At 36.8% G+C, this 144,179-nt stretch overlaps 2 protein-coding genes and 1 long non-coding RNA gene across 8 annotated transcripts; 2 read left to right on the top strand and 1 right to left on the bottom strand.

The window, feature by feature from the left end:
• The first annotated feature begins 24,140 nt into the window (after positions 1–24,140).
• RGS1 (regulator of G protein signaling 1) lies at positions 24,141–28,490 on the top strand. Its single transcript, XM_050783059.1, has 5 exons — positions 24,141–24,376; positions 24,740–24,820; positions 25,231–25,292; positions 26,685–26,848; positions 27,605–28,490. Exons 1-5 carry the CDS (start codon positions 24,240–24,242, stop codon positions 27,788–27,790), a joined length of 630 nt encoding a protein of 209 aa, XP_050639016.1. The 5' UTR covers positions 24,141–24,239; the 3' UTR covers positions 27,791–28,490.
• A 13,784-nt stretch (positions 28,491–42,274) lies between these two features.
• Positions 42,275–87,814, bottom strand: LOC126950039 (uncharacterized). Its single transcript, XR_007724037.1, has 3 exons — positions 87,749–87,814; positions 73,244–73,324; positions 42,275–42,414 (listed from the first exon to the last, which is right to left on the bottom strand). It is a non-coding gene; the product is annotated as an uncharacterized LOC126950039 (long non-coding RNA).
• On the top strand, positions 55,980–107,004 carry RGS13 (regulator of G protein signaling 13). Of its 6 annotated transcripts, XM_050783084.1 has the most exons (9): positions 82,943–83,132; positions 84,402–84,472; positions 85,051–85,090; positions 86,788–86,857; positions 91,411–91,479; positions 95,063–95,124; positions 102,885–102,977; positions 104,936–105,102; positions 106,079–107,004. In XM_050783084.1, the coding sequence occupies exons 5-9, from the start codon at positions 91,415–91,417 to the stop codon at positions 106,262–106,264; spliced, it is 573 nt and encodes a 190-aa protein (XP_050639041.1). In that variant the 5' UTR covers positions 82,943–83,132; positions 84,402–84,472; positions 85,051–85,090; positions 86,788–86,857; positions 91,411–91,414; the 3' UTR covers positions 106,265–107,004. The 6 variants fall into 6 exon arrangements, with proteins under 6 accessions (XP_050639052.1, XP_050639068.1, XP_050639041.1 ...); XM_050783095.1 differs by lacking the exons at positions 82,943–83,132; positions 86,788–86,857 and adding an exon at positions 55,980–56,277; XM_050783073.1 differs by lacking the exon at positions 86,788–86,857 and having other exon boundaries at positions 82,945–83,132.
• The last annotated feature ends 37,175 nt before the right edge of the window (positions 107,005–144,179 follow it).

The following is a 144,179-nucleotide window of genomic DNA, read 5'->3' as shown; positions in this document are numbered from 1 at the left end:
ACTGTGAAACTCCGTCTTTACTAAAAATACAAAAATTAGCCAGGTGCAGTCGCAGGCGCCAGTAATCCCAGCTACTCGGGAAGCTGAGGCAGGAGAATCTCTTGAACCCAGGAGGCCGAGGTTGCAGTGAGTCGAGATCGTGCCATTGCACTCCAGCCCGGGCAACAGAGCAAGGCTCCGTCTCAAAATAAATAATAAATAATAAAATAAAACATTTTCTATCACTTTTACTCAAGCATATATGGTAGGGGGCAGATGTTTCTATGGTTTTACTCTTATGGGTAAAAATAAATAAATAAATAAATAAAATAAAGTGAAAAAAAAGAATTCTAGTTGTGGAAATTATTGCTATCCCTAGCCATCAATTTGTTGATGATTTTATATAAATTCTGATACTAATCCTAGCCCTAAAACTTGTTAATTGTGTAAACTCAGGCAAATTACTTAACCTCTCAAACCTATAGTTGCCTCATCTGTCAAATGGAGTTAATTAAGCAGTTCCTTCCTCCTATGGTCATTGTGAGGATTGATGAATACACAGAAAAGATAGTATACAGTGAATTCTTAACACATGTATCTTTCATTAGATTTGTGAACTGAAATTCTTAAAAATCTCTGAGGCTAGACATTTCATTCTAAATTAATAATACCTATCTCATGACTATATGGCCAGTTGCCTGGGCCCACCTGTCAGCATTAATAATAAATACAAGAACATATGACCGTGTTGGCAAACATGCTTGAGAACTTGACTGAATGTGGATATCCTCCCATCACTGTGTTTTAAGTATATCACGTGAAAAATAATCAACCATTGATTCCTGGAAATGGCCACATTGGTATGAACTGGTATGCAGGGCATCCTGCATAGCTATTTTGTATATCTTTCTTATCTTTTCTGAACCAATTTCCTGCACTGCAAAGAAACTGACACAGGATGCTTATGAAACAAGATTTAATTTTTCAGTCCACATATGTGACAGTTGAACATCAGAAAGCCCCTAGATTTCACAGAAGTAAATTTTAGCATTTTTCTAATGGAAATCCCCATGGTATGTAGGGTTCTTATAAACTGCCTTGGAATTATATTATTAAAGTCGGTCTCATAACTTCTCACCCAGCTTATTGCCTTCAAAGTCTCTTTTCATGTTTTTCCCTTTGGCACAAAATGTTGTCCTACTAAGTGATCTGGAAACATTTTAACTGGAAAAACCCTTACATAATTCTGTAAACTATTACCCAATTCTCCACACCAAAATTTACAAAATACACTTGAAATAATCGTATAATAGAAAACTTTGAAATCCTAACAATAGAGTGATTTTTGAACAGGGATATTCAATGAGGCATTCAACTCACAAGCCAAGTCCCAAAAATCTCATGGGATGATACATTGTCATTCTGATTTCAAACTGAAAAGGCTACCTTCCGAATCATACTTGAAAATGAGATAAAGGCCTTAATATGCTGTTAAAAGCTACATTCTTCATACACTGACAAAAATTTCTGTGAGAAGAACTGCCTAGGGAAAGAAAGCAATTCATTAAGTTGATGGAGGGAGAAATAATGAAACAAAACAAACAAACAAAAAATGTATAGCCCGGGAAGATAATTTACCAGGAAAGAGCTTTGATTATGAGCTATGGACTCCACACAGGTGAGAGAAGTTCCAAATCAGATTTCAACTTGGGAAAGACACAAATGCAAAAAAGAAGCCACAAGGGTAACTCTCATGACTACCTAAACAGGGGAATAACTTGATTTGAATGAGAAAGTTTCTCTCTGTGTGGAAAGGAGGTCTTCTAGGTGCAATATGCTCAATACACTTAGAAGAAATGGCACCTTGAAGTAATGATAGCTTTAGTCATATAAAGCAGCAACTTTGAGAAGCAGCTTAAAACAATGAAACAAGCATGAATTTGAAGTCGGACTTAAGTTCTATTGCAAGTTTCGACACTTTTAGTTAGAAAAGTTTATCTCTTTTAAACTCAGTTGTCAAATTTGTTAAATGGGGATAGTGAAATTTGTCTCAAAGAATTATGGTAAAGATTAGACCAAGTAATCTAAAACATCTAAGATGGTTTTGTATTTGTTATCTTATCATATTTATTATTAGCTATGATCATCACTTTTATCAGTAGTGTAAAAATGCTTCTACACCAGGACCGGGCGTGGTGGCTCAGGCCTGTAATCCCAGCACTTTGGGAGGTTGAGGCAGGCGGATCACAAGGTCAGGAGATCGAGACCATCCTGACCAATATGGTGAAACCCCATCTCTACTAAAAATACAAAAAAAAAAAAAAAAAATAGCTGGGCGTGGTGGTGCACTCTTGTAGTCCCAGCTACTCGGGAGGCTGAGGCAGGAGAATCGCTTGAACCTGGGAGGTGGAGGTTGCAGTGAGCCAAGATTGTGCCACTGCACTCCAACCTGGGCAACAAAGTGAGACTCTGTCTCAAAAAAAAAAAAAAAAAAAAAAAAAAAAAAGCTTCTACAGCAAGTCTGAAGGAAAACATTGGCCATGAGTGCTTCCCAGGGTGATTTTAATCGCTGGCAGGTATGACAAATGAAAAATTGACACAGAGAGTTGTGCCTGCATGAGCGTAGCATTAAGTCTCCTGATAATCAGCCTGTTCTAGATCACTTTATTTCACATAGTTTATTCCTCCTAGATCACCCCTCGAAGGGTCACTATATTAAATCATTCTCTTGAAAGTGATTTTTCTTTTCAGACACCTGTACTACAATAAGATTCTTTTCTTTTTAATTGGTCAAACCACTGCAAAATATAATGGGTTATTTCCAACCATGATAAGAAGGAGAAACTGGTTGGTATATGTTAAAAATATTAATGAATTTCTAGATCTGTCTGTGACACAACCAAACTTGAAAGTTATTATTTGACATAAGTATGCTAACAAAGCAAATAGTACTTCCTTAATCATTTTTAGGGTTTTGAATGATGGAAAGTGTGGTCTAGAGGTTAGGACAAGTGGTTGGAAGTCATGCTCCCAAGAGCTGTCTCTTGCTCTGACAGTGACGCATTAGTTGACGCTAGTCTAGATGGTTGACCAGCTATGAGCCAATCTGTTTATTTCAATTACTTCTTTTCAGCCTCAAATGCCATCACTATAAAGACAAAGTCTAATACTGTAACTTTAAACCTACAAATCAAAACTATTTGATAATCTATGCAATCATTATATTATATTCATGAATAAATGCAATAAGGTCAGCATACTAGTGCTCTGCAAGTCAATTTATAGTCAAATAAACACAAATATGAAGAATGAATTTTGATATGAATGAGATGTCAACATGTAATATCAATGCAGGAAAAACTTATGGCTAGGAAATAATTATATCAACATAAAAATGGCACAAAAATTATGGTCACTGAATGTAAGCCTGTCACCAAGCAGAAGATTTCTCTTTTCAAAGACTTACTTTCCAGGACTCACAAGATTTTAGATAATAAAGAAAAGTGATCCCTGTGAGTTAGGAAACAACCAAAGTGAGCCTATGATTACACAATTTACTGCCTGGAGAAAGTGTCTAGCCTACTGCATTGGGTAAAGAAACCCAGGGAGAGTCCAGCAGTCTCTGTAAGTTGAAGACGCAAAGCTGGGAGTTCAAGGAGACTAAAGCAGATAGAATCCACAAGGAAAAGTATGAGAAAAGAACATGCGCAGAGATAAATGACTGTAGAGTTTGTACAGGGTTCCACTTCAGCATTCAGTTGAATACTGATTAGCATTTATTTGTAATAAAACTACTAGGGGCCAAAGAAAAAATGACTAGAAAGAATCAGAAGGAACAATGCTTAGACATCACACAGGGATGGGATTAGTCCCAAAAGCCAGAATGAAAAACCTAAAATTTATAAAGTATTAGGGAGAGTACTTCTTAGTACTTAGTGAGGCTTTGCCTTTGTCAAAGGTTAAGGAAAATTAACCTTTGACAAAATATTGCATTGATCCCACTTCACAAAACTTGATTTGAAAAAATTAAAATATTTTCTAGTAACTGAATCTTATCTCAGAAATAAGGACAAGAATATTTATAGGAATGCAAAGTACCTAGTATTTGAAAAGGTAAAATACACAATTTCTGCCATTCAATCAAAAATTGTCAGGCATGCGAAGAAGCCTAGGACATACAACCTGTAATGAAGAGCATAATCAATCAACTGAAACCTCTGAAGAAATAATACAGATAATGTAATTGGTAGATAAGAATATTAAAACAGTTATCATAACTACATCTCATATGCTCAAGAAGTTAGAAAAACAGATTGAGCACGTTAAGTAAAGTAATGGAAGGTATAAAAAGACACAATCAAACTTCTAAAGATGAAAACTGCAATGTCTAAAATAAAAAATGCACTGGATAAGATAAATATCATATTGAACACTGCAGAAGAAAATGTTACAGAACTTGAAGACATAGCAAAAGAAACCACCCAAATGGAACACAGAGGGAAAAAATCACTCGAAAGAAAGAAAGAAAGAAGGAAAGAAAGAAAGAAAGAGACACAGAGAGAGAGAGAGAGAGAGAAAGAAAGAAAGAAAGAAAGAAAGAGAAAGAAAGAAAAGAAAGAAAGAAAGAAAGAAAGAAAGAAAGAAAGAAAGAAAGAAAGAAAGAAAGAAAGAAAGAAAGAAAGAAAGAAAGAAAGAAAGAAAGAAAGAAAAAGAGAGAGAGAGAAAGGAGGGAGGAAGCGAAGGAGGGAGGGAGGGAGGGAAGAAAGAAAAATTTTTAAAAAACCAACTAGCAGTGATCTGTAGAGTAACTTTAAGCAACCAAATATGTATGTGATTGAAGTCTCTAAAGGAGAGAAAGGGGGAGGCAACAGGAAGAATATTGAAGAAATAATTGGTAAAAATAATTTGTAAATTTGATTAAAAGTATAAGACCATAAAGTGACATAATATCACTTGAAGGTAGACTCTCATATGTTAAAGACATTAACCATAAACCCTAAAGTCAACACTATTTTTTTTTAAAAAAGAATTACAGCTAAGAAGCCAACAAAAGAAGTGATATTGAAATCATAAAAAAGGCAGAATTAATCCAAAATAAGCCACAAAAAGAGAACAAAAGATAGATGAGACAAATAGAAAACAAATAGCAAGATAGTAGATTTCACTACAACCATATTAATAACTAAATTAAATATAAATGATCTAAGCACCCCAGATAAAAAGCAGAGCTCATTGGATTGTACTAAAAAGCTAGGTCCAACTACATAAGGCCTGCAAGAAACACATTTTAAACATAAATACATACAACAGATAAAAATAAGATGATACAGGAAAAAATAACATGTTAATACCAATCTAAAGAAAACAGCTCTGGCTATATTAATGTCAGGCAAAGCAGATTTCGGAGCAGAGAATATTACAGGGATGAAGAAGGTCATTTCACAATGATAGAGATAATTTCATCCAAAGGGACTAAAATTAAAATGTGTATGCAACTAATAAGAGAGCTTCAAGATAAAGGAGGCAAAACCTGATAAAACTGTAAGATACAAATTTACAATTATAGTTGGAAATTTCAATATCTTCTCTAAGTAATTGGATGAGTAATTAAATAATTAATTAGTAAAACATACAAGACTTAACATTATCAACTAACTGGAGTTGTCATTTATAGAACATTCCATGTAACAACAGTAGCTATACATGCATGCCACGGAGATATTGCAGGTTCAGTACCAGAATATCACAATAAAGATTGTTTCCCAATAAAAAGAGTCTCACGAAATTTGTTGTTTTCCAGTGCATTGCAAAAGTTAAGTTTATACTGTATTGGACCCTATTAACTGTGTGATGGCATTATATCTAAAAAGCAATGTACATACTCTGATTTAAAGACTTTATTGCTAAAAAATGCTAGCAATCATTTGAGCCTTCAAATGATGAGTCATCATCTTTTTGCTGGTGGAGTGTCCTGCCTTGATGTTGATGACTGCTGGCTGATCAGAGTGGTGGTTACTAAAGGTTGAGGTGGCTGCAGTAATTTCTTAAAATAAGACAAAAGTGAAGTTTGCTGCAGATTGACTCTTCCTTTCATGAAAGATTTCCTTGTAGCACATGATGCTGTTTGATAGCATTTTATCACTGTAGAACTTCTTTTGCAAGTAAAATCAGTCATCTCAAATTCTGCTCCTGCTTTATCAACTAAGTTTATGTTATATTCTAAATCCTTTGTTGTTATTTCAGCAGCGTTCACAACATCTTCACTAGGAGTAGATTCTATCTCAAGAAACCACTTTCTTTGCTCATCCATAAGAAGCAACTCCTTGTTCATTCAAGTTTTATCATGAGATGGAGCAATTCAGTCACATCTTCAGGCTCCAATTCTATTTCTAGTTCTCTTGGAATTTCCACCAGCTCTGCAGTGACTCAACTTCTTCCAAAATCCTGTTATTACTGATATTTTAACCTCCTCTTATGAATCACAAATGTTCTCAATGGCATCTACAATGGTGAAACCTTCCCACAAGGTTTTCAATTTACTTTGTCCAGATCCACCAGAGGAATCACTATCTCTGGCAGCTATAGTCCTGTGAAATATATTTCTTAAATAATAAGACTTGAAAGTTGGAATTACTCCTTGATCCATGGGGTATAGACTAAATGTTGTGTTAGCAGGCATGTAAACAACATTAATCTCTTTGTTCACCTCCACTAGAGCTCTTGGGTGACTAGGTAAGTCGTGAAGCAGCAGTAATATTTTGATAACAATCTTTTTTCTGAGCACTAGGTCTCAATGGTTGGCTTAAATTATTCAGTAAGCCAAGCTGTAAACAGATGAACTGTCATCCAGGCTTTGTTGTTCCATTTCTAGAGCACAGTCAGAGTACATTTAGTATAATTCTTAAGAGCCCTAGGGTTTTCAAAATGGTAAATGAGCATTGGCTTTAACTTAGTCACCATCTGCATTAGTCCCTGACAAAAGAGTCAGCCTGTCCTTTGAAGCTTTGAAGCCAGGCATTGACTTACCGTCTTGAGGTAGGAAAGTCCTAGATGGCATCTTCTTCCAATATGAGGCTGTTCTGTCTACACTGAATACCTATTATTTAGTGTAGCCATTCTCCTAGATGATCTTCACTAGATCCTTTAGATAGCTTGCTGAAGGTTTTACACTAGCACTTGCTGCTTCACCTTGCACTTTTCTGTTATAGAAATGGCTTCTTTCCTTAAACATCATGAACCAACCTCTGCTAGGTTCCAACTTTTCCTCTGTAGCTGCACCTCTCGGCCTTCATAGATTTGAAGAGTTAGGGCTTTGATCTTGATTAGGCTTTGGTTTAAAGAAATGTGGCTGCTTTGATCTTCTCTCCAGGCCACCAAAACTTTCTCCACATCAGCAATGAGGCTGGTTTGCCTTCTTATCATTTGTGTGTTTACGGGAGTAGCACTTTTAATTTCCTTCAAGAACTTTTTCTTTGCATTTATAACTTAACTCACTGGTGCAAGAGGCCTAGCTTTCAGCTTATCTCAGCTGAAAGTGATTCCTCTGGATCGCAGACAGTGATTCCTCTGGTGGATCTGAGCAAAGTAAATTGAAAACCTTGTGGAAAGGATTCACCATTCCAGATGCCATTGAGAACATTTGTGATTCATGAGAGGAGGTCAAAAGATCAGTAATAACAGGCATTTGGAAGAAGTTGAGTCACTGCGGATGTGGTGCAAATAGCAAGAGAACTAGAAATAGAATTGGAGCCTGAAAATATGACTGAATTGCTGCATCTTATGATTCCTTCCTCACTAAGCCCAGTCGTTTCTAGCTTTTAATTTAAGGTGAGACTCATGTGACTCTTCCTTTCAGTTGAATATTTAGAGACCATTTTGAGGTTATTAACTGGCCTAATTTTAACACTGTTTTGTATCAGGAATAGGAAGACCTGGAGAGAGAGAGAGAGAGAGAGAGAGAGAGAGAGAGAGAGAGAGAGAGAGAGAGAGATGGGGAATGGCCAGCAGTACAGCAGCCAGAACACAAACAGCACTTATCAATTAAGTTCACTATCTGATGTGGGTGAGGTTAGTAGCATTCCAAAACAATGATGATGGTAAAATCAAACATCACTGGTCACAGATCACCATAACAGATATAATAATAATGAAAATGTTAAAATATTTTGAGCATTACTGAAACAGGACACAGAGACATGAAGTAAACACATGCAGTTTGAAAAAGGTGCAGATACACTTGCTTAATGCAGGGTTGCCACAAACCTTCAGTTTGTAAAAACGACACTGTCTATGAAGTGGAATAAAGTGAAGTGCAATTAGACAAGATAGGCCTGCACACTCCTTCCAAGTGCACATAGATCATTTATGAAAATAGAACATATTTTGGGCCATAAAGTGTCTCAATACATTTTAAACGTATTAAGATCCAAGCCATACACAGTATGTTCTCAAAGCATAATAGGATTAAATTAAAACTCAGAAACAAAAAGATCTTTGAAAAAACTCCAAATATTTGGAAACTAAATAACACATTACTAAATAATCTATTGGTCGAAGAAATCAAAAAGAAGTTAAGGTGTATTTTGAACTGAGTAAAAATGAAAACACAACATATCAAAATTTATGGGATGCTGCTTAAGTAGTACTTAAAAGGGAATTCATAGCACTAAACATCTGTGCTAGAAAATAAGAAATGTCTTAATTCAATTATCTCAACTTTCACCTCAAGAAAGCAGAAAAAGAAAAGCAAATAAAACCTAAAGTTAGCAGAAAAAATGAAATAAAAATCAGAGCAGAAATCAATAAAATAGAAAATATAAAATCAAGAAAACTCAAAGCTTCTTCTTTAAAAAGATAAAATTTATTTTTGGAAATATAGACTGCTCTATAGTAGCATCAATAGAAACTGGTAAAACCAACTATTCTATCTGCTCCTACACTCTATACCCACTAATTATTTTTCTATTGCTGTATGCTTTCACACAAACTCCTGAAAATAAATTACATAATTAGATTGTGTACCATATAAATTGTCAATATTCAACAAATTTTTACTATAAAACTGGCAATTCCGGCTGGGCACGGTGGCTCACGCCTGTAATCCCAGCACTTTGGGAGGCCAAGGCAGGCGGATCACAATGTCAGGAGTTTGAGACCAGCCTAATCAACATGGTGAAACCCCGTCTCTACTAAAAATACAAAAGAATATCAGCCAGGCTTGATAGCATGCCTGTAATCCCACCTACTCAGGAGGCTGAGACAGGAGAATCGCTTGAACCCAGGAGGCGGAGGTTGCAGTGAGCCGAGATCATGGCATTGCACTCCAGCCTGGGTGACAGAGCGAGACTCCACCTCAAAAAAAAAAAAAAAAAAGACAATTTCATGAGTCATCTAATAAATATAAATATAAACATAATGAAGAATGTAATCTGCACTGTTGATTAATGTCTTAATCGTAGTGATTGCTCTGCTGTGCCACCCAGATTCCCCCGCTTCAGGACTGCAGCGTTCATTCCCCGGTTGCTGAAAGTGTTGCCAACCAACACCTCTTAGCTAAGCACAGCTGAAGGGACCTACCTCTCCTAAGGTCCCAGCACCTTTGTTGGGGCAGCTTGCATCCCATCACCAGTCAGCACATGATTTAAAGGCACAATCCCCTTGATTCAAGGTGGATAAAGTCTGAAGGGCAGACCTAGGTATGATGATGACCACAGGAGTGACTGAGGCCTTCGTTGTGACTGCAGCTCAGCCCAATCTCTCTCTCTGCCCTATTTCACTGACCTTCGTCCCCCACAGGTATTGAACCCAAAATGCATGCCCAAGAAACTTACTGCACACAAATCTCTTTCTCTGAGTTGGCTTCTGGTCAACCCACAGGGCAGCATTTCTCTTTATCGTCTTCAATATAAAGCAGTATGAAGAGTTTTTGCACAGTTGGAGGAAGAACGGAACTAATGTACAAGGACTAGTATATCTAACTCTGGAAAGTTTTGGTTTTATTTTTTAAAAGAAGCTGAAACATAAATAATATATATAAATATTTTATAAATATATATTTAATAAGCATATGCATAAATAGCACATTCTAGCAACTTAGGCTATTTTCATAAAATGTTCCTCTTAAAAGTTGAATTCCACACAGATACCATTTCTCCTAATTTTATCACTGAGGGAAAAAAAGGTCAGGTAATATTTTCCCTATTTTATAGAGTGAATCAAGGCTCATTTTTTATTACATTACAAACCCAGGATATCATAGCACTCTAATCAATATAGTTCCCATTAGAGATATCCATCTTTCTGTTTTGAATGACTTGAGGTGACAAAACTTCAAAAGAGAGGATAGAGCATGCGTGTATCTATGTGTCCCATTTGTCATAATCAAAAAGAAAATTAGAGGCAGAGCCACAAGATACGAAAACCTAAAACTGTATAGATTAAAAGATAAATCTTAACTACTGGAATATAAAATGTCCTATCACGCACAACAAAAATGAAAAAAAAATGCTTTAGATAGGAGATTTTGGTTTCTTTTATTCTTGAAATGTTAATGGTGATTTTTTTGTACTTGCTTGTTTTGTTTTCCTTTAAAGGGGAAAAGGGTACAAAATGAAAGTGGAACTAAGGGAAATGGAGACTTTTTCCTCCAATAAGGCCTTGCAGGAGGGAAGGCACAACCAGGCCTTCAGAGAGTTGGGAGGATGAAGTCAGAGCTAGGAGCAGACACAATGGATTAGACCACTAGCAAAGGGAAGAAAGACAGTTTCTCAAGACAGGGCTATACTGCGGCTCAGAGAAACAAAAGCAGACAGAGCCTGAGCATGGGTGAGGAAAATTCTCTGTTCTCTATTAACCACCATGTATTTGCTATATGATCTTAAGTAAGTTTCTTTATCCCTTTGAGCCTCCATTTCCTTATCTAAGATATGAGTAATTGTGCATACCTCATAAGATTGCTCTAAAGATGAAGTTCTATCATCTTCCTAGTCAGACTGCTCAATATGATCCATTTTCTCTGGATCTGGTAGGGGCGTATAAGAAAAAAGTGAATTGTAATAGCCAGACACTTGTGACTTGGGTCCTTAGCATGTGGATGGAAAGGTAAGCTCAACATGACACTTGGGCTGACTTTTCTATAATCTTTGCTTGCCTTCTTTTTTAAATTTGTTCTATTTAAGCATGACTGTATTGTTTCCACATTTTTTAAAAAAACACTGCAAGTAATATGAAAACAGTAAGCAGTGCTTTTTTCAAAATAACAGTATAATTGTAAAGGCACTATTGCCTGTCAGAGCTACAACAGAGTGCTGCCTGCATATTCTTCTTCCAGGGGCTCAAGAGAAAATCACTTCAGTTTAGAATCCCAGAATATATCCAAACTTTCACTAAATCTATGAGTTCAGAATACTGTCTCTGATAAGGATATAAGAGGAAGTGGTAGGACTTGGAAAATTAAAACAAAGTAATTACCAAAATGTCATATTGTTGAGGACATCAGACAGCTAGAGAAGCAAAGCAAATTAGCTGAATTAAAATTCAAAAAGGGAAGATCCCTTCATAGGTGGGCTTAGATCACTGACATTTTCTTTTCTGGAAACATTAGCCACATTCAGGCATAGGCAGAGAGTGGGGTTTTAGACTATGCAGATGAAACTCTACAGGGGAAAATAGATATCAGCAGAGCCTTTGTGGGGTACATGGGTTGATGTTGTACTAGAATCTAGACTAGTCCTACCTTGGTGTGGTTGCTCATGCCTGTAGTCCCAGAACTTCGGGAGATGAAGGAAGCAGGAGGATCACTTATGGCCAGGAGTTCAAGATCAGCCTGGGCAACAATCAAAACCGTATCTACACAAGTCTACAAAAAAAAGAAAAATTAACAAGGAATGGTGGCACGTGCCTGTAATCCTAGCTACTCAGAAGACTGAGGCAGGAGGATCCCTTGAGCCCAGGAGTGCAAGGCTATAGTGAGCTGTGATCATGCCACTGCACTCCAGTCTGAGTGACAGGGCCAGATCCTGTCTCTAAAAATAAATACAATAAAATAGTCCCGAACACACAAAGAGCCTTCTATGTAGGATAACGGCTTTGTGCTTTTGCTGTACAAGACACTAGAGGCCTTGCCCTAAAAAGCTGAATGAAATCTCTGTCACTCCACTCGGCTGCCCCTTGCTGACTTTGTGGAAAAAAGCCTCCATGCACAATTGCTGGAGGAAGCAATTCTAAAAAAAACTGGGGAGGCTTTTCATTGCCTCATCTCTATCTGGAACATATTCCTTCTCTAACCCTTCATATTCCAATCATCCAGAAATGATGCTCCAACTAACTAAAACTGGACAGAGACGAGTGGAGATAATTTAAGATATGCTGATTTCCGTCCTTTTACTGTTGGGTACCAAACAATACCTCTCAAAGGTGGTAAGTCAAGTCATGGTGGTAAAAGTCTGATCTTTTTTTTTTCTCACGTACAAGAAATCTGGAGATCAGCCAATCAAGCTGGAACTGTGACTTCATGATTTCATCAGGAACTCAGATCTTTCTATATTTCTGTTCAGCTAGCCTTGGCTTCTGGCATTTGCCTTTTTGAAACCACATGGTAGCAAGATGGCTGCTCAGACAGAGGGAAGGAGGGGAAAGGGCAAAGGGCAAAGAACACAAGCTGGTCGGACCTGCCCTCTTTTAAAGTGCCTGGAAGCATAATTAGCACATAGGAAGTATTAATTGTTGAGTAAATAAAATTAATGAATCCTTTATGACCCTGCCTGTACTGGGTTACGCACCATCTTATGTCCTCCCAGAATGCCCTGTGTTCAACCCTATATTGTACATAGTACATGTTTTTTGTTGTTGTTGTTGTTGTTTTCCATTCATTTTTCTCTCTCCAAAATAAGACTCCCCTCTGGATTCTTTTATCTAGCAGAGTGACTAGCAGACAATAAGCATTTACTAAATGTTTGTTGAATCGTTGAACAAATTAATATAAGCCCCAGCCTTTAACCCCTTTATTCAACAAGATTTTTTAGTACCTTCTATGGGCCAGGTACTATTCCAGACATTTGAGCAAAACGGAGAAAGATCCCTGTCCTCACAGATTCTTCATTGTAATGGGGAAGAGGCAGAAAACTAACATAAACATAATACATTGAATTAAATAGGGGGTTGGAAGTTATTAAGTAGAATGAGGGGGAGAGCAGATGAAGACAGATGGTAACAGGATAAGGAGAGGGCCGATTGCAATTCTAATTACAGTGTTTCCAGAAGGCCTCATTCATAAGATAACACCTGACCAAAAACGTGAAGGAAGTGAAGGAACTGGCCAAGTAGATTTCTGGGGATATTCCAGGCAAAAGGAATAGCCAGTACAAGAGCCCAAAGGCAAGAATGAGCCGACAGGTTGAGAAGCAGCCAGGGGACCAGTGAGACTGGAGGTGAATGAGGGCAGAGAAGAGTAAACGATGCTTAGGCCAGAGGAGTCAAGAATTAAATCATGTCAGGCCCCACAGACCTTTAGAAGAATTTTGATTTTTCACTTTGGGTAAAATTGAGAGGACTTCCAAAAATACATGTTTAAAAATAAGTATTTTTTCATAGTCTATTAACTTAATAGACAATGACATTAGCATCTGGAACCAGTTTGGAGAGGCCTCTCCTGTTGGGGTATTGAATTTATATCCAAAAATGACCCCTGCTCAAAAATATACTTTAAAAAATTTTTGAAAACACCTTAGTTTTTTTCCTACTGAACTCTAATTCCTAGCATATAAAAACTAACCTTAGTTTCAATTTCCCTTAAATATGTCTCAACAAAGCCATTCCTTGTTCTGATCTGTTAAAATAATGTGAAACATTTGTTCAGAAAAATTTTGCTTTGTTTGTAGATTATGACTGAAAGACTATAGATTGTACTTGACCATGGGAGACAGTCCTCAGAAGCCCCAAGAGTTTAACTACTCACTGAGGTGATCTATTTTTTTGTCTAATTTCACAAAGGTAAACTGTTAACAAACGTAAAGGTTTCATAGAGAAATTGTCTAGGAAAGGAAAGAAAGAGAGGGAGGGAGAGTGGCAGAAGGAAGGGAAGAGAAGGAAGGGAAGGGGAGGGAAGGGAAGGAAGGAGGAAGGGAGGGGAAGGGAGGAGGAAGGGAGGGAGGGAGGGAAGAAAGGAAGGAAGGAAGGAAGGAAGGAAGGAAGGAAGGAAGGAAGGAAGGAAGGAAGGAAGGAAGGAAGGAAAGAAGGGAGGGAGGGGAGGGGAGGGGGAAGGAAGGTAGGAGGGAGAAAGAGGAAGGAGGGAGGGAGAAAGAGGGAAGAAGGAAGGAAGGAGGGAAGAAGGGAAGGAGGGAAAGAAGGAAGAAAGGGAGGGAGGGAAGGAAGGGGAAGGAAGGAAGGGGAGGGAAGGAAGGAAGGGGAAAGAAGAAAAATAGTTCAGGTAGAAAAATACAAGGGTTTTGGCAGAAAAGGCATATTAAAGAAGTAGAAAGAGGAGGCTGAACAGTGTTTCTGAGAAAGAAAAAAACCTGGATAATGTCCTCCTTACTATATAGTGCTGGGCATAGTTTTAATCATTGGTTAATATCAAGTGTCGTATTGGATTAGGCATGGCTAAAATAGACTTTAATTTGGTGTAATCATGGGTACTTTTATTCAACTTTCTATGAGATTACAAACACCTTTGTCATACCCTCATCTCATAGCAGTTGTGCAATCAAATGGTTTTAGAGCTATCCACAGCTTCCCAGGCCTTCCTACTCTAGATCAACTGATATTTGATTTGAGTGTGGGTATGGTTCCTGCCAAAAGAAGAGAGAGAGAAAAACGCAGAGAGAGAGACAAAGAGAAAGAAAGACTCAATGTTTCAAATCTGTTTCATGATTACTTCCAAAGTGATCTTTTGTGTAAAATACACAAATTTTCTCATAAAAGAGAAGTGAAATCGTGACATTTTCTTTGGTATTATTCTACTGTCTTGGAAACTGCCCCAAATCAGGGGAAATTCTGTATAAAGGGGGAAAATCCTAATGGACTGACAATTTTTAGGTCTTCTCAGCAGCTTTTAATTTTCCGTGAATGGTATATAATGATTCATCTAAAAATATGAAAGATAAATTATGAAATGTGACCATTTAGAAGGTTAAAGAATGTGATTTCCAGGATTAAAGAGGGTCACATAATTCCTGACACAACTACTTTATTCTGAAGTGGTTTCAGTCTTGTTGAGACTCAACCAACGGCTGTTCTACAGTGAACAATGAAGTCAGGAGAGGGACAGATCAGTTTCAGAGATTGTCCTGGACATTCTCAGCCCCACCATGACATTTCCCAACCTTATCCCATTCTGTCCTCACTTCCCCGCTTTCGTGCACACATCAACCTCCTGCCCTCATTTAGTGCAAGCATTACTAATCGCCACACTTTGTCTGAACTGCTCACTCTTTCACATGGGGCAACAGAGATGCCTCAACCTTGCCTAAGCAAAATGTGAGAAAAGAAACTCCAGGCTAGAAAAACGGAACAAACTCCCACACAAACCAGGCCTCTTAATATTTCTATATACTGTTTTTGGTACTTTAAGATATTCCTGTTGCAACTAAGAGCCTGGTCTTAAGAGAATCAATAAGGGGATGAGCCACAAAGTCACAAATAAAAAACATCAAATTAAGATGAAGTAGAACTTAAAACATTGCAGTGACTAACTACAAAGAGAAGACAAAAGTTACCCGATCTTCAGTTTACGGCAGTTCATAAATGTATACTTTCTGATCTTCCATTGCATCTGAAACAAAACATAAAACAAGATTATGAGTTTGTTCTATCTTTGAGTTCCTACCAAATATATTGCCCTCGTTTTCTGTTTTCATAACACAATAAAAAAATAGGCAAGACAAAACACATAGGAGGAAAAAACATGGATAAGAAGAAATTGTTTACACTTCAGGATTCTGCTGCCTTTAGAAGTGCAAAATACAAGCTTCACAAGTTGCTAATAGTCACATTTCCACAATTTGTAGCTGACTCTGGTCTACAGCAAATTCACAATTTACAAGCATTCTAAGTCCCCTACCCCTAGTTCAGTCTTAGCTGATCTTTGAGGGGTTAGTTGTTCAACCTTTCCTTTTATTACTTAAGGTACCCGAGGGTATTCCAGTTATCTTCCTATTTACCTAAGCTACTTAATAGTCAATATGGGGCTGCTGACACTTGCAACTATGAAAATCCTATCTAAAACAACAGACAACTCAATGTGCCTCCGCAACAGGAGGGAGCTGGATGAGATGTGCAGTTGGGAGGATCGATATCCAGCTATGAGCATCTAAGAAAAAGCAGGAAAATTAAATTGGGGTTGGAATTTACAGAAATCAACTAACTAAATAAAAAAGGAAATCCAAGACAAGTAAATATTGATAGGGAAAGAAGCAATCTGGAAGATTGGCCCAGTGAATACAGAGTTGCAGTGGTAGGAGGGGCCCCACATTTGGAATAGATGGATTGCCAAATTTACTAAATTTTAGGAAGAAGTCTAGGCAAAGAGCTCTAACATCATAAGAAAAATGGAAAACATCCTAGCTATGACAAATTCTGTCTAAATCTTAATTTCTCTGGGACTAGTTTTGATCAGTGTAGAATTTCAAGAGGAGACCTTCCCATGCCACTACCATAGCTGCAAGTTGCTGATGATCGCCTTTGAATTCTACACAAAGAAAACTGAAAAAAGTTAGCTGATTTGATCAAACTCACACAGCAGGAAAAGGTATCGCTGTGAGAATTGACTCACAGTCCTTTGAAATGTGAGATTTCTAAGCAGCAAGATGAACATGTCACTGGGATTCAACAGACTCGAAGCCTTTCATTTATTTTTTAAAATACAAGAAAAATAAGATGGCAGATAAAGGTTAATAAAAAATACACAACAGGCACAGAAAACAGTGGAACACTGCAGACCACTTGTACTCACAATAATAGTAGAATACTGCTAAGCATGGCCACCATCTGTTGACTTAAAGCTACTTTCTCAAGTAGGAAGATTATTACTAGAAACAAATGTCCAGCAAGTCTGACACCAATATTTAGTAAAATAATAATAATAAAATGTATAGGTATATATATTATATACACATATTATATAAATGTATATACTTTATATATACACATATATGTAAATGGACATAAAAACAAAGCATTAGAAAGGACATGAAGAAAGTGGAGTTAATGTATTTGTGAGCAATAACTGGCATAGTTTTGGAAAGAACAGACATGTCAGGAAACCTTGAGAGATTTTTCTAAGAAATTTATGTAATTAATGAGGAAAAGCAAAGCAAATACATCTCCATTGTTAGCCACCTCAGTGTTTTGTAAGAGCAAAAGCAAATGAAATCACTGGAATACTGTTATTAGAAACTTGGAAAGTTAACAGTCATTTATTGAAGTTGCTCTCTAACATTTAAAATATGCCTCTGTATTAGGCCATTCTTGCATTGCTATAAAGAAATACCTGGTACTGAGTAATTTAATTTTTTAAAAAGAAACTTAATTGGCTCATGGTTCTGCAGGCTATCCAGGAAGCATAGCACTGGCATCTGCCTCTGGGTAGGCCTCAGGAAGCTTCCAGTCATGGCAGGAGGTGAAGGGGGAGCAAGTGTCTCACATGGTAGGAGGAGGGCAAGAGAGAGAGAGTTGTGGGGAGAGAGGTGCTGCACTCTTTTAAACAACCAGATCTCGAGAGAACTCACTCACCATCATGAAGATCCTCTCCCATGAGCCAATCACCTCCTACCAGGTCCCACCTTCAACATTGGAGATTACAATTCAACAAGAGATTTAGAGGGGACACATATCCAAACTATATCAATTCTGCCCCTTGCCCCTCAAACCTCAGTTTCTTCTCACATTGCAAAATACAATCATGCCTTCCCAACAGTCCCCCAAAGTCTTAACTCATTTCAGCATTAACTCAGAAATTCAAAGTCCAAAGTCTCATCCGAGACAAGGCAAGTCCCTTCTCCCTATGAGCCTATAAAATAAAAAATAAGTTACTTACTTCTAAGACACAATGGGGGTACAAGCATTAGGTAAAAATTCTCATTCCAAAAGGGAAAAATCAGACAAAAAAAGGGGGGGCTACATGCTCCATGAAAGTCTAGAATCCAGCAGGGCAGTCTTTCAATCTTAAAGCTCCAAAATTATCTCCTTTGACTCCATGTCCCACACGGAAGGCACAATGGAGCAAGGGGTAGACTCCCAATGCCCTGTGGATTTGTACGGTGCAGTCCAAGTAGCTGCACCATACAAACGTTGGAACTGAGAGCCTGTGGCTTTTCTAGGCACAAGGTACAAGCTGCCAGTGGCTCTACCATTCTGGGATCTGGAGGATGGTGGACCCCTCCTCACAGCTCCACCAGTCAGTGCCCCAGTGGGGACTCTGTGTGGGGGCTCCAAAGCCACATTTTCTCTCCACACTGCCCTAGTAGAGGTTCTCTGTGAGGACTCTGCCCCTGAAGCAGGCTTCTGCCTGGCTACTCAGGCTTTCTTGCACATCCTCTGAAATCTAGGTGGAGGCTGCCAAGCCTCATTCACTCTTGCACTCTGTGTACCTACAAGCTTAACAACACATGGAAGCTGCCAAGTTTTATAGCTTGCATCTTCTGAGGCAGCAGTCCCAGCTGTATCTGAGACCCTTTGAGCTGAGACTGGAGCCAGAGCTACCAGGACGCAGATAGCAGTGTCCTGAGGCTGTACCTAGCAGTGGAGCCCTGGGCCAAGCTCACAAAACCATTCTCCTAGGCCTCTAGGCCTGTGATGGGAGGGACTGCCCTGAAGGCCTCGAAATGCCTTTGAGGCCTTTCTCTCATTGTCTGGGATATTAGCACTTGGCTCCCTTTTCCAAGTATCTCTAGTAAGTGGTTGCTCCACAGCCTGCTTGAATTCCTCTCCCCCAAAAGCTTTTTCATTCTCTGTCACATGGCTAGGCTGGAAATTTTCCAACCTTTTTTTCTCTGCTTCCCTTTTAAATAGAACTTCCAACTTTAAGTCATTTCTTTGCTTTTACATATAAGTGTAGGTTGTTAGAAGCAGCCAGGTCCCATCTTGAACACTTTGCTGCTTAGAAGTTTCTTCTGCCAGATACTCTAAATCATCAATCTGAAGTTCAAACTACCACAGGTCCCTAGGGCAGGGGCACACTGCAACCAGGCTCTTTGCTAAGGCATAACATGCATGACCTTCACTCCAGTTCCCAATAAGATCCTCATTGCCATGTGAGACCTCCTCAGCCTGGACTTTATTGTCTATATCACTATCAGCATTTTGATCATGACCATTTAACCAGTCTCTAATAAATTCCAAACTTTCCATCATCTTCTTGTCTTCTTCTGAGCTCTCCATACTCTTCCAACCTCTGCTTGTTACCCAGTTCCAAAGCTGCTTCCACATTTTCAAGTAACTTTATAGCAGTTCCCCCCTCCTCAGTACCAATTTTCTGTACTAGGCCATTCTTGCATTGCTATAAAGAAATACCTAAGACTAAGTAATTTATGTAAAGAAAAGTGGTTTCATTGGCTCATGGTTCTGTAGCTTGCACAGGAAGCATAGAGCTAGCATCTGCTTCTGGGGAGGCCTCAGGAAGTTTCCAATCATGGCAGAAGATGAAGGGGGAACAGGTGTCTCACATGGCAGGAATGGGAGCAAGAGAGATAATTGTGGGGGACAGGGCCACACTCTTTTAAACAATCAGATCTCGAGGGAACTTACTCACCATTGTGAAGACAGCACCAAGCTATGAGGGATTCTCCCCCAGGATCCAATCACCTCCCACCAGGCCCCATCTCAAACACTGGGAATTACAGTTCAACATGAAATTTAGAGAGAACATAGATCCAAACTATTATCACCTTCCATTACAAATCCTCTACATGCAGATATTTGAGCACTTCCATTATTTTTTTGCATTTATGTCATTGTTATGTAATAGAACATTCTATCCCCACTCCAAATAATGTGTCAGCATTCATTTAGCATAGTTCTCCATTTATTTTGGGTTTGGGAATAAGGCACCTGCTTCCGTACTTAGGAAATTTTATTTGCAAAGCATGGTCTAGAGTCAGACATAACTACTCTCTCTTGTTGAAAGGATTATAAGTGATAGTGTGACATTAAATGAAAATAAATCCAATGTGGAATAAATATACCAGAGATAATATTATCCAAAGATTTCCTCAGTGCTTTCAAGAATGTCTTGGAACATGGGCCTATTATCGAGAACTTAACTGGTAAAATTAGATTTAGGGTGAATGAGGCTTATTGAATCACATAAGCTCAGTTCACTGAAGGTCCCACATTCTATTTTCTTGTAAATTCTCATATTATAGAAAGGAGGCAGTCAATGTTGACTGAAAGACTAGAGCAGAGTGAGAAAAAGAAACTAGATTCTTATCTTGCTCAGTTGCACTTACTGAGATCATTGAAGTTCAGTGTGTTTCAGATATTTGCTCTTATTAAAACCCATATTTCTTCATAACAAAATCATAAGCAAGTCTAAAATGTTTAATCTTTTCATTCATACATGATATAAAGTTTTCACCAACCCTCTATACACGCATAGAGAAAAATCCTTCTAAACTCACTTTTGTTGCAACTTTTTCAAATTTTCAAATAAACTCTATGAAATTTAGCTGAAACACTTTTAGTACTCTTACCTATAAACCTTGAAGACAGGAAGCTCTGAGTGGTTATGCTAATTCAACAAAGTCATTCAGTGTCCTTGTGAAAGTTTGCAAAGCTTTGTGAGTACATATGGGATCCATTTTCCCATGATCCTTCAACATAAAACTGGTCTCTTGCTAGACCATTGCAGCCATTTGAACTTTCCAAGGGATACTAAATATAAATGCAGAAACAAGCAAAGAATAGATACATGTTGATTTTATAGTAAAGACAGCAGTACTTGACTTCCCTTCCCATACTTCCAGAGCTAATTACTCCTCTGTGTTCTTTCCTCTGTACATTCCTCTCTGATGGCACCTTTCACAAATATTTGTCAGCCCTACTACACAGTGGACCCCTTAAGACAGAGATTCATTCATCTTTGTATCTGCAGTACCTTATGTGTGATACACTGTAGGGATGCAATTAAAGTTTGCTGAATCAAAACATTTTGTTTCAATGGATCAAGCTATCTTTCCATGTCACTGACTTTTCCAGTATAAATACATTTTTATTTTAAAGTAGAATATTACATTCATCATTACCCCTTGTCTTGCAACTCTAATATCCACAACAAGATTTTAGCAACATTTTAAAAGTTTGAAAAACATCAGGCTTAAGCAAAGCACTCCCTATTAGTATTCAATTAATTGGAGTAATTGAAACCAAATGTTTCAATTCAAATCAGTTCAGCAAAGATTAAAATTTTCCTTATTTTTCCTATCAATATCAACAGCCATAATCTGAAATGTCTTACTGAACCAATCTCCTAGGTATTTTAAAATATAGCACTGGGATTTTTAGGGAAGGAAAAGTATTTTGTATGGTACTACAATGATGGATACATATCATGATACATTTGTCAAACTCATGGAATGTACAGCATCAAGAGTGAACTCTAATGTAAACTATAGATTTTAGATGATAATGCTGTGTCGCTGTAGGTTCATCAATTGTAACAAATATTTCCCACTAATGAGGGATGGTGCTGGTGGTGGAGCTGGAGGCAAGGTGAAAGGTGGGGAGTATGTGGGAACTCTGTACTTTCCACTCAATTTTACCGTAAACCTAAAACTTCCCTAAAAATGAAGTCCATTAATTTTTCTTTTTTTAAAAAAAGATAACACTAAGACTATATGAAGTGTTCTTTTTCCTAGAAACTCCAACCTAGACGTTTTAGCACAGTTTCAAAGAGGGAAAACTGAAATCCAGATTGTTTGTGAGACCCACTGTTTCTTCTACTGATGTTTTTGAAATCCTCTACTATTTCAACCAAAGTCATTGATTCAATAAAGTTATGATTTGACAGTTTATCTTTTCTTAGTGAATTTTACAAAGAGGGGCCAGATAGTGGCACTCTCTTTAAAATTAATAGGGAACTTTCAATGCCCTGCCATGAGCTCGTCAGCACTTGCTGATACAACTTGACCAAATTTGCGTTGTTCTGGAACATACAGACTTTGCATGGATTAGCAAACAGCCTCTGAGAAAGCAGCTGCATTACTGCATGACTAAGGTGACCTTATCAGCCAATTGTCATACAGGAATTTTGAAAGGACTCCCTCTTTGAAGAGTTTATATTTCTGTTCAAGTGTGGAAGCATGCACTTGTAAATGCTTGCGCTTCAAAATCTATATTGGGGTAGCGGTAGCAAAATGTTGGGAGCATCAAAACAGTTCCTAAATACGCTACAGGCAAAACTTATTTTGATCTCAGACCACAGTTTCTTAACATGGTGTCAAAAAAACATTATTTCAAAAAACTATTTTCCCTATCTAAAGAGGATTTAGTTCTTTAACAAGTGAGGAGCCCAACATTTCCCAAACTTACTTGGCCCCATAACTTTTGCTGCTGCTCTTGTTCTTTGGAAACTGTCAGTATATTTGGATGATAATAATACTGGGCTGTCAAAAATAATTTTTAAATCATTTTACTCTAACATAATTTACTCACAATTAGCTAGAGGAGTGAGAGGATACTAGATCAACAAACATGAGCAACGTTGAAGATTTTAACAGGAAATTAAGTATGGACTGAACCACAGGAAGTATACAAACAAATGCCTTTATGTCATCAGTCTTTGAGCTTCGCCGGTTTCATTCGGGTCACTTCCAAAGTGGCCAGCTCATCTCACTAGTTATCTTTCTTAATGCCTCATGTTTTCTTCCCAACATAAAATGATGCTTCTTACATACGATATAATGAGCTCATTATAGTGAAGTTGATGGCTGTGTATAAGTGAATTTTATAATACTGTAAATGTGTTTTCTTCAAATATTCTTTATCCTGATGATAGAACCAGAATAGAAAAGTTAATACTCCCCTCCCTTTTATCAGCGTTACCTGATACCATCAGAAGCTTCTTTAAGTAAAGGCTTTTTTGTCCTTTCAAAGCAAAGTGTTGTCCTTTCAGGGGTAAAATCCAAGGAGGCTTAAGGTACTCTTAAGAAATAAGCCACGCGCATTATATAAACTCTGGAAAGCTTATATTTACTAACTTCTCTATCCTTATACGTGATTAGTCATCTAGTTCCTTGAGTTTTGTTTGTCTTTTAAACTTTAATCTCTATTAAAGCTAAAACTGTTATTTCCAGAGGTACTGTCAAAATGTGAAAGATCATTACCTAAGAAGTACATATCATTGGTCTATCCAAATAGACTTTTATTTTACCTTGAACAGTTTTTCCTCTGATACTGCAAACTTAGTATCAGTATGTTTACAAATTATGTCATATTTGTATACAATTAAACATTTATGATTTGTTTTAATTAAACTTTATTTTTTTCCTAATATGCAAAATAGGCAAAAATCAAAGTTTGATATACTAGTTATATTCTTAACATGAAAATAATATTAAAAGCCATGTACCCCTTAAAATCACCTTATGTATTGCCAGTCGATGTCTAGCACATGCCTTGGAAAATACTAACATGGAAATTTCCTGCCATGGAAATAAGGGATGAGAATTGGAGTGGGAAAACGTGAAGATAGCCTCTCATAACTTTCCCTCCTATTAGGTATGTGCAAAAATAATTAAACAAAAATTATTTGTTTACTTTGCACTGCTTCCTGAGGAAAAAATAAAGAACTCTTAAAATATTTTGATCAGATGAATTTTATAGTCAAGGACTATCCAAAGCATTGAGTAAGATACAACTCTATGTGATGAATTTCTATGTGAGTTTCTATGTGATAAATTAATACGCCAAATGAAACAGTTTATTGAAACATGCAACTATTAAAATAAACAAATATCCTCCAGAACCAAAGACTGATGCTGTTAATGCTTTAGACATGTGACATATGTGTGTGTACCTCTGTATGTTTAATTTCCTTTCTTTCTAATCAAGTGACCTGTTCTCGTTTGGTTAAGTTTCAACCACAAGACATCACTGTATGCTTTTTTTTTTTCAAGATACACGTCACAGCACACCAAGAAAGGGGGAACTTCCAGTGTCTGTGGTAACATCACTTGATAAACACACTCCTTCAAACAGCAAGTGCCTGTCTGCATTCTACTATATAAAGCAGCAGAGTCGTTGACGCGCGCATATTTGCTCAGAGCACCATGCGCGCAGCAGCCATCTCCACTCCAAAGTTAGACAAAATGCCAGGAATGTTCTTCTCTGCTAACCCAAAGGAATTGAAAGGAACCGCTCATTCACTTCTAGACGACAAAATGCAAAAAAGGAGGCCAAAGACTTTGTAAGTTTGTTCAGAATCTCACTTTGTGAATTTTAACAGGTTATCTTTAATGGCAGAAGGATTGAGAATGAATGGAAGAGAATGTGAGCATTTAGTTTAGCCAGATCAGAGGAGTTAATTGTCTGTTGTGAGTAGTAAGTAATATTCAGCTGTATTAAAAAATAAATCTTGATATGGCATTAAATTGGGTAGGAGCTTTTCTGTACATGGACTCATAAAAATGGGCTCTATCCAAATATAGCAAAATGTTACATCAACCATTTTTAGTATTGCTTTATTCCTTAGATAACTTTATTCTATGTATTTTTACAAATAAAATGAATTCTGAAGAAACATGAATATTCACTTTTATGTCTTTTGCAGTGGAATGGATATGAAAGCATACCTGAGATCCATGATCCCACATCTGGAATCTGGAATGAAATCTTCCAAGTCCAAGGACATGTAAGTACACTAATACACTAAACTATCATTATCATTTTCAAGAGACGCCTATGCATCATCTCTATATCCCAGCAAGGGATAAATACTGCACACAGTAGACTTCATTTTTTTTAAGTAACATGCCAAATAAAGTGAGACTATATCAGTACCAATGTAAATTGAATACAAATGTGTGCACACACATATGGGACTTTATCTATTTGGATTTTTTTCAAACTTTATTGGTAGGTTTTTTTCCATAACTATAGTAACTCTAAGGGATGTTTTGCATTTTGTGAATAAATTTTAACATATTTATTAGAACTACAGTTTTACTTTGTAAAGTTATCAAAGTGTAACAGCCATTCTTATTTCATGTGTGCTTACATTTTTAAAAATGACTAATGTACATACATTTTTGTCCCCTGCAGACTTTCTGCTGCTGAAGTAATGCAATGGTCTCTGTCACTGGAAAAACTTCTTGCCAACCAAAGTAAGTATAACTATTGAATGTTTCTGGGTTCAGTGCAATACTCTAAAAAATGGAATGGCTTCACTAAATATAGTATTCGGGGTGGGATAGTATGCAAAAAGTTGTATTCTAGTTTGTCTGTAGTTACTGATAACTTCAGCATAGTATGCCTCTTAATAATGCTGACTTTGCACTCAATTCTGCCAACTCCTTTTAGACAAATTTGCCAAGAAAATTAGGTATTTTCATAGATCATTATGGAGATAAAATTAAACACTGTGCTGGGATTCTGATATGTAAAGTTTTTAAAAGTAAGCTAAATATATTAACATGTACATTGCCGTTTTGAAATCTGCCTAAAGAACGTATTTTTCTACACTTAGATGTAACAAGTATGATTCGTTCATTCAATTAATTAAATTATCTTTCATATATTCATCATTCATCTCACTCTTATGTAGAGGACATTGTAGAGGTACCAAGGATTCAAAATCAAAGATAGTCTCTTACTGCCTTGAAGGTGGTTGAGATACATAACATAAATAATTGCATTATTATAACATGATAGTTGTTTTGACATAAACATGATAGAAGGATTTTTAAGCACAAATAGTCTTGTGGAGATTTTCAGATGAGAGAAGGTAAAGAATGAAATCAGCTTGCCTTCCCCTTGTCTTGGGCATAACAATTCTAATGAGATTAGGACCTTTTTCAGAGGTGCAGATGAGCAGTGTGGTCTCTATCTCTAAAGAGTGAGATTATTCTTTCCTCCCCACAGACACCCTAAGGAGCTTTACTTGGGAATCACCTTGTTCACTCTAGCTCAGCTGACTTTGTTTATAATTCAGCTAAACAAATAAATGGTATAGATATGGATCATAAATGGTACAATATAAAAGTCTCAGTAAACGCTAGCAAACATAATTAGTACATCAGGCCTACAGATCATATATAGGCCTGTTTTCTGGCTAATATAAATTAGATTGGGAAATTATATTTGCTAATTATTAATGTGATGTTAATGCCTTTTGTCAGTATTTGCTTCCCTAAAATACTCTCTACTCTGGCTAAGATTTGGCATATAAAAAAGATGGTTTTATATTCAGGGGAGCAGAATTTCAATTCGAATAGCAGATAGAAGCAAAACATAGTTCGGTAGCCACCATTAAGTAGCAGTGTGACTGTGAACGAGTTTGGCTGGCCCCAGATTCCTCTTCTATGAATGAAGAAATTTCAAATGCCTTCTCATCTCTACAATCTATAATATAGCTATTTCAGCAGTAGCTGTCTCTTACCTTTGTATGAATAGAATGCAATTGTATTTTTCTTACAAATTTCTTCTTCAAAGTATTCATTTGTTGGTTTATTTAAATGAATTATCTTCCCACCCGCCCCGCCCCCCTTTCTTTTTAGCTGGTCAAAAAATCTTTGGAAGTTTCCTAAAGTCTGAATTCAGTGAGGAGAATATTGAGTTCTGGCTGGCTTGTGAAGACTATAAGAAAACAGAGTCTGATCTTTTGCCCTGCAAAGCAGAAGAGATATATAAAGTATTTGTGCATTCAGATGCTGCTAAACAAGTGAGTGTTAAGCTTATCATCTTCAGTTTCTCCGTAAAAGACCCTACATGCAGAAATAACATTTAATATATACAACAAGATAAAATCTTTTGGGGGTATATAATTTTACTTCTACATACTTAGGTATATAAATATAGTTCAGTGCAATGAGAATCTAATTTTCTATATTGGTGAAGGTTTCAGCACAGTAGAATGAAGAGATTGATTTTATAAAACCAGCTGCCATGATGACGGTGAGGGAAGGGTTAAGGGTATTGTTACTGACCAGAACTGCATGTCAGGGAGTTCTTAATGAGTGCTCTCATTTTGGATAAGAAAATGCAGATTTGCATAATGTATACAATTGCAGCAGCAAAAGTATTTCCAATTAACAGTAGTACCAGATAAATATTCTTGGTCTAAGCAGAAAATAGCAACAAAAAGAGCCTTCTCCTCCTGTAAATCTTAAATGCCCATATCACTCTTTGTGACATATGGATCATCTTACGTGGATACTTAAATTTTTCATGTCTGCTTCTTTTGCCTCTCCCAAAACTATACTATGAGGAAATTTGGAACAAAGACATTTTTGTAGTATTTCTTATCTCCTTCACATCTAGTATAGAGCTGACTTTGGAAAGGCATTTAAGAGATATTTTAGTTGATTTAAATGAGGCCTTAAAATCACTTTCTAAGGAGATTCAAAAAACACAGTAACATCATAAAATTTGCCATAAATAAGAAGTATATATTAACTAACAAGGTTTTCTTTTTTAGATCAATATTGACTTCCGCACTCGAGAATCTACAGCCAAGAAGATTAAAGCACCAACCCCCACATGTTTTGATGAAGCACAAAAAGTTATATATACTCTTATGGAAAAGGACTCTTATCCCAGGTTCCTCAAATCAGATATTTACTTAAATCTTCTAAATGACCTGCAGGCTAATAGCCTAAAGTGACTGGTCCCTGGTTGAAGGGAATTAAAAGATAGTATCAAGTGCAGAAGGAATGTGCCAGTATGGATCCCTGGGTGAACAACTTGGCCTTTTTTGGGTGTCTTGACAGGCCAAGAAGAACAAATGACTCAGAATGGATTAACATGAAAGTTGTCCAGGCACAGATTTGAAGAAGCAGAAGCAAGACAAAAACAGGGAGACCGTAGAAGGAAGAAGATACTGTGGTACTGTCATAAAAAACAGTGGAGCTCTGTATTAGAAAGCCCCTCAGAACTGAGAAGGCGAGGTAACTCTAGTTACACAGAAACTGTGACTAAAGGCTATGAAACTGATTACAACAGACTGTAAGAATCAAGGTCAATTGACATCTATGCTACATATTATTATATAGTTTGTACTGAGCTATTGAAGTCCCATTAACTTAATGTATGTGTTTTCAAATCGCCATTGCTACTATTGCTTGTAGGTGTTATTTTGTTGTTTTATTGTTTTTGACTTTGAAAGAGATGAAGGGTGTGTTTAACTTAAGCTATTGGTCTTAAAACCAGGGAGTCAGAATATATTTGTAAGTTAAATCATTGGTGCTAATAATAAATGTGGATTTTGTATTAAAATATATAGAAACAATTTCTGTTTACAAGTCCTTGCTACTTTTAAAAATTTGCGTTTATTCCTCAGATTTTGAAAATAAATACATAATTCAAATAAGATTCTTCTTTCTACCATCCCTTTCATATCTAAAACTATTATCTAGTGGATATATTTTACATATTAGTTTAGACAGAATTCATCATTTCTCTCTCTGCTATCACAAGGCACAAAATCAAACAAATATAATATGATCCCATATTCAATAAGAAATTGAAGTCTTTTAAAAAGGGATAGAAAAGTTATTTCAAGAAGTAATCTAATTAATAGCATATATTTTATCGTGAGTTAAAGTTCATAAAATTTAGACATATTTTCTCATTTAACATTCATAGCAATCCTAAAAGCTGAGACTCAGAAAGAGATTAAGTCACTAGTTCATAACTTTAGGTAACTCTCAAAATTACCTAGAATGTTAAAAAAAATACACACATATCCCTGTTTTGGGGTCCCATACCAGAATGACTGAACCAAATCTCCAAAGGGTAGGATATGGGAATCTATACTTAAAAGAAAGTTCCAACTGATTCTGAAGGTGAGTCACACGGCCAGGGATTGTCCAGAAGTCTTCCAACTACAACCTATTCTCCTTCCTCTATGTAACACTGCCACCCACTGACCAGAAGGCATTTCTTCAATCACTAAAGTCTGCAACAGTCCTAAGTGTCACCTAAGCAGGAAAAAAGACTCCAAAGTAGGGCTCACCTACAGAAAGCAGAAAAATCATCAAATGATGCATATTCCTGAATAGCCTGTACAGCTCTCATCTCCCCGCGCACCTGTGCTTTATATTTTACTCAATAATCAGTCACTCACATATCATAATGAAATATGGTTAATGTATGGATAACCTCACTATGGACTGGCCCAGTCATCAGGCACACAGCAATGGTAAGGAGCAATATGCAGATCAAGTACAAACAGAATTATTCTTGAGTTTTCATGGGACAGAGTTTAAATTGTTTCTATTTTATGCTTTATTCCTGCTTTATCAGGTCATATTGTAAGAGAAACTTGGGAATCCAGTGATAATAATAATAAAGATAATAAGCATCATCATCATCAGTTATCTCTCTCTCAACTCATTCCATCACCAGATTCTGTCAATCATTCTTCTACAATCAGTGTCTGTGGTTGGCATATCACTTGCTCTTTTTTATTACCCCTGTCCTAGTACAAGCTCTCATGGTTTGCCAATTCACATGACATGTTCTTTGTCTTCCCAGTCTCTTTTCTTTAATCTATCCTCTGAACAACTACAAACATCATCTTCTGAAACACAGATTTGGCCACGTCATTTCCCATGACATATAAAATGAAGTACGAACATCTCCCTCTGGGCTTCAGAACCCCCCCTTTCCCTTCCCCGCTCCCCGCCCCCACCGTGTAACCTTCATGATATAACTCTCATTACTCAACTCTGGGTATCCTTCCTACCTTGAAGTCACACTGGATTATTCATCTTATCTTATATAATTCCAAGCCTTCACTTTGATTACGCTGTACTCTCAAAAATGCCCTTTCCTAACCCATTCCACTTTTCAAAGTTAAAGTAATTCTTCAACGTTTTGTTTGTTTTGTGTTTTGTTTGGGTTTGGGTTTTTGAGACAAGTTTGCCTAGGCTGGAGTACAATGGCATGAGCATGGCTCCCCGTAGCCTCAACCTCCTGGGATCAAGTGATACCGCTGCCTCAGCTTCCCAAGTAGCTTCCAAGGACTGTCACGTTAATTACAGTCCAGGCCTTCAAGACTGTGAGGAGCAAGCAGTGCAACTGTCTAACACACTCACCAGTCATACAATAAATGCTGCTGGTTCTTCTCTTGACAAAATGCCAAAAACCGATTTTGGACAGAAGATCAAAACAAGCAGCTTCTTCATTTTGACAAAAACAAAAAACAAAAAAAAAGTCATCCTGGTTGCATAGATTCAAAATAATATAAAATACTTGAAAAGATAATTTTATTTTTATTGTCACTTTTTTGTTTGTTTGTTTGTTTTGGAGATGGAGTCTCACTCTGTACCCCAGGCTGGAGTGCAATGGTGTGATCTCGGCTTACTGCAACCTCCACCTTCCAGGTTCAAGTGATTCTCCTGTCTCAGCCTCCCAAGTAGCTGGGACTACCGGCGCCCACCACCACACCTGGCTAATTTTTGTATTTTTAGTAGAGACGGAGTTTCACCATGTTGGCCAGGCTGGTCTCAAACTCCTGATCTCAAGTGATCCACCTGCCTCCCAACGTGCTGGGATTACAGACGTGAGCCTCCACACCTGCCCTGTTGTCACTTGCCTCCCAACGTGCTGGGATTACAGACGTGAGCCTCCACACCTGCCCTGTTGTCACTTTTTGTTATGATGTCACTGTTTCATTAGCTCATTCACAGAATACAATTAGAGTTAATGATATCTACTATTTAAAAAATTTGATCCAACTGAACAATCTGATTTTCAGTTCACAGGCTATGTTCTGTTGTAATACTAAAGCAATGGCATTAAACAATATGCATGGCTAAAAGCCAAAAATGTTTTTAAAATTTACTTTTCTCAAGCTTATTTTGCAGTACTTTCCAATATGCCTAGCCCAGAAAGCTATGAATCTATGAAGATGAAAATGTGGGTAATAGTATCTCATAAAAATTACATATTTACCCATTTAGCTTACATGGAATGAAGTTCAAGTTTCTTTGTTTCTGTGTGCAAACATGAGCTGTATGTGATACTAGTAGTAATCTTTGACAATCTATTGTTGAAAATAAAAAAACTATAAAATTTGTGAGGGAAAAAATATAGCAAAAGGTTGTTTGAAATGCCATCAATATAAATTATTTTATATAGCTATAGAATTTTTTCAAGACTAGGATGAAAACATCTTTAGAACAAAAATTACCAGTCAGCTACAGAAATAACTCTATCCTTTTTGTTGAGAACAGTATCTTGAAGCTAAAGCTGTATCATCCCAATAGCAAAATTTTGTATCTTACCACATGCCTAAACTAAATGAAACCTTCCTACAAAAAATAGAGACAAAACACAAAACCTCTATGAATGTTTCTCTACAGTCAATATTTGACTTGGTATGTACTCCTCAGTGGCTCCTTCACTTTGAATATGAAAACAGCACAAAAAGAAAGAGACAGAGGGAGAAAGGGAAAGGAAAAGGGAGATGGGAAGACGGAGGGAGAGAGGAGGGGAAGACCGGGGGAAGGGAGGGAGGGAGAAGAATAAAAGAGAAAAGAAAAAGGAAAAAGCATTGGTGAAGCATCTTAATGTATCTCATTTGATAATGTGAATGACTGAACTGATATACTTTTAATATTTTACCTTCTCAAATTGAAATTTTAAGCAAAAAAAAGGATTTTGCTGTAATTTAGAGCTGGCTATATAAATTTACTGTATAACTTCCATAACTTCCATAACTGATAGTAGATTAGGCTAGGGATGTCAATCTAAGTCCAAAAAAACCAAATTTAGAAACCTATGTGAACCATGCCTTAGTTTGGAATATTGCCCCCATTTAGGGAAGATCTATATGGTACACTTGATGATTGAGAAAGGAGTCAAGCTTGCAGGATTAGGGAGCTGATTTATTTAAATAAGAAGAAACAGTGTATTGTAAGCAAATTGTTTTAATTTAGAAAACTTTGTTGGTCATGTTTATTATGCTTTAGAATTTAATGATTACATCTTCTTCCCTTCCTCTCCTGTTAAACTCATAAGCAGAGTCAGATGTCAGCTAGGAGCCACCTAGCTGAGTATGACCACTTCAAATATTTTAGGGAGCATTTCAAGTGAACACTGTCTATATCACTCGAATGAAGGAAAAACCAGCCTCTGCACTTCCCAAATAAAAACTCTAAGACTTCCTGGAAGATTTTTTTTAGCAAAAAAGCTATTTGTATAATACATTATAATAGACATTGGCTTTGTTCATCCAGGAAAGGTACGGGATTTGCTTTTGTTCTACGTTTAACTTGCATTTTTACTTTTACTTGTCATAATAGTAGCTGGTTTGTTTTGTCCTTTTTTTTCTTTTTTTTTTTTTTTTTTTTTTTTTACAGGGAAGGGATGTTAGGGTGGATCTTGAAGAACAAATATAACCCAACCAGGGGAGAAAGAAGGTGAGAGCATTTCAGATGCAGGGAATAGTCTGAAAAAGTCAGGAGATGAGGGAAAAAAATACTGTGTTCAACAATAGTGATTTATTTAGTTTGGCTGGAATATATAGGGAAAGAGAAAGTATAAGAGGGAAAGCTAAAAAGGTAGTTTAGGAAAGATTCAGACAGAATTATATAGTCTACTCCAAAAAGAGTGAATTTTTATCTTTTACAGGATAGGCAACCACTGACATTTTAAGCAAAAGAATAAAGTCATAATTGTTTCTGAATGTCTACTATGGGGCAGGCACTGTGCTGGATGCATGTGTTACCTGTTTAATCCACATTAAACTTCTTTGAGGTAAGTATTGTTAAACTCGTTTTATTGATCCACAAATGCAGAAACAAGCGGGAAAAAAAATATCTAACAACATATGACTAGTGAATGTCAGACCTAAGATGTGAACCTCAGTTTGTGTCTTTCCAAAGACCCCCCATTAACTCATGATTCTTCATGGAAGGGAGATGATTTATTTGTGTTTTAAAAAGGGTAATTCTAGATTTACTATGAAAGACACTTGCAAAAGAAGACATAACTGAGGAAACAAACCCAAATATGAAGCTGTTTTTGTAGCCCAGCAAAGGAGAATCTGAGCCTGAAATAGGGCAGTAATCAAGGCAATGGGAAGGACAGGGCAAATAGGCAATACTTGGTGAGCAATTTGCTTCGATGAATAATCAATTGAGAGCAATATAGGATACATCTGAGGTGATTGGACTGAGCTCCCAAAATTACAGCAATGTCCTTTGTTTTAACATATTGTCAATGAGGTCTTTCTATTACAAATGCTCATTAAACTATTTGGAAATAAAATATGGTAGCACTGGAGGAAGATTAAGACATACACTTTCAAGAGTTTCCACATGCAAAATAAATTATGCAGTATTTTCAGTAGATAATGGTTTATTCCAATTACCATGTATATGAAACATTCCACGTGTTTTCTCTCAAAGCTCCCTTTTAACTTGGACAAAAGCAGAGGCTTGCAAGATACCATCCAGGCTGAGAACAAAAAACAAGGATCAAGAAACTCAAAAGAATTGCAGCAAGTAATAGCTCTAAGGTCAAAGCACATTTTACAGAAAGGAAACAAAACCAAAATCTAGGATTCAGGCCAGGAGATGAGCAAAAAAAAAAAACAAAAAAAAAAACCTGTAAAACACAAAGAAAACCATCATGGGGATCCACAACACTAGACAGCATGGAGGCCTGTGATGAAATCAACATTGGGGCAGGTATTCTGCCTCCTCCTGTGGGAAATGGGTCTATGTGACTGATGGAACGATTGTAGTGTTCACTTCTTGTCAATAGAAAGAAAATTAGGGCTGAAGATTTAAGGTAGCCAGTCACTCTTTCGGCACATTTTTTTAGTTCAATCATCTTTGCCTTAACTCCTCAAAATGTGTGAAGATATTTTATCCTTTATTTTTACATAGAGAAAAATAATCAGAATGATGTAAATTTCAGATATTCTCCCATCCCACTAAACTATATACTGCTATTCTAGTCAAATCTAGAAAGCGAAAAACTTCAGTAGGCTTGGTTTAAGTCAGTAAGATCAACACATTCTGCTCTGGTTTCATCTTTTATCCTCTGCCTTGTAACCCTCAGCATGAATTAGCTATAAAAACAGATTGTACTCCTAGTCTAGTGCTTTTTTCTTAAATCCATCAGTTAATGAGACAAACGACCCACTATGAAGAGGTAATAGGTAGAACATGTTCCCATAGGAAGAGCTAGACAAGAAACTTCCTAGAATGTTTCTTTGGCATAATTTTGACTAGATTGATTACAATTTATACTTTCTATGGGGGTAGTAAGAAGTGATAAAGTAGTCTGGAAAAGAGTCTAATCATTAATCGATAAATTAACATATTCATCAATAATGACACCTGTCATGTACCATAAGCCTCAGTAGGAGATAGAGCCACTGAAATGATAAATAACAGGGTAAAAATAAGCTCACTATGCTCTTGGGAAGAAGGATGCAAATGGATTGTAGTAAAATAGACTATAAGCATTATAAAAGAGGCATAAAGGAGAGACAAATAAGATTGTCTGATAGATGATCTGCCTAGGGGCTCTCTCAGGTCCCCGGGAAAAAGTCAAATGGGACTGGTGGCTCTTCCTCCCCATAGTGGGAGACACTTTGCTTCTCAGCACTGTATGCAACCTCCCTGGGCATCACATCACGTCAAGTTTTTCTCCTCCTGCAAGCCCTCTCTCTGCTGTCACCAAATCAGCTGGGTGCTGTCTACTCCCTTGCAAAGATCCTATTAAAAAAAACAAGGGGAGGTATAGGGGAGCAGTGAGGGCAAGCTACACCCGCCTCTTCATGGGATGCTATAAAGCTAACGAACCATGAACATCCTGCCCCTTCTCCTTCTGTTCTTGTGGAATTCTTGGGGTTTATCCCAACCTTCCCTTGACAGATAGGAAAAATGTGTTATGAGAGCTCAGAGGAGAGAGTAGTTTGTTCTGTCCTGGAGGAAGTTTATGGCTTCAGAGAAGTAAGAGGTACACAACAGAGTAGATTGAATTCAAAGTATACCAAATTATTTTGTGAACTTCTTGATCACTGGATGAATTGCATTCTCTGTAACTCACAAATAAATATAAGCTCTGGTATTATTGGGGCCCAAAAGAGCTGGAATAAGTAGGTCTACTAATTACTGATATTACTTTGCTCACGTCCATATCTTTTTACTTTAGCTATAGTTATTGTCCAAAAATTATTCTTTTTGTTTGTTTTAGGAGATGTGGTAGAGACTATCTGTTCACCAGTCTCCCTGGCACCAGGAAGACTACATTTCCCAGTCCTTGTTAAAGTAGATGGCAAACATAGAAAATTCTATGGAAGTTACTATACAGTTAATATTTGACTGGATGTTTATTTTCCATTAGCTCTTTTACCTTGAATTTGCTGTATTATCTCAAATTGTAACCTGATGTTTTACCTTGAATTATTAAGGCCATAAAACTGAGTTCTATTTGGTGAAATGTGAGCAGATAGGATAGCCACCAGTTCTAGGCCTCGCAATAAGACCTAATTGTTCTCTCTTCTCCACCCTCTTCCTTCTAGAAGGAGCACTGCTGGAAGCAAAAGAACTTGACATTGGAAAGGCACATGAAGGAATTACCCAGAAAGGATATGCATCTCACATTGGCATTTTTATGAGTGATCATAAAAGCCATTGAGATGTGGGAATTATTTGTTAGAGTCTCTAGGAAATTTTATTCGATGAATATAAAGACACTGATATAAATTTAAATTTCTTTCAAAAAGTAACAGTTCCTTATTTCATCTCTAAAGAAATATAGATCCATCCTGAAAAAAAAAAAAAAAAAAAAAAAAAAAAAAAAACACAGGGCAATTTCTCCGTCACAAAGCGGTCTTACTCAGTTCCCATATTAGAGGTTATCTCTCTAACCCTGTGATGTTCTTCGAGATAGAGCTGACTGGAAAAGAAGATATAAGCTATAGATGAGAACAATATGTGAAAAGCTTATTTCGGGCACAGTTTGGGAGACAAAATGCCAAAAACAACAAGAAAAAGGGAGGTGAGGGCCAAGAAGCAGGAAAAGAATAAGGGATGGAAAATTTTACAACGGGTAAAAAAACTTTGTGAAATCAAGTTGGCCACGCAACATGTATTTTCCATTCATTTGCTTTGACTCAATTTAGGGCTACATCCCATACAGACATAGATGCTTTGAGGTTAAAATGGACCAATCATCAAGTATTAGTCAGAATTCTAAGAAAATATAATGTACAGCTCTAGAAGATATACCTGTGGTTACCTGGGATTCAGGCAGGAGGTGTGAATTTAGTACATACCAGAAAAAGTAGAGGCATGAACTCACAGGGCCAATTTCCCTAAAGGACCACATAGCTACCTATGAAATAATTCATCCTATGAGGAGAAAGTTTTGCGATGCACAAATTTGGCCTACAAACAGTTGGACAGAGCTAGCAGAAATAATACTTTAACTCATATTGTACTTTGATGCAAGTCCAGAGTCTGAGGGAGAGGAGACAGCAATAAAATGTATGACAAACACTAAGAGGGCAAACTCCCTGAACATTCTGTGAAGCTTTGAGAACACATAGGAACAGTGTATCACTCAAGAGGTGGTAAGACATTCTTCCCACGTGGAGTTAGGATTAAACACTGATAGGACCAAGCCCACTGCATTGAAAATCAGATCAGTCTACAGCTAGAAAGAAGAATTGAAAGAGGTGTTTGCCTTATTAGATATCACCAACACCATTAGCAAACATTTACAGCAGCCTAATTCCTTATGGAAGAAGAGTGGTCTTGGATTGTCTCCCATGGAATAATGTCCTTCTTCCTACCCAGGTTCTCATTATTTGACAAACAAAATTAAAAGATTAAAGTGGAAGCCAAAATATTACTGATACATGTAGGTCAAAGAACACAGCATTGGGAAAGGGTCAAAGGGGCTTGCTCATTTAATGGAGAATTAGACCAACTTACTACCCAGTGGCAGGTAATGTTAGACTGGGGCAGAGTTCCCATTTGAGGGGCTTTCCAAGTGCAGAGGACGCAAAGTAAAATCATGCTTCTTCCTAAGAAGAAGAAGGAGGCAGGGGGGCTGGCTGAGTGTGACAGGAAACTAGAATGGGGAATAGAAGATAAACATAATGAGTAACAGTTGTGGCCTCAAGAGTAAACACAGTGGTGGTGCCGGTGAAGCACTTCATTCCACTGACCTCTCGTAAGACTTCCCCAGAAAAAGAGTTCTTCCAGAACCCAACAACAGCTATTTCCAGATGGATCTGAACTTGCTATATAAAGCAATAATATCTAGAAGATACGAAGGATGGATGGTATTATATATTGCAGTACACAATCTCCCTTTAGAATTGAGGTGCTCTACCTCCAAGCATCCGGGAATTTTGGCTGCTAACAGCTCAATGATTAATGTATTCCAGGAATTGCCTTTGGCTTGCGAATGCTGCCTTACCAGGTTTACATCTCCTCTTTGATAGCGGCCTGTAATCAATAAGTGGTCAGATCACAGTCCAGATCTAGCCCCCTTGCCTCAACTGGGTCAGTTCTGAAGAGCCATTCCAGTTCCAAAGCTCCTGCTAGAATCATTTGAGATCTCTGATGCAATACATCATATATTTAATATTTAATATGCATCTACTTCCAAAATATGAGTTTATCAGGTTATAAACTTAGCATATTATATAAAACAAGAGTTAAAATTAAATCAGGCAAAATTATCTAAAATGGAGATTTGTTCATTATTTATAAAAAGTATTTATTCAGGCTATTCTGCAAAAAGGGCACTGGGTTAGGTGCTGTGATCAGTCAGCCACATATTCTGCAGTTAATATGACTATGGTTTGATCCAGAGATAGCATGTGCACAGCTAAGTGTGGTGTAAGAAGAGAAAAAGCCCATACAGTATTCATATCTCTAATAGATATCCGTTTTTTGATTCCAGAACAGCACTATTAGATAGAAAGAGATGTTACTATTCCTATTTTATAGACAATAAATCAAGGTTGAGCAAGGTAAAGTAATTTACCCAACTAGCAGAAAATTTACTTTTTACCTTAAATCCCTTGTTTTTTTTCTTTTTACTGCATTATGACAAATATTTGTTTGGATGATTTATTTGGAGTTGAGTTAAGGAGAAATATAATGGATGCTGATTTGAGGTAAGAGTGTTACCAGTTATCCAAATAGATGAGATAATATCTCAGTGAACATCAAAAAGCCTCTAGAGGACATGGAGTTTTATACCAGCTAACCATTTTGAGAATTTGATTCATCTTGCTTGATATCCCTAATTATCTTTTAAAATGTTTTTGAAATATTCAATGTCCCTGGGTTATGCTAGACACAATTTGTTAAATGTATCTTTCAAGCTTCATAGATTAGAATGATGACTTGGTTATTTGCAGACTCACTCCCTAAGTATTTCCACAATTTTGAAACTGTGACTTCACTGAAGGATGTCTATTTAATAGTAATCAACTCTAAAAACAAAGAACACAGAATTCTCTTTCCAAAATATTGAATTGCAAAATTAGACTTTTGACGAAGACCCTGCAGTGGCAGATGAATCATCAAATGGAGGTTTACCTGACTTCTCAAGAAATAAACAGTATAAAAACAAAGTGGAAAAAAAGAAAGAAAGAAAAGGAGTGGCCGGAGGATTGTCTATTCTGGAGTTAGGCTAAGGAGAAGTATAACTGATGCAATTTGAGGTAAGAGGGAGTTACCAGAAAGTAGCTGACCAGTGGGTCATTATTGACAGTGAGAAGAGATTCGCTTCCCCTTGATATCTGTGGATAGGCTGAGGGTCAGTTCTGGGAGAATCAATGCAAATAGGCAAAAGGGATGCTAAAATTACTGATGAGCAAGACAGACACTGGGCCAGGATCATGGGAAACACCTAAAAGGGGAAACTGATGAGCTGGGAAGTGCACACTGCCATCAAGGAGCCATCTGAGATGTAAAATTGTAGAAACAGAGTGCTTGAAGCATCCTTTTAACTTCTGGTCAGAGATTTGTGGCAAAGCTGTCAATCCTAAAACTGCCTTATCTCAAAGGTGAGGGGAAACCTCTGGTTCCTGAAGTGACAGTGAGGGAAGGAGAAGGAATAGGAACTGAAACAGGGGAATCAAGAAAAGAAGACGAAGAACCAAAAAAGAGTAAAGAATAAAGCCCAGCAAATGCCCCATCATGAAAAGTAGAAGGCAAGATGGACAAAATCAACCTGGTGAATGAAACAGCACATATGGACAACTGTTTCCCTTTTCTTTGCCTTTTTTTTTCTATCTCTGTGTGTGCCTAGGCCACCCGGGATTTATAAAACATGTGTGTGTGTGTTTGTGTGTGTGTCTGTGTGTCTGTGTGTCTGTGTGTCTGTGTAACTTCATTTTTAGTCTGACATCTTACTAAACTCAATATACAGCTGGCAGCTAGAACCTAGATATGCACTCACCCAGCTTTAAGCATGCAGACAATGCCAGTGCCCCAGAGGAGGGCAGAGCTACCCTTCTATCCTGGGTCCCTGGATGACCTTGGGAAGTAGAGGATGTCTACCTGCCCTATTACTGGCAGATGTTTCACCATTGCCTTTGGAGTCTCTTTGCTACCACCTTTACTCTAGTTAACACGGTAACATACTTATTATTTTTGTGTTTTCCCTGCATATTAGAAAACAAAACAACCTATATCTCAAGGACTAATTGCAAAAAATAGCCACAAGGCAGAACATCATTTAATTAGAACACATGGCAGATGGTGATTTAAAACTTTTTCATTAAAACACTCAAGATGAGGCTGAAAATTTTCAGATAATAATAAAGCTGGTCGATTTCTTACGTGCTATTAACTAAGGAAAACTTAAGAAAGAGTTAGACAATAGGATCTATATCGATGACTGAGTTTTAAAAATCTATTACTACTCCAGAAAAAGCAACTCCAGAAAAGTATATAATTAGTAGAATGTTTAGCCTATGAGGCCGGATGCAGTGGCTCAAGCCTGTAATCCCAGCACTCTGGGAGACCAAGGCAGGTGGATCGCAAGGTCAGGAGTTCGAGATCAGCCTGGCCAATATGGTGAAATCCCGTCTTTACTGAAAATACAAAAATTAGCCAGGCATAGTGGCACACGCCTATAGTCCCAGCTACTCGGGAGGCTGAGGCAGGAGAATCGCTTGAACCCGGGAGGCAGAAGTAGCAGTGAGCTGAGATTGTGCCACTGCACTCCAGCCTGGACAACAGAGCAAGACTCCATCTCAAAAAACAGAATGTTTTAGCCTACTTGATAATCAACTATTCTGGTGTGCATGACTGATAGCTGTGACCATAGCCTGACAAACTTGAACAGCTAGCACTAACTAAATTCTACTAAGATCATGTCCATTACAATTTAATAAGTTTAGAACAATGTTTGCCGATATTTTGCAGTGACTTGAGAAATAATAATGATAATCCTCCATACTACCCAGAAGGTCTGGTCTCTTTCTCCATATATCCTACTAAAAAGTATTAGATGGCTTACAGGATTCACAAGTGTTCCAAAAATAAGTTTCAGGTGCGCAAAACTACTTAATCCCTCAGTCCCCAGGTCTGGTCAGTTTGGGCATGAGGTAGCCCAAATCCCAGGGCTGGCCTATCACCCTTGAAAGTATGCACCACAGTGATATCAACACATTTTATTTTTTTATTTTTTAATACGAACCATGATATGAAAAGGGTAGGAAGATGCTGACTTAGAGTTTTCTAAACATGTCCCCAAAGTATTCAGGTTTTTTTTTTTTTTTTTTTTTTTTTTTTTGAGACGGAGTCTCGCTCTGTCGCCCAGGCTGGAGTGCAGTGGCCAGATCTCAGCTCACTGCAAGCTCCGCCTCCCGGGTTCACGCCATTCTCCTGCCTCAGCCTCCCGAGTAGCTGGACCTACAGGCGCCTGCCACCTTGCCCGGCTAGTTTTTTGTATTTTTTAGTAGAGACGGGGTATGGAGCTTCTTTAAATGACCATTTTCATTTTCATATTTTATATCTCCACGTCGTCTATCATCCTCAGTGATATACATGTGACCTTATGCTGAATGTTGTCTATTTTTGAAACAAACAAAAATACAAACTGAAAGTTATTGTATTTCCCCCTTTAAGTGGCCTCCTCATCATTACTTCGATTTTCCTTCTTTTCTGCATGGGCCATAATGCAACAGAACAGATCATCCTTTTGACTAAAATTTAAAACTAAAAGCTCTTAACCACTCATTTCCCTTTCAGACAAGCTCACTGGGAACCACGCAAAGGGAGATTTTTGTGTGACTCCTCCTGTGGTCAGAATTCAGTCCCTTTCTTTCACATTCTTCTTATGGTTCAGAGCCTTTTTCTATGAGCTGTGGTTTCTGTTTCTCTCATGGGGCATTTGTTAATCCAGTGTCTGAGGTAGGATGAGGTTGTATTTCTGCCAGGCTGTCTTCCAAAGATGAATCTCCTTGGCCTGGGTTACTTTCCTTTTCCATTTATTGAAATGAACCTACACCTCAGACCCTAGGACATAATTATGACAGAAACAGTTTCTAATTGCAGCAGTTCACATTTATTCCAGGAAGATGCCTGACTTCAACAACTTTGCTTTACTCACATAAAGCAAAAGCTAAATCCACGCTTTTAGTTGTATAATAAAAAGAATGTCACTGATAAAATGAAGCATCTTCCTTTAATGCCCTGAAGTCTAAATTAAGAATATGTACAAAAGTCTCTGAGGGCTCCTGACCATAAGAAGGAACATTACTCAGTCAATAAGGACCTATTAAATATGTGTTCTACTCCAGTAGTGTCTGAGGGGAAATATGAGGCAGGAAAGCATTATAAATGGGCATTCTGCCTAAGTGATTTCTCATCCACTCTAGGAGAGGGAAACAAAAATCCACCCTACTGTATTTCACTCTCTGGAATCCTAGAATGTCATACCTAGAAAGGAGATCAGAAGTTGTCTAACCTACTCTTCCCATTTGTAGTTTATGAAGCCCCAGTGCAAAGATATTAAATGGTTTATTCTAGGACACCCAAGTAATAAACTCACAACGAGAAAAATAAAAATGAGTAGACAGAGCACAGGAGCCTGCCTCAGATGCAAAAGTTTCGTAACTGTTCCATGCTGTCTCCCCGACTCTCTTGGTCCATTTATGTAACTATAACAGAATAGCTGAGACTGGGTAATTTATAACAAACAGAAATTTATTTCTTATCAGTCTGGAGGCTGGGAAGTCCAAGATCATGATGTCAGCATCTGATGAGGGCTTTCTTCCTGCATCATCCCCTGGCAGAAGGCAGAAAGGCCAAGAGAGGGCAAGGACAAGGGAGAGAGAACATAAAAAAGGGTCAAACTCCTCCTTTTATAACAAACCTACTTTTGCAACAACTGTATTAATTCATTCACTCAGCTTTCATGGCCTGATTACCTCTCATTAGGCCCCACTTCCCAAAACTGTTGCTTTGAGGATTAAGTTTCCAACACATGCTTTTGGGAAGACACATTCAAATCATAGCACTGACTAAAACTGGTACATAAAATTGTAACTTGGTAACTATTTCAGTAATACTTTGGAAATACAATGCTCTAGTAATATTCAGTAATGCAATGCTCAGACTGTTGCCTGTTTTCATTAACCACACTAGAACAGAACAGTTTACTGTGTACAGAATTACACATCCATAGCAGAGCTATGGTTTACCAAGGTTCTCAAGGTGAAAGTGTCAATAACAGTATATGAATTGTTGAACAGTAACTACTAGAACCTCACGGTGTATCTAACTAGCGAGTCTTCTGCATACCAGCATCAGGTAAATTGCTTTATTGCAACTCCTCATAACAGTCCCTAATAGCCAATACACTGATCCACCACTTAGATATTTCCAATTATCTCATAGTCTATCAGTGTAATTTGGTGAGCTATTATCCTCAAAGTTGGAAAAAAAAGTAAAACTCTACTAGACATTTCTGAGAAAATTGCTGCCAGTAATTTGAATGTGTTGCATTGATTAAGTGAATTGAGCAAAATTGCTCTTCCCTTTTACTTTTCCCTCATCTTTATTCTACTTTTCTATCATTTCTCACCTTTCTCTCTACCTGCCCTTACCCTTAATCAATACCTACTTTGATTCATTAGAAAAGCATTTTTCATTTCCACAGCATTAAACTGTCCATACCTTCAGAGCATTTAATCATTACCTGTTTTTCAAAATGAGTTGTATGACCTACACCTAAACACTGCCAGTGAAAATGGTCTAGATCTTCTTTTGTGCCTCCGCTCTCCCCAAACACAGGCTTATCATGGCACTGCTAACATATATTTGTATAATTTATTTAAATGATACTGCAATGAACTATAATATCTTTGAAGGCAAAATGTCATATTCATTTTTGCATCTCCACTTCCTATCATTCCTGGCAAATATGCATGTTTGCAAAATGAATGATAATATCACTCAACTCATCAATAACCTTGAACAACAGTGCTTACTATAATACTTGGGTTTGGAAATGTGAAAGGAAGACAAAAACTAAACAGTCCTTATGGGTAGCTAAAAGAGAGGAGAAAGGGAAAAAACATTCTCCTTTGGTTCAGTAGCAGTTTTCCATGGAATAGAAAACATTGCAATCGTTACTCGGATATTATATGTTTCTCTGAATGAAAGTCTTATTTTGTGTTGCATTATTTTCATCATTTGCAGTAAATGTACGCACTTTTAAATGAAGTGTCTTTGTGTTTAATCTTACTGTTCTCTTACCATAATTACCGTATATCCGATAGAAAGGGTTTTTCCTCAGAGCAGATTAGAATCATAGGGGACAGAAGGAATATGGGTGGGAAAGAGAAGATGTTCTGCATAAGAAAGGGTACAAAGTTGCTATAGCAGTTCTTTAAAGAAACTGATAGCTACAAATGGAGAAAAGAAAGAAAGAATAAAGGAGAGAAAAGGGCCAGAAAACTCCATAGGGATAGGGAGCGGAGGGGGAAGGGGGGTGAAGAGGTAGAGAGGAGGAGGGGTAGAGAGGAGGCGGGAGGAGGTGGTGCAGTGACGGGGCATGCACATGTCTATTGCTTCATTTAAGGTTGTTTGCCTTGTTATATTGTAAAGCTCTTCATTTCATCTAATTTACAACACACATACACACAGTTTGGTATATTTCCCTTCATAACATCTACTCATTTCCCTAAGAAATGTTTTGTGTGGATGGAGACACATTTTTTAATTGTTGTTAAGAAAGTGAGGAGGAGACTAAGCTTTCCTAAGTCGAGGTGCTAACGATTAAGCAAAGCTTCTAATGAAATAGGAAAAAGAAACTTAAGAAGCAGTGGAAACCATGAAATATAAGTTCTCCAGCTCTCCCTCCTTCCAGAATTCACAGAACACTAAGTATGGTTTTTGATTTACGCAGGCTATGAATTGAAGTTTCAGGGTTATTTTTACCTAGGACGTAGGCAAGAAGAAAGCCTCAAGAGAAGTGGATTACACATAGTTCCTAAGAAGAAATTCTCTAATATGAACTGAAATACAATTATTAAAAGATGATTCCAGAGAAATATATAGATTTATGCATAGAAATTTTACCAAACTGAACTCAGAACTCTCCTTGACTTTAGATATCCAATCTGTGTTTTCTTTACTTTTAAAGACACTTAGAAAATGCATCGAAGAAAACTTGAAGATGTTTCTGGTTGTTTACAGGAAACTATTTCAAGTGATGAATAACAGAGGCTAGACTTTAATCCCATTTGCGACAAGAACATTTGTTCTGTTTCTTCAATGAGTGATTGTGAAGTGACAGAAAGAAGTGGGAATTAAATCTTAACAAAAGTGACTTTCTCAATTGTGTCTTATGAAGTATAGATTTCCTAGAAGTGGTTTTCATAATGGAACACAATTTTTGACTTCATGGAAATCAAAGTATTACTTTAAATCTCTCAGAACTCTATGGTTCCTGTTGGATATTTCAGACCCTCAAAATTTAATCTGGAAGTTAAACATAACAGCCCATAAAAGAAGTCCTTTATTGTTTGCAAAAAAAAAAAAAAAAATTAAAACTGTCAATTTTATTATTTTGGAAACTTTCTTCATATTGTAAGTGGTGGTCATGGGGGCTAGTTTTAGTTGTAAGCTTAACTAGGCTACGGCACACAGTTACCCAGTGAAACAGGAATCTAGACATTGTTTCAAAAAGGTGTTTTGTAGATATGTCTAACATCTACAATCAGTTTAAATAAAGATCATCCTCAATAATGTGGGTGAGCCTTAGTCATCCAATCAGTTGAAAGTCCATACCAGCAACATTGAGGTTACCCTCAGGAAGAAGAAATTCATGCTGAAGACTGCAGCATCAGCTTCTGCCTGAGAGTTTGCAGTGTGCTTGCTTGTCCTACAGATTCAGACTTGCAAACCCCCACAATCACAGGAGTGAAGTCCTTGAATATATTTATTTCATAAATAAATATACATGTAACCATACATATATAATCATATATATTATATAATGTTTGTATCCTACTAGTTCTGTTTGTATGGAGAACTCTGACTGATACAGTGGACAAATACTATTAACAATAGGCTTGCATAATACTAACAAGAACAGATGTGAGAGAGATGGTTATCCTAGCAAACTAATTTAATTGTTAAGTTTTTTAGATAACAGACATATAAAAATATATTCTTGAGCTAAGAAAATAAATAAAAGCCAATTAAAACATGAAGTCAAGCAATATGAAAAGATAATTTGATTACTACCCAGCCTACATCTTAGGATTGTATGGAACGATAATCATCTTGGAGAAAAATATGCTACTTCATATTGAAGGGGTGGCCTGCCCCTCCACACCTGTGGGTGTTTCTCGTTAGGTGGAACGAGAGACTTGAGAAAAGAAATAAGACACAGAGACAAAGTATAGAGAAAGAAAAGCGGGGGCCCAGGGGACCGGCGCTCAGCTTACAGAGGACCCACGCCGGCACCGGCCTCTGAGATCCCTTAGTATTTATAGATAATTATCTTTACCATCTTAAAGATAAGGGAGTGGCAGGACAATAGGATCGTTTTTAGGGAGGAAATTAGCAGTAAGACATAAGAACAAGGATCTCTGTGACATTAATAAGTTTAAAGGAAAATCCTGTGCCTTGAGATAAACCTTTTAGCAACATTGTTTCATCCTATCACATGGGGATAAACCTTGGACAATACCTAGCTTTTCTAGGAACAAAGACACACCCTGCACGCCCAAAATCCATTAAACCTTGAGTTACCACAGCACATGTCTCTTGCAAGGACAAGGTTGGGGGTGGGGTCACAGATTAACAGCATCTCAAATACAGAACAAAATGGAGTCTCTTATGTCTACTTCTTTCTATATAGACACAGTAACAGGCTGATCTCTTTCTTTTCCCCACACATATAGTAATAAAATACGTGTCTTACTTCCCCCCCCCCCAAATTACAATCTTCTAGAAGGCAAAGAACAGATCTTCATTTTAGGATGCCTTACTCACGGTAAGTACACGATAAATGGTTGCTAGATTTAAAAAATGAATAAATTTGTATCCTGAGTGTTATTCAACACCTATTGACTAGATGCCTCCTATGTTCCAGCACTGTGCTAAGTTTTGGGAGCAAAGTGGTACACACATTAAGTCCTCCCCTCATGGAATTGTGCTGTGGCTTACCTGACCTAGTGACTGACACAGGTGCCTAGGGATGGCATTGCCCAGGTATCATTAAAAGGCTGCTGCTGCCTTTAGCAATTCTCTGCAAATCTGGTATGCTAAGTTCAAACAGAAAATGGGTAAAGGGTGTGATGAAGTGATCTTTTCTTAATCAAGGCTACTGCTGAGTCCAATGATGAGAATCAGGCAGAGCATCTCTTTTACATATAGGTAACATAACTGCAACAATAAATAAACATTTATAGAAAAGTCAAAAAAGAGAAAAAAAAGATTATCCTGATTTATGTCAAACTCAGAAATTAGCAGTTTATTTCCAAGAACATTTAGTTTGCCTTCTTAACTATTATCTACTTAAACCATTTTGTAGAGACAATATGGAGATAACATGGCCAGAGATGTCAGACAGACCCAAGCCTAAAGCCCAGCATCACCACCAGCTATGTGACTTTGGACAAGTTGCTTCACATATCTGAACCTCAGCATTACCAACTATAAAATGAGAACAATACCTGACTTCCAGCCTGCATATGTATGTGTGTGTGATCATGCGACAAAGTACTGTAAGTAAACCTAGCAGCTCAATGCCTAGCATTTGGAAAGTTAACAAAAAACGGTAATTAGATTTGATGTAGTACTTTACATTTTAAGGCTACACAACCTCTGGGATGACCATTTCCATTAGCAAAGTTACCAGTTCAAAGACACTTCCCTTCTTGTGACTTTCAGAATGTGCTCAAACCATTTTTTCCAAGGGAAAATCTCCAGTATGTTATGGAAACACTATAAAGAGGAATTTCCAGGAAAAAAATATAAATATAGATAACAGTAATAGATGTATATAGACTCATAAGAACCGTAGACTCTTAGACCAGGAGGAAATACTGAAGATCATTTAGGTCTCATTTTATAAAATTTAGAAAAGCAAAATAACCTCTTTAAGAGCCCTAAGTAGTTAACGGTAATGTGAAGACAACCCATCAGTTTCAGAGATAGACCATAATCTACTACCTATAATTTATCTCCATACTTTAGAATTATTATTTTCAAAGGGGTAAATGCAATTCCCAAAACAATAGCTCATACTTAGGTTGTCTCTGTAAAAATTACAAAGACAATTGCTTTTTCTCTATGATAACTCACACTTATTCACAGCTAACTCTATACTCTGACTTTCAGAGACAGTATCTCTCTCCAGGATGCTGGTCAATGCATGAGAGGCACAGGGGATTGTAAGCGAGTGGCCAGTCGTTTTGTCATTTACCATGTGCCAGGCTCTGCCTATGCTTTCTCATTTAATCCTCACCCACAACCCTTTAAAATGCATGCTTTTATTTTCAACATTGTCCAAATGGGTGAATTAAGGCTTATCGAGATTAGGTAGTTTGTTCACATTCATACCGCTACCAAGTAGGAAAGCAAGATTTAAAGCTATTCTGTCTGACTCCAGAGGCCACAGAGATATCGAGTGTTTCTTGACACTACAAATTGCTAAATTCGTCCCTTCTATCTTATATTCTGATGTCCAGGTTTCCCTGTCTAATCCATGATAAATTATACTGAATGCATGACTTGATTCTCTAGCTGGTAGACTGGAAATTATAGTCACATAAACCAAAAGAAGAAACCAGCCCAGAGTTTTGTGCTGATACAGTTGAGTAGTGGGTATGGATGTCCCCTGGGCCTTGTGCTCCTGCAGATGGATGAATCGGGAGTGCAGCCTCTCTGGGGTGTAAACAGAATCACCCAATAGGAGGGGCCCATGTCCTGTGGGACCTGAACAGAAGAATCAAAATGTTCATATCCCTAAGGAAATGGCATTGCCTAAGTGCCTTTAAAAGGCTGCCGCCTTTAGCAGTTCTCTGCAAATTTGGTATGCTAAGTTCCAATAGAAAATGGGCAGATGGTGTGATGAAGTGATCTTTTCTTATTGAAGGCTACTGCAGGGCACAATGATGAGAATCAAGCAGAGCATCTCTCTTACATATAAGTAACATAAATGCAACAGTAAATAACACTTGTATAGAGCTGTTCATTTGGCAAGGGGTACAGAAACTGAAATCAGAAATTCGCTTCCACCTCACATTAGCCATATAACTTTGGGCTTCACAGTGACTCTGGATGAACTTTGGTGTCTTTTTAGATGATGGAACTAGTTTCATTTACTTTTATTTATGGATTATTCTGTTATGTCTACCAAATAAGAATGTTTTGGACATGGATGGGAAAAATACACAATGCAATACAAATATCTGATATTGTTACTAATAACTAGAATTTGAAAACAAGTTTTCTTCCATTTTTAAATGAATGTTCATAGACAGTTTATTGAGATTGATACAAACCGCTCGAGATCATTGTTGTCACTCAGTGTTAAAGGAAAGCCCTCCTGTCCAGAGCACATCACCCACCTCCAAATGGTAGAACGTGGAGAAACTTTTCAACATGATCCTTCCAAGCCCTGTGATTATACACCTTTGAAAATAAAGGTTGCTCAAACCGACATAGCTTACCCAAAACAAAAGGAAACTAGAGTTCAGTTCTCTGGGGGTGCAGTCTGGTACTTTTAAGGTTTTTACCTCTTTTCTATATTTTGATTATTAAAATATAATATTTGTTTAAAATAATCTAAAAGAAATTTTCATGATTTTTTCCAGTGGTGTCTAATGGGCCAGACGGCATTTTGAAAGCATCACAGGATGATCCAGATGAAAAGATAAGTAACCATCAGAGCAGCTTAGAGAGATAAGATCACAAATCAGCACCCAAAAATGACAATCATTAATTTTGTCACTAAATGACATAACAATAAACGGTATGACTCTTTTCCATTTTTTCTGTGGTTATTCAAGAGATAAGAAGGGGATCCCACCCTTAGTAAACTTCTGGGAAAAAAAAGAGACATAATGATGCATTTTTTCCCTCAAGTTTATTTATAACCCAAAGATGGTAACAACCTTTTTAAGGGTGTTAATCACCCATGTTTCCTTCTTAAACACTCTTATTTTTACTTCCACCTACAGGAAAAAAAAAACTTTTTATAAATAAGATTAGTCACTGAATAAAAGGAAGTAACTAAGGCTAGTGATTGCTTAATTATTTCATGTGTTAAGAAACTTTAAATTACTCCAATAAATTAAAAATTCATAATTGAACATTTTATGACTGTAGATACATTCTTGGAGTTGGAAAATACCTAAAGAGAGTCTCTCCTTCAATCTTTCACCTGACGAAAATATAATCTCTATGAAATTCCACACAAAAAGCCATTTGGCAGCTATTAGAAAATACCTAGTAACGAGATACTCCTTAATGGGACATGGGGACTAGCAGTTGGGAAACTCACTTCATTTACGTACTGGATATATATTTATGTAAAACAATAATTATTTAGAAATCTGACCCTACTATTTGGTTGCATTGCTGTATGCACCCACAGTATTCCACATAATTCCTCTCTCAGCATTTGCCTGTCTTCTTAAGTATCATTATCTCACTCCTTCAATTCAGGGAATGTGCCTGTCTTATTCCTCCCTCTTTCTCCAGCACCTAACATACTGCCTAGCAATGGATGCTTAATAAATATTTCTTGATTCAGTGCATAACAGTTTAAGTACATGTCCTAGAGATTTTCAGAATAAATCAAAGCATTTTTCACAACATCCTTTTTATATTATATGATATTTAACAGATCTCTTTTCCAGAATCAACAACCCCATATTTTGTGGCCACTTGTGACCTGACTGGTCCCAGAGTCTGCTCTGTTGAAGTCATGGTCTCCAGAATATGACTCATTTAGTCAAAATCCCCTTCAAGGTGTTACAAAGATTGAGAACAGGGTACTCCAGCAGAATACAGTGAAACTATTATCTCCTTTGATACCAGCTCACTGCCAACAAATGCTGTTTGTGCTTGTATCTCTTTCCTATTTAATCACATAATATTGTTTGGACTATATTGCATTGAGGTCCTATTCACTTTCATGTGAATTTATTTGAAGGATGCTCTCCTCATTGTTTGAAACTAAATATAAGATTTGAATTTTCTTGCTAACTTTTTCAGTTTATATTTCATATTAATAAGAACAGTGTTTATTCTTGATACTCTCATTTCACTCTCAAGATGTCCCTGCCCTCCCACACATTAACCACAATGTTAGTGTCACACATATCCTGGAAAGGACTCAAATTGAAGGAAGTGATCATGCTGATAATACAGAACCAGAGTTTTGAAAATTTGCCTGTCATTTTAGAGAAAATAGTCCCTATGTCCAGCATGAATGTGAGCACAGTTCTATGTATAGCAGCCCCAAGGTAATGACACAGACACGAATCGTCTGACACAAATCAACACAAGAGGCAACTTCTGATAGATTCAAAAAGTTAAAGCTTTTTACAGATGATAGCCAAGTAAAGAGTTTTTTCAAATCTAAACTGTTTTTCCATTAAATCTGCATTACCGTTTTAATACTCACTTTTGTTCCAGATAGCCCCGTAAGAATTCCCAATTAAAGTCAATAACTTTCACCAACTCCTGTTCTCATTGCCTTTATCCAGTCTATTACTAAATCCTGTCATGTCATTCTGCAAAGAGTCAGTAAGATGCTTCTTTCTCTTTATATTCTTGGCTCAATTTATTTAATAAACAGTAATCAACATCTTACCATGTATTTGTTGTAGGGGTACAACAAATTTATTTATATCTCCATCTCATTCTAGAAGGTAATATAAGTGAATTATAAGGTTACAAAAAGAAAGAAATGGAAGGAAGGAAAGGAAAGAAGGAAAGGAAAGGAAAAGGAAAGGAAAAGGAAAGGAAAAGGAAAGGAAAAGGAAAGGAAAAGGAAAGGAAAAGGAAAGGAAAAGGAAAAGGAAAAGGAAAAGGAAAGGAAAGGAAAGGAAAGGAAAGGAAAGGAAATCCAAATAGGAGCAACTAGCAAATGGGAGAAAAATAAGACAAAGGCCTAAAATGGAATTAAGAATGAGGCTTAAAATCCATCCCATGAAGACCTACAAATTTCCTTCAGCTGAAGCAAAGTTAACTTTAACTTTTTGGACAGTCAAGACAAAATGGAAAAACCTGATTAATTTCAAAATCAAAAGTGTTTCTAACATAAAAACATAATTGCTAAGAAGTACCATTCTCCTTAGTCCTAAAAGCAAAAAAGTGTTTTCCTCCTAAGGGTTTGTATAAAAACAGTATCTTCACTCTTAAAAAAAAAAAAAAAAAATACCCTGAGTTTCTAACTACTTTCCTATTTATTTCTCCTTGCTCGCAGACACTCTTGAAAATGATAGTCTACCCTTGCTGATTTCATTTACTCACTTCATATTCATTTTTCAACTCACTGCACTGAAAGTCCCATCCTTATATCTTCTCTGAAACTGCCTGGTAAATGAAGTTAAGTGCTCCATAACTTCACACTAATATTTGTGGCAAAATACTCTCATCTACTTCATGTATATCCACTTTCTCTCTTTTTCAAGCTATCTTGCATATTATAGCCAGAACAGTTTGCATTAAGAACTGACCTAATGTGGTTGCTTTTCTGCTCAAGGACCTACTGAATAGCAACCACATCAAACCTCAACACTTTCTTCCACTTTCTAAGGTTTCCATATTCAACTCCCTGCCATAATCTAACATATACTCTCAAGTTAAATCATGAGGAGTGGCATGTTTGACTCCTAATCCATATATGTCCCCTATCTTTCAAGCCTCAGTATCCCCAATCACATGTTCAGCCCTGTCTCTAGGCTCTGAACAACACTGCACTTGAAACAGGGAAATACGAACATTCTTCTGTTGATAATTTCTCTGGCAGTATGTTGCTCTGGTCTCACTGCTTGCTTATATTCCAGCCTTATAACTGAATAACTTTCATTTTTTTTCTTATTACTAGTATCTCATACTGACTTAATTTACTGAGTACTCAGGCACTGATACTAAGCCTTCACAGACTGAGCTCCACTTATATCCTGCCCTCCTGACTGTTTATTGACTGCCGCTTCAAGCTCCACTGATAGGTGACCTTTTTCCAACTTGACTTGTGTTTGTTTTGGCCCCTTGATTAGAATTACCCACTTTCCTTTCTTCTAACAGTCAAACATCTTGGTTTCACACGCTGCCCAATGTGTTCACTTTTCAGATGACCTTGATTCCATATCCTAGAGATGGCCTGGACTGCAGCCCATTGATTCTAGCTCCTGAAGTTCTGCAGTCTGGCTCATCTTGTAAACAGACAAACCCAGCCTCCTCATTGTAGACTCCACAGAGGCATTTATTCTACTCTCATGGGTTTTTTTGTTTTGTTTTGTTTGCTGTCTTCCTTTTTTAGAATGCTATACTTCTTTTCTCCAAAGCCAAATCGATCCTTCAAATCCCAGTTCAAGTCCCACTTCAAGAATATTCCAGTTTTTAACTATTGCATCATCTCTGAACAATATAATAGCTCGAATCTGCACTACATAATGTTTTATCCTTCTCTAGTCTCTCAACTCCAGGTATATAATGCAATTGTTGCTAATAACTTAGTAGTTACAAAACATATATTTAATTCAAGTATTAATTATATTTTAATACTCAGGAGACTTCAAAATAGGAAAGTTATGTGAGATTTTTATAAAACAAATTACAAAGTGTTGGACTATAAATTTAACCCCAAATAGATAGAGATAGATACACAGATAGATAGAGCATTTACATGATGCCAACGATGTAGAAAAATTTAGTCACAACCTTTCAATCATCTTCCAACATAAATTTTATTCTGCTATTGAGGTATTTCTAGAGAATCTATACTAAGAAGACCTAAAGACATATTGGAAAGAGTCAAATGTAAATCCTATAATGTAAGAAGGTTTTGGATGAACTGCTTTAGGTTATATTCTCTCTCAAGAGGTTACAATGCTTGTTCTAATATACGATGGTGTCAATTTCTTACACATTTTTAAAAGTATCAAAGTATTTAGCATCATGTGCCCAAACTTGCAACAAACTATATTTAGTATTTTTTATTAAAAATATAAACTACTAAAATTTTTTTGATGGATTAACAGAAAGGAACTATGTTTACAACACAAAATAAAAGGAGATAGCCAGACCAGATCTCTAGAATATATCTAGTTTTATAATTGTAAAATTCCAGGAAATACCAAATCATGCTGACAACAGATTTTTGAGATAAATTTCATTTCAATCGTGTATAGACTGTATGCAAAGAAATGGACCTGGATAATGTTTTTTGATGGTTTCTAACTTTATTCCAAGTCTGTATACAGTCTTTGTGAGCAGAAGACTAAATTGAATCTGGGCTCCACCAAGAAAAAAATAGGTGACCTAGGACAAGTCATTTAACTTCTTTAGTTTGTTTATTCACTTATACAGATAACAATAATAAATGCCCTGTCTTCCTCAAGATCATATAATAAAAACTGTGTTAAAAACTTACATCAAAATGTTTTACAAGTAATGTTTTACATAACATTTAATTATTATGAGTAAATAGAACCATTTAAAAACTAAATCTTTCAAGATTATATTCATTCAAATGGAAATAGCTAAATTTGTGCATGAATATCAGATGACTTCTTCCTGCCTTGGTTACTAATGAATGGCCAAGCTTGTTTCCGTAAATACATGGGCACTAGGATGTTTTTTTAAAAATACATGTGGCTCAAGATTAGACTTCTTCCGCTTTGTGGTATCACATGTCTGACCACAGCAACTATTTTAAATCATGGTCTATGACTTTTAATGACATCTAACTCCACACAAAGGGTCATCATTCTTAACTAGACGTGTGTGACGTGCTTAACTGCAATGTGTTTTTTTGTGTGTGTCCTTGTTTTTCTCTTTATCATTTTAACATGCATTTCTATAATACTTTGGTAATCTTGAAAACACTCAGGTCACCTTACAACATCAAGACAGGCATAGACCACTGTTTCCTTAAGTCTATAAAGTTTTGTTATAAAAATTGGCTAGCCAACTGTTCTTGGCCTAACATTAATCTAATAAAAGTGTTTCCAAAGAAAGTTTATGTAGTAAAAATTAATTGCTATTATTTTCAACTTTAGTTGAATTTTTAAATAAAAACACTAAAAACTGAACAATAGTATCTAATACTACTATTGAAATTCCATAGCTGGGCATGGCAGTACATGCCTATAATCCTGGCTACTCAGGATGCTGAGGCAGAAGGACTACTTGTGGCCAGGAGTTCGAGATTAGCCTCAGCAATATAGAAAGACCCTATCTTACATGAAATACAGAAAACAGGAAAGAGAGAGAGACAGATGGAAGGAGGAAGGGAGGGACGGTGAGAAAGAAAGAGAGAGGAGGGAGGAAGGGGGAGGGAGGGGGGGAAAGAGAGAGAGAGAAAGAGAAAGAAAAAGAAAGAAAGAAAGCAAAAGAAAGAGAGAGAAAGAGAAAAAGAAAGAAAGAAAGAAAGAAAGAAAGAAAGAAAGAAAGAAAGAAAGAAAGAAAGAAAGAAAGAAAGAAAGAAAGAAAGAAAGAAAGAAAGAAACAGAGAAAGAAAGAGAAAGAAAGGAAGGAAGGAGGGTGGGAGGGAGAGAGGGAATATTTGGTCAGCTGTATTGTTTAAAAAATCATTACTATTGTGGGTTTACGAGTTCTTGACAGTGTTTTAGGGTATACAAGGGGTTTAACACATGCAGTGTGTTGTCCCAGATAGAGCATCTACTTGAAGACAAACAGGGCTACATTCAAATCCTGTGAACTTCAGCAACCTAATTATTTGTATTATCTTGGGGAAACAGATAATAATAGTAATAATAACAAAAATAGAGAGAAAGTGAGAAAAAAATAGAAATCAATATCAGCAATAAATACTAAAATAAAAATAATAGGGGTTAAAGGCATAGAGAATACGGAGATAGAGAAGGTTTACATAAGTGTATTCAGGGAAAGCCCCTGTGACGAGACAATGCTGGAACCTGAAGGAACTGTAGAGGTGAGCTTTGTGCTTTTATGAGAAGAGCATTTCAAGGAGAATGGAAAACAAGTACAAAGTGCCCGACCTACCAAATGGGATTTATCGCAGGGGAGGACTATTACAAAACAGCCAGGTAGTTCTAAGAATCCAGGTGCTGACAGCAAGCACTGGGTACTTGGCAACTTGGCAAACCTCTGGCAGAGATTCTCCACCCCATCACAATGCACGCATAGCACAGAAAGAAGAACTACATGGGGTCTCTAGACAGCTGGACTTGGGAAGCCATAGAAGGCTCCACTGCTCGAGCCATGGAAGAGCATGGAAATTGCTAGAGGACTGGACTCAAAAGGGCTTTCGTCAGAGACAAGGAATATTCAGCAATGACCCACCTGGGTCAGCAACTGAGGACTCTACAGGATCAGAGATGACCAGACCACCAGAGTAGCTCAACCACCAGAACAAGAAGGTAGTGTGGAGGGACTCCAGCATAAACAGAGGATGGCAACCCAGGACCAGGTGAAGTTATCTTACTGTCTTAATACCACAGTTATATGGAAATCCCAGAACAACCAGGTTTTAAAATTAAGTAAGAGGAGATGAGAAATTTTAATTTTTTAGATACATAGTTTAGTGAATTGAAATTCATATTTCCTCAACTGTTGAGGGCAACAATAATGCAAATATATATATGTATATACATATATAAATATATATTTATGTATATACATATATAAATATATATAAATATATATTTATGCATATACATATAAATATGTTTATATATACATATATAAATATATATTTATGTATATACATATATAAATATATATTTATGTATATACATATATAAATATATGTATTTGTGTATACATATATAAATATATATATTTATGTATATACACACACTCACACAAATATACATTTGGCATGGAATACATACATTGCAGGCCAAGACATCCTTTTTATTCCCTACTCTTCTCTTCTGTGCTTTGTCATTAAGGCTATCTAAACTCTGGATATATCATCAATCGTGTATACACCAAATCCTGGATGTGCTAGGTAAATAATACTCTTCTGTAATTGAAGAAATAAATAACCGCTGTAAAATTACTATCAAGAAGTAGAGAGTGTCTGTCATGGGATCATAAAGCAAGGCTCTCTGAGCTGGTCTGGAAGATCAGGGAAGGCATTCTAATTTAGTTTCCTGAGTCAGGGAGCCTCACCACAAGCCCGTCAGGTAGGTATTATAGGTATCATCATAGTTATTTCACAGATGAGGAAAAGGGAGATAGTGTTTGCCTCTGGGGAATGTCAGACACTGGGGCGCTCAAGGAGTGTCACAAGCTTTCTTTAGCCTTATCTGCAATAGTTTACATTTCATAAAGAAAATAGTTTTGTGTTTTATTTGTGTAATTAAAAATTCATTTTTACCTAAATTTAAATAACTCATGCTGGAAGTCACCCAGCAACTAAATGCCAACACTGGAATTTGACTCATTTCTGTCAGGCCCCAATGCTTCTAACCAAAATTCTCTAAAAAAGAAATAATAAAAATAAAACCCAAATTTCCCATAATAAGCCAATGGGTATGTACATGATAGTAAACAAATATGTATAAAGAGAGATTTGAATTCAAGGTCTGAGGTTCAGGTGATTGTAATGTAGAGAGTAGGTCTCCAACAGATCTGCTGGCATTTGCAACCTATTACTGCTGATGAGCAAGTACTCAGAGCCCTTATTTGTGTTCATCCACTGTTCTACATAAAAGTTGTGACATTCCCTGGCTACTGGTGCTACAACTTGTGTGTGCTGCTCTAAGGGATGAAGAAAAGACACAACACTTAAACAGACCCATACATAAATATCAAGAGCAGCACCTGGGTCTTTGGCATCTCTCTAATGGCAGAAATCTTCCCTGTTGTCAAACGTACACACTCTCATAACCCATACATTGCACACACCGCCACCACCACCATCTCCACCTCCACCACCACTGCCACCGCCATTTTATCCAGCTCATTATTGGCAGAAAAGAGGGAAATTTATGGATAATTTGGAAAGTAAGAAAGAGTGATAGGCCTTATTTTATCACGATGTAGGCACCAATGTTTTTCTGCTTTGGAAATGGGAAGTATATAAGTCAGGAATTCTTTAATGTTACAGCAAAAATAATGCAAGACAAAAATGTAATTAAGCATGAAAGGAATTTATGTATTAGAAGGCTATTGGATAGTTCTCATCATCCTAGGAGGTCCAGAAGTTGGAAACTTCCTCCCAAATCCTGCTGCAAAACTGTCACACAAATTGGCGTCACCACCACCCCTGGGCACACACATTGCTGTTTTCAGGGTCAAAATCCCAGATATCAAGCGCCATCTGCTGCTACTGGATCCCATAGCACTAACGTGGGTTGTAGCTGTCACCGCGTCACCACTCTTGCCGGCAGCATTCTGCAGTTCCTCTTTTTCAGGTAACTAACTTTTGATTCACATCCTGCCACAGACACATCTGATTGACAGATACTATGGCATGTGCCCCTGTCATAGCTAAAAGAAAGGCCGAAACATTTGTAATTTTTTATGTATGTAATGGAAGATGGGCTCCATATTATAAGGTAGAGGATTCTTCAAGAAGTTTCGGCACTGAGAAATCAAATTGAATGACAAACAGGAACCAAAGAATGCCATGATAGAGATGAAGAGAACCCAAAACCTCTTTTTCTGTCCTTGTTTCCTTTTCTGAAACAAGTGACTAAATACTCAAAGTCCATGGGGAATATGACAGATCCATTCTAAAAACTCACTAACACCTGCATGTTCAACCAAGAAACAGCAAGTTCACATCTTATTTGAAGAAAACAAACCTTTATATAAGGGGAAGCATAGTATCACAAACTGGCGTACAGGAGTAAATAGGTGCCTGATTTGCTTCCAGTTAGCCAAGCCCAATAATGTCCTGCAAGCCTACAGAACTATGGCCTCTGATGTTCCTCCTCCACCCTGAAACAGAACCAATAGCAGCTGATCTTGTGTCTACCGCAACCCTCTCTTTCGTGATGAAGCAACATGCAAGTGGAATCCCAAGACAGACAAATGTTGTCATTAGTTAACATTGATTAAACTTAGTGTTTGTGTTGCTAAAATCCTCAGTACTATAATCATTTCTTATTCATGGGCTATGATAATAACTATGTGAAATCTATTTCTGATTAATCTTCCCACCTAGTCCTTAAATATAGAATATTAATATATTCAATACAAATATAAAAATAACATTTGATTTTATATTTATTTAAATATATTTTTTCATCCCTAGTATATGTATTAAATATACTAATATAGAGCTATGTATCTAGATCTATAAAAGAGTCAATAGTTCAGCAAAAATTTTGCTATTAACTTTTCAAGGAAATTACATACTGGCTTTTTTTTTTTTTATGTGAAAACCTACCTCAAAAAAAAAAAAGAAAAAGAAAAAGAAAAACCAGAAAGTGATTTGTTTAGAATAATTCCATGTGAGCCATGACCTATGTTCACTGCTGTTACACATCAAATGGCTGAAATGTAGTTGAGTCCTAAGAAATAGCATTAAAAACAAAATTACATACTTTGTAACAATATAAATAGTATACTAACTGAGTAAATAGATTGTATGTGAAAATAGATGTAATTATATAATTATGTTACATCAAATGTTACATGCAAAATATTTGTATTCTGTTTAGTGAGCTTAGTTATTCCAAAGTAATCCTTTATTATATTTATAGATTTGATGTAAAAGTTCCTCTTCAGTCAATGCTGCCAAATATAAGTATTAAAGCTGTCACAAGTGCCTCAATACTTGTCAGTCATTTAAGAATCTCCTACAAAATGGCACCTCAACTTGAAATATTTCTACTTGTATAAATAAAACTTCAGATGTTTTTATACTTGTCTTTTAGAAGACAACATCATCTTGATTATTTACCTTTGCATAGTTTTCTGTTCTTATGTTTTATAACACTTTTTAAAAATTAGAAATACATTTTATATACTTTTGTTACATACTGGCTTTTAATTACAATGGCCTGTCATGACACCTAGTGGCTAATGGGCATATTTTGAAATCCCCAATTTGATCAATGTAAATGATTTTTAATTTTTTTTAATAAATACAATGACAATGTTTCCTTTTGCAGATTTTGTCACATTTTAAAAATAAAAGAAGTATATAAAATTTCTCTTTTGTGTCACAAAGAAACTGAAAACAGTTAACTGTAACTAAGAAAGACCACCTTTTAAAAATTGTACCTAAATCTTCAGATAATATATTAGCTATCAATCATAGTTAAAAAGGAAGAAAATAACATTATGTAAGTTCAAAGTGAATGTAGGCATTGTTATCAGTTAACCCTCTAAAATTATAAAAATATAAGGTGGAATCATTCAACATAAAATTCCCGGGATGGAAGTCATAGATTTATAGTCCTGATTGTGCCTCAAATTAGTTGTGTGTCCTTGAACAAATTGTGCAACCTCTCTGTGCCTCAATTCTATAATTAGTAATATAGGAAGGTCAGAATTTACAGGCCTTTTGAGCAGCTTCTTATGTGAGACTCTACAAATTGCTGTCAGTCACATGGCCTTCCTCATCTAGGCACCTGTTCCTAACAACACAACAGAATATTAAATGCTCCATTCTGAACTCAAGGTTTAATATATATCAGCTTTTCTGGCACATATATTTTCTTTTGGATCATAAATTCATAATATATACTTAATATTTAATTCATTTATAGTCTCAATCTTGAAATGTTTGGTAATTTTATTAACTATTGAACAAAATGATATTAATTTTGAATGTTTCCTCAAGTTGCTTCACTAAAATGAAAAAGGAACCACTAGCATCTTTCCTTAATATTTAATAAGCATATCTTTTTCACTTTATTCTAGAAATTTATAATTTTGCATAATTCTATTAAGTCTTCTCACAGACTTCCACTGTCTACATCTGAAGAGCTCTAGTCCTGATAGTTTGAACGTTTGAACTTATTTTACAGTTATCCCTCCTTCTCCACACTAGGCACCCCCAACACACACACACACACACACACACACACACACACACACACACACACACGCACATTCTTACCATCTTTTTCTTACCGTCTTTCTCTTCTATTTTAGTTTTCATTTTTTTAAAAAAGTTGATTATTAAATATTTCAAGCATAGAGAAAATTTTAAGTCAATATGTAAAACACCCATGGATCTATCACTTATTTTTGTAATCTTAACATTTTGTCATATTTTGTTCAGTAAAAAAAAATGGAATACTGCACAGACAATTAAGATCCTGTATACCCATCTCCTGCTTCCATCTCTATCAGAAATCACTATCTATATTTGGAGTTTATAATCCACCTGCATGTCTTTATATTTTTATTACATATAACCAGGAGCAATACATGTATGGGTTTACGTTTTAAAACATTGTATAAATGTTTATATAAGTATATATTCTTCTGCAATTTGTTTGTACAGAAGTTGTTAATTTCAATGCAGTAAACTTTCCAATCTTTTTCTTTAAGTTTTATACCTTAGTTTTTCCTTAAGAAATCTTTCTGTAGCTCAGGATCATGACAGGTTCTGTACTAATTTTTTAATTAAATCTTTAATATTTTTGCCTTTAACCCATTGTTTTGGGTATAATGTAAGGCTGGTATCTAAGGTCATGGACTTTTTTTCTATATGGATAATCAACCATCCCAGCATCAATCTATTGAATTGTGCTCTGATTTTCACCTCTGTAGTATTTTATTTTTCCATATGAGTAGGACTGTTCTGTGCTGTACATTTTTCTATTTGTCTTTACTTGCGCAGATATTATACCATTTTAATTTCTATAATTTTAGAGTAAACCTGGGTATCTGTTCTCTCCACCATTTTGAAAAATGCCTTAATTATTTTTGACAGTTTTTTGAGGTATGAATTATAGCAAGAATTTGTCAAAGTCAAATGAAATAGCTCTACTGAAATTTTCCTCGGAATTACATTGAATGTATAGGTTAATGAAGACAGAGTTGTGTTTATAATATTTTCCTCCATGGACATAATATAGCTCCTTATTTATTTAGCTTCTCTGTTTTATGAAAATACTAAGTTTTCTCTAGAAACTCTTGTACATCTCTTGTTAAGTTTATTCCTAGGGTCTATATAATTTTTGTCACAATTTAAATGCTATGCTTTAAGCTATATTTTATCTTTGCTTATGCTATATAAAGAAAAGCAGATTATTTTTACATGTTAATCTTGTATTTCAACAGCGTAATTAACCTTTCTTTAGTGCCAAACAATTTGCCTATATAATCTTTTTAGATTTTCTTAGTAAGCTGATAGGCCTTCCCAATGCAACAATAATTTTGTCTCTTCACTGCTAATAGTTATACTTGTTTGCACTTTGCACTAGGTGTGGCCTCCAGCAAACATTTGATAGAAACAATGACAGTAATAGGATAGTACTTCAAATGTTTTATTCTTAATATGACATTTGCTGTAAGTTTTTGGTAGAAACCCTTCATAGGATAAAGGGATTTCTGCTTTATTCCTAGTCTTCTTTATTGTAAATGAGTATTGCATATTTATCAAATACTTTTTCTGCACGTATTGGGATAATCACATGGCTTATATCTATTAATGTGATGAAATATACTAAAATATTTTATAATAGTAAAACTTCCTTGAATTCTAAAACAAGTCCGATTTAGCTCTATTGTATTCTTTTACATATTAAAGATGAGCCTGTAATTTTCCTTTCTCATGTTGTCTTTCTTTGGTTTTGATATAGAGGTTTTACTAGTTTCATAAAATGTGTTTAGAGATATACTCATTTTCTACTCTTTGGAAAAGCTGATGTCATGTTGGGATTTCCTGTTCTTTGCACAATTGATTAAGCTTCTTGTAAAATTAACCGGAGCTGGATTTGTGTTTCTGTGAGTGTGGATGGAGACAGGGGTATAGGAGGAGGTATGCTGATGCACTAGGAGATGAAGATTTTCAAACTTTCATTTAATTCCCATAATAGTTAAAGATCTATTCAGATTTTCTAATTATTTTTTTAGTCAGCTAAGATATTTTTGGAGAAATATGACCATTTGTTTTTTAGTCAGAGTATTCTCCTGTGATTCTGTTTCAAATCTATTGGAACTGTAGATCTGTAGCCATGACCTTTTCTTCTCCCTAATGTTGTTAAAGGTCATCTCTCTATTTCTCCTACATCACTTTTGTCAGAAAGACTTCCTCATATTCTATGTAGAAACAAATTTGTTTCTTAATCCTTTCTGTATTCCTTTTCTATTAAATTATGACTATTGTTTTATTTCATTAATTTGTGCTTTTACCTGTGTACTATTCCTTTCCCTCTGATTTCTATGTTTTTTTTTGTTTTTTTTTTTTTTGGTACTGTTTCCCTATCTTCTTTGTTGATCGCATACCTCATTATTTTACAGTTTTCCTTCTTTTTAAAATATAAGCATTTAATGCCATATAATTTATCCTTAAAAAAAGTCATTTTAGGCTTGGCACAGTCATGAATGCCTGCAATCCTAGCACTTTAGGAGGTCAAGCTGGGGGGATTGCTTGAGGCCAGGAGTACAATCAAGCCTGGGCAACATAGCCAGACCCTATCTGTACAAAACTTTAAAAAAATATGTGTGTGTGTGTGTGTGTATATGTGTGTATATATATATACACATACATATAGTCACGCTGGGCTGGGCACGGTGGCTCACGCCTGTAATCCCAGCATTTTGGAGGCAGAGGCGGACAGATCACGAACTCAGGAGATCAAGACCATCCTGGCTAAAATGGTGAAACCCCATCTCTACTAAAAATGCAAATAAAATTAGTCGGGCGTGGTGGCGGGTGCCTGTGGTCCCAGCTACTCGGGAGGCTGAGGCAGGAGAATGGCGTGAACCGAGGAGGCAGAGCTTGCAGTGAGCTGAGATCCCGCCACTGCACTCCAGCCTGGGCAACAGAATGAGACTCCCTCAAAAAATAAAAAATAAAAATAATGGTGGTATATGCCCTAGCTACTCTGGAGGCTGAGATGGGAGGATTGCTTGAGCCCAGGAGTTCAAGGTTACAGTGATCTATGATCACACCACTATGCTGCAGCCTGTCTCTTTAAAAAAAAAAAAAAAAAAAAAAAATCATTTAAGCATTCTCCCACAAATTCTGATACACGACATGTTCATTATCTTTTATTCACATTTTCCAGTTCTTATTTTGACTCTCTGTTTGATCCATTATTTAGAGTGTGTTTTTGTTTTATTTTGTTTTAGTTTCTAATTGTTTAGTTTCTAAATGTATGAGGAATTTTTAAGACATCTTTTGAAGATTAAATTCTATTTTTCACATTTTATTGTGGTGTAAACACTTAACATGAAATCCACACTCTTATCAGATTTTTAAGTGCACAGTACAATACAATACAGTGTACTGTTAGCTATAGGCACAATGTTGTACAACAGATCTCTAAATTTCTTCATCTTGCATAACTGAAACTTTACACCCATTGATTAGCAACTCCCCATTTCTTACTTCTCTCACTCTCTGAAAACCACCACACCATTCTCTGCTTTTAGAAGTTTAACTATTTTAGATAGATTATTTCTCATAGAAGTTGAATCATGTAGTGTTTGTCCTGCGACTGGCTTACTCCACTTAACATAATTTCCTTAAGATTCATCCGTTTTGTTGCATATTGGAGGATTTCCTTCTTTTTCAAGGCTAAATAACATTCCATTGTATGTATATACCACATTTGCTTTATCCATTTACTCAGCTCTTTAGGTTATTTTTATATATTGGCTATTGTGAATAATGCTGAAATGAACATGGAAATGCTAATATCTCTAAAATCCTGATTTAAATTTTTTTTGGTTAAATACCCAAAAGTAGGATTGCTAGATCTCATGGTAGTTTTTTGGTTTTTTTTTTTTTTTCAATTTTTTGAGGAAACTCCTTACTGTTTTCCATAGTTGCTACATCATTTGGCATTCCCATCAACAGTGTACAAGGGTTCTGATTTTTCTACATCCTCACCAACGCTAGTCTTTGGTTCTTTGACAGTAGCCGCTTAACAGGTGTGAGATGATAGCTCATTGTGGTTTTGACTTGCATTTCTCTGATGATTAGTGACACTGAGTAGCTTTTCATATACCTGTTACATATTTTTATGTCTTCTTTGAAAATGTGTCTATACAATTTTTTTAATTGGGTTTTTGTGTTACTGAGTTGCAGGATTTCCTTACCCTTACAACCCACAAAACTATGGCATGAATATACACATAGCAAAGTATAAAGTTTATTTCTAAAATATCTACTTTGTTCCCACTACAAGGATGGCAGGACATTTTAACTCTCATCAAGCCCCTCTTAACTTTCTCATTTTTGTTGGCAGCATTTTAGTTCCACTTTTTTCATATCTCTGAAATTATTATTATTGTTCATACAAACAATAGTTGTGTACATAAAACTCCAAGTGTACCATTTTCTCTGTTCATCATCTCTTTTCTGAATCTCAGTCTCCCTGTAGCTCTAATTTTTTTTACTTTCTTTAGTATATGTATTTGAATCTTTCATTGAGAATCAAATAGTATGTGTAGAACTTTAAATATATACAGAATGTGTAGTTGTTTTCTCTTAATATTTGAAGAAAATTTTCCATTATTTTCTTGTTTCTGTTTTTGCTACCGAGGTATCTGCAATTATTACTTCAAAGCAATCTTTTATTTAGGTCTAATTACTATTAATTTTTTCTCTTTTACTTTGGTAAAACTCTACACTTTTATCATGCTGTATCAACATGTGGAGGTACTGATATAAAGATAGATGTATACATAGATAAATGGATAGATGGATGGATAAATAAATAGATAGAAAGATTTCTGCTGAGGATTTAAACATAATCAATCTTATTAATCTTTTATTAGTTATGAAAATTCTCACCATATTACCTTACAGACTCATCTTGTTATATCATCACGCTATTTTTTGAATAATTTTCTTAGGTCCATCTATTAATTCACAAATTCTTCCTTTAGCTAATCTGTGGTTTAATCTGTCCATTAGTTTGTTTTTTAGTGATTATATTTCTCACCTCCAGAAGTTATCTGTTTTTTTTTCACATCTGTCTAATCTTTTGAAATATGGTTTTGTTGTTTTCAAAATTGAGATTTTTTAAAATAGATTATTCAGTTTAAATATTTTTGTTTTATAGTTTCTATTCAGCAATTCTACTAGCTGAAGATCTTAGGAATCTAATCTCGCTTCTTTTTTAAATTTGGTATTTTTTCATGAGGGTTTGTTAAATTGTGTGTTTGTAAATTTTGGATACTAAGCTCATCTTCAGCATGGATTTATCCAAAGGAGTCTTGTGTGGCCTGTGTTAACAGATGTCATTCCAGGGATAGATTGTCTGCCTTCCGCTAGGTGCCCCAAGGATATTACCAGTCCATACTGCTTTTTACATTGATCTTGAGAATTTTAGGAGCTCACGGATAGAGTAAATTTAAATCCCATTACCATGATTACAAGTTATCATGGAAGGCTTCATTTTTTCATCTGCAGCCCAGGGCCAAGAGACCTAAGCTTTCTTGTTGTCTCCTATGCCACTGGAAAGATATTTTCTAGTTCAACCTATTTCTGATTGTTATCCCTCTGAAAAACAGATTAGAGGGTTAGCGGATCTGAATACAAACTTCCCACAGGTACAGGCATCATACCCCAGGTGCTAGCTTCCTTCTTTTTCCTTAACCAGGAAAGAAAAAAGAAAAGATTAGTTGCCAGGGTGAGTCACAATTCCAGTTTTCCATCCTACCACTATGATTTTCAATTCCCACTTTGTATATGAAATTGAGAATTTTCCTTTCTTACTAGTAAGAGCAGCCATGAATTTAAAATAATTTTAAAATTATTTTAGCCAGAAAATCTCTTTGTTTTGTATTGGAAGCATTTTCAGTTACTTGGTTGGTTCAAAAATTGCTGGAAATAAAAATAGTCATCTTCTTTCCCATTCAATTACAATCTCCTTGAGTTGACAGCAACTGTGTACATAAGCTAAGGGTAACTACAGCTAAAATATTGCTTTCCATTTTAAGTGAAAACACTGTTCTCAGAAAATGACCATGATCACTAATTTTTTTTTTTTTTTTTTTTTTTTTTTTTTGAGACGGAGTCTTGCTCTGTTGCCCAGGCTGGAGTGCAGTGGCCCAATCTCAGCTCACTGCAAGCTCTGCCTTCCGGGTTCACGCCATTCTCCTGCCTCAGCCTCCCGAGTAGCTGGGACTACAGGCGTCTGCCACCTCGCTCAGCTAGTTTTTTGTATTTTTTAGTAGAGATGGGGTTTCACTGTGTTAGCCAGGATGGTCTCGGTCTCCTGACCTCGTGATCCGCCTGTCTCAGCCTCCCAAAGTGCTGGGATTACAGGCTTGAGTCACCACGCCCGGCCAATCACTAATCTTTTAAAGTTACATATAGTGAATTGGCATTATCATGGGAAAATATTATCAGCAACAAAATAATATTAATAAAATTTATCAATTATTAAGCACTTGAGATGTATTCGTTATTACTAATCCTTATAATAATTTTCCTCAGAAAACTAACATTTATAATATAAAGTCACTTGTTCATAATCATGCACATAGTTTGATGACTCAGTTGGAAATATAGATCCATCTCTTTCTAACACCAAAATTGGTTATCCCCACATCAGGGGCTTCTATATGTCATAATTGACCATGATTCATGCTGCTTATTTGGGATTTGTTTACCTGGCAACTCTTTAACTCAAGCTTGCCCAAGTAAAACTTTCTCTCTTTGTCTTGTTCACTATATTCGCCTCTATCAGCATGTATATCCAGAACTTACTTAATCTGTAAACCTGCCTAAATTGTTGCAAATAGAGATTAAAGTCATAAAAAATATGCAAAATGCAAATAAGCGTACAGACTGTGTCTTATTTATCTATATAATCTTCTGTTTCACATAGTACATGACTTTATTAATACACAAAATTAAAGTGATCTGAAAATACTTTAATTCCTAATATTGTGAATATTTATCTAAGTGCTTCATAAAGTACCTTATAGCTTACAATAAAACATATTATGAATATAATCTTTCTTATAAATATTGAAACCTCAGTCCTTAGCACTATGTCTATAAAAACATGGAACATTTATTTTATGTAAAAATAAAGATAAAAGCTGAATTTGAAGACTTAAAAATTTAAAACCATAATTCTCTCAAGTAATAAATGTGTGAAATTTAACAAATTTAAGTGTACAAAAATCATTATTTTTTTAAAGTGGACATATGTCCTGTCAGTAAGTTTAGACTTATTATGAAATAAACCACAATGTAACTTAAGCCATGTGGTCCCGGGAGGACGGTGGCGTCTTGCTGTGATCCATGGCACTAACAAAAAAATAGGACACATTCTGTCATCCTTCACCCTCCTCCCCTTCCAGGATTGACCTGGGACAGGAAGGCATAGCCATCCTGAGTTATAACTAACAAATGTTAGTTTCCTGAGGAAAATTATTATAAGGATTAGTAACAACTAATACATCCCATTGCTTAGCAACTGGCTCTCATCTTCTCAGGAAAGAAGCTTTTTGCTGCTACTCAGACTTTTTTATTTCCTTCTCCGATACTAAAAATCTTTATTTAACCTGGGAACAGGGGTGGAAAAATTTCTACTTGCCCTCAAAATTTATATTTTATATTCTGATGTAGGCATTTGAACTTTGAAGTCAGTAATCCTATGTTGTTGTTGCAGTCGCCCCCTGCACGCTGTGTCTCACTCTTCCCTGAAGCAGTGGAAGCTGCAGGTCTGGCTGCCCAGATGTTTGGGATAGGTGGGAGTGGTAGAGTGTGGAAGGGTAAAGCAATTTGCAGAGAAATAAAGAGAGAAATTTGCCTACTCGATCTACCAAGAAAAGACAAGTCGTGGAAGCCAACAAAACTTGGCTTAAACAGCAGTAAAGATATTAGCTTGAACCACATAAAGTTATCCATATGCTACCATTTTTACCTTATAAAAACCAATTTCATATGATTCAACCTAATAAAAGTGTTATGTTATGAGGCAGTTCATCTCACATAATCTATTCTCTCTTCAGCAGAAATCAAAGACCATTCTGAATCTATATTTCCATATTAAGGAGGAATATAATTTCCTTCATAATGCCATCCTAAGAGACTAGGGTTGTCAACTGTCCATCATCAAAGAATTTTTCCATTTCATTATAATGTAAAGGCTATTTGGGCAGACTGTGAATGCCTAGGGAGTGGTACATACAGTATACTTTGAGGTGTAAGAGTATACACATTGAAGCCCGATGGCCTGGATTCTAATGCCCAATCCACAATCCACTATTTGCTATCTGTATGACCTTTGCATGCGCCAATTTTTAAAAAATCTGTAATGCAGGGATAATCACAGTATCTATTTTATAGATTTGTTATGATAATTAATTGAGTTATTTGTAAGGCTTACAGATCAGTGCTTAGTATATTCTGTGACAAATCAGTATTTATTATAATTGTTATTATTATTCTAATATATTATGGGTTGAATGATGCCCTCCATCCTATATTCATATGTCAAAGGCAAATCTATAGAGACAGAAAACAGACTAGTGGTTGCCTGGGACTCAGGGAGGGTGGAGAGTGGAAGTGGGTATGTGGGATATTATGGGAGTGATGGGCATGTTCTAAGATTGGATTGTGATGATGATTGCACAAATACTATATATTTACACATAAAATCTCAATTTTTACAAGAAAGATGAATGGTTTTATGGTATGTAAACAACTCCTCATGAAAGCTATTAAAAATGACTTATTGATAATTTTTAATTCAAATATATAGAGATACTATTTGCATTTTCATAGCCAATATCATGGAGCTGTAAACATGTAAGGCAAATAGAGAAGCTTAGCACTGTGGAAAAAGCTGTTGCCATAGCACAGCTAATTAACATCTTTAACATCCCATTTTCTTTCTATTAGCAAAACCACCTCTGGACATCTCAACATAGAAACATTCCTACTCTTTAATTATGTGTGTTAGTTTATTGTGTTTTATAGTTTTCATCTAAGGAAAATCTGATTGATCCCACTATGGGACTGATTGCCTAATATCCCAACAGCATTTGCTGTATTTTATGTTCAGGATACTGCCACTTGAGAAAGGATTATTTACTGTGACAAATCTTAAATGGGAAATGAAGCAAAATTAACTAGTAAAACATTTTCTGTGCCAGAGTCATATGTGCATTACAAGAAGGAAAAACAAACTTCCCTTGAGAGTGGTTTTAATTATTCACAGTCTCTGACGTGATTTCAATATAACCCAACACAAATGCTGCTTGATTTTTCTTTGCCAATTTTGGTGAGTATTACAACAATCCACTCCACTTTTCAGGGAAGAATGCTTTCCCTTTCCAAACCTCATGGAGTCCACACTCAAAGCATTCTGACTCCCCATGACAACGACGTCAACTGAACAGAAACTTAAATTAGTTGAGGCAGTTTCCTACGAATCCCTGCAAGCCCCTTTGGATCCTTTCTTGGAACAAACTTTTAACCCACTTATGGGACCAGATAAACCCACTCTAAATCCCCGGGCTCATGGACTGCTGGCCACCTATATTTGAAGTTCTTACTGCTTCTCTAACAAAATGCAAAGTCTCACATGACCTTCTCAATATTATCTTGCAAATATTTTTATTTTTTTATTTTTGAGATGGATTCTCGCTCTGTCGCCCAGACTAGAGTGCAGTGGCACAATCTTGACTCACTGCAACCTCCACCTCCTGGATTCAACCTATTCTCCTGCCTCAGTCTCCCAAGTAGCTGGGATTACAGGTGTGTGCTACCACGCCCAGATAATTTTTGTATTTTTAGTAGAGACAGGATTTCACTATGTTGGCCAGGCCGGTCTCAAACCCTGGCCTCATGTGATCCCCCTACCCAGGCCTCCTGAAGTGCTGGAATTACAGGTGTAAGTCCCCCCGCCTGGCCACTTGCATAATTATTTTTTAATTGCTCTCTGGAGTTCAGTGTTCTCTCACCTGCTAATACTCACTCAAGGACTCATTTCTACCAATGAGTCTTGGCTTTCTTAAGGAAAGAGACCGTGTCTTTATTCATCTTCAAATAGACAGCACATAAAACTGTTAAATGCTGCCCATTTTCCAAGGACCTTTCCAATGCTACCTTATCAGTAATACACTTCTGATATCCACAAACAAATCTAATTTCTTATTCCTTTTATATCCTCTATAGATTGTACAACCTTGATTACCTTTATTATGTTCTCTTTCTAGTAATTTGATTACTCTTCTTATTACTGATTATACTGTAAGCTTGTGTAAATATGCGACACAAGCTTACTACCTGTGTTCACTGTTCTGTCCCAACCCTCAACCCCACTCAAAATCATTCTCAGAAAGTACTTGCTTGATAATGTCAATTAAATCAAATAATAATGGTTCTGCCATCCTTACTTATAATTAACAACATTCAAGTATATTATATCCATTCAAATGGCAGAAATAATGAACAAACAAGATTTTTCTGGTTTATTTAAGGAGCAAGAAATATTTGTAGTCAATGAAAATAACTTCTCTGTGAAAATTTTGAAGGGGCTAACTCTCTCTGCCAATGTTCCTTTCCCAATATATCTATAAACTTTCCCATCTTTCATGTTTTTCAAGTCCCCATCAGTATCTGGGGTGATTTTTATATCACTCTACCTTCTGGTACACAAAGCAGTGTGGTATAGGAAGTAAGATATGTGCTTTTAAGTCACATAGTCCCAATCCCAAATTACACAGCTCAGGTGGAAGACCTAAGTATACTCCTTACCCCATCTGAAGTTTAGGTTCCTTTTCTCTAATATAAAGACCGAAATAACAACTTCATTTGGTTGTTGTGAAGATTACATGAGAAAATGTCTTTAAGGCACTCTTTACAATGCTTGTCGTATTAAAGATATTTTAAAAAGTTACATTAAAAGTATTGATTCAATTAAACAAATATTTATTAAGTACCCACTGACAGCCATGCACTAATTTGTTCCAAGGACCCAATAATGATCAAGACAGACACAAGGCCTATTCTCAAATTGCTTAGAGTCCAGTGAAGGCGACAGACAATTCAGCATGCAAATGTAGTACCTGGTGATAAGCACAGTAATGCAAAAATAAAGACAAGAGTGTCTTTATTAATGCAAAAATAAAGACAAGGGTACAAATGAGGAGCACCCATAAAATCAGAAGATTCATTCTTCCAATAATTTCAAATCGCTGCCTAAATTCAAAAACTCAGTATATACAAACTGTGGTCATTATTAACAATAAAATATATTGGATGATTCAGTGATGAAGGAACAATGCAAGGTACCAGCTACCATATAATCACCTTACAGAATTATCATGGCTTTTAGGCTATACCACATTCTAGAATCCACAAGCACAGTCTTATAGAGAAACAGCAATCAAATCTACAAACAAATATCTATCCTTTGGATATATAGAAAAATCTCAAGATAAAAACATACTCAATACACAGGTCATGCATTTGCATATTTCTCTACTTTAACAGCAACTGAAAATTCAGTGTGAAGAGACAGGAACTAAAAAGTAGTTTCTGCAAAGCAGATGCCCTTGTTGTGCTTCTAAAGCCTGGTTTCTATATTTTTTAAATAGCATGCTAATTTTAAAAGACAAAATAATAAAAGACATACAGGGTTGTGAATGGAAAAGTTTAAAAACTCACAAGGCCAATTTCTCGTTATAAGAGGTCCCTGGGGAGAGATAAGAAACTGGTATTTCACTTGTCAAACAGGAACTTGTGTGCTATTTTATACTTTGCTTTGCTTACAGCAACCTTAGCAGACCACGAATGTTATAGAGGAAGAATATTATAGGGGAAGAGTTTAGGTAAATTAAGTCTAATAGCTTTGCTGCTTAACGTAAATGAGAAGCAGTTGACAGTAGGGCCCTGAGTTCATTTCAGAGGATATTCTCTCTGTCTCTGAACAGGGTTGGCAAAGAGCTGCAGGATAAAGGGTACTCCAGGCTACAGCACTTTCCCCCGACAGGCATCCACCACACTCCTTGGACTTCCACTCTGCTCTTCTCTGCTCCCAGCAGAGGGGTCAATGTATATGTTCTGAATTTTGCTTGCCTTTAGCCGGAATATCCCATGACTTGGGCAAGTGTAACCTAGAAAAACCTTTTATTTCCCTTAGGTGTTCTTCCATTTCTAGTCAGCTCTGCTTAAGTTGATTTCAAATATTGTCCTTTCTTATAATCAAAATATTTTGCTCGGGTATGTCTCCCGGATAGTCGACAAATATGTATGTCACTATTATATTTCTACAAAAATGTTACCCTCCTAGCTCTTATTAATTCCCCATTCCTCTCACCTGGATTCTTTGTAAGAGTGGGTATACTCTCCAACTGTGAGATTAATCATGAGGAGGAAATTAAGTCTTCTATGTCATCAACTGGAAAAAAAAAGATAAAATTAAATATCATTTATTAATTTAAATAATACAAAGAAAAATCTCTCATTTTAGTTCGCTCATTTTCCTCCGCTTATTCACAGCTGTAGTGTATATATATATAATTATAAATTATCTGTAATGTACCAATATAGGACCAGCTATGATTGGGTTCATAATGATTCCTAATAACAAAACCTAAATGTTGTAAGCGAAATATCTTTGTAATTAGTGCCCTAGTTTTTGCTCCGTGAGGATAAATTGGGACAGCATCCACTAATGTTCTGGAGTCTGTTCAGAGATGAATAGTTGCCAAAAACTACTGGAAGGTTGAAGACTTCCTAAAGTTTATCTAATTTAGGGCCATGTGACATTAAGTCTCAATTTCCTCTTCTGAAAATTGAAGATAATAGAATCCGCCTCTCGAGGACATTAAAAAGATTAGGTAAAGTTCCTAGCTCATTGCGCCCATTTCATGCTCTATGGAAATGGTAGTTATTATTATTATTACTTTGATTAATAAATACTTCATAATAGTGTTGGGTACGTCTATAAACACAAAATGAAACGAAACTCTTCAAATATAGCCATAAGGAAACTATGTGATAGCAGACCTGTGACCCGGCAGCTGACAGACGTGGTCACTAGATAGGTCTCTACATACTTGGCTGTGAAACCTGGCCCACTCACAACCCTTCTCTCTTTCAATTTTGTCATTTGAAAATTTAAGGAGTCAACCTAAATTGTTTTCAATGCTCCCAGAGCTTACAAACTATCGTTTTAATGAATCCTCTAGGTTAAACAGTACCCATCTGCAATATCTGAGAGACCTAATGTCTTGTGTCTGAACCCATCCTTAATTTTGTCAGGAAATAAATATAACTAGATAATATACTAGAGCTTTTCTGGGGAGGAGGAGCTACTATATTTATTTCTCTAGAGAACTTCCAACCAGAACACTTGAACTCCTAAACTCTAAACCATATCTTCCTAGGCAACTCTACAGGACTCCAAATTCACTTATTTCTGTTGAAAGAATAGGCTACTGTACCAACTGATAAAGAGCCTATCTAGGGACCCAGAGAGCACTTGACAGATACTATCACATTAAAAGCTGTTTCTTAATTAGAGGAAAGCTAGTATGGAAAATCATTCTGATAACTAATCTGGAACACTGACAGTTAAGTGACTTTGTCTTCAGTGCCAGTGAACAAGGACAATGCAACTCTCTAAATTCTATTTACTCATCAAACCTCCTAATTAGATCAACTGCAATTGCCCAAGCAACTTTAATGACCCTTGTTAGAGATTTCTCACCCAGCTGCTACTGCTATCCAGTAGGCTTCTGAGACCCTAGCCCTGACTCTGCCTCCCCTATACCACCTCATTACTCCTGCCCTGTGAATCTCAACACTGTCCTTTACTCACCCAGGAACATCACCATCAGCAACAATGTCAATCCTCTCCACTCACTGCAACTTCACAGCCAAATGCCCTCATTACAGTTTATCCAACTTTTAGGAGTATTATTTGAATGCATCTCCTCTAAACCCTTTGATAGAGAATACAGTTTTCCACAACCCAAATTAAAATGTACACAGAATTTGTCTTCTGGTATCTATCCCTTAGTTTTATATCCCCTTCCAGCAAAACTAGCTAAATAATTTGTGATGCCCAATGTAAAATGAAAATGAAAGGTCCTTTGTTTCAAAATCAAGAATATTAAGACAGTGACAACAGGGCCCTAAAACCAAATTCTGGCCCTGTGTTAGCATGGGACGTGTCACATGCACATGAAGCTACACCAGTCTCTCTTATTCCTGAGTTCTCAACCCTTCTAAACATGTGTACCATGGTGTCTTCATCAACCAGGAAGTGTTTCCTCTCTCCCCACAGCAACCTCCCTTGGCTTCATTGGTTTACATCATGGGCTGTTGCCATTTGATAGTCTCATGTCTCAACCTCTCAGAGACCAAGCTACCTACTAATTAATTCACTAGACTGATTGTACCTGGAAGGTCTTCTGATCCTCACATCCCCATTTCAAGTATGGCCTCCAAAATCTCTGTTGCATTTTTATTGACTAATCCATCACCTATTGGCCAAGGGAATTCCTGTGTGTGTGGACCGTGTGAATCTCAGTATCTTCAAATAATTTTGCATGCGATCCACCTAAGAATAAAGCTTGACCCTGGGCAAGGTCTTCTCAACAGAGTAATCAGTTTATTTTTTCTAGAATGACAGATAAAACATTTTATTTCCCATTATCAAGGCCCAATAAAACATCTGTAGGCTAAGAGTAGCTATGCCAATTAGCAGAAGCGACAGCCGGAGTCAATGAACTGTAGCCTAAAAATGAAGCCACGGTCCCTTTGGAACACTGCTTGACTTGGAACAGATCTAAGTGGCATATTCCTTAGTTACTACTGTTTCACAACACTTTTTTGACCCCGTTTTCTTAGGCATGTTTGATTCTCCAGTATATTTCTAAACATGCACATAAGCAATTTAAATGTTTTCCCGGGCCTTGGCAGAAAGTGAAAATAAAATAATAAGAAATATATTATTAAGTACATTATTGTTTATGTTATCAGATATAACAAGTGTTTTGAGCTGCTAGAGTTCTTTGTTTAGAAACACTTGGGTGTTTTTTAAGTGTCATCAAATTCAATATGCATAAAATTCATAAAGCAAATTCATAAAATGTATAAAGCCAGTGTATTTTGCTTTATGTCATCTGCTTGAATACTGGGCATAAACTGAATTTCAGACATTTGAACTACAAGAATTAACTAAAGGAATTCTTATGGAATTGTTCTGTAAAATAAATCATTTTCAATGATAATAATCATCTGTTAATCTATATTTTTCTTTCAGATATTTCATTATAAGAAGGCAGCATATATTGTGTGTCTTTAAAGAATGATGCTCAAATTGCATCATTTGAGGCAGAAAAATTATATTCAGAAGCATAATATTCCATTTACTCAACTCAAATGGAAACTATGTTAATAACACTCAAATGAATAAAATAAAGCAAGAGTGGGGGAGAATTTGTGTAACCACAGTATCTTGTCACATGTCTTTCTAGTAGAGAAAGAAGAAGAGGAGATAGATACATAGACACACGGGCCTAAAAACTTTAGGCTATTACCTAAACTGAGATAAGAATGTAAGATACACACAATTCTTTGATTTTCAACCAGAACTAAGCCAGAAAGGGAATGAGAGACCTTAAAGTGCACAGAACGCAGGAGTTAGGCAGCCTGGGTTTTGGCCTCTGCTGTATCTCAGCTACTGTGTGGCTCAGGGCAACACACAAGAGATCAATTTCTTTCTTCAATTAAATGAAAGCTTTGAACTAGATTATCTAAATTTCCTTTAACCTCTAAATGTCCGTGATGGAACTTCTACTTTAAAAAGGGGTTGGACCCATCAAAAAGTGGGCAAAGGATATGAATAGACATTTCTCAAAAGAGGACATTCATACAGCCAACAGACACATGAAAAAATGCTCATCATCACTGGCCATCAGAGAAATGCAAATCAAAACCACAATGAGATACCATCTCACACCAGTTAGAATGGCAATCATTAAAAAGTCAGGAAACAACAGGTGCTGGAGAGGATGTGGAGAAATAGGAACACTTTTACACTGTTGCTGGGATTGTAAACTAGTTCAACCATTATGGAAAACAGTATGGCGATTCCTCAAGGATCTAGAACTAGAAGTACTATATGACCCAGCCATCCCATTACTGGGTATATACCCAAAGGATTATAAATCATGCTGCTATAAAGACACATGCACACATATGTTTATTGTGGCACTATTCACAATAGCAAAGACTTGGAATCAACCCAAATGTCCATCAGTGACAGACTGGATTAAGAAAATGTGGCGCTGGGCGCGGTGGCTCAAGCCTGTAATCCCAGCACTTTGGGAGGCCGAGACGGGCGGATCACAAGGTCAGGAGATCGAGACCATCCTGGCTAACACGGTGAAACCCCGTCTCTACTAAAAAATACAAAAAACTAGCCGGGCGAGGTGGCGGGCGCCTGTGGTCCCAGCTACTCCGGAGGCTGAGGCAGGAGAATGGCGTAAACCCGGGAGGCGGAGCTTGCAGTGAGCTGAGATCTGGCCACTGCACTCCAGCCTGGGCGACAGAGCCAGACTCAGTCTCAAAAAAAAAAAAAAAAGAAAAAGAAAAAGAAAATGTGGCACATATACACCATGGAATACTATGCAGCCATAAAAAAGGATGAGTTTGTGTCCTTTGTAGGGACATGGATGCAGCTGGAAACCATCATTCTCAGCAAACTATCGCAAGAACAGAAAACCAAACACCGCATGTTCTCACTCATAGGTGGAAACTGAACGATGAGATCACTTGGACTCAGGAAGGGGAACGTCACACACCGGGGCCTATCACGGGGAGGGGGGAGTGGGGAGGGATTGCATTGGGAGTTATACCTGATGTAAATGACGAGTTGATGGGTGCTGACGAGTTGATGGGTGCAGCACACCAACATGGCACAAGTATACATATGTAACAAACCTGCACGTTATGCACATGTACCCTAGAACTTAAAGTATGATTAAAAAAAAAAAAAAAGCGGGCGTTGGAGAAGCAGTCTCTGAAACAAGCTCTTCTACTTCCTACGTAGACAATCAACATTTAGATATAAAAACACCTTCCTTATCAGAAGAGCTGCCTGCACAAAACTGTTTGGCAAAGGTTATAAGGAAAACAATCGATACAAATTTCACATTTCTGTTTACTTTCTGCCTACTCACTTGGAAAAGCAATAAGATGGAATAAATTCCCACTGATCTAGGGGAAATATAACTAGAATGCCATTTTTTCTAAGTTCCTTTGTTTGGAAATTTTTAAAAGAGTTAAATCAAGTTTCATGGTTTATTAGATATTATTTTCTGTAGTGTTTGAAAATGTTTTGGGGTAAAAAAATGGCATGTGTTTTTAATACCCTGAACATTTTCTTTTTCAAACAAAAGTCATCATTCTTGTCTCAGTCCCCCTTGTTCTTCTTCCTATTCTGCCCCTTTGCTCAGCTTCATATATAAAAATCATTTTTATAATCTCTATTGGCCTCACGCTGTACCTCCAGGATGCTTTATGTAGTTCCGGGCCTCCGGGATTATATTTTTTATAACACCAATCACTCTTCGTTTTCCTATGGATGTTATTTTCTTTGGGCGAAACTACTTTTCCTTTATGTAAAAAATGTTTTAAGAAAATATTTTCCATATCTGCAAAAAGCATGTAGTTGATGCACTAGTTTTACAGTTCTTAAAGCAACTCCTCAAATATTCAAACTTGTAGGGGAATTAAATAACACTTTTTGTATAGAGGAAAGCATATCAAAGTAGGTTTCTGAAGCTTCTGGAATTGCAATGTTTTAAATTATTTGCCTTTTCTACAAAACTAAACTTGTTTTATCTCATCTTATTTGCATTATCACATCTTTCAGAGGTTTTAAGACATAGTATCATAACCTTAAAGAAAAACATTTGCCTTGTATTTTATTATAGTTCCTTGTTTGACTAGTCACAAGGACATCATTGTTTAAATTTGCATGCCTCATAAAAATATATATTTGTGTAAATTATACTTACAAAGAATCTCCAGATATATCTCATTAACCACTACACAAATTATAGGTTATAAAAAGGTTACAGTCAGAGAGGCAGAACTACTTCTTAGGAAAGTATGAGATATGGGAAGCTTGTACAATATAATCCTTCCCAAACTTCGCCCGATAATTTTTATCTAACTGATAATTGGTTAAAATGAACATTGGGGTAGTTTTTAGCTTGGATAAATCCTGTTGGGAAAAAAAAAAAAAACTATATCTATTCATTCTTCGAATATTTATTGAGCTTCTACTACACCAGTCTAAATGCTATGTCCACACATGCATTTGAAGCATGAATGAGAAAAGTGGGAGATTCCTTTGGTAAAGGAGGGAGAAGGAATGCAAGCTACTTCTGAGCACTATGCTCTTTCAGGTCTCTCCTGTCAGCTGACTGAGGTACCTATTTCTTTTAAAATTTTCCCTGCCTCTGATTCACTACCTAGCCATCTACTGCCCCGAGTCACCAGACACCACGTAAGTCCTGAGGATAGATTTGTTTCAAGAATAAGACAAAAAGTATTTCAATAGTGATCCACAGAAAAACCATTTTAATTTCTGTGATAAGAAAAAAAAAAAACAGGAAATGTGGCACAAGTATGTTTGTTCTGCCCTTCTATAGTAGAAAATTTGTATACTTTTGCACACGGCAGAACAGGACAGGCTTAACTAAAGAATAAGGGATAGTGAGTTGATTAGGTGATTGGAAACAGGCCTCAGCTTTGCAATTGCACATCAGTGGGCCTTGTATGTTCAAAGCATTCTGCATCTAAAGAAGCAAACGATGCTTTCCATCTGCGATAACAAGGAAATGCCAAAGTTCCAATTTCCTTGACATTTTATTGCATTTACTTTTGTCTAAAATGAGTATATAACATTATCTTATATAAAAGGAAAGCATATCTTGATGATCTTGAGACACATCTTGAAAACCTTCTCTACCAGATATCTACCAGACATGCTAGAAAAAATATATATATAACAAATAACCCCATTTAAATGCATAGGCAAGTTTGCAGAAACTAAGAGAAATCAAGAAAAAAACAGAGGGAATCCGAAATCGGAGTGATAAACTGATATTTAAAATTTAGCTGAGTTCAGCACTTGCTAATCTCAGGAACCTAGAGATCTGGCTTTTAAGATTTGTTGCAAGCCAGAAAACAAAATCAAAGGCTGTCCTAATGTGAGCCAGGGGCTCTTGAACTGCTATACCTTCAGTGAAAGAGCAGACAGAAAATAAACAAGTCACCTACAAAAATAGATGACAGGGAAACGTGTATTTCAGCATAAAACCAGGTCTGTAATTTAAATTTACCCTATCTGTGTGGTCCAGGAGATCCAAGCTAAGAAAATAACAAAGCAGTCTTGTGTTAGAGGAGTGCCTGGGCTGCCTGACAGAGCCAGTGCAAATCCTCTTCAAAGGGATGTGCCCTTAACCCCATCCTTAGACAATTTCACAGATCAAACAACGTGAAAGTACAAAAGAGCTAATAGACTCATCTCAGTGCAAATTAAACAACTGCGGAGTATCTTCCTTTTTTTTTTTTTTTTTCCAGGAAAAGAACACTTTCCTATGTTAATGTTAGCCCAAATACACGGGAGGAAACAATAAGATTTGGATGAATTCCCCAGAATTTAGTCAGGAAGGGCAAGATAATCCACCAAGTGCTCAGGAGAAAGTAGAAACCAAGTAGGACCACTGTTTTTTTCAATTACATGCTGGAGATCTGAAACCTCAGAGCATTTCTGACTTCCTGGAAGGGCCAAGATAATGGATTTAAAGCAGCTACCAAAACGGAACTAAGAATGATTGGGAGTTAGTGACTAAACTATAGCATAACAGGACCATGATTATAATTAAAGACATCTTTAAAGCAAGTCATCTGGATAAATGCAGACAGAATTGGTAAGTAACTTTAACTGCTACTGAGGTTTATTTTGTGCTAACAATAGTGTGGAATGCTCAGTAATCTCTTCCTAATTTTTGTTCTCAGTATATTTGGGGTTCACACAAATCAGAAACCAAAGTTAGATTGTTTCTAATTGGCAGCAAACCAGAGGGGACAGGAGACTGGTCATGTCTCTGAGTTGTCCACTCCAAGATATGGACAATGAGTATATGAAGACAGACAGAGCCACCCTTTGAACAAATGGCAACAACTATATAGTATAAATAGGATGCACTGAAAATAGTAGGCTTATTTCTTAAGCTGTCATCACCAACATTAACCAGTAATTATATTTCTCCACTTTTTGTAGAAGATATAAATGGCAAATTCCGAATTTATAATTTCTAATACTTCATTTTTCTGCTCTTGTGAAGTTCATTTTGAACTCTCAACATGAAAATATTAAATATTTTTAATTGTGCACGTTGGAACTTGTATTACTTTGGACTTACATTGGCTGAAATTGAAATACAGTAAAAGTACTCCAGAGTAAGCAGATCAGTTCATCAGAACGACAGCCTTTCAACGGAAAGGGCATTCCCAAGCTGCACCAACGAAAGCATAATCGTGTTACCTGCCCTAACCTGACAGCTCTGAATTAGTCTGATCCACCTATGTGCCGTATAAAGCATTATATTGCTCTGATTTCAAAAACTGAACTTGAACTACACCTTTTCAGAGAAACAAACCATGCTTAGAAATCTGCCACAAATATCTATACATTGCTCTTGAATTCCTCCAGGAATTTGCACCTACTCATGCTGTTACTCTTCACTCTATGATTTCTTTGTTTTTCAGTCCCTGTTGACACTTAAATTTTACTCTGTAGGGAGATTCTCATGTTTGACTCCATTAAGCAAGCTTTGAAACACACTCACACAGGGTGTTACTTCCAGAACCTTCCTGCCAGTTCCTTGCGTCCACACCATGAGAAAGAGCAAACATTCCTAAATCCTCCCAAAAAATCAAATTATTTGGAGTGAGGAAAAGTCTTGACTATGACACTGAAGATTTCCTGAAGAGATCCAGTATCCCAAATGTACTGAGATGGGGAGGAAATTGCACAAGTAGCAACCAGAGAAAATGAGTGCCAACCACAAACAACCCAGATCCTCCCAAACTAAGGCAAACCTGCCCTTTACGTCCTACATTATTGCTACATCTATGCAGCTTCTGACTTTCCAAAGTTTACTTTTCTTTTTTAGTCCCAAACTTATCTCTCAGATTTGATAAATTCAATTTTCTTGGGTTTGAATTTCAATATTACTAAAGACAAGTAAGGTTAATCTTCTGTCTCATTGGGCCCCTAAATATTTTAAGAAACACTCCATTAACCACATTTTGATCTTCTTTACTGCTGTTTTATTCTAGCATTTCTCTACTCCCACCACTCTGTTCCTCTCTCTCTCTCTCTCTCACACACACACACACACACACGCGTGCGCGCACACACACACACACACACAATTGGAGTAAATCCAGGACAAGGACATTCACAATCTTGCCATATTCTGTATTCATTAGACTTCATCTTAAGCACTGTGTTCAATTCAGATTTTGAAGGCACGTTAACCAACTGTAGAACAATGGAGTCCAGGACTGCCCTAGAGGACCGGTTGAAGGAACTAGAGAGGTATAACTAGAAAAGATACTTTTTTAGATCCTTCAGTTGTTAAAAGTCCCTAGTAATCTATTACAAACAGAGTGATTTTAATAGTTCTTAACCATTTGCTAACATATGTTTGCAGTGAGGTCCTATGTGTTTGTACTCAGTTCTCTGTCTTTTTTAAAAGGGAATTTTACTTTAGACTATACATTTTCTAAAACTAGAAAAATTATTTTGGAAAAAAAGGTTTGCGTATTACTTTGAAGATTTCATGGAGCTGCTGCTTCCAATCATCTGATCACTTCAGATGGTCTGATAATGTTAGATAAAACCTCTTTATCAGTAATGCACTGGAGTCCTACAGCACTACTTTCCATATTCAACAAAACCTCTCTTTGCATAGATACATGTGTGTAAAAACAGAACATTCATACTGAGGCCAGAGTGCCATCGAAGGTAATTACAGAGACAGTAAAATCCTTTTACGCTGGGAAAAATAAAATGTTAGGTGTCTCATAAAATTTCAGAACCTGATTTCAAACGGATCATAACAAAGAGGAGATCAAATTTAGCATGGTGGACTGCTCGACAGGATATATTTGTAAGTATGAGATTCTATAAAATAGTTGATAAATACAAGACTATTGGTTTGATATAAATGACTAAAGGATGCCGATTTCATTGGTAGAACTTCTGGGAGTGTCAGCAGAAGTTTTTCTAAGGAAAAAAAGCAAACTAACAAACACATATTCTTTTGCCTGGCTTTCTATATTTAAAACAAAACTTACAGTCACTCACTATATAAATGAATCTTTTAAATTGGGCAATAGAGGAAATACTACAGTTTTAAAGTATATTATTTTATTTTAAATATTTTTTGTGTATATTCTCATTTTAAATGTTTTTCATTTTATATGTTTAGATAAAAATATATTACAAAATCAGACATTTATGAATTGTTTCAAAAATCATGCATTACCAAATTATTAGTTTCATCACTTTATTAGCGATACTGAACGCAGGTGTGGATTTTTGTAAGGTTTATCTGAAACATTGTTAATCTTGATTTTATAGAATGTTTTTATTCTTTTATGTTATGCTTAAGTGCAACTATGCACTAATTTCTTGCATTTTTTAAAGGACAAGAAATTTGTGTGCTGTGTAAACAAAGTCTCGCTAAAATGTAAATTGTTCCAAATTTTACTAAATTTTATGTAACATGCTATATCATAAAATAAAGAAACATATTTAAATGCAGATATATGTTAACAGACAGAATTGCTTTTAGAACATGTATTTATTTTCATGATACTTTAAGATTTCATTTAAATAATGGAGGAAACAAATCTATTTCTGGCATACTGCTAATACAACTCAATCCATCACCAATGCATTTATAATCAGTCTGAGAATTCGATTCTATCAGTGAAATGTATTTCTTTTAAATAATTATTAGGAGAAAACAGTGGAGGCAAAATCATCATGGAGACCTAAACTTGTTCTAAACACTCTATGTTTCTATTGTAAAAGTACATGCTAGTTTTACCGAGAGGGTATTGAAAAACAAAAAAGAAAAGCAAATTAATACACAATGTTAAGATAAATATGGATTATTTAAATAAAGAGCAATGGAAAAATACAAATAAAAACCGTAAAGAAATTTTTATAATGTCATGAAATTAAAACAATTTTAGATAAAGAGTTAATAAATAAAAATAGGAACAACCATAATCCAGCATTTCTGAGGTGGAAAAAGTATTTACTTAAAACTTAAGAGTATTTATAGAAATATTTGCCAAATATGCATTCTCCGGGAAGCACACAATAATCTTTTTGTTTTTGTTTGATTTTGTTATTATTTTATTTTTAGGTCAATGGAATGTTTCCACATATTATACCACCAACATGAGAAAAAAATGATCATTGTTTATTTGAAGCTTGGTGAGTTTGTCCACAATTTAATCAGCTCTATGTCAGACCAATTTAGATCACTCTTTCACTGGGAATTCTCTTTTTGCCAAAGTAGATATGTAGTTCTATAAAACATTTAAAGTAAATTTTTATTTTTATCAGTATTGACTACTTGAACTCTAATTTTTTTTTTTTTTTTTTTTTTTTTTTTTTTGAGACGGAGTCTTGCTCTGTCACCCAGGCTGGAGTTGAACTCTAATTTTAAGGGTACAACTAAAGATGCCCTTGGTTGAATTTAACTAACAAAATACATTTATCAATAGGATGTTTTAATCAAATCCTTATCCTAAAGAACTTTACTTTTACAAAAAAATTAGAATGTACCCTTTTTGGAATTACCAAGAATATTTCTTAGAAGTTCTCATTTGTAAATGTGAGAGGATTTCATTCTGCCACTCTATATTGGTGCTATTAAACTTTGATTGAGATGTATTATTTAATGATAAATATTGTTGAATGTTGGATTGTAGATACTTCTTTTTAAACCACTGGTTATTTTGCAAATTCTTTGTCCTCAGACTGTGAATTATATTTTCTTATTTCGTCAGATGATATTCTAAGGCTGCCTTTTCTCTTCTCATTTTAGAGGTATGAGAATTTTAATTTCTACTTCTGAGCATCTGCCTTCCATCTTCCAAAATTACTTTGGAATATTTTGTCATTATTTTTCCCCTTGTTTAATGTCCTTTTTCCTTCATGTTCAAGCCTTGCATGTTCCTTTGCTATAATATTACTAGTGTTTGGGTTGGAAGAGATAATAAACTCAGGTGGTCAATATGACCTTTTTTACCTGAAGCTGGGTTAAGTATTTGTGAATTTATCTCTTTGTTTCAACGCAGAGAGCATTATAAAGTTGGGGGGTGGGGAGTTCTGTGATATTCCAACACAATGGTGGTACATGGTGCTTGTGAATCCGGCAGTAATCAATAGAGAGAAACACAGACATGTGGATGGACTTTCAGTTCCAGAAATCTTAGAATATAGGCGGGAAGGCACCAGGCTCTGGGCACAGGAGCAGAACTCTAGTCAATGGGACAGCGTCCAGTCTCCAGTCCCATTTCCTAAAGGACAGGAACGCCAGAGAAGATCTTATGGTCTATTTATTCTATGCATAACAACTCTTATGGTCTATTTATTCTATGCATAACGCATCTCATACACAATTCCGTCACTAAATATTTTCTACAATTTAATCATTGATACTTTTGTGACATTATATTCTATTTGTATTCCATAAGTTAATAAATCTGTAAATGTTTGACTTAAAATGCTAACCAACATATAAACAACTACTTATATGTAATTATCAAGTAACATTCAAATGTAACAATTTAGGAAAGTTAAAGTCTAGTAGGAATAGATAAATCAGAAATATAAATAACATTATATCTATATATATTGCTTCTTTTTCAATGTCACCTAACTAATAAGTTGCTTGGACCAAGGAACCCTCACTGAATCAGTTATGTAGCTGAGCCCAGGGCTGCTATTGGTGTACACAGAGTTTTTGCTGGAATTATTTAAAAAGTAGCCTTTCACCACGTGGATGAAGCCCCACTTGGCTGTGAAGCCAAGACTTAGGGGAGTCTGAGTGGATCTCAGCCTTCTCTCTCCGTTTGGACCAGGCATCTCCATAGAGAGAACAACCTGAATAACTGCATTTAAAGGGAAGCTGTGGCTGGGCTGGCCTCTTGCCCCTTTTTTCTCTAACACTCAAGCATGCCTGAGCTCTTCTGGCAGCCCCAACCCATCAGTGTGATACACACACCCAGATGTCTGTGAATCCCTGTTGTAGACCCAATTAATTCTAAAGCTGGGACTCAGCCACTAATAAAATGTGTGAACAATAGAAATATAGAAACATGGGAACAACAAAAATGAAGAGAAGGAGGATTTGCAGATTTTATGTTGACATGTTGAAGAATGAATAAAGTTAGTGGGGAAAACTTGTGAGATCTGAGATGAAATTTTAAAAGAGGAAGAAATGCAGTCTAACAGAATATATGTTTCCTGGTACATACAAAAGAACTTAGGAACTATTTCCTGAGTAAGAGCATGCAAGTAGCTGAAGGAGAATCGAATATACTGGAACAGAAAATTTTTGCATACATGCAATTTTTTTAAATCTTTACAGTTCCATTTTAGAGAAAAGGAAAAGGAAATGAAAATCTGAGGTTTAATTAATATGCCCAAGGTCACACAGCTTAATAAGAGCCTGACCTCAAGCACATGTCTGTCTGGCTTCAGACCCCAGAACTATTTGAATATACTCTGTCAACTCGCAGGAGCTGTGGGAACCCCCTAAACTCCAGTGCATCCAGAAATTACTTTACCTTCACTATACTTCAGACCTTAGTGAGTATTGCATACTAAGACCATTCTGCTTTTGCCAATTTCATTAAATTTATAAAAGAAAATATGATAACCCATTAATAGACATACATTTGAGTTACAGAAATCACCACAATAAAAGGTCTGAAAATGTGTACACATAGCTCCAATAGATCAAGTGAGAAGACAGTGGGACACAAAAACTATTGTTAAAAATAGACGGTAAGGGAGAGGTCAAGTCTCAGCATAAGACAGGGATGACTAATTATACTTACAGAGAAGACATGTGGAGGAAGTAAATTTTTTCCTATCCTCCTACTTAGAAGATAAGCTGCGAGTCACTGTGTAACTACATTTTATAGGTGATCACAGAGATGAGGAATCTTGCAACTCAAACTAAGTAGCTTGAAATTTGAACTAATGTAGTTCAAGGTACAATTACACACAGGACTAGCTATTGACAGCCAGTCAATGTAACAGTTGTTTAGTCTCAATTAATGTCAGTGTTGATTATTTTCAGTCAGATTTATCTTTCTAGAAAAAGATTTTTATTTTTATCACACTGCTATTTAAAGACCTCAGTGGATTACTTCTACTAACAAAATAGAGTCTAACAGCTTTAGTCTGTTATTTAAGGTCATCTAGAACCTAACTACACACACAAACATATCCCTTTAATAAACTCTCCCTTTTGCTTAAGTCTTGTGAATCTCTATTTGCAATCAGAAGAGTACTAATAAGTGAATTAATCTATTCCCTTTCCATTTTCTTCCTTCCTGTAGATACAAATAACTTTATTGCTCCTTCTTGGTCCTCCTCACTTACAGTAGAGACCTACATAGAAAATGAAGTTAATCAGACCACATTTCCCATATATTCTTATCCCCAAACCTGCAAATGAACTTGAATCTATACCTGTATTTTCACTAGTTACAAGAGAATAGTAACTGTTTCCTGTATTTCCACTTCTCCAATGTCTCAACTCCCACATTCTGAATTCTAGCCCCTCCTCCTTCTTCAGGAACCTGAAATTCTATTGGTTTTCCTTCTTTATTGTGGGTTTTCAACCTCTGTCTATGTACCTTTTGCCAACTTTACAATGTCACTCACATTGTAACTTGACTTATTGTAACAATGCCTCCTAGAGAGACATGCAGACCAGAATGGTCAAATGACAAGAGTCTGCCTCTCTGTCATTATTACATCTATCAACAGCTTTCAAGAAAGAAAGAAGAAAAGAAAGAAAGAAAAGAAAAGAAAAGAAAGAAAGAAAGAAAGAAAGAAAGAAAGAAAGAAAGAAAGAAAGAAAGAAAGAAAGAAGAAAGGAAAGGAGAGGAGAGGGAAAAAGAAAGAAGAAAAAAAGAAAGAAAGAAAGGAAAAGAAAGAAAGAGAAAAGGAAAGGAGAGGGAAAAAGAAAGAAGGAGAGAAAGAGAAAGAAAGAAGGAAAGAAAGAAAAAAAGAAAGAGAAAAGGAAAGGAGAGGGGAAAAAGAAAGAAGGAAAAAAGAAGGAAAGAAGGAGAGAAAAAGAAAGAAGGAGAGAAAGAAAGAAAGAGAAAGAAAGAAAGGAGGGAGGGAGGGAGGGAGGAAGAAGAGAAAGAGAGAGAAAGTAAGGAAAAGGGAGGGAGGAAGGGAAAGAGGAAAGCAGGGAGGAAGGAGGAGAAGGAAGGAGGGCAAACAGAAATTACAAGCAACCTTTCATTCATCCTGGGCTTCATTTTCTCTTGCTTTCCTCCTTCTTGTTTCTGTCCTCCCTGCTCCACTGAAACCACTCTCAGCAAGGTCATTAATGAGCATCTTGTGAACAAATCTGACATTTTTTGATCCTTTGCTCTCTTAATCGCTTCCCAGCTTTTAACACTTCATTGGCCACTCTTTCCTTTTTGATAAACTCATTCCTTGGTTTCCGTGATACTGTGTTATTCTGATGCAAGCTCCTTTTACACAGCCTTTCTCTTAAATGTTTGTGTTCAGAAACTCATACTGGGCTGTCTGCTTTTTACAGTCCACACTCTCTTCCTGGAACATCTCGTCATTTTTTTTGTGGGGCGGGGGGCTCCTCTTATGTGTTTTATGAAAATAACCCACCTTTATCCTGAAGCCAAATCTCTCACCTCAACTTGTTCTCTTTCTGTCTCACCTTCCATATCCAATGGGTCAACATGTTCTAATAGTTCTTCCTCCAAAATGTCTAAAATCTCTCTCCTTCCCTCCATCTCCACTGCCACCTTCCTAATCATCCCTCACCTGAACTCCTGCAGTCACCCCCTAACTGGTCTCCCTGATGACACTCTTGCCACACTGTAATTCATTCTACTCACAAACCCACTTCAAGTCTTAGCATGTCTATTCTGAATTTTAAATCCTGCAATGATTTCCCAGCTTCTTACTGTGAAATCCATGGCCTGTATGGCTTAACATGCTCGGCCTCCGCCTAGCATTACAAATTCTCCCACCACTTTCTTGCTGCAGTGAACATTTTTAAACATGATTATTGGTTCAATCTTAACTCTCTATGCCTCTCAGCTCACTCTCTCACTCTGTCTGCCACACTCTAAATTCATGTGGTAACAAAATTCCTTTTTTTTTTTTCCTTTTGAGACAGGTTCTTTCTTTGTCACCCAGACTGGAGTGCAATGGTGTGATCATGGCACACTGCAGCCTCAACCTTCTGGGCCCAAGCAATCCTCCCACCTCAGCCTCCTGAGTAGCTGGGACTACAAGTGCACACCACCATGCCCAGCTAATTATTTGTTCTTTTTGTTGGAGAGACGGGGTCTCTCTATGCTGCCCAGGCTGGTCTCAAACTCCTGGGCTCAACAGAGCCTCCCGCCTCAGCCTTGCAAAGTGTTGGGATTACAGGCCTGACCACAGTGCTGAGCCTAAATTCCTTTTATTTCCTCAGTGGGACATAACTCATTGCCTCTTAATCTTTGCTCATGTTGCCCCTCCTTCACTCAGCACACTCATGCATATCCTGCTGGTTCCAGCTCAGATATTACTTAACTAGGCTGCCTTCATTAACCCCTCAAGTCTAGTTAGGTTCTCCTCCTAGGCGTATTCACAACCCCTGTACTTCCCGTATCCAAGCCCCCATCACATGTTGGGGTTTTTGTTGTTGTTGTTATTTGTTTTTGAGATAGGGTCTCACTCTGTTCCCCAGACTACAGCACAGTGATGCAATCACAGCTTACTACATCCTCCATCTCCTGGGCTCAAGTGATTGCCCCACTACAGCATTCCAAGTAGTTGGGACTACAGGCACGAGTCAACATGACCAGCTAATTTTTTTTTATTTTTTGTAGAGACAGAATCTCACCATGTTTGTCCAGGCTGGTCTAGAACTCCTGGGCTCAAGCAATCCTCCCCCTTCAGCCTCCCAAAGTGATGAGATTACCGGTATCAGCCACTGTGCCTGGCTCATCACATGTATTTTAATTGCTTGTCAGTGAGGACAGGAAGAGGAGAGACAACATGTATATTGATCACAGGCAATCAGAACTTGGCACATAACAAGTACTCAATAGACTTTTGAATGAATCGTAAAGACTGATATAAAAATTCACTGCTTACCCTTAATAATTCATTATATATGTATGCATATATGTTTAGCAAACCATTTCCAGCTTTAAAATGTGTATTTAATAACTCTTAACAAATTTGTTGTTTTTTAAAGTCCTGAGTTAAAAACCTTCTATGACACGTATTGTTATGTAAAGGTGCTCGAGATGAATAAACTCGAACTCAATTTTAAAGTCAAAGTTACTGTGCCCAGAGTAGATAAAACCAGATAAGCAGCACCCTTAAAATTCACTCAGAAGGTAGTTTATTTTTTATTTGACTATTTACACTATTTTACTTGTCCAGTTAAAATGAGGCTCTTTTCCAATACATTGAGAGAGCTTTCTAAAAACAAGAATTGTGGCTGGGCACAGTGGCTCATGCCTACAATCCCAGCAGTTCGGGAAGCTGAAGTGGGCAGGTTGTTTGGACCCAGGAGTTTGAGACTAGCCTGGGCAATGTGGTGAAACCCCTTCTCTACCAAAAACACACAAAAATTAGCTAGTCATGGTGGCGCATGCCTGTAGTCCCAGCTACTCGAGAGGTTGAGGTGGGAGGGTCACCTAAGACCGGAAATGTCAAGGCTACAGTGAGCCATGATCATGCCACTGCACTCCAGGCTGGGTGACAGAGTGAGACCCTGTCTCAAAAAAATAAAAATAAAAATAAAAATTGTCCCTTTCCTTGGGAGTTGGTGAATTCATTATCAGTAAGCTCTAAATGAAAAGATCTTTTTCAGAGATTGGTATTTTTTAAACTTCATTGTTTGATAAATAGTTAGGCCGGTTGAGTAAAGTCATTTACAAATCTAAGCACATGTATTTTTATAAAATATTTATGAGAGATGAGTCATTTTATTCTCCTCTCTCCTCCCTACTCGCCCAGTGATTGTATTCCATTAACTCCAAGAACCCATCCTTTTTTATGATTTATAATATTGTATATTCCTTAGAAAGTGACTCTAATATATAATTATTTTAAATGACCAAATTATACAAATATATACTGTATTTCCTTAGAAAAATGAGCAGGCGGAATTGTTGGATTTGTAAGGTGTTCAGAGATGAATCTAAGAGGCCCCCTTCAAAGTAAGTAGCATTTAAGTTTCTATGGTAAGTGTAAAGCATATTTATCAGATGATAAATAGGTACATATTTATTAAACTGCTATTGTAACATATTTTGTTCAGAAAGTAAAATTTGCATTTACACATGAGTCATTTCACCAGAAGAGCAGTCATGTGTTACTAAGATTCTTGTTTTCATTATTCATGGTTTACATGAGAATTCAGCAAGTTAAATGCTTTAGAATCTATTATGAATAGTCTCTGTTCTTTTTAAAAACAAAGAATATTGTTTGTGTTAAAATGAGATTCTTCAATCCAAAATATTTTCTTGGTTCCAACCCTCCACATACGAAGTGCCAGAAAGTTTCATACCTAGATAAAGAAGGTGAGACTGGAGGAGGAATCAAATGTTTACCAAGCTCCCAAGTCTCCTCCTCCACACTTTGCCATAACTCAAAATGCAGCCATTTGGATGAGAACAGTGAAAAGAATAATGCCTGAGAAGAGTAACAGGCCATTGCGTTGGATTTGCTCACCTCAAAGAATTCCCAAGTTGAGAACTCCTGTTAGATTAACCATGAGTGCCTAACCTAGTCCATGTCCAGTCCTCAGTTCTGGCCACACCTTTCTGTATGGTCAGAGCCCCTGGCATGCTTGCTCTTTCACTAAAATACCAAAATGTCCAAAAACGCTTACAAGCTACTGTGTGGCAAGGAGAAGGATGCTGCAACAGTGGGCAGAAGAGATAGTAAGACCCAAAGCTCAGCATTTTAAATGATCAATGAAGGCTACTGCACTGCACAAGTGCATCCAAGTTCAAAGATATAACTTGTTAATTAAGGGACAGCTCTCCTGTCTTCTGATGATTCCCACAGAGGAACACTGTCACAGCTTGCATTTCTTCTATCAGCCTTATAGACTCACCATGAGAAAAGGGGAAGACCAAAAAGATAAAAAAAATCACATTCATGGAAAGCTGCCAGATAACAGTTATTTAATAGGTGCTTGGCATTAATGACCTAATTTAATTTTCAATATAACACTGTGAGATAGATGTTATTACCCCTATTATATAGACAGTAAAATTAAGGTTTGAAGATTTTAAGTAAGACCAAGGACAATTAAGTAGACCACTGGGATTAGAACCTACGACTGCCAGAGACTCCAAACATTCTTCATTCCTTTGCCTACAACATCATGGTATCTTAAAATGCTTTCATATCTGGTATCCACTGCCCATCTGTCCAGAAGAATGGAGGGGACACAAGGGAGAATTTGTATCAGGAAAAAAGGTGCTTCAAATAATCCTAATAAAGGCACCCAGGTAGCCATAGGCCAGCATTAAAATTGTGAGAGCCTCAGAAAAAAATTATAAGCAAAATGGGGTTCAATCAAAAATGAATTTTATTTCCCATCTTTACCCCGAACCATAATTACTCCAATCATCTCTCCCCATAAATCTCATGAGTCTTAGAGACAAAAGAACTCTCTTACCAACAATTATCAACACTTAATTTTAAGCTAACCCAACACATTGATGACTCTTCACTCGTGTTGTAGATTGTATTCTTCCCAACACATTAATGACTCTTCACTCTTTATTCTTTGTATAGCTTTTATATAGGGAAGATTTTATTCTTCCCTATATAATGATTAGAACGCATGGGCATTCAATAAACCTTACCTAGCTCTTTCCATTTCACTGGATTGAAAAGGTTATTTTAGGTTACTTTTTCTAAAGTTTTAACAAGAGAAAAGAACAATGACTCAGATAATATTTCATGGAAATGTTTTTTGAAAGCAATCTTAACACAGTACACTGTTAAGCCTCAGTACTGATGCAAGCAGTTCATCCAAAACTGGCAGGATCCATCTGAATTTTTAGAAAACAAAAGATATCTGACCTTTTAAGGACTCCCAATATTTTTCCATGTTCTAGGATATTTTTTAATCTCTTTAATCCTCCTTCATTGTGTTAAGAACCTGCTAATGCCGATGGCTGTTCCTGCAGCACTAATTTTTAGGCTGCTAATTTTAGGTATAGCCAATGGACCGTGCTTGCATGTGTCTATAGCCATCTTCAATTATCTAGTTGTTGAAAGTAGAACAATTAAGAATGCACCATAAACTGAATGGCAATAAACACATTGGCTATTTCTGTTTTATTTCCAACTTTCATTGTAAGTTCAGGGGCACATGTGCAGGATGTGCAGGTTTGTTACATAGGTAAATGTCTGCCATGATGGTTTGCTGCACAGATCATCCCATCACACAGGTAGTAAGCCCAGCATCCAATAGCTATTATTCCTGATGCTCTTCCTCCTCCCACGCCCCCACCCTACAACAGGCCCCAGTGTGTGTTGTTCTCCCCCATGTGTCCATAAGTTCTCATCATTCAGCTCCCACTTGTAAGTGAGAACAGGCAGTATTCGGTTTTCTGTTCCTGCATTAGTTTGCTGAGGATATGGCCTTCCAGCTCCATTCATGTCCTTGCAAAGGACATGATATTGTTTCTTTTTATGGCTGCATAGTATTCCATGGTGTATAAAGTTATTTGTATTTGAGAATACAGTCATTTGCCAATTCACCTCATGAAGCTCACCAAAATGAACAGAATTCTGGAATCTTTCACAACTGTTTTCTAAATGGTAAATGGCTTTGTTTATACTGTTTAGGTCAAATGTAACTTGACATAATACACTTTAATAAAAATTAAAACTGATACAAAAAAAATCTAGCAAATAGGAGACTGAGAAAATAGTAGCTTTAGGGTTACTAACTGTATTATGTGAGTGCATGCAAATAGGTTTTGCGGATTAACTCTAAGATTCTAATAGATAAATAGGTAAACACTTGGCTGGTGGCAGCAGCAAACAGTGCATAACCCTTTTAAAAGCAATTTGGCAGTCTGTACCAAAAACCTTAAAAATTTGCCTCTTAACCAGCTTTGATTCTACTTCTGCTAGTGTCCTGGAATTACTCTAATCATGTGGCTATGGCAAGCCTTAAACACAGCTGGGCTACATTTGAGTTTTAATGGTGAAAAATGAGAGAAAATCAATATGCTGTTTGAGAATAATTATGAATAAACTATGGAATGCCCCCCTTGTAGCCTATTTTGCCGTCACCATAAACAATATGACTATCAATGATTATACATTTGTAATTATAAATTATAACACTACAAATGATTAAGACAATTATGATGACATAAAATGCATAAAGTATACACCCACATAATGTGATTACTTCTTGATTAAAAACACACAAATACAAACATAACAAAAAGACTTTAAAAACCTACATCAAAATACTAATAGTGGTAATTTATTAATAGAGAGATTATAGGACTATGGTTCTGTATAGTATTTATTAAATTATATTTTCAAGTCTATACTATTTGCATAATTTTTATAATTTTAAAAATTTAAATAGTAAAAATAAAATGTAAAATATCACAGGAAGACAACTTGCCAACGAAAACCACACACAAACGGAATGTAAATATGTTTTGGTGTCATTTTCAAGATAATATAATTTTACTTAGTTCAACAAAAACCTTGAGAATATTTAGCCCAATCAGTGCTTTTTGTTTCTTTCCAAAGCCTTACTTTGGAGGAAGTGTTACAGTGGGCCCAGTCTTTTGAAAATTTAATGGCTACAAAATGTGAGTATTGTGTATCTGTCATCTTTGAATAACTAGCGAGTTCCATTCTTAGAGGTAAAGGTGGGGGTGCCAGATGATGGATGTATGCTATTCTTCTCACAGCCTTCTAACTGGCAACTGATACAGTTAAAAAAAAGAAAACCTGAAAATAGTTTGTTGTGTCAACCACTATTATTTTCTCTGGTGTTAATTAAAACAAGATTAGTCACTGTGAATATTTATTCTTCACAAGTATATGCACAAAATCCCTTGGAAAATATGCTTAAATAGTAACACATACCATAGCCTTCTAAAGTTAGTATTAAACCAAAAACTTACCTCGCTGTTCTTGCTGCCTTCAAAAGTAAGAACAAATTTGAGTCTTGATGTTCTAAAACTTCTCCCCAAAGTTTGTTTCAACTTTTTCAGTGTCTGATTTAAGTGGGACTGTACATGGGTCTGTATATAGTTGTTGGTAAGTATCAACATTAACATGGTATAAATAAGAGATATCAGCAATGGATGTGAAAGACATAAAGTCATGGGCTCAGTGCAGGAAAAATAAAGGAGGACGTGCATTCAAGAGAATAGTCAGTTGCGTTTGGGGTCAGAAAAGCTGACAGGTTGTAGAAAATGATAAAGCCAGAAGACAGGTACAGAAAAAAATGAAGGGTGCAGTCACAGAAAATTCTCCTGTTGAATTTGGTATTTTTTTTAAACGGAGTTGGTTCCCCTCAATGCTTGTTAATTTTTGCCTATAGACCCATCTTTTTATTTAAGATCCCATTTTAGCCTCTCTGTGAATGTTTTATCTGTTTAGAGCAATAGACTATAAAGGAGAGTTAGCTGTGCTACTTACATGCTTTAACTAGTGGGGGTACCAGTAGCTATTCTGGGCAAGGTACCTCCTATTCCTCACAGAGGTTGCCATACTCCTGAGGCACTACCTGCTCTTTCTGACTCAAGACCCTCTTTAGTATGGACTCAGTTGTCACTGCCCAGCCCAGAAGGTAATGGCAGTAGGTGTAGATACTTGGCTACTCCTGCTGAAACACGTTAATCAACAATTCTGGCACTTACTTCTGCCCCATCCCTAGGGCTGGATCTACCTCTACAGGCTTGGGTCACCACCTGAGCTCTCATCTTTTGTAGCACGCCTTTCCAATGGGCATTTGGGGCCATAGTTTCTTCCTTTGATGCTATCACCACTGCCTTTCACTTTTCAGGTATTCCTCATAGCTTATAATCCAATTTGCCAGCATGAATGTGAATTTTAAACAAATATATTCTGGGTCAATTTTAGAACATTGAAATGGGATGAAGAGGCAAAGGTATATATTCAGTTAACTATATTGTAAATTTTTGTCCTAATCCTCTGTAACACACATTTTGCCACCTTGCTAGATTGATCTCTTTCTTGGAGTTTCATACTCTTCATCTACAAAATGGGAATGATATCACTTATCCTTTCAGTTTTATTGTGCAGGTAAGATATAAAACATCTAGCTCAATGCCTAATAGGCACACAATAATTGGTAATTTCTTTTAATAGTAATAAAGTACATGTCTTTGAATATCATTCTTTTTCTCTCTGCTGCCTACCAACAAGTCCAAAATCTTGGTATTTAATACTCTCTACACCCTAACCCAAAACATTTCCTAAAATTTGTCTCTAGCTATGCCTCATCACATAACATGCACACCAATGTGACTGTCACTTCGTTTTCTACTTGTACATCTATGATTCTTCTGATCCAGGCTTTTGTTCAAAGTCCTTTTCATCTCTAGTTACTCTGCTCATCTTTGAAAGTTAAATTCAAGTGCCACTTTCTCCAGAAAACTGTTTAGAAATTTTTACTTTATCTTCTATTTTGATAGTATTAACATTTAGTCTGCTTTTCACTGTAGCTAGTTAGTGTATTGGGTTTTCTATATAGTGACTTTCTCCCTAGATTATAAATTCCTTAAGAGCACAGCTTGCCTCTCATTTACCTTTCAAACCCCTGAGAGACTGAAAATGTGTTTTGTGCCCAATGAGCATGCAATAAATGTTCCATGAATAAATACAAGAAAAATATTAGTGAGAAAAGATCAAAACACCAAGCTATATTATGTAAGTTTCTGTGCCAGTTCTGGAAGCCTCATAAACAAAGTGAATAGGCTTAATTATTTGGCAAGGATTTCAAGTGGTCATCTGCCTTGCTAGAATCAGCAATTTAGAAAGCTAGTGTCATGAGAATAAGCAAAGGCTCTAGCAAAGATGAGAATAGGAAAACATCATAGTGCTCTTTATAAAAGCCAGCAAAAATAGGGTAAGAGCCTTTACAGAAATCATATTACAATGAAGTTCATGTAAAAATTCAATAATCACATAAGTAATAAAACAAATCATTCTATGGATCATCCAACCAGTAAGACAAAACTAAAAATATAAATATTAAATGTGCCAGAGAATAAAAATGTGTTGACATTAACCAAGAACATTAGTGAAATGCATGCTCTAGCTGAGATATGCAGATACATATTTTTACACAGATTAAAACATTATTTTTAACAACATGTAGCTCAGACACACACACGAAAAAGAAATATATCAGCCTGGGTCTCAACAGATGAACCGAAATTGGTTTAGAGATGTTTTGGGGAGCCATTAAGTCATAGCGATCAAAATACAATTAAATTCAACATCTTAGTGGTCAAAGGGGATCCAAGAAAACCATCAGCTTGAGAACAGAACTCTGGCAAACTCCAAAAGTTAATTAGAAATTAAGAATGTTAGCAACTTAGACACCTTTTAGATATGCTATTTAATGCTACATTATTCACGAATACTTTTTTAAATATCAAAGATTTTTTTGTTATTTATATATTTAAATACCAAAGATTTTTTGTTATTTATATATTAAAAAATCAAAGATTTTCTTGTTATTTATATGAAATATAATGTACTCAAATAGAACTAAAGTAGAGAGACTAGCTAGAAGGCTGCTGCAATAATTCAGGTAAAATTGGAACTCAGTGGGGAAGACAAGGCTGGGGGTAATTTGCATATAAATGCTAACAAAAGTCGTAGGGCTATGAGAGCACTGAGAGGGAGAGTTCAGATAGAGGAAAACACACCCCGAGATGAAACTTAGTTGTGTGCTACTTCCAAGTGCAGATAACCAGAGAGGTCAGCAAAGTGGATGGAAAAGGAGCACAAAGTGAGATAAGAATGATCAAAATAGTGTGTTCTTGTGGAAGCCAAAGAAGAGAGTATTTCAGGAAGGAAGCTGTGAATTATCAAAGACTGCTGAGAAGTCAGCTGAGGTGAGGAAGGAACAGTGACCACTAGACATGGCAATATGGAAGTCAACAGTGCCTCAACAAGAGCAGTTTCATGGGTATGGTGGAGACAGGCAGAACCAGAGGAAGTGATACACGGCATAGGGAATCATTGACGTAAGTTTTGCTGTGGAGTTCTGCAGAGAAAAAAAGCATTGACTGGAAGCAAGAATGAGGTCAATAGCGGAAGTTTGAGTCAATAGTTGTTACTAGTTATATTTGGGAAATACAGCAATATATTTGTAGGATGATGGCAACCATTCACGGGGAAGAAACTGATGACATAGAATAGAGTGGAGATACTTATAAGAATAATAGAGGAATGCAAAGTGATGGAAAAAGCAAAAGTAGGAGAGAACCAGAAAAAACTTGTTTGGCCGTCCCAAAAAGGAACAGGGACACTTGCCTCTCAGGAGGGAGGTTATAAAGGAGGAGTACAGATGGAAGTACTCTGGTTATTTCTGCAGAGAAGACAGTGAATATCCATCTGATTAATCTGTGCTCTGAGTGAAGTGTGAGGCAAGGTCTCCAGTAGATTGCTCAATTGCTCAGGAGAAGATGTGTTAGTATATTTTAACATAACAAGGAAGAAGGCATGAAATAGTTTCTGCAGGTTTAGAGAACCATGATACTGTGGAAGGCTCATCAGAGGACCGGGCAGTGTTGAGTGTCTGTCTAAAATCTGAAGTTATGATTTCAAATATGAGACCACAGTCGTATATTTTTCTCTGGCTTGTTCAGGTTGCCCCAGTATACATACAGAGCAGATGTTAAGTCATTCTGGATAAGCAAGTGCTCTGAATCACAATGCTTTAATCTTTTGATCAAAATCATCTTGGAATGTACTATTTTCCACCCTTTCTAAATTATCACAGTCTCATGCAGACCACCTTAGAAATGCCAGTTAAACAGTGTGGGATTGTCATACTGCTGAAGGCAATGAAGGCTGCCCTGTATCATGAACCATATGAAGGGCTGGTGCATCTTCATCAGCATCATGGCACAAAGCAGGCAGTAGAAGTTACTGACGGTTACTGCTGCTCCCTTTTGTACATCCTGATTCCAAAAGCAGAGTCATTCTCTCAGCTTTTTTCATCTGTGCAAGCTCCTTTGCTGCACAGTGTGATTGGCAGTTTCCTACACTATCACTTATTCTAATCTCTGCTAACTACTGCTGTTGCCATGGTTCCCTTCATCAACCCTTATATTACCTGCACTGCCTTGCCTCTACCATTTCCACTTAGCACTTTTTGTCTTCTTTAACTTCTCATGCACTTCTTCACCTTGCAAAGTGGGGGGGGGGGGGGGGGGCGGGAACCTGGCCTGGTATAGACATCACTGTCCAATTAGTACTTTTTTTTTTTGGTATTTCTTTCAGAATTTCAGAAAACCAAAAAGTAATATTATATCAGATATAAACCTGTGGTCTTTAGTGCTTCCTAGATGTTGAATAACTAGGGTCTGCTTCTTCACTTTTCAAGAGCCATAGGGAATCATTTTAAGACACAGAAATATGAGGGATTCAAAAGTCCAAATTGACATGTGCTTATTCAGTGTCTGCTATATAGCAAGCAGTGTTGAGGCAAGGGGTACACGAAGATGAATAAGCTGCACTCCTGATCCCCTAAGAGTTCTCAGGTGAATGAAAGGATAATGGAAGGAAACCACAGCAAAGAGGGCTGGCCTTTGTCACTGGGGCAATGGGAAATGTTGAGGGGAATAAATAAAGGGCTGTGGCTAGATTTTTGTTTTAAAGATTTTTCTCTAATAAAAGCATAGAGGAAATTGAAAGCAGGATCAGATAGATGAATCGAGGCTTCTTCAGATTTGATGGTTTACAAATATACCTCAAAATTCATAAACAAAAATAATACGTAAAAGAGAACAGAAGGTAATGCAATAAATGTAACAGAGATAGTGTCCTCAGTATATAAAGAGATGTGAAAATTTTAAGAAAACACTAGCAATGCAAAGAAAAAATAGACAAAAGATTTGGAATTCAGAGGAAAAAAAGAAATGGTCAGTAAAAATGCAAAACTGTTTAAGCATTATATTTTAAAAATACATATTTAAACAATTACAAGTTACTGACTTCACCCCATTAGATTGGAGAGGGTGGAGTAACTCAACACTGACACTGCCATTGGGAATGAAAAATAATGAAATCCTTCTGAAAGCAATTTTACAATATGTATCAAGAGTCTCCAAAAATATTACATCTTCAGTCTAAAAATTCTACTATTTTAAATCAATTATTTTTCCTAAGAAAATGGAGGTGAAAAGGTTTATAAGCTAAAATATTCAATGTAGGATAACTTATAACCAAGAAAAGGGGAAACAATCTAAAACAATAATAATAGAGTGGCTAAATATATTATGGCCTATCCCATCAACATACTATTATATGATCACTAAAAATGAAAAATGAAAAGGAGAAAGTGTTTGCTATGTACTATTAACTATGAAAGAATAAGAATGATACAAAATTGCTTTCATATTATAATGCCCATAAGATGATTCCAGTGTGTATTTGTGTTTGTGTAGATGAATGAATTCTAGTTAGGTAGGCAATTATTCATGAACAAAGGATTAAAAGAATAAAAGGAAATATATCAAATGGTTAACAGTGGTTATTACTTTACTAGAAGTTTTCTGCATTAAAAACGACCCACAGCTCTTTAAGCTGTGTTCATATTAATAATATTAATATTAATAACAAAGGTAGAAGAAAAATCAGAAATTATTAACAGCATAGAAGTCACAACAGAGAATTTTAATAAAACTGAAGCTTCAGTGTAAAACTCCACACATATTATGGTAGAATTATGAAATGCATTATCCCCAGTGGTACAGATTGAAAATAAAATGAATTTTAAATTGGCTTAGAGGCATTTCTAATGGTACTGCAACATAGTACACCCTTGGGATTTCCTGCCTGGTGTAAGCCTTGCAGTCTTACAGAAAAAATAATTCTGGAATAGATGGGCCACTGTTCTGACTCAGCCATGAGAAAGCCCACATTTCCCTTCTGCATCAAGAACACTGGCATGTGTCACCTTGTGTGTCATAGAAATACTAATTTTAGTGACTAGTTTTAAAAGAACAGTCTAGAGATTCCCAAAGGCACCACTCTCACTTTTTAAGGAAAAAGTATACACTATGTATGACATAAGCCATTTCTTCCACCCTCCCAATTTAAATGAGCAATTCTGTTGTTTCTCGCTTATTCACTCTGCTCAAGTAGAATCGCAGTCTCCTGAGCATAATGTTCAGGAATGAGTATCATTTAAAACTTCGGAACAGCCTACACTGCCCGATTTAGAAAAGGCTTTTCCACCTTGTAATTCACTTGTGGTATGAATCAATGGAAATTCTAAAGAGAGCAATTCAGTTCTGACTTCAATAATTACTAAGATTCCTGGAACACTTTTACACAAATGCATTTTCAGATGCTAGCTTGAGTAACTTGCAGTATATTCAGACAAAAATTAGCCTGATGAAGACAGAATTCTGTAAAGTATGCCAATGACGTGAGACCACTCATTCTGTACACTAGAATTATATCAGAAATGTCAGACAGGCTCAAGTAGTCCAGTTTAGCTTTCACTAGTCACCGCACAGTAACAAGTGACAGAAAATCTTAGTGATTTACAATAATAAAGGTTCACTTTTTTCATGATACACAACAGCTAGGGTCAGCTCCACTCTATTCCATGTCTTCACTCCAGCTTTCGGGCTAAAGGAGCAGCTCTTTTCTAGAATATGCTCTTCCTGTGGTGGCTGTGGGGCATGGGAAATAGAACCACATGATAGTTTTTAAACCTTCTGCTTGAACGTGTCCATGGCACTTCTGCATGTATTTCATGACTAACACAAGTTCAATGGCCGACGCTGATATAAACAGGACATGGAAGTATAATCCCCCTACACAAAGGTCAGGAAATAACTGAGGAACAATATTACAATTTGCCACATGAAGTATCTGAAATATATCATATTTTTAATAGTATATATAGAATAGTGTATATCTATGCAGTATATATAGAATACCATATATCCATGCAGTATATATAGAATACTACAACTTGGGATCTATAATATGTGTATTTATGTGCAGAGAGATAGATAGAGGAAACAGATCATGAAGACAGAAAAAAAGATAGATGATAGATAGATAGATAGATAGATAGATAGATAGATAGATAGATAGATAGATAGGGCAATGTATATATGGCTTCATTAGCAAAGGACTTTGGTATGACAAGAATTGTAGAACCATTTGGCCAGCCCAAAAAGAATCAGGGATACGTCTTCCAATCCATCAGGAAGAAAGGTAAAGAAGTCAGATACAGATACAGTTGGTTCTAAAGTGATAACCTATAAACTTTACTATACAATTAAGCTAAACATAAACACAAATTCAAAATACTAACTTGGAATCTAATATTGGTTTCCAGATCATTTTCCTACCTCTACCTACTCATCCACTCAACCCATCCAAGTAGCCTGTGTGACTGACTCTCATTCCATGATCCACAGATTTTTATCTGGTATCTCATTTTCTTTCTCTTCCATAGCTAAGTACAAACCATATAAATATTGGCTTCCAACTTTACTTGTTAAGCCAGAAACAGCTTTTTGTTCTTTTTGTTGTTGTTGTTATTTGTTCATTGGTTTGTTTGTTTTTTGGTTTGCCACCATTCAGCTATCTTTTTAGGAATTGGATTACCAATTCCTGCATCTATGTTCTCTGTTCCCACCTTTTTGTGCCTATGGTGAGACAAGACACAACTTACAGTCCCTTCGGTGTGAAAATCAACTGCTTGTTTGAAATCTAAGTTAAAATATATCCCCCTCACATTGGATAGGAATATTTAATCTATAACATTTTCTATGTTACAGTTATATAATGCCTCCATCTCATCTGTCCTCTTAACTCATCTCACGTTATGTCCTTGTTGAACCATCTCACATGCAATGTCCTGAAGGCTGTATTTGCTCACGTGATAATAATAATCCATGTTCCAATTTTGAGTATTCCTAGAATGTAATATTGATATTCAGCTTTCCCCAACTCCAATGCCTCCTTAGAATAGATCTACTTCTATTTGAGTTCTTTTGCTTGAAGACAAAATACTTCGTTATCTTTGTTCGTATATCACTGCTAACAAAGCCAAGCTCTCAAGAAGCCTGGCTTTCTAGTGCTAGGAAACTTGATCTGATCTCTTAGATGAAGATCCAGGAAAATATGATCTTACTCATCATTTCCATTCCATCTGGCTACCATTATTTCTCATAACAGTAAATGATACTGACCAAGATAGTGTTAATCAAAATCCTATGCTTTTGGAGGTGATAGATATGCTTATGGCATTGATTGTGGTGATAGTTTCTTGGGTGTATACTTATCTCCAAATTCATCAAGTTGTTTTAAATTATGTACATCTTTTTGTAAACAAAATATCCTACGCTAACAGTCTCTAAGTGGTTATTACTCAGTGTGCCTACACAAACATTTCTATTAACATAAATTGAAAGTTACATTGTTGTTTTATAATATAGCAATCCAATTCCTTGGATACACCAAGACACTTTCCAGGCTAGTCTAGCCAAAAAAAATTAATATCTTGAACCTTGAGAATACTTGGTCCTCCCAAAGATTCCAATGAATATGTTAGATTTGTGAGAGCTCACCTAATCCTCTTCTTCAAATACTAGCACCTACAAAGTAGTGTCTTAATTGGAAAAGCTCCTTCTAGGCTTATACTTATCTCCGCACTCCAGAAAGGCAATTTAAGATCAGAGCTGAAGATAAGAATCTCTGGCATCAAGTGTCATGTGATGGTTACGCTGCACGTAATCCCTGTCCTGTACTAGATTCTGAGATCGTTTCCAGCATCACATCTGATTTTTCATTCCTTGTCTGCTCCCTTATTTCTGGCTTGAACCATAAACCATGAATATGAAGTTGAATTTTTCATCTATCTGTGTTCTGCTCTGATTGGACATTGAAAAACACTCCAGGGTATACAAACTAATTAGAGTATCACTTTTACATGGCTTGGATATTTTTCTCCCGACCTTGACCTACAAGTTTACATTTGAAACCCTGCTCTTACCCTATAGTTTGGCATGAGGTCTTAGATTTTTCATGTCAGCTTCATGATTAGAGCCCTGTCCTCCTGAGCAGCTTAAGTCCTTTTCCTGGGCTCTCTGATGTCTCCTGTCCTATCCGTCCTAGACTCATCCACACTGGTGGGTGTTTTGCTCTGAGTGACTCAGAATAAAGGGATGACCTCACCAGTGATCAGCATTGTCAAAGCATGCTTCAGATGTTAGCTCTGAGTGTGTGATAGACATGAAAATTGATATATAGAGATAGATATAAAATATTTACCTGTTAAATAATTTGTGAGTTTTTAATCAGGCTTTGTTTTAACCGTATTGCTTAGATTTTTTTTGGTGATTTTGACCCATGAAAATAAACTGATTTCTCCTCTACTTTTAGATGGTCCAGTAGTCTATGCAGCATATTTAAAAATGGAGCACAGTGATGAAAATATTCAATTCTGGATGGCCTGTGAAACCTATAAGAAGATTGCCTCACGGTGGAGCAGAACTTCTAGGGCAAAGAAGCTCTATAAGATTTACATCCAGCCACAGTCCCCTAGAGAGGTAACTACCTCACAATGACAGGAATGGAAATCAGTTCATCCCTGCAAGGGCACTAATATGGATATTAGCATCCATAAGTGCCGGGCACTTTATATCCAGTGTCTCCTAAAATGCTATAAATTCAGTATTGCTAACCTTATTTTACAGATAAGAAACCTGAGACTCTGAGAACTTGTCCAGTGTCACACAGCCATTAAAAGTGGTAAAGTTAAGATTCAAAATTAGACCTATCAGGCTCCAAAGCTTCTCCCCATTAAATTATCTTAATTTCTAGGCAACTTAAGAAGAAAAAAGGAGTCTATGGCAAAAGTATTGGCCTTCCCAGCAGGAACTATAAATTCCATGAAGAGACATGTGAGAATCCTGTGTTGTTGGGCAGTGAGACATAAAAAGTCCTGTCAAGGGAACAAAGAGAGAGGACAGTATATGAGATTTCTATCGCACAGGGCAAGCCTACATTGTTGACATATTCCCCAGAACTCTTGTCTGGAAAATACCTGGTTTATTGAAATAGCCACTTCTCCCCTCTATTTATCCACTTCTCTTCATTTCCTTCCCATTTCAGAGCATATTCAGTTAAAGCAACATTTGTGACTATTAAGGGAGATAAATTTTTAAAAAGCACCAATTTCTCTTTTCTTTAAAAAGAGACATTTGTCTTACAAACTCCCTGGTTTGTAGACTGCTACTAAGAAACCACTGCGTCCTGCTGAGTAAGCCGTGGTTTCAGAGACTTCCCTGGCCTGGAGCCTCATATTTTTCTTTTTTGTTCCTCTTGGATGTGGAGTTGGATATTTACTTTTAAAAAAGCAAAATGTTTATTTTTTATACATCTTCTTAGATGCCTATAAAACTACAAAGAAAATTACCCTATTCCACTGAAAAGGAGAGCAGGGAATAAATTAAACCTTTCTATTATATGTGCCTTTTTTTCAACTATGCTTACTGACGCTGTACATGTAATTTCACTTTTCAGATTAACATTGACAATTCGACAAGACAGACTATCATCAAGAACATTCAGGAACCCACTGAAACATGTTTTGAAGAAGCTCAGAAAATAGTCTATATGCATATGGAAAGGGATTCCTATCCCAGATTTCTAAAGTCAGAAATGTACCAAAAACTTTTGAAAACTATGCAGTCCAATAACAGTTTCTGACTATAACTCAAACGTGTACATAGAAAATGGTATATTGAAAGTAGTGGGTTTGATCTTTTTATTTAGAAACCCACAAAATCAGGAACACAGTATAAATAAAACAGAAATCAAACTCTAAATTGATTTTTAGTTCCTAAAAAGAAACATATCTCAAAAGCAATGGAATCTAGAATTCTTATAACATGAATAACAACATTTACAGCATACCTATGTAGTTCAACTAATATATAAGGAAAAGGAAGGTTTTTCTTCATGACACAAGCGTTATAAAATTTTTACTGTAGTAGTCAATTAATGGATATTTCCTTGTTAATAAAATTTGGTGTCATAATTTACAAATTAGTTCTTTAAAAATTGTTGTTCTATGAATTGTGTTTCTAGCATGAATATGTTCTATAGAGTACTCTAAATAACTCTAATTTATAGACGAATGCTACTCACAGTACAATCAATTGTATTATACCACGAGAAAATCAAAAAGATGTTCTTCAGAGACATTTTATCTGTAAAATTTTCCTACTATTATGTTCATAAACAAACTTCTTTATCACATGAATCTTCTACATGTAAAATATTTCTGATGATTCCAAGCTGTTAAAAAAATATGAATTTCTTAATTTGCTCTTGCATTTACATTGCTATAAGGATATAAAATGTGGTTTCTATATTTTGAGATGTTTTTCCTTACAATGTGAACTCATCATGGTCTTGGAAATCAATAAAGCCAAATGTCAACTAAAGACTTACATTATCTTTTTCAAAGACAAAATAAATATATTTTCCAGTACAAATTTCAAAAGTCCTAAAGTTGGTATATGGTGAGAATATATAATATTTGTATTTTCCATAGTTTTCCTGGAAAGTGCAGACAATTTAATACCCTCATTGGATATTACCTTCCTATCACTTCAAAATATTAAAAGAATCCAGATTCAACATCCATAATCAGAAGCTCATCATATTTACAAGTGTAAAAGTTTATCTGTTCCATTTTATAGTTAAAAGGGAACAAATTAGAAATTTCAAGTCTTGTATTCCTGAAGGAAGAAAACATTCAAAAATGATTTTTCCCTCTTGGAATTATTTTAAAATATGCGTATTTTCTCTTGATTTTGAAAAGTGGCTTAAAATAGACTTATTTTACCCTCCTGCAGATGCAAAGTTTTTTCTGTCTTTCCAGTGATTCACTAATTGGTTTACCACTGAATTATTTATTCTGTGAGTCATTATATTTTATTGTTACCAAGAAGCGTAAATTTAGTCAGAGTCAGATGCTTCTGTAGTTCACGAAATCACAGGCGTTTTTCTGCAGTACCGTCCACTTTTAAAAGATGAGCAATGTGAGTAACTACACAGCCAATCATAGCATAGGTGCTAAGAAGGAATAAGTCACTAAACCACCTTACCTCCAGCTCTGAAACCAAAAAAGCCTACCAAAAAAAAAAAAAGTGAATACGCAAAGAAGCATCACTGATACAATTTAAATACACTTTAATTCTGCACAATGGAAATAATACTGAATTCATTGTTAAGAAACTTGGGTTTCAGTTCTGGATTTCCCAGGTTAGCTATATAAATTTCTTTAGGTCTAGGTAAACTAGCAAATTATACAAATTACTTATTCTCCCTGCTCCTCAGTTTTCTCACCTTTAAAATGAGGTGATTAAAATAGATAATACCTTAGCTCCTTTCCAGCTTCAAAATCCTGACTACCTTCAGTACCTTTTTTTTTTTTTTTTTTTTTTGAGACAGAGTTTTGCTCTGTTGCCAAACTGGAGTGCAGTGGCACAATCTCGGCTCACTGCAACCTCCGTCTCCCAGGTTCAAGTGATTCTCCTGCCTCAGCCTCCCGAGTAGCTGGGACTACCGGCGCGTGCCACCACGCCCAGCTAATTTTTCTATTTTCAGTACAGACGGGGTTTCACCATGTTGGTCAGGATGGTCTTGATCTCTTGATCTCATGATCTGCCCGCCTCAGCCTCCCAAAGTGCTGGGATTACAGGCGTGAGCTACCGCACCCGGTCAAAAAGTACTCTTAAATTACTGAGTTCTTCATTATCTGAAGGGTTTTGTGTGATATTCCATTGCCTTTCCATTGATTTCATAAATGTAATACAATGTCATACATTCAAAACAGATTTTTGCCACAAAAATACTCTTCTAAGATCACGTGTTCAGATTGCTCCCTTAACTTAGGCCTTCCCACACCATTCATTGCTGAGGCTGGTGTTCTAGCTCCAAGAAAAGCCTTCAAAGATTGTAGAAACCAGTAAGGAGGTTCCTCAAAAAATTAAACTACCATATGATCCAGTAATCCCATTTTTTCGTATTTATCCAAAGGAATTGAAAACAAGATCTCAAAAAGATATCTATACCCCTGTGTTCACTGCAGCATTATTCATAACAGCCAAGAACTAGATGCAAACTACATGTCCTTTGGCAAATGAGTGGATGAAGAAAAAGTTATACACACATACTCAATGGATTATTATTTAGCCTGAAAAAGAAGGAAATTCTGCCATTTGTGCTAATATGGATGGAGCTGGAAGACGTTTTGCTAAGCCAAGTAAGCAAGACACAAAAGACGCCATGATCTGGGCCGGGCACTGTGGCTCACGCCTGTAATTCCAGCACTTTGGGAGGCTGAGGCGGGCAGATCACAAGGTCAGGAGTTTGAGACCAGTGTGGCCAATACGGTGAAACCCTGTCTCTATTAAAAATACAAAAATTAGCCAGGCCTGGTGGTAGGTGCCTGTAGTTCCAGCCACTCGAGGGCCTGGGGCAGGAGAATTGCTTGAACCCCAGAGGCAGAGGTTTTAGTGAGCCGAGATCACATCATTGCACTCCAGCCTGGGCGACAGAGCGAGACTCCATCTAAAACACACACAAAAAAAGACACCATAATCTGAATTGTATGTGGGATCGAAAGAGTCAAACTCATGGAAGCAGAGTAGGATGGCAGTTGCCAAGGACTGGAGGGAGAGGAAAATGAAGATATATTGGTTAAGGGGTACAAAGTTTCAGTAATGCATGATGAATGAGTTTTGGAGATCTAATGTACAGCATGGTGACAACAGTCAACAATACTGTATCGTATACTTGAAATTTGCTAAGAGAATAGAATTTAAATCTTCTCAACACACACATTCATACACACAAATGGTAACTATGTGAAGGGATAGATATGCTAAATAACTAAATTATGATGGTCATTTCACTATATATACATATATCAAAACAGCAACTTGTAGATCTTAAATATACATGATTTTTATAAACCAATGATATCTCAAAAGCTGCTGAAAGAAGCATTCATAGATGATCCTGTCATTATAGGATGTAAAAGTTTCATGAGAATAAAATATTAATTTTTTTATTATTATACTTTAAGTTCTAGGGTACAAGTACACAAAGTGTAGGTTTGTTACATAGGTATACATGTGCCATGTTGGTTTGCTGCACCCATCAACTCGTCATTTACATTAGGTATTTCTCCTAACACTATCCCTCCCCCAGGCCCCACCCCCCAACAGGCCCCAGTGTGTGATGCTCCCCTCCCTGTGTCCATGTGTTCTCGTTGATCAACTCACACTTATGAGTGAGAACATGCAGTGTTTGGTTTTCTGTCCTTGTGATATTTTGCTGAGAATGATAGTTTCCATCTTCATCCATGTCCCTGCAAAGGACATGAACTCATCCTTTTTATGGCTGCATAGTATTCCATGGTATATATGTGCCACATTTTCTTTATCCAATCTATTATTGATGGACATTTGGGTTGGTTCCAAGTCTTTGCTATTGTGAATAGTGCCATAATAAATATACATGTGCATGTGTCTTTATATGGGCATGATTTATAATCCTTTGGGTATATACCCAATAATGGGCTTGCTGGGTCAAATGGTATTTCTAGTTCTAGATCCTTGAGGAATCACCACACTGTCTTCCACAATGGTTGAACTAATTTCACTCCCACCAACAGTGTAAAAGCATTCCTATTTCTCCACATCCTCTCCAGCATCTGTTGTTTCCTGACTTTTCAATGATCACCATTTTAACTGGTGTGAGATGGTATCTCATTGTGGTTTTGATTTGCATTTCTCTGATGACCAGTGATGATGAGCATTTTTTCATATGTCTGTTGGCTGCATAAATGTCTTCTTTTGAGAAGTGTCTGTTTATATTCTTTGCCCACTTTTTGGTGGGGTTTTGTTTTTTCTTGTACATTTATTTAAGTTCTTTGCAGATTCTGGATATTAGCCCTTTGTCAGATGGGTAGATTGCAAAAATTTTCTCCCATTCTGTAGGTTGACTGTTCACTCTGTTGATAGATTCTTTTGCTGTGGAGAAGCTCTTCAGTTTAATTAGATCCCATTTGCCTATTTTGACTTTTGTTGCCATTGTTTTTTGCATTTTAATCATGAATTCTTTGCCCATGACTATGTCCTGAATGGTATTGCCTAGGTTTTCTTCTAGGGTTTTTATGGTTTTAGGTCTTACATTTAAATCTTTAATCCATCTTGAGTTAACTTTTGTATATGGTGTAAGGAATCAGTGTTCTACATATGGCTAGCCAGTTTTCCCAGCACCATTTATTTTATAGGGAATCTTTTCCCCATTGCTTATTTTTGGCAGGTTTGTCAAATATCAAATGGTTGTAGATGTATGGTGTTATTTCTGAGGCCTCTGATCTGTTCCATTGGTCTATATCTCTGTTTTGGTACCAGTACCATGCTGTTTTGGTTACTGTAACCTTGTAATATAGTTTGAAGTCAGGTAGCATGATGCCTCCAGCTTTGTTCTTTTTCCTTAGGATTGTCTTGGCTATGTGGGCTCCTTTTTGGTTCCATATGAAATTTAAAGGAGTTTTTTCCAATTCTGTCAAGAACGGCAGTGGTAGCTTGATGGGGGTAGCATTGAATCTATAAATTACCTTGGGCAGTATGGCCATTTTCATGATATTGATTGTTCTACCCATAAGCATGGAATGTTCTTCCATTTGTTTGTATCCTCTTTTATTTCATTGAGCAGTGGTTTGTAGTTCTCCTTGAAGAGGTCCTTCACATATCTTGTAAGTTGGATTCTTAGGTATTTATTCTCTTTTCAGTAATTGTGAATGGGAGTTCACTCATGATTTGGCTCTCTGTTTGTTATTGTTGCATAGGAATGCTTGTGATTTTGGCACATTGATTTATTGTTGTATAGGAATGCTTGTGATTTTGGCACATTGATTTTGTGATTTTGGCAGATTGATCCTGAGACTTCGCAGAAGTTGCTTATCAGCTTAAGGATACTTTGGGCTGAGACGATGGGATTTTCAAAATATACAATCATGTAATCTGCAAACAGAGACAATTTGACTTCCTCTTTTCCAAATTGAATGTCCTGTATTTCTTTCTCTTGCCTGATTGCCCTGGCCAGAACTTGCAACACTATGTTATATAGGAGTGGTGAGAGAAGGCATCCTTGTCCTGTGCTCATTTTCAAAGGGAATGCTTCCAGTTTTTTCCCATTCAGTATGATATTGACTATGGGTTTGTCATAAATACCTCTTACTATTTGGAGATACATTCCATCAGTACCTAGTTCATTGAGAATTTTTAGCATGAAAGGCTCCTGAGTTTTGTCAAAGGTCTTTACTGCATCTATTGAGATAATCATGGGGTTTTTGTTGTTGGTTCTGTTTATGTGTTAGGTTACGTTTATTGATTTGCATATGTTGATCCAGCCTTGCATCCCAGGGAGGAAGCTGGCTTGATCTTGGTGGATAAGCTTTTTGATACACTGCTGGATTTGGTTTGCTAGTATTTTATTGAGGATTTTCACATCAATGTTCATCAGGGATATTGTCCTAAAATTCTCTTTTTCTGTTGTGTCTCTGTCAGGCTTTGGTATCAGGATGATCCTGACCTCACATAATGAATTAGGGAGGATTACCTCTTTTTCTATTGATTGGAATAGTTGCAGAAGGAATGGTACCAGCTCCTCTTTGTACCTCTGGTAGAATTTGGCTGTGAATCCTTCTGGTCATGGACTTCTTTTGGTTGGTAGGCTATCAATCATTGCCTCAATTTCAGAACCTGTTATTGATCTATTCGGAGATTCACCTTCTTCCTGGTTTAGTCTTAGGGGGTGTATGCGTCCAGGAATTTATCCATTTCTTCTAGATTTTCTAGTTTATTTGCATACAGGTGTTTATAGTATTCTCTGATGGCAGTTTGTATTTCTGTGGGATTGGTGGTGATATCCCATTTATCATTTTGTATTGCATCTATTTGATTCTTCTCTATTTTCTTCTTTATTAGTCTTGCTAGCGGTCTATATATTTGGTTGATCTTTTCAAAAAACCAGCTCCTGGATTCACTGATTTTTTGAAGGGCTTTTTATGTCTCAATCTCCTTCAGTTCTGCTCTGATCTTAGTTATTTCTTCCTCCATCCCTTTATTTTGAGCCTATGTGCATCTTTGCATGTGAGATGGGTCTCCTGAATACAGTACACCAATGGGTTCTGACTCTTTATGCAATTTGGCAGTCTGTGTCTTTTAACTGGGGCTTTTAGCCCATTTACATTTAAGGTTAATATTGTTATGTGTGAATTTTGATCCTGTCATTATGATGCTAGCTGGTTATTTCGCCTAGCAGTTTAATTGATGCAGTTTCTTCAGAGCGTCGATGATCTTTACAATTTGGCATGTTTTTGCAGTGGCTGGTACTGGTTGTTCTTTTCCATGTTTAGTGCTTCTTTCAGGAGTTCTTGTAAGGCAGACCTGGTGGTGACAAAATCTCTCAGCATTTGCTTGTCTGTAAAGGATTTTACTTCTCCTTCACTTACGAAGCTAAGTTTGGCTGGATATTAAATTCTGGGTTGAAAATTCTTTAAGAATGTTGAATATTGGTCCCCACTCTCTTCTGGCTTATAGGGTTTCTGCCAAGAGATCCGCTGTTAGTCTGATGGGCTTCCCTTTGTGCATAACCCAACCTTTCTCTCTGGCTGCCCTTAATATTTTTTCCTTCATTTCAACTTTGATGAATCTGACAATTATGTGTCTTGGTGTTGCTCTTCTCGAGGAGTATCTTTGTGGTGTTCTCTGTATTTTCTGAATTTGAATGTTGGCCTGCCTTGCTAGGTTGGGGAACTTCTCCTGGATAATATCCTGAAGCATGTTTTCTAACTTGGTTCTATTCTCCCCATCACTTTCATGTACACCAATCAAACGTAGATTAGGTCTTTTCACATAGTCCCATATTTCTTGCACACTTTGTTTCTTTTCACTCTTTTTTCTCTAATCTTGTCTTCTCACTTTATTAATTTGATCTTCAAGCACTGATATCCTTTCTTCCACGTGATTGAGTCAACTATCGAAGCTTGTGTATGCTTCACGAGGTTCTCATACTGTGGTTTTCAACTCCATCAGGTCAGTTAAGCTCTTCTCTACACTGTTTATTCTAGTTAGCCATTCATCTAACCTTTTATCAAGGTTTTTAGCTTCCTTGTGATGGGTTAGAACATGCTTCTTTAGCTCAGAGAAGTTTGTTATTACCAATCTTCTGAAGCTTGCTTCTGTCAACTCGTTAAACTCATTCTCCATCCAGTTTTGTTCCTTGCTGGCGAGGAGTTGTGTTCCTTTGGAGGAGAAGAGGCTATCTGGTTTTTGGAACTTTCAATCTTTCTGCTCTGGTTTCTCCCCATCTTTGTGGTTTTTATCTACCTTTGGTCTTTGATGTTGGTAACCTATTGATGGGGTTTTGGTGTGGATATCCTTTTTGTTGATGTTGATACTATTCCTTTCTGTTTGCTACTTTTCTTTCTGACAGACAGGCCCCTCAGCTGCAGGTCTGTTGGAGTTTGCTGGAGGTCCACTTCAGACTCTGTTTGCCTGGGTATCACCAGTGAAGCCTGCAGAACAGCAAATATTGCTGCCTGATCCTACCTCTGGAAGCTTCATCCCAGAGGGACACCTGCCTGCATGAGGTGTCTGTCAGCCCCTACTGGGCAGTGTCTCCTAGTCTGGCTACACAGAGGTCAGGGACCCACTTGAGGAGGCAGTCTGTCCATTATTGGAGCTTGAATGCCGTGCTGGGAGAGCCTCTTCTCTCTTCAGAGATGTCAGGCAGGGATGTTTATGTCTGTAGAAGCTGTCTGCTGTCTTTTGTTCAGCTATGCCCTGACCCCAGAGGTGGAATCTAGAGAGGCAGTAGGCCTTGCTGAACTGCAGTGAGCTCCACCCAGTTCAAGCTTCCCTGCTGCTTTATTTACACTCTGAGCATATAATCGTGTACTCAAGCCTCAGCAATGGTAGATGCCCCACCCCCCACCAAGCCCCAGAGTCCCAGATTGATCTCAGACCGCTGTACTAGCAGCAAGCAAGGCTCCGTGAGTGTGAGACTCACCAAGCCAGGCACAGGAATCTCTTGGTCTGCCAGTTGCTAAAACCATGGGAAAAGCACAGTATTTGGGCAGGAGTGTACCATTCCTCCAGTACAGTCACTCACAGCTTCCCCTGGCTAGGAAAGGGAAATCCCCCAACCCCTTGCATTTCCCGGGTAAGGTGATGCCCCACCCTGCTTCAGCTCACCCTCCGTGGGCTGCACCCACTGTCCAACCAGTCCCAGTGAGATGAACCAGTTACCTCAGTTGGAAATGCAGAAATCACCCATCTTCTGCGTCAATCTCACTGGCAGCTGTACACCGGAGCTGTTCCTATTCCGCCATCTTGGAAGCTGGGGCGATATTAATATTCTTTACAGTATTTAAACTTCACTGTATTTAAACTTCGCATTTGTATGTTTACTGTATTTAAACTTTAGTGATAATATGTGTAAAGTCTTAGAACCTGTATGACTTACAATGGATGGGAGAAAATAGGGTATCATTAAGATTCTTGGAGCACTAAGTAATATTGTTCATTGCTGTGGAGGCCAGAAGGTAACAGAAGAATATGAATTGCTTAAGACTACAGTCATATCTTATTTTACATCATATCCTCACTGCTAGGTAGAGGACCTGGAACATATGACACTCAAAAAAATAGGTAAATGAATGAGTGAATGAGTAAATAAATGAATCAGTCAATTCATCATCAATGAGAAATGAATAAATCTGGTGTCAGATCTCCTTTACTCTGTAACTTAGCACTGCCAACTTTTAAAAAGCAATTCCAGGATTGCACAAAAAATGTAAAATTTCAGGATAACATATGTATAAAAAATAGAGCATTATGATCTGAATTTTAATAACTGAGCAAATCTTCTATCCAATGCTTAGAAAGACTGGACAAACAAAAGATCAGTTCTACTAAATATTGTTGATACAGGAGAGAGTGTGACAATACAAGCCAAATAGGTACAGGAAAATGTATAAGTTTGTGAGCATGGTTCGCTAGCTGAACGGAGAGCAGGCTTTAAAGCAATGCTCGGTTATCTCATCAATAAAGCAGTGATAATTCTGGTTGTTTTCATTATTAACAAATATATTAAATGTTCCCTTGATCTTTTTTTTTTAACAACTTCTAATTCCTTTTCCAACTAAAAGAGTTCTTGGTTTTCTTTTCCAAAGTCAGGAAGGTAAATGTGCTTATCAAATTTTCTTTCAAAATAATTTTTAAAAGCTGAACTTCTAAATGTTTAATTGACTTACATTTAATATTTCTATCAATTGCAGAAAGACAGCTTTTCACATCACTATCATAGCAGATTCTTAGTATTTGTCAGAATATTTTAGAAGAAAAACTCACATCTGTTTCACTTTCTTTATTCAGCACATAGCACAGGGTAAATGTTCTGTACAAATGGATAAATATTCTATACTTTTGATGAAAAATAAAATACCTAAAATATTTAAAGTTATTTTTCCAAAGAATTAAATGTAGAAAATTTTTGTTGAAGATATTTAGTTCTACTATGAAAAATGTTTCTTGGATCTCAAATTCAACTGAAATGTCATTACTAATTTGAAATGCTTACGAACCATATGATATGAAAATGAGTATTAACTAGAATTCATACTAAGAAGCAAAAGGATTATTATAGGCATGTTGTCCATATTGAAAGTAAACTACCATTATTCTTGATCTAAATATGAGAAATTTTATTTGTGATATTCCACACAATAAATATTGGGGGATTCATTTCCAAGATAGAGAATTAGCTGTAAAAGAGAATATTTTCATTAAAAAGTATATGATTGATTAAGGTGAACTGTTGTTAGTTGTGGAAGGTGTTACCACATTAGTCCAATTTTATCTAAGCCACTTGATTTTATTCACTTTCTCTTAAAAATACCAGTATAAAAATACAGGTTGAAGTCCTAGATATCTAAACTTGATGATTTCTGGCCACTATCAGTAGAAAAAAAAAATATTTCCACGTTTCAAATTCTCCTCATCTCACTCCATCAGTGAATGAGTATATATCTATCTATCCACACACACACACTCTCACGTATATACGGGCAAGTAGGAAATGTTACACATATAGTTTATCCCTGTGTCCCCACCCAAATCTCATCTTGAATTGTACTCCCATAATTCTCATATGTTGTGGGAGGGACCCGGTGGGAGATAATTGAATCAAGGGGGTGGATTCCCCCATACTGTTCTCGTGGTAGTGAGTAAGTCTCATGAGATCTGATGGTCTGATAAAGGGAAACCCGTTTCACTCGACTCTCATTCTCTCTCTTGCTGCCACCATGTGAGACATGCCTTTCACCTTCCACCATGATTGTAAGGCCTCCCCAGCCACATGGAACTGTTAAGTCCAATAAACCTCTTTCTTTTGTAAATTGCCCAGTCTCAGATATGTCTTTATTAGCAGCATGAAAACGAACTAATACAACATGCATGGCCACAATACACATGCTTCAAGCACGTTTAGAACACCATGGGTCTTTCTCATTCAAATTATACTAAATCAGTCTAATATGGACATAACTAGTAAATGATATCAGAATAATTAGCATTCTTTACTACTTATTTTTCCCCTTGAATAGATGGATATTTGTACTCCAAAACAGAGTAAGTCTAGAGTTTTCAGTTCTGCTTAATATTCTGATTTTACCTCCTAAATACGGGCTTTCTGCCCTGCTCCCTCAGCACCTCCACATCATGGTAGACAAAAAAGATGCCATGTGGTGTCAGGAAACAAAAAGCTTTGGATTGAGGTACAAAGCAATTGGATTAGCATCTGTTCATTCACCTGATGTTCTTGTACCTTTAGGGCCAGTAGGCTTCAGCTTCCTCATCTATAAAATAAAGTAGGATGAGATGATTGAGTAAACCATGTGCTATCCATGTTTTGTTACATACCATTACTAATGTGTTCATCATTTTCTTTTCTGTAACTTGGACTCATTTTGAAGAGTAATTTCTCCAAAAATTGAAATTTTCATAAGGAGTTTAATAATGATCTATTTATTATATTTTGCATTTACCCCTAATTATAAGAGTTCTAAGTATTTGACTTAGAAACAGAGAAATTAAACTTAAATTGTATCTGCGCTTAAGTGCTATCTGTCCAAGAATACTGCATGGAAGTATGTGTTTCATTTTACAAATACTTAAAATAGTTTCACATTATTTTAACTTAATAATACTCTAAATATTGCTAATTTTTCTCAGGGGATTTTTTAAATTATTAAATATTTTATTCCATTAAGACAATTTTAAATGATAATTATCAAATGGCTACAAGCCTATGTTCATATTAATGCATTTTGACGTTTGTTTTATCCTTAGTACTTTAATATTTTTGAGTTAAAATCATATTCTTTGACTTCCGAGATCAGAACCTGAATATATTTGATTTTTAAAAAATGTTTGAGATATACTTCCAGACTATGGAAATGTGCAAGACAAGCCTTCATTGTTCCTGCTTAGAAATAAAATCTTAGCTTCTCCAAAATAAGATAGTGATAGAGATTTGTACAATTCAGAATTCAAGCATCTTGGCAGATATGAACACTTCTCTATAATTCATTAGCCACACCATGATTTCATCAATTGCAAAGAACTTTTTATGAATTTTGGAAGAATTACTATGAAAAAGAGATATATAAAGCTTTCTCCAAAGACATAAAATATTGCAATTTGAAGAAAATTATTATTTTCTTCACCCCACTGCCCAAAAATATTTTCACCATATGTAGGGCTGCAACTTTCACCACTTGTCATTGCATCAAAATCCACATCATGAGAAGTGAAACACTAGTGCTAACACTTTAGCTGTTGCCTAGCAGAAAGCAAACTCTGGTAAAATAGAATGCTGGAATATAGGGAGCAGAGGAAAATATCTAGGCTCAGTGAACAAAGATAGTAGGGAAGCTAGAGATTATCAGGTGCTGAATAGGATTTGGGGAACAAATGGAAATGGGTTGCTTATAAAAATCTCCCCATGATGCTTATGGAAAACCAAAACAGGGCTTAGTTTAAAAAAATCAGGTGTTCTAAATTGATAATTATACACTGTAGTGAAATAAGATTTCTATAAAAATAAAAGAGCAAGTATTAAATTCCTCATTAAATAGTATTTACAGAAGCATTCCTTATAACAATCTACCCAGCTCCCACTGAGTATAGACATTGTACACACAAACATTAATTAGGTGGTATTTCTGTTCTCAACGGCATGTAAGCTGATAATTAAAATACAAAATAATCGTAGTCAAAGTAGACCTGTGTAAAGACGTCTGTGGAATCCCGGCAGAAGCATCTACCTCTACCCAGTGCAATTTGAAAAGAGAAGAGGTGATGTTTGAGATGAATCTTGAAGAATAATTAAGAGATCACTCAGAGGAAAGGGGAAAGCAGTGTGAATTGGAACAAGAGCTGGAGAAGGGAGAATCTTGTAGCAATTAGAAATATTTAGAAGAGGGTAGAGGCTTTGAAATCAGATAGATCTAAGTTCAAAGTCTGACTTTAACAGTTAGCAGCTATGAGAATTTAAGAAAACTGCTTAATCTCACTGAACCTTGTTTTTTCTTCATCAGTAAAATAATATATATTAAAAAAGCATTAATCATACTTACCTCATAGGCTTCTTTATATAAAAAGTGCATATAAAGTCCTGACTCTGTGTTCAATATAATTTAACTGTATTACGAGTTATCACAAAAGCCCAAATGAGAGACAATGATAGTCTGAGCTAGGAAAATGAGGAAAAGAGAAACAATTTGAAAGAGAAATTATGAGTGCAGCAAGGAGGGAGAGATCAAGGTTGATCCAAAGTTTCTAGTTTAAACAGCAGAGTAAGAACAGGTGCCATTAACTGAGTGAAGGAGATCAGAGGGATGGGCAGGATTCAGAGGGCATGTTGCGTGTGAGGTGCCGCCGTGTCATAAGTGGGACTCCAGAGAGAGGTAGAGGCCAGAAATGCAGAACTGGGAACTGTTGGCATGACTAAGACACCGGCCAGATGAGATCTTACAGAGAATCTGTGCAGAACAGAAAGTGGAAATCCAAAAGACTCAATCAAAGCTTAGGAAAGAATATAATAGATTAATGACTCCTCAATTCTCACTGTAAACTCCTCATGATATTTACAGTTATCATAATGATCATTTATGACATTTTACCATATAAAAGGTATTGAGCTAAGTGTTGATATAGCATTCATTCATTCAACAAATAGTTATTGAGCATCTACTGTATGACGACATGGTTATCAGAGATGCGGATTCAGCAACAAGCCAAGCAAAACACGCTTGCCCTCTTGGAGCTTAAATTGGTTTTATGTAACAAAAAGGGTACTCAACTAAAGAAAATCACATCAATTGTGATAAGTGATGTAAAGAGTGAAAATAAAATAAAATAGTAGAGAGTGGCAGGTATAGGTGAGGACACACTAGAGAAAGAAGTCAGAGAAAGATTAAACACTGATTTAATATGGATGTTTGCTATTATACCTATCTCTAGTTACTGCTGCTAATAAACTTATACAAATTAGTTCAAAATATCAAAATATCAAAAGTATATGTAGTTCATGTACTCCTCTTCTCTTGACAGCCCTGATCAAGAATGAGGAATCTGATGCTTTGAGAAGCTAAACAATTTGTGGGTGTGTATGTGTGTGTGTGTGTGTGTGTGCTACTTAACATGAGCTCTACTCTCTTAACAGATTTTTTTTTTACTTGTACAATACAGTATTGTTAACTATAGGTATGATGCTGTATGGTAGATCTTTAAAAATTATTCTTTTTGCATAACTGAAATTTTATACCCATTGATTAGCTACTCCCCATTTCCCTCTCCCCACAGCCTTTGGAAGCCACTCTTCTTTGCTTCTACAGGTTTGACTATTTTAGATACAACATATAAATAGAATCATGAAGTATTTCTTCTTCTTCAGTGACTGGCTTATTTCCCTTAGCATAATGTCCTTGAGATTCATCCATGTTGTCAAATATTATAGGACTTCTTCTTTTTGAGACAGAGACACTGTTGAGAAGGCTGGAGTGAAGTGGTGCAGTCTCTGCTCACCGCAGCCTCAACCTCACTGGCTCAAGCCCACATTAGCCTCCCAGGTAGCTGGGACTACAGGCAGGCGCCACCATGCCCAGCTAATTTTTGTACTCTTTTGTAGAGATGGGGTTTCATCATGCTGCCCAGGCTGGTCTCAAACGCCTGAGCTCAAGTGATTCACCCACCTTGGCCTCCCAAAGTTCTGGGATTACAGGCATGAGCCACCACACCCAGCCACTTTCTTTTTATTAAGGATGAATAATATTCCAGGGTATGTGTACACCACATTTCCTTTATCCATTTATCCACATAGACATTTAGGTTGTTTCCACATCTTAGCTCTTGCAAATAGTGCTGCAAAAATGTGGGAGTGCTAATATCTCTTTGAGATCCTGATTTCAATTCTTTTGGATAAATGCCCAGAAGTAGGATTGCTGGATCATATGATAGTTCTGTTTTTAATTTTTAAGGAACTTCCATACTCTTTTCCATAGCAGCAGGACCAACAGTATACACGTACAAGTGTTCCCACCAACAGTATACACGTACAAGCATTCCCACCAACAGTATACACATACAAGAGTTCCAATTTACTCACATCCCCAAAAACACTTGTCTTGTTTATGTATATATTAGTCATCCTAACAAGTGTGAGGTGATTTTATCGTGGTTTTGATTTGTATTTCTTTGATGATTAGTAACACTGAGCATCTTTCCATATACCTGTTGGTCATTTGCATGTCTTCTTCAGAGTATCATACTGGAATAAAGACAGACATCTAGAACAATGGAACAGAATACAGAGCCCAGAAAGAAATCAATGTATATATGGTCAACTGATCTTTGACAAAGGTGTCAAGGACACACAATGGAGAAAGAATGATCCCTTCAACAAATGGTGAATATCCACATGCAAAATAATGAAATTGGACCCTAATATTATACCATACACAAAAATCAACTCAAAATGGATTAAAGACTTAAACAGAAGACTTAAAACTATAAAACCCCAAGAAGAAAACGTAGGGGAAAATCTTTTTGACATTAGTCCTGACAATTATTTTATGGATATGACACCAAAAGCACAGGCAGCAAAAGCCAAAATAGGTAAGATCTTATCAGGAAACTGTGCACAGTGGAAACTCAAAGGAGTCAATCTTAGGAGAGAACATAACATATTAATGACTCTTAAATTCCCATTGTAAGCTCCTAATAATATTTACAATTCAACTAAACAAAACTACAAATCTCTGCAAAGCAAAGAAAAAAATCAACAGAGTGAAAAGGTAATCTAGAGAATGAGAGAAAATATTTACAAACCATATAACTCATAAGAAATTGATTATATATATATATCCTACATATATATATCCTACCAGTCAATATCCTATATGTATCATATATATGTATCATATATATGAGTGTGTGTGTGTGTGTGTATATCCTACAATTCAATAGCAAAAAAAAGCCAATAGCCTGATTTGGAAACGAACTAAGGACTTGAATAAATAGCTTCCTTAATGACTCTCGGCTAGAACGAAAGTTTTCATAATTCCAATCCCTTATAAGTACTGCCTTCTACAAACACACTGAATGGAAAATAAATGTATAATGATCTAATATAAGTAACTGTGTTCAAATTTAAAATGCCATTACCTATACAAACTGATTTAATACGGATGTTTGCTATTATACCTATCTCTAGTTACTGCTGCTAATAAACTTATACAAATTAGTTCAAAATATCATTGATGCTTAGGTCTCAGAAGGTTTACCTGGGAACTGATGTGATGATGCCCAAGTTCCAGTACTAAAAGGGAACGCTTTCTCTTTAATTAGCAAATAGGTTACTTCAGCCAGGAAGTGAAAAGCACATATTGGGTACTCAGTTATACATTTATTAAAGGGAGAAGAGGCAAAGGTAAAAGAGCCAAACTACCACCTGTCAAGAGGTTGGAGGCCATGGTCCAAACCATGTGGCACCCCAGCATGTCATTGTTGTCTTAGATAACAAGTAAGCAGAGGAGATCCAGGGTCGGGGCTGTGGGCAGTCAGTACCAACTGGCTTCTTCACCTTCAGTTTGAGGAACAACAGATGTGAGCAAATAGCAAGAAATATCATTAGAAACACCAAAAGTGAAAGAAAAAAAGTACTCAAAGGATCTGGAATGTATGGCCAAATAATTTAGAGAAAATAAAGTAGAAAATCATGAGCTCATTTTATTTAATTTTAACAAGCAGCATCTTACTCATCTGATGTTATCTGCCAGAGGCAGCAGCATTTGCCAGTTTCTGAAGACACTACCCAGTATCTGGCACCTATCACTCTTGCCTTGTCTTATGATCTTGCTTAAAATGAAGAACTAGCCACTTCAGGCTTACATAATTTATCTAAGTATAAACAAATACGTTTATAGAAAGGACTTGCCCAGGATTGTTTTCACATTTCAACAGTTTAAGGACAGAGTGCCTCCCCAAATCAATGAAGTCTTCATTGTTCATAAAGAATATTGGTATACATTATTTAACTTAAGCCTCAAAACAGTCCTAGTGGGAAGGCATTTTTCTCCCTGATGTATAAAGGAGGAGAGTAATGAAACCCAACAAGTAGGACCTTTGATTTATATGGGTCAGTGACTGAGTGGCAAGATTCAAGCACACAAACAAAAATCTGGTAAAAAGGTGAAAACAGAACCTGCCCTTCAAGGGTGCTGCATGAATCCAGCAAGCTGATGGACATGCATGCCCAGACCACAGTACCTGGTAGATAACTGTCAACCTGAAAAGACAGTTATTAAAAGAGAACACATTTTAGAAAGTAATGGCTTGTAAGAACCAAAATGGATGAAAGCAATAGTTAGGATACAAGAGAAAACAAAATGAAATATGTAGTAAAGTAGACTGAAAGGAGTATCAGCCTTAGACGTCAAACAGAATTCACAGACCCAGTGTGTCTCAATTTATTAAGTTCAAATTTATTCATTGCTTCCTTAGCATTTCATTAAATACTTAATAGATATGATGCATTGGACTAATTGCAGGCAATATGCAGTAGGCAAATAAAATGTGGTCCAAACCCTCAATGTACTTAGACATTAGAATAGAGGAGAGATAAATGAAAAAATAAGCACAATGCAGAGAGTGTTATGATGGTAAATAAGCAATGTTTTTAATGATAAACATCCTTCATTAGAGAACTTTCGTTCTTAATAAGGAAAGGAAAGTTTTCAATACAAGAAAGGAATATGCCAGATCTAGAAACATACTTAGTTTGAAATTTATACTTTAAAAGGAATCGTGTAAAGAAAGAGGTGGGAAAATCTACTCGGCAATTTGACTGCTTGACAGGAGTACAGCTCATCTTGCTGCTTCTAATTAATAATGCATTTTGCCATATTATTAGACACTTAGATGTGTTTCCCTGGCAGCACTTGTAACTGAGTTCTCACAGGCCTCTTATGGTGAGAAAAGAATAAAAGATAGCTAAGGTAAATATAGTCTGTTTTATGCTGTAATGCCGTCTCATAGCACCCCAGCCCCTTGGTGATTCATATGCAAGTTACATCCCAAGCAACTCAATCTAAAATTGGAGTGCATGTGCTCGCACAGTTTTTATGTCTCAGTTTGGCAGTTTCTATCTAGAGGTGCCACAAATTAATGTTATTATTAACTTAAAATTTTGGTGAAAACTGTTATACATGCTTATTCTTTGAAAGGTAAGAGAGAGAAAATAAGATTCCGAGGTTTCATGTACAGGAAAAAACTTGGAAGCTACTAGGTACCAGGTACTGTGAATAGTCATTTTGCTTTTCTTATCTCATTTAAGTCTCACAACAAATGTGTAAAGAAGTTATTATTAACTACATTTTTTTAATCTTGAGAAAACTGAGATTCAGAGAGATTAAAAACTTGTCCAAACTCAAAGAACTAAGAAACCAAGCTGAGACTAAAACTAAACTTTCTGACTCCAAAAGTCACCCTTTCCCATAAATCAAATGAGATTTTTACTTTAATTGCACCTGTGTTTTTCAATCACATGCACAGACCTCTGACATCGAGGGATACTTGCATGACTAATACTGATTTTCTTGATACATCTTTAAATAGCTATTTTCAACATTCAAATGATACCATGAAGATGGCTGTGGTCATCATCTTAAGTTAGAAAATTCTTCCTATGCAATATTCAAGCAGCATTGATATGTACATTCCAAGAAAAAAAATCATAAAGGCTTAATTTTAAAACAGATTATTGTCATCATCAAAAGGCAGGGAAACTGTTATTATTTCAGATAATACTGAAATGAATAATCATTCAGATAACAAGATGACATTCAGAAATCATCAGAGCATCTCTTGCTTGCTAGCATCTCTTGTCCAGAGTAGTCTCTTGCCCATTGAAACATCATCAATGTTTCCCTGGTCCAGAGCTCCTACCTGAACTCCAGACCTAAACGGTGCAATGCTACCACATATCAGAACCACCATTTATTGTACGCTATTTTTTGCCAGTTATTGTGCTGAAATATGTAATATATTACCATCACTCATCCTCAATAACTCTTTAGCGTACGTAACCTGAATCTCATTTTTCTGTAATGTTTCCTTTCCTGAATGTAATTGTTACTTCCCTGAAGTTATAAATCTAAGAAGTGATGGAGCCAGGCAGCAATTCAAGCCCGGATCTTTCTGACTCTAAGGCTAATTCCTGTTCCTCCAGTCATCACTGCCTCTCAGTATAAGCCCTGATTCCCACCTGTGGTACTAATGTTCTTTTAATGTTTTTCATGTCTAGAGCTGAGTACATTTTTTCCCTCATTTGACATCTCTGCTTTCTCTCCATCCCATATTCTTCATTCAGAATGAATGGCATCACTTCTCAACTGTAATATAATTGGATGCTCACTTGCCTGTCTCTTACACTAAGCTATCAGTTATCTGTGTGTGCCCAGAACCTATCACAGAGCCTGAAAGAGAGTGTAAAACTCACTTACTGCATAAGTATTTGCTAAATAAATAATGTCACCCAGTCACCTTAGTCAGAACCCTAGAAGTCACCTGAGATTCCCTCCTCTCCTTCAGCGCCCACTACCAGTTAGTAACCAAGTCCAGTCTGTTCTATTCTAAATGCTTCCTGAAGCTGTCCTCATTCTTGCCTGGATTTAGTTACCTTCTGCAAGATGGAAACTCCTTGTCTCCAAGGTAGCTTATGTCCATAACACTGCTTACTAAATATGATTAGCGCTAAAACCACTTTAGGAACTCCTATGTCTCTAGCATGATGAATATGTCTCTCCAAATGTCTTGGTTTTGTTTACCACTCTAATCTCATTATTTGATCACTCTCTAATGTTCCTCTCTCTCTCCATCCCTCTCTCTGTTACTCACACACATTTACAAGCCCTTTAAATTCACATGGCCTCTTTCCACTGTGCAGTTTACTGTACATGAAATGCCCTTTTTCAATTTATTCATTTCAGAAATTACTAATTACGAGACCAGTCAACAGTTAATCATTTATCATCCCTTTAAAGTCACAGTCTTCCAATATTTGTACCTCCACACAGAACTTCTAATCATTAATATATGTGTAACTAATTTCATACATTCCAAATATGGAAACTTCTGGATTGCACAAATTATCACCCAGTATTTTATCTTATCTGTAATTATTTTTGTAATTCAGATAATCTGATTCTTATAACTAGGAAGGATTTGTAGGAAAAAAAGCGTATGTGATATTAATCAAGATTTTTTTCTTGCATTTCTATTTTGTCTGGAGCAAACAGTAGCTCAAGAGAGCACTTAAAAATGGCACAGAAAACAAATGATCGAAGTCTTGGCTTTTGAGTTCCAAAAGAAAGTCTTAAAATTTGCAGAACTGATAAAGATCTCAAAAGCCTTTTATTTGCAAAAGAAAAGTTTTCTCCACTTTAAAATGGTTGTTTTGAAAAACCACATGTAAAGTTTGCGTCATTAGAAAAATTAAATTTTAAAAAGATCTCTAATAATTAGGAGATATATTACTACAAAGTAGTCTTTACTAAAATTTTTTAAACATTTTGTCTTTTGCAAGGTAAATTTTAAGTTTATTTACTCTAGGTAAGATAAGTTCATTTATCTTTCTAGTTTTTCTACTTTATTTTGCCAATAGAAATTTAGAAAATAATTCATCAGAAAAATCTGCTTTGCTTTGATAGAGATCCTAGCCCTTCTATAAAAACTGCTTCTATAATACATTTGCCTCTTCCAATTCTGTACTATTCCTTATTAGATTTCCCTTAGCTGAAATTTCTCCTCCTCCCTCTTTGCTTAAATAAATTATGTTCCTCCCCAAATATCCATCTCAAATCCCTCCATGTTTTCCCAAAGTCTTCCATGATCACTCTGGGTTAGCAAACCATCTCTCTTTCATCTCTGAATCCACAGAGCAAGCATTATCAATGCAGTTCACGGGCCATGAATCTCATGCTATTTTGTCATAATTCTTCCTTCTTGAACTACTTTATAATATTTTTATTATCACATTCTTTTCAAGAATAGTACTCTTATTTCTGCGAATAGATTCTAAATTTTTGGAGAGAACTGACGATTTTTTTATCTTTATATTCACCAGAGACCACATCAACGGTTTGCCAGGAGTAAATGCTATAAGCACATTTGATACAGTATTATATCCTCTAGTGATGATAACAATATAATAACAATTATATCACTTATTAAGCATTTACTATGTGCCAAGCACTGTGTGAAGCACTTCATGTGGATTATCAATTTTATTCTCATAATAAACCAATAAATTCTGTTCTAATGTATAGCTGATAAAACTAAGACTTTAGAGGTGTTAAGTACTTTATTCCAGGCCACACAGCTACAAGTGGAAAACCCAGAACTTAGTTTGGTCCTCCATACTAAATTTTTATTTGTAGGAATCTAGTGCATCCTCAGGTAGACAAATTTTATTATCTGTTTCTTGATGTCATTGTTTTAGGAAAAGCATTCTTAACCAATAACAAATCTACATTCAAGGAACTATGTCACCCAAGAGCAAAAAGAAGGCTCTCTGACGTAGGTTTCATAAAGTCAAAAAGTTGATGGACGATGTTGAAGTTGGCTCACAGTTTTAATGAAGTAATATACATCTTAAAGGAAAAAGTAAATCACACTAGAAGAAAACATAATACATTAGAACTCTACAGTAAATAATGATGATTTCAAAAACATTAGACAAAGATTTCTTGCATATCAGAGCTAGCGATGATCCTGAGAAACAACTGGGCAGTTAAAAAGTACAACATGGTATGAAAGAATTATTATCAAGTAAATCACTAAGACAGAGTAAGTGTTTCTGAAAAATCCTCCAGTAGAATCTGGAATTGGCAAAATCATCTACAAGTGAACCAAAAATAAAACAAGGACGAAGAGATTATAAAGTACTTTAAGTAGAATACCATCTGCTCTTGATTTACTGCTTCTGAAAAACAAAGAACCCTTACAAACAAAGGGAGTATGGCATGTTTGAGGAACTGTACGTAGGATGTCTAATAAGTCATTGCTAAGCTTAATGTGTACAAAAATGAATTTTTGATCTTTGCCAAAACCTATTTCTCTCCAGTTTTTTTCATCTGAAGAAACATTATCTACCAGTGATTTGGGCCATGAACTTTGGAATCTTCCTGAACTCTGCTCTTCCTGTCTTGCCCCATATGCAATTAATCAGTAAATTTTATCATCTCTTCCTTTGACATACATCCTGAATCCTATCACTTTTCACAGCTTGACCCAACCCCAAGCCACTTCTTACTGTGACTGGACCACTGCAATAGGCTCCTACCTGGCTTTCCACCTCCTACTTGCCAGTTTTCCCCAACATCATGCATACTCAGGCACACACAACTCAGAGTGTTCACTTGAAAATGTGTCAGATTATATTAGTCTTCAAAATTGTCCAGTGATTTCCATCTCACTCAAGGAAAAAAATCAAAAATTCTTATTACGGTCAACTAGGTCTATCAGCAACTCACTTCCCCTTGCAACCGCCACCTAATTAGTCATCTCCCAACACTCTCTCCTGCCCTAACACCACCACCAACAACACATCCCTCTTCCCTCTATTCCAGACACTGGGGCCTCCTTGTTCTTCCATGAACTCATCATTTTCTTTTTTCTTTGTTTTTTATTTTACTTTAAGTTCTAGGGTACATTTGCACAACGTGCAGGTTTGTTACATATGTACATATGTGCCACGTTGGTGTGCTGCACCCGTTAACTCATCATTTACATTAGGTATATCTCCTAATGCTATCCCTCCTCCCTCTCCCAACCCCATGAAAGGCCCTGGTGTGTGATGTTCCCCACCCTGTGTCCAAGTGTTCTCACTGTTCAGTTCTCACCTGTGAGTGAGAACATGAGGTGTTTCATTTTCTGTCCTTGCCATAGTTTGTTCAGAATGATGGTTTTCAGCTTCATCCATGTCCCTACAAAGGACATGAACTCATCCTTTTTTATGGCTGCATAGTATTCCATGGTGTATATGTGCCACATTTTCTTAATCTAGTCTATCACTGATGGACATTTGGGTTGGTTCCATCTTTGCTATTGTGAATAGTGCCGTAATCAACATACATGTGCATGTGTTTTTATAGGAGCATGATTTATAATCCTTTGGGTATATACCCACTAATGGGATGGCTGGCTCAAATGGTATTTCTAGTTCTAGATCCTTGAGGAATCACCACACTGTCTTCCACAATGGTTGAACTGTTTACATCCCACCAACAGTGCAAAAATGTTCCTATTTCTCCACATCCTCTCCAGCACCTGTTGTTTCCTGACTTTTTAATGATCGCCATTCTAACTGGTGTGAGATGGTCTCATTGTGGTTTTGATTTGCATTTCTCTGATAGTCAGTGATGATGAGCATTTTTTCATGTGTCTGTTGGCTGCATAAATGTCTTCTTTTGAGAAGTGTCTGTTCATATCCTTTGCTCACTTTTTGATGGAGTTGTTTGATTTTTTTCTTGTAAATTTGTTTAAGTTCTCTGTAGATTCTGGATATTAGCCCTTTGTCAGATGGGTAGATTGCAAAAATTTTCTCCCATTCTGTAGGTTGCCTATTCACTCTGATGGTAGTTTCTTTTGCTGTGCAGAGGCTCTTTAGTTTAATTAGATCCCATTTGTTAATTTTGTTTTTTGTTGCCATTGCTTTTGGTGTTTTAGTCATGAAGTCTTTGCCCATGCCTATGTCCTGAATGATATTGCCTAGGTTTTCTTCTATGGTTTTTATGGTTTTAGGTCTAACATTTAAGTCTTTAATCCATCTTGAATTAATTTTTGTATAAGGTGTAAGGAAGGGATCCAGTTTCAGCTTTCTACAAATGGCTAGCCAGTTTTCCCAGTATCATTTATTAAAAAGGGAATCCTTTCCCATTTCTTATTTTTGTCAGGTTTGTCAAAGATTAGTTGGTCATAGATGTGTAGTATTATTTCTGAGGGCTCTGTTCTGTTCTATTGATCTATGTTTCTGTTTTGGTACCAGTACTATGCTGTTTTGGTTACTGTAGCCTTGTAGTATAGTCTGAAGTCAGGTAGTGTGATGCCTCCAGCTTTGTTCTTTTTGCTTAGGATTGTCTTAGCACTGCGGGCTCTTTTTTGGTTCCATATGAACTTTAAAGTAGTTTTTTCCAATTTGGTGAAGAAAGTAATGGGTAGCTTGAAGGGAATGGCATTGAATCTATAAATTGCCTTGGGCAGTATGGCCATTTTCACAATATTGATTCTTCCTATCCATGAGCATGGAATGTTCTTCCATTTGTGTCCTCTTTTATTTTGTTGAGTAGTGGTTTGTAGTTCTCCTTGAAGAGGTCCTTCACATCCCTTGTAAGTTGGATTCTTAGGTATTTTATTCTCTTTGAAGCAATTGTGAATGGAAGTTCATTCATAATTTGGCTCTCTGTTTGTCTGATATTGGTGTATAGGAATGCTTGTGATTTGGCACATTGATTTTGTATCCTGAGACTTTGCTGAAGTTGCTTATCAGCTTAAGGAGATTTTGGGCTGAGACGATGGGGTTTTCTAAATATACAATCATCTCATCTGCAAACAAGGGCAATTTGACTTCCTTTTTTCCTCATTGAATACCCTTTATTTCCTTCTCCTGCCTGATTGCCCTGGCCAGAACTTCCAACACTATGTTGAATAGGAGTGGTGAGAGAGGGCATCCCTGTCTTATGCCAGTTTTCAAAGGGAATGCTTCCAGTTTTTGCCCATTCAATATGATATTGGCTGTGGGTTTGGCATAAATAGCTCTTATTATTGAGATATGTTCCATCAATATCTAGTTTATTGAGAGTTATTAGCATGAAAGGCTGTTGAATTTTGTCAAAGGCCTTTTCTGCATCTATTGAGATAATCATATGTTTTTTGTCTTTGGTTCTGTTTATATGCTGGATTATGTTTATTGATTTGCCTGTGTTGAACCAGCCTTGCATCCCAGGAGTGAAGCCAGCTTGATCATGGTGGATAAGCTTTTTGATGTGTTGCTGGATTCAGTTTGCCAGTATTTTACTGAGGATTTTCGCATCAATGTTCATCAGGGAAATTGGCCTAAAATTCCCTTTTTTTGTTGTGTCTCTGCCAGGCTTTGGTATCAAGATGATGCTGGCCTCATAAAATGAGTTAGGGAGGATTCCCTCTTTTTCTATTGATTGGAATAGTTTCAGAAGGAATTGTACCAGCTCCTCTTTGTACCTCTAGTAGAATTCGGTTGTGAATCCATCTGGTCCCGGACTTTTTTTGGTTGGTAGGCTATTAATTATTGCCTCAATTCCAGAGCCTGTTATTGGTCTATTCAGGGATTCACCTTCTTCCTGGTTTAGTCTTGGGAGGGTGTATGTGTCCAGGAATTTATCCATTTCTTCTAGATTTTCTAGTTTATTTGCATAGAAGTGTTTATAGTATTCTCCAATGTAGTTTGTATTTCTGTGGGATCAGTGGTGATATCCCCTTTATCATTTTTTATTGCATCTATTTGATTCTTCTCTCTTTTCTTGTTTATTAGTCTTGCTAGTGGTCTGTCAATTTTGTCGATCTTTTCAAAAAACCAGCTCCTGGATTCATTGATTTTTTGAAAGGTTTTTTGTGTCTCTATCTCCTTCAGTTCTGCTCTTGCCTTCTGCTAGCTTTTGAATGTGTTTGCTCTTGCTTCTCTAGTTCTTTTAATTGTGATGTTAGGGTGTCAATTTTAGATCTTTCTTGCTTTCTCTTGTGGGCATTTAGTGCTATACATTTCCCTCTACACACTGCTTTAAATGTGTCCCAGAGATTCTGATATGTTGTGTCTTTGTTCTCATTGGTTTCAAAGAACATCTTTATTTCTGCCTTCATTTCGTTATGTACCCAGTAGTCATTCAGGAGCTGGTTGTTCAGTTTCTGTGTAGTTGAGCAGTTTTGATTGAGTTTCTTAGTCCTGAGTTCTAGTTTGATTGCACTGTGGTCTGAAAGACAGTTTGTTATATAATTTCTGTTCTTTTACATTTGCTAAGGAGTGCTTTATTTCCAACTATGTGGTCAATTTTGGAATAAGTGTGATGTGGTGCTAAGAAGAATGTATATTCTGTTGATTTGGGGTGCAGAGTTCTATAGATATCTCATAGGTCCGCTTGGTGCAGAAATGAATTCAATTCCTGGATATCCTTGTTAACTTTCTGTCTCATTGATCTGTCTAATGTTGACAATGGGGTGTTAAAGTCTCCAACTATTATTGTGTGGGAGGCTAAGTCTCTTTGTAGGTCTCTAAGGACTTGTTTTATGAATCTGGGTGCTCCTGTTGGGTGCATATATATTTAGGATAGTTAGTTCTTCTTGTTGAATTGATCCCTTTGCCATTATGTAATGACCTTCTTTGTCTCTTTTGATCTTTGTTGGTTTAAAGTCTGTTTTAACAGAGACTAGGATTGCAATCCCTGCTTTTGTTGTTGTTGTTTTCCATTTGCTTGGTAGATCTTCCTCCATCCCTTTATTTTGAGTCAATGTGTGTCTCTATGAGATGGGTCTCCTGAATACAGCACAATGATGGGTCTTGACTCTTTATTCAATTTGCCAGTCTGTATCTTTTAATTGGAGCATTTAGCCCATTTACATTTAAGTTTAATATTGTTACGTGTGAATTTGATCCTGTCATTATGATGTTAGCTGGTTATTTTGCTCATTAGTTCATGTAGTTTCTTCTTAACATTGATGGTCTTTACAATTTGGCATGTTTTTGCAGTGACTGGTACTGGTTGTTCCTTTCCATGTTTAGTGCTTCCTTCAGGAGCTCATGTAAGGCAGGCCTGGTGGTGACAAAATCTCTCAGCATTTGCTTGTCAGTAAAGGATTTTATTTCTCCTTCACTTATGAAGCTTAGTTTGACTGGATATGAAATTCTGAGTTGAAAATTCTTTTCTTTACGAAGTTGAACATTGCCCCCCACTGTCTTCCAGCTTGTAGAGTTTCTGCTGAGAAATCTGCTGTTAGTCTGATGGACTTCCCTTTGTGGGTAACCCGACCTTTCTCTCTGGCTGCCCTTAGTATTTTTTCCTTCATTTCAACTTTGGTGAATCTGACAATTATGTGTCTTGCAGTTGCTCTTCTCGAGGAGTATCTTTGTGGTGTTGTCTGTATTTCCTGAATTTGAATGCTGGCCTGCCTTGCTAAGTTGGGGAAGTTCTGGATAATATCCTGAAGAGTGTTTTCCAACTTGGTTCCATTCTCCCCATCAATTTCAGGTACACCGATCAGGCGTAGATTTGGTCTTTTCACATAGTCCCATATTTCTTGGAGGCTTTGTTCGTTTCTTTTTACTCTTTTTTCTCTAAACTTCTCTTCTTGCTTTATTTCATTCATTTGATCTTCAATCATTGATACCCTTTATTCCATGTGATTGAATCAGCTACTGAAGCTTGTGCATGCATCACGTAGTTCTCATGCCCTGGTTTTCAGCTCCATCAGGTCATATAAAGTCTTCTCTACACTGTTTATTCTGGCTAGCCATTCGTCTAATCTTTTTTCAAGGTTTTTAGCTTCTTTGTGATAGGTTCAAACATCCACGTTTAGCTCAGAGAAGTTTGTTATTACTGATCATCTGAACACTTCTTCTCTCAACTCATCAAAGTCATTCTCCATCCAGCTTTGTTCCATTGCTGGCAAGGAGCTGTGTTCCTTTGCAGAAGAGGCGCTTTGATTTTTAGAATTTTCAGCTCTTCTGCTCTGGTTTCTTCCCATCTTTGTGGTTTTATCTACCTTTGGTCTTTGATGATGGTGACGTACAGATGGGGTTTTGGTGTGGGTGTCCTTTCTGTTTGTTAGTTTTCCTTCTAACAGTCAGGATCCTCAGCTGCAGGTCTGTTGGCGTTTGCTGGAGGTCCACTTCAGACCCTGTTTGCCTGGGTATCACCAGTGGAGGCTGCAGAACCACAAATATTGCAGAACAGCAAATGTTGCTGCCTGATCGTTCCTCTGGAAGCTTTGTCTCAGAGGGGCACCTGGCCGTATGAGGTGCCAGTCAGCCCCTACTGGGAGGTGCCTCCCAGTTTAGGCTACTCGGGGGTCAGGGACCCACTTGAGGAGGCAGTCTGTCCATTCTCAGATCTCAAACTCCGTGCTGGGAGAACCACTACTCTCTTCAAAACTGTCAGACAGGGACATTTAAGTTTGTAGAAGTTTCTGCTGCCTTTTGTTCAGCTATGCCCTGCCCCCAGAGGTGGAGTTTACAGAGGCAGGCAGGCCTCCTTGAGCTGTAGTGGGCTCCACCCAGTTCAAGCTTCCCAGCCTCTTTGTTTACCTACTCAAGCCTCAGCAATGGCAGACGCCCCTCCCCCAGCCTTGCTGCCACCTTGCAGTTCGATCTCAGACTGCTGTGTTAGCAGTGAGTAAGGCTCCATGGGCATGGGACCCTCCGAGCCAGGCACGGGATATAATCTCCTGGCATGCCGTTTACTAAGACTGTTGGAAAAGTGCAGTATTAGAGCGGGAGTGTCCCAATTTTCCAGGTACTATCTGTCATGGCTTCGCTTGGCCAGGAAAGGGAATTCCCTGCCCCTTGAGCTTCTCCGGTGAGGTGATGCCCCACCCTGCTCTGTGGGCTGCATCCACTGTTTCACAAGTCCCAGTGAGATGATCCCAGTACCTCAGTTGGAAATGCAGAAATCACCCATCTTCTGCATCGCTCACGCTGGGAGCTGTAGACTGAAGCTGGTCCTATTCAGCCATCTTGGAACCTCCCCAAATTCATCATTTTCTTCCCTCTCTACCACAAGGCCAATCCCTGTGCCTGCAATTGCTCTCAGTTCAGTTCTCTGCTTATATGCCTTAGGAAGACATTCTCTGATCACCCTATATAATATAGCTACATTACCACTGCCACCTTTTTCTATCTTCCATGCCTTATTATTCTTCAAGACACTCATCATGCCCAACACATTATTTTTTATTTTTCTGTCAATCTCTATTAAATACAATCTCCCCAAGGACAAGGACTTTGTTGAGAAGTATGCAAAATGACCAGCTAAGTGTATATTTAAAAAATAGCCCTAACTCCCAAAATACTAGGATAAGCCTGTAAAAAGAGCATAGATATTGGTTAGCCAGATTTGGACCTTTACTTGTATTCTATAACATTTTTCAAATAAATCTCATTCTATATATTTAAGATTTATAACATAGTATAAGATATAAGTAGATCATAAAAGTTACTACAATGAAACAAATTAATAATCTCAGATAGTTACTTTTTATGACTAGAGCAGTTAATATCTACTGATTTAACGAAAGTCTCTAATACAATTTTATTAACTATAGTTCTCACATTGCACTAATTATCTCTAGACATATCCCATTCTACATATCTCCTACTTTGTATCCCTTGAACTATATCTCCCCATTTCATCTCTGCCTCCCCATGCTCCTGGTAGCCACTGTTTTGTTCTATATCTCCATCTATTTGAACTTAAAAAAAAAAAAAATTCCACATATGCTAAGTGAAATAAGCCAGACCCAGAAAGAAAAAATGTTGCACAATCTCATGTATATGTGGAATGTAACACTTTTCTATCCTTGCCAAATTTAGGGAAATTAATGCCTGTGAGCCTCCATTTCCTTATCACTAGAAAAGGAAGGGAGTGTGAAGTGTAATGAACTGGGACTGATGAGGAGAAAGGCTAGGGATTAAAAGTAAGAGTCATGGTTAAAATTAATTCACAGAGTTGTGTTGACCAAAAATAAAATTCTAAGGTGCCCCAACCATCTGAATGGACCCCTCGTGGTCAACAGCATTCCAAAGTTAACCTGAAAAAATTAGTTCAACCTACAATGGGAAGTCAGAGCTACATATGCCTCATTGTACCCTCCTCCCTTTTGGAATTACTGATAGAACAAACTCTTTCAGTCTAATAGGAAATATCTACAATCTATTCTCTCTGAAGCCTGCTACTTAGAGGCTTCATCTACATGTTAAAACCTTGGTTTCCACAACCCCTTATCATAACCCAGACATTCCTTTCTATTGATAATAACTCTTTCAATCAATTGTGAATAAGAAAATTTTTAAATCTACCTATGACCTGTAATTCCCCCACTTCAAGTTGTCCTGCCTTTCTGAACCAAACCAATGTACATCTTACATGTATCACTTGATGTTTCAGGTCCCCTAAAATGTGTAAAACTAACCTGTATCCCAACTACCTTGGACACATGTCATCAAGACCTTCTGAGGCTGTGTCACAGGACGTCCTTAACTTTGGCAAAATAAACTTTTTAAATTGATTGAGAACTGTCTCAGATACTCTTGGGTTCACAGTTGCTATATTGTTCTCAGTAACATATGTAAAGTATCTAACAAACTAACCAGCCTATTATGGCCTTCAATAAATGTTCACAAACACACATTTTTGTTTCTATTATTCCCATTCTATTTTCTGTAAATGGAAAATTCCAGCTGCCTAGAGAGTGTGATCATTCCCAAACACAATATTGGTTAGTCTGAAAATTGAAAGAGAAACAAATGTAGGCCTCTTAGTTTACATTTTAAAAAATAAATGTTAGATGTTTGTCTACACCTGTGGTTGTGTAGAAAATATAAAATAACCTCATAAAAACCAAGATTACTATGGCCTTCATTATGTTTTGGACTAAGTCTTCACACCCATATCACACCTAGACTATGATAAGGTGTTTCAAGGACCAATTTTCAGGATAATTTTATTTCCGTGAATATGTTTTATGTGGAAGTATCTACTTTAGTACTTAATATTTCCTGGAAGCTCTGATTATTTAGAAAGAAATGAGTAGACACAGGGTCAATAAGCCCAGGTTAGTGTCTTTTGCCGTCTAATGTTTTAAGTATCTTTGATCATTTTCTGAAAACAATTCAAATTAAATCCAAACAGTCATGTAGCACACAACACCCATTATCAAGTATTTCTGCCAGCTGAGAGGATAAATAATATAATGAGACATGTTAATTATTTGCTTTCTACCAGCTCTAATTGATTAATTTTGACTGGTACATCTTGCTAATGTAATGGAGTACAGTAAATATTAGAACTTGTTATTTGTTCCAGTGCTAGGAAATCATGCTCTCTAATGACTTGCCCCATTTGTAGCTTTCTCTGCAGTCTGCCAAAGTGTGTTGATAGAGCCAAGTTAATCTCTTTACCAAGTGAATTTCCATGTGAATATCACACTAGGAGACCCATTATCAAGTCAGGTGAGTCCACTGAGTTTTCTGTCTCAGAAAACTTGACACACACAACCCCCACAACCCCCAGTTTTATATAGAGCCAAACCCATGAAGGTACTAAGAAATCCTAGCTACATGTGTACATAGGTATCTTTCTACTTAAGAATATATCCTTAAACCATGGTTGTTATTCTACGTAATCAAACACCTTTATGTGAGCCCATGAGTGGTTGTACCAGAAATACTGAAAATACTTCCAGTACTAGATTTGAAAGCCTTGAATAAAATGTGAAGAGTTTTAAATCACAGCCATTTACAGGAACTTACCACCAGAGCAGTGTTTCTCCAACTTTTTTATTGTCCTCCTAAGGAGTTTTTTAAGTTTTTTTTCCCCCTAATTGCCATTTCCCCTGAAATTGTAATACCATGGACATACTGTATGTCTGGTTATGTTCTATGGCCCTTTGTAGGGCCACAAACCATTGTAATATCTAAGGTTTTTTTCCGTTTTTTTTGTTTTGTTTTTTTACTTTTCCAAGAACCAGTTTTTACTTCTTGGGGGCAGTATCACTCCTTTTGAGAATGCATTTACTAGAGTCTTCATTCTACGGACTCTTCATCATTGTCTGAGTTACATATTCTCATTCAGATACATCAACCTCTCTATATCTCATGTTTCTCATATGAGCTGGTGAAATAGGTACACACATCCCCACCATGTCTAAGTCCACCCCATAACAATACAACTGGTACAAATACACTTTATCCCTTTTCTTCACCCCCTAATCCCTACCAATTAATGCATGCTGAATTAGGCTCAAGCAACATTAAGGCAATCTTGAAAAAAGAAAGAAATCTCAAAAGAACCATACAAATTATGCTTTGCAGAAAAACTGAATGAATTTCAACCTGCAATCTACATACGTTAGTGAAGTTCTTTACTTTTCTGAGCTTTAGTGTCCATACCTATTAAAGGGAGATATCAATAGTTATCTCTTACCTATTCACCCAACAAACATGTGTTAGCTCAGTTTGAAAGTCCTCATGAAGACAACTGGAAGCACTTACTGATCAAGAAAAGGTGAGGTTCTTAAAGTTACTGCAGCAAGCAAAAATAATATCTTTACAAAGTCTTAGAATATCCAAAGAAAGAAAAGTTTAAAAGGGTATATAGGGTCATAAAATCTATTCTGAATGATTTTGAGGTTGCATTAGTTCATTTTTATGCTGCTGATAAAGACATACCCGAGACTGGGCAATTTACAAAAGAAAGAGGTTTGATTGGACTTACAATTCCACATAGCTGGGGAGGCTTCACAATCATGGCAGAAGGCAAGGAGAAGCAAGTCACATCTTACATGGATGGCAGGAGGCAAAGAGAGAGAACTTGTGCAGGGGAACTCCTCTTTTTAAAACCATCAGATCTCATGAGACTTATTCACTATCATGGGAACAGCACAGGAAAGACTCGCCCCATGATTCAATTACCTCCCACTAGGTCCCTCTCACAACATGTGGGAACTCAGGATGAGATTTGGATGGGGACACAGACAAACCATATCTTTCCACCCCCGGCCCCTCCCAAATCTCATGTCCTCAAATTTCAAAACCAATCATGTCTTCCACCAGTTCCCCAAAATTTTAACTCATTTCAGCATTAACTCATAAGGTCACAGTCCAAAGTCTCTTCCAAGACAAGTGCCTTCCACTTATGAGCCTGTAAAATCAAAAGCAGGTTAGTTACTTCCTAGAAACAACGGGGGTACTACAGGCATTGAGTAAATACAGCCATTCCTAATGAGATAAGCTGGCCAAAACAAAGGGGCTACAGGCCCCGTGCAAGTCTGAAATCCAGCAGGGCAGTCAAACCTTAAAGTTCTAAAATTATCTCCTTTGACTCCATGTCTCACATCTAGGTCACACTGATGCAAGAGGTGGGTTCCCATGGTCTTGGGCAGCTCTGCCCCTGTGAGTTTGCAGGGTACAGCCTCCCTCCCTGCTTCTTTCACAGACTGGTGTTGAGGGTCTGTGGCTTTTCCAGGCACACAGTGCAAGCTGTCAGTGGATCTACCATTCTGGGGTCTGGAGGACAGTGGCCCTTTTCTCACAGCTACACTAGGCAGTGTCCCAGAAGGGACTCTATGTGGGGTTCTGACCCCACATTTCCCTTCTGCACTGCCCTAGCAGAAGTTCTCCATGGGGGCCCACCCCTGCAGCAAACTTTTGCCTGGGCATACAGGCATTTTCATATATCTTCTGAAATCTAGGCAAAGGTAGCCAAACCTCAGTTATTGACTTCTATGCAACTACAGGTTCAACACCACATGGAAGCTGCCAAGTCTTGGGGCTTTCACCCTCTGAAGCAACAGCTTGAGCTGTACCTTGGCCCCTTTTAGTCATGGCTGGAGTGACTGGGATACAGGGCATCAAGTCCCTAGACTGCACACAGAATGGGGACTTGAGGCCTGACCCACGAAATCATTTTCTCCTAGACCTCTGGGTCTGTGATGGGAGGGGCTGCCATGAAGACCTCTGACATGTCCTGGAGACATTTTCCCCACTGTCTTGGGGATTAACATTTGGCTCCTCGTAACTTATGCAAATTTCTGCAGTTGGCTTAAATTTCTCCTCAGAAAGTGGGATTTTCTTTTGTATAACATTGTCAGGCTGCAAATTTTCCTACCTTTTATGCTCTACTCCACTTATAAAACAGAGTGCCTTTAACAGCACCCACGTCATCTCTTGAATGCTTTGCTGCTTAGAAATTTCATCCACCAGATACCCTAAATCCTCTCTCTCAAGTTCAAAGTTCCAAAAATCTCTAGGGCAGGAGCAAAATGCCACCAGTCTCTTTGCTAAAAGATAACAAGAGTCACGTTTGCTCCAGTTTCCAACAACTTCCTCATCTCCATCTGAGACCACCTCAGCCTGGATCTTACTGTTCCACAATTTTAGGTATCTTTTCAGCAGCTCCCCACTCCTGGTACCAATTTACTGTATTAGTCCGTTTTCACACTGCTGATAATGACTACCTGAGACTGGGCAATTTACAAAAGAAAGAGGTTTAGTTGGACTTACAGTTCCACATGGCTGGAGAGGCCTCACAATCATGGCAGAAGGCAAAGAGGGGCAAGTCACAAATTACATGGATGGTGGCAGGCAAAGAGAGAGAACTTGTGCAGGGGAACTCCTCTTTTTAAAACCATCAGATCTCATGAGACTTATTCACTATGATGAGAATAGCATGGGAAAGACTTACCCCATGACTCAATTACCTCCCACCAGGTCCCTCCCACAACATGTAGGAACTCAAGATGAGATTTGGGTGGCGACACAGTCAAAGCATATCAGAAGTCATTCTTGAAAAGCAAATAGCAGGGGATTAAGTAGGGTTAATCACATAATAATGTAGATTGGTGGGCAGAGTGAAGTGAGTGAGCTACTGAGTGATTGTTTGCAAAGCAGTTCTGATGAGCATACCATGTTGTTGTTGTTGTTGTTGTTTTAATAAGGTAGCTATTTTAGTTGGTTTGTGGTCTTAACCTCTCAGTATTGTTTAACACAAAGACTGGAATTTTTTTCCATGCTCAGACCTTGCAATATGTCTGACATTAATGTAGGCACTAAAGATAAAGACAAGTTCCTCGCCTTCAAGAAGCTTTTATTTTAGCAAGAAAAAATAAGCTTTAAATAAGACTTTACATGGATTAAATCTTTTGAAGTGTAGGTTGCTAAAAAAAAAATCACTGCAATGAGTCATTAATGAAGACAATATAAGCAAATGTCTTTTCATAAAATGTCTAGTAGAGTGTCTAAGACACAACAGGAAGGATCCCTGAGAATATTCACTGGTTTCCAATGTTTGGGTTTGAAGGTAAAAGTAGGGATGGGGTAGTTTCACCCATTTTCATTGACTTTGGAGGGATTTGTAGATTGTGTCTCAGATAATTTTAAGTCCCAGTGAGGTACTGCAGCAGTCTTTCAAAAAATTTTCAGGAAGACCCTGCCTCACCCTCTGAGTTTGTGAGGGCAAATGCGAGATGAAGCAATAAAAGTTATCAAGGTTATAATCTAAAAATTATGAATCTACTTAACCCCAATTGTCTAGGATTATAATCAGCAGAAATCAATGCCCTGGTTTTTGTAAGTGCTGCATCTTAGTAGGTTTGAATATCAGAGATTCATGTTTAAGAATCACGCCTGGCCGGGCGCAGTGGCTCACACCTGTAATCCCAACACTTTGGGAGGCTGAGGCAGGTGGATCACCTGAGGTCAGGAGTTCAAGACCAGCCTGACCAACATGCAGAAAGCCCGTCTCCACTAAAAATACAAAATTAGCTGGGCGTAGTGGCACATGCCTGTAATCCCAGCTACTTGGAGGCTGAAGCAGGAGAATCGCTTGAACCTGGGAGGCGGAAGTTGCGGTGAGCTGAGATTGTGCCATTGCACTCCAGCTTGGGTAACAAGAGCGAAACTCCATCTAAAAAAAAAAAAAAAAAAAAAAAAAAAAAAAAAAAAAAATCATGCCTGTGTGATTTCCTTGATACAAGCCTTTGGATACCAAAGGTCCTGACTCCTACACTGCCCATGTAAGCAAGCCACATCATCAGGAGTTACAACCTAGAATTTTTGAAGTAGTAAAAGTTAAATTATTGAAGAATTATTATTGTAGTAAAAGTTAAATAAATCTGCTCAGAAAACTCCAAAAGGTCCAGGAAAACAAGGCAGTTTAACTGATGGAATTACGGTTTTGGCTCTGTCTATGTGGCTCAGCTTTGACGGATCCTCAGCACAGATCCTCCATGAGCCAAAAACTCCTACTAAATTCTTCCCTCTCCTATCTCAAATCAAGCAGGTCCACATGCGTACTTCTCCCTTCCTGATTAAAACTGGCTTCATCTCCAGCATACCCATTTTAGAAGTCACCATCACACAAGGCTTACCAGGTAAACCTGCACTAATCTGTCTTGAAGGCTTAGGGCCATCATTTACCAATGTTAATGACCCTAAGTCAGCCCTTTACATTTTTGGTGCTTGATTTTTCTCACCTATGAAATAGAGGTAACTATAGTATCTAACTTGTACAATTGTTCTGAGATTTAAGTGAAAAAATGCATGAAATTAGTGTAGCATAGTAATGAAAAAATAGAGAACTATAAATTTTAGCTATATTATTATTACCATTCCTTCAACACATCTCTCCAACTTATCTTCCCTCAATTGCTCCTGACTCCAACAGAATTGTGACTGTTGTCACCTCACACCTTTTATTTTAACAGTTTTCTCATTGGCTTTCTTACCCCTTAGTTTTCCCTCTTTTTAATCTGAAACATAAGTAATAAAGTAATTATTCCCTGCTCTCAACTTCCCATCACATCAACTTCCTGGCTTATACGCATTCTTCTATCCCTCTTTCAAGGTTTTCTGTAAACTGAATGCACTAAACAAAACTACGCACATTGTTAATTCACAAGTATTGGATTCATTTTGGTAGCTTTCAGCTGTAACCAATGGTTAGAAGAAGATGTACCCTGTGGGTCTTCTCTCCCACAGCCTGGCCACTCAGAATACACCAACATGAAAGCAAGACTCAGAGCTGACTTTGCTACTTACGCAAATAGTCACTTGACCCCTAACTTGCCATATGACCAGTTCTTTAAGCTCCGTGAAGGCTCATCTCTCTTAGCTTTTCAGGTGTCCCAACAGTGGTTGTTCTAGTTTGAATGTTTATGCCTCCCCAAAATTCATATGTTGGAATATTAACCCCAAGGTGATGGCATTAGGAAGTGGGGCCTTTTGGGAGTAAGGCCTTAGACAAAGCCCTCAAACATGAGACTGGTGCCTATATAAAAGAGACCCCAGAAACCTTCCTTGCTCCTCCCACCACGTGAGGACACAGGAAGAAGGCACCATCTATGAGAAAGTGGGCCCTCACCAGACACCAAATCTGTCAGCACCTTGATCTTGTACCACTCAGACTCCAGAACTGTGAGAAATAAATTCTGTTGTTTACAAGCTACCCAATTTACAGTATTTTAGTCTAATGTACTTTAATTGAATGGACTAAGATAGTGGCCTGAATGGAAAATTCACGTGAAGTAGATACTAATAGAAGAATTTAACTATCCTTCTGTTCAGGGTTTCACAACAATATCCTCTGATAAACAATGGAAAGATTCAGAATTCTAAACTTCTGATGCCTTTCCAAAGGATGTGGTCTGTTGGACTCACTAGGTTGCTGTGTCTTGTTTAAGCACCAGTTCCCATGCCTACACAAATTTCTAGCCTGTGAGCCCTCATTTCACAGATTAAAAGTAATATCTAACCTCCATTATACTAATTAACAAGGCAACTGATATTAATTAAAATAAAGAAGTGAAACATTCTGAATGCCCAGGACTCTGGTCTTTGGGCCTCTACTTAGAAATTTTCATGTACTAACTAACCATCCCTGGAGTGCATATTCCTGATTAAGGTACCTAATATGTTAATAACGGACCTTAAAGTATAGATTAAGTTGACTACCACCTTCTATGCTGGGTATTTTAATAGCAACTGCAGGCCAGGCATGGTGGCTCGCACCTGTAATCAAGTAGATTACTTGAACTTAGGAGTTCAAGACCATCCTGGGCAACATAGCAAAACCCCATCTCTACAAAAAATACAAAAATTACCCAGGCACAGTGGCTTACCTGTAGTCCCAGCACTTTGGGAGGCTGAGGCAGATGGATCACTTGAGGTCAGG

This window comes from Macaca thibetana, chromosome 1 (genome assembly GCF_024542745.1).
Source record: "Macaca thibetana thibetana isolate TM-01 chromosome 1, ASM2454274v1, whole genome shotgun sequence".
In the NCBI taxonomy this organism is placed as follows: domain Eukaryota; kingdom Metazoa; phylum Chordata; class Mammalia; order Primates; family Cercopithecidae; genus Macaca; species Macaca thibetana.
Note: the sequence above shows the minus strand (reverse complement) of the source record. Positions and strands in the feature narration are given on the sequence as shown.

What these genes read in the sequence shown, in the direction of transcription:
- RGS1 (XM_050783059.1), top strand. Translation starts at nt 24,240, where the DNA reads ATGCGCGCAGCAGCCATCTCCACTCCAAAGTTAGACAAAATGCCAGGA. An exon ending in AAAAGGAGGCCAAAGACTTT is followed by an intron (nt 24,377 to 24,739) that starts GTAAGTTTGTTC and finishes TGTCTTTTGCAG; the next exon opens with TGGAATGGATATGAAAGCAT. An exon ending in TCTTCCAAGTCCAAGGACAT is followed by an intron (nt 24,821 to 25,230) that starts GTAAGTACACTA and finishes TGTCCCCTGCAG; the next exon opens with ACTTTCTGCTGCTGAAGTAA.
- RGS13 (XM_050783095.1), top strand. Translation starts at nt 91,415, where the DNA reads ATGAGCAGGCGGAATTGTTGGATTTGTAAGGTGTTCAGAGATGAATCT. An exon ending in TCTAAGAGGCCCCCTTCAAA is followed by an intron (nt 91,480 to 95,062) that starts GTAAGTAGCATT and finishes TTCTTTCCAAAG; the next exon opens with CCTTACTTTGGAGGAAGTGT. An exon ending in AGCCACAGTCCCCTAGAGAG is followed by an intron (nt 105,103 to 106,078) that starts GTAACTACCTCA and finishes TTCACTTTTCAG; the next exon opens with ATTAACATTGACAATTCGAC.